The sequence below is a fragment of the Marmota monax genome, unplaced genomic scaffold, assembly GCF_021218885.2.
Source record: "Marmota monax isolate L192 unplaced genomic scaffold, Marmota_monax_Labrador192_F-V1.1 WCK01_AAM20220418_F8-fsc00009, whole genome shotgun sequence".
Classification (NCBI taxonomy): domain Eukaryota; kingdom Metazoa; phylum Chordata; class Mammalia; order Rodentia; family Sciuridae; genus Marmota; species Marmota monax.
The window spans coordinates 28,287,383-28,422,500 of NW_026694710.1; the positions used below are offsets into that span (position 1 = coordinate 28,287,383).

Below are 135,118 nucleotides of genomic sequence, written 5' to 3' on the forward strand. Positions count from 1 at the left end.
AGGTCCGGGAGGAGGCCGCGTGGGTGGAAAAAATCTTCCCGGGCGGTACCGGACATTGGCGGCAGTTTCAAAAAATAAACTTTGTTCCTGCTTGAGTGGCTCGTGATTTTGTGCCCAGCCAGACTGCAGCAATGGAGGGTGATGGAGGGTGATGGAGGTGTGATGGAGGGTGATGGAGGGTGATGGAGAGTGATGGAGGGTGATGGAGGGTGATGGAGGTGTGATGGAGGTGTGATGGAGGGTGATGGAGGGTGACGGAGGTGTGATGGAGGGTGATGGAGGTGTGATGGAGGGTGATGGAGGTGTGATGGAGGGTGATGGAGGTGTGATGGAGGTGTGATGGAGGGTGATGGAGGGTGATGGAGGTGTGATGGAGGGTGACGGAGGTGTGATGGAGGGTGATGGAGAGTGATGGAGGGTGATGGAGGGTGATGGAGGTTGATGGAGGTGTGATGGAGGGTGATGGAGGGTGATGGAGGGTGATGGAGGTGTGATGGAGGGTGATGGAGGTGTGATGGAGGTTGATGGAGGTGTGATGGAGGGTGATGGAGGTGTGATGGAGGGTGATGGAGGTGTGATGGAGGTGTGATGGAGGGTGATGGAGGGTGATGGAGGGTGATGGAGAGTGATGGAGGTGATGAAGGTGATGGAGGGTGATGGAGGGTGATGGAGGTGTGATGGAGGATGATGGAGGGTGATGGAGGGTGATGGAGAGTGATGGAGGGTGATGGAGGGTGATGGAGGGTGATGGAGGTGTGATGGAGGGTGATGGAGGGTGATGGAGGTGTGATGGAGGGTGATGGAGGGTGATGGAGGGTGATGGAGGGTGATGGAGGTGTGATGGAGGGTGATGGAGGTGTGATGGAGGCGTGGGCCCCGAAAGGCCTCCTCTTGGATGGTGGCTATGTGCCCACACCACCTGCAGGGATGTGAAGCCCTCACCCTTTGTGGCCTGGAGCAGAGTGAGGCTGTGAGTATGGAGACTCTTGGTGTGTTCTTCTCACAAGCACCTGTGCCCTTGTTGCCAGGCTGCAGGTGCTCCTCAGAGGAGTCTGGCCCAACCTGCAGGATCATGGAGGTGAGGGGCTGAGCCCCACAAGCCCTGCAGGAAGACAGCCTTCCCCTCCACCCCCAGGGGTCTCAACAGGGCCATCCCAGCCTTACCTAGGACCCCTGTCCCACAGTGGGAAGTGGTACCTGATGTGATCAATACCTACCCTTGTGGGACTTGAGCTCTCCCCACTGTCACCTGGCTCTGTCCTCACAAGCTTTCTGGAAGCCTGGTGAGTGCAGGGGGGCCTTTAGGATAGAGGGTGTGGGGGGGCAAGGCCACTTTAAGACCCCAGCTGTGGCTAGCTGCTCAGGTCTGATGGGAGGACTTGGTGGTCAGGTGGCCCCTCAACGCCATGGGGAGAAGGTCCCTGGAGGCCCAAGTGAAGGGTCATGGGACAAGAGGATGACAGTTGAGAGCTGGTCTGACATGGGCAGGAGGGGCTCAGCCTGGCCCAACCCCGCCCCCTGCCGGCCTTCTGGGCAAACTACTGGGCCAGCGTGACAGCCTGGCCCATAGCAGGGCGGGCGGGGCGGGAGCCCTGGCCTCTGAGCAGGGCCAGCAGGCTACGTGCAGCATCCCACCAGCATGCCCTCCACCCCACACGCCCGAGAGGTGGCTTGCCCTGGCTCACCTGAGGAAGGACTCGGTCCCTCTTCCGGCTTTGTCCAGCCCAGCAGCCCTGGAGACAGGACTTGAAACTCCTCAGCATGTCCCCGTTTACTAGGTGGCCACCCTCCAGGCTCTGCCCTGCTGGACTTTCTCAGTGGGGATGAGAGTCCTGTGCTCAGTCCACCCAGAGCAGCCCAAGGGTCCAGTGAAACTTGGAGCCCGGGTTTGTGTGCCCAGGTCACTGGCACCAACACCACTGGAGTCCTTCCTGAGTATGGGGTGTGCGGCTGGAGGAGGCGCATGGGTGCCTCCTTCACCTGCGGCCACCTTCACTGTTGTGGACTCTGAGGGCCCAGGGAGTGGGGTCAGTCTTGGCTAGGGCAACACATGCCTCGGGAGGAGGTGCTAGAGACAGTGGGGTCTGCAGGTGGCCAGGGGCACCCTTTCCTGCAGCTTTGGGACTTTCAGGGTGGGATGAGGCATGGAGGGCAGTGGGCTTGGAGACGCAGTGATCACTTGGCCCTGTCTCCAGGGTCTGGACCAGCGAGGGAGGCAGGGCCCCACTCCAATATGTTTGCCAATGGCCCCTTGGAGGGGACCTGGGCTTCTCTGTGTGGGACTAAAGCTCTCATAAGCCACCAGCCAGGCTGTGGACGGTGGTGGCCACAGGAGGACGATCACACAGTGGATGGGCCAGGGGCCAGGCAGCCCATCTTCCCATGGTGGGCTCTTACTGTGCTCCACTGCCCGGGGTCTCCCACAGCAGGCTTGTCTCTGTTGGGGGCTGGGCGTCTGAGGCAGGGTCAGCACACCCGGGTCTGCGCAGGCTCCCTGGCCGGCCAACACCACCTCCTTGCTGTGTCCTCACGTGGCAGCTCTGGTCTCCTTTCTTTTTGGACACTGGTCCCATCACAGGCCCCACCCCATGACCTCTTCTGACCCCAATTCCCTCCTAGGCCCAGTCTCCATGTGCACCCCTGATGGTGTGGCCTTCAGCACAGGCACTGAGATGGTGGACACGGCACTGGGCTGCAGAGGTCTGTGGATCTCCCCTCGCTTGGGCAGGGGCACTGTGGCTCACCTCCCTGAGGACCCCTCCCTTCCTACTCTGCTGTGGCACCTGGAGGTGGTGCCTGGGGCAGCCCTGTTTCCATGTCCTGTCCTGGCAGGAAGCCTTGGGGGCACCAACTGCGTAGATGTCAGGGACACTGGGCTTCGGAAGTCTAGACCCACTGCTGTGTGCCCAGCTGGGGTCATATTTACCCGCTGAGGGCCAGTGCCAGGGCCCCCACCTGGCCTCGTGGCCCCAAGTTAACTCAGGCTCCAGGATAAATACCCATTCAGACACACAAGGCCCCTTTGTCCTGCAGAGAGGCTCTGGCCCAGGATACTGCCCAGAGGCCGCTGTCCTCGGCACGGCCCCAGGCCAGGCCGGCTGCCCCAACACGTCTAGCTGCCCCATGGGGCCTTCTCTGGGCAGACTCTGGGCTTGGCTCAGAGAGGCCCCAGTGGGGGACAGGCTCCTGAGCAGCTCACAGAGGGATGGGAGTGGCCAGGTAGGCAGGGCTGGTGAGGAGGGGCCTGGCTGCAGCCCTCTGCCTCTGTAGCCCTCTTCAGTCCACCTCTGACCTGCAAAGAGGTGGGAGCCCTGCCAACCCCCCTACCCTGCTGGCAGATGATAAGCTCTGGGGGCTTTAGGCCCCACCCACAACCCCAGCTAGGGCAGCAGAGGTGCTGCCCACACACTGTCTGGCCAGAGCCTCCCTTGACAGTGGCACCGACCCCTGTGGGCCTTAGCACCCTTGTCTGTGAAGTGGGCCTGGCAGGCTCTTGGATGGCTCCTGGGAGGTGGTGGACCCACCATCTGTCCAAGCAGAACTGGGAGGTGCCTGTGTGGAAGGGGGTAGTCCAGGAGGCCAGTCAGGAGATCCATGGGATTTGGAAGAGCTGACTAGGATGGAACAAGGGGGTGGGGCCTGGAGGACTCTGAGGGAGAAGGACAGAGGCCTGAGGCTTAGGGCTGGGTGGTCCCCCAGTCCCCATTTGCAGCGGGCCATTGTCCTGCCTAGGAATGCCTGCACAGCCCACAAGGCCTTCTGCCACCTACCAGGCGCTTTTCTGCAGATAGGCTGAACACAGATGCTGCTCGCCTCCTGGAGCCTCAGGGATCTGCCCAGGCTGCTGGGCTCCTCAGACTGTCCTCTGAAGCCCCCCTTCCATTCCTCCACTTCTCCGGAGGTCCACAGGGGCTTTTGGCATCGCACCTGGCCTCTATGGTCCAATCCTGGCTCTGTGGTCCATGGCTAGCAGCGACCCCTGGTGGCAGCCAAGCACATTGCTCCCCTCGAGAGTCATCAACCCTCTCTCTTGGCCCAGCGCAGGCAGGTCCTGGGACTCTGCTCTGGCTGAGGGATGTTCAGAGATTACTGGAGTGACCAGTATCTTGCCAGGTGTTCGACTGGGCCCCTCCCTGAGTGGGACCCTGCTCCTCATTGTTAGAATACCCCGCTGTGGCTCAGGCTCTGTCCGCAGGCCTTGGCATCTGTCCCTGAGGAATAGTTTTCATTTGCTGCTCCTCTGCCGGGCCCCGGGGCTGTGGTCCAGGCCTTGCAGCATCAGCTCCCTGGAGCACAGTACTCTCAGTCCTGCCCACCCCGGGCCTTCTGGCTTGTTCTGGAGGCCAAGGTGGGTCACAATTCAAGTCCAGTGTCCAGGGGTTCAAGGATGCCCAGCTGGACCAAGCCTGGGCCTGTTCAGAAGGGCTCCTACGGACTGTGGAGCTGCATTCAGCTTGTCCCAGGGGTCCTGTACCATACACAGGCCCTTCTGTGGAACCAGCCCCACTGAGCCAGCTCTGGGTGCCGAGGATGCAGCCCTGGCACCTGTGGGGCCTGTTGACTTACTATTTCTTACCTACATGCCTTTGTTGTAGACAGTGAGCTTTGGTCAAGACTTAAAATGGGCCACCAGCTCATGACTGGGCTGTTTGTGGCTGTGAAGGAATGGGCTTCAGGCACTAAGGAGCAGGGGACACTTTTAAGGCATTATGAGGAGCTGGGGTGCACACCTGTAATCCCAGCTGCACCCATGTATCTAGTTGCTTGTTTCAAGTTGAAGCTCATTAGAATTTATCGAACTTCGACATTTGCTCCTCCCTTTAGTTAATTAACAGCTCAGTCTCTAGAAGGAACACCACTCACAAGGCGTTTCTCAACAGGAATTGGAGGCTGTGGTATTTACAGGGTCTGATGCTTAAGCAAATACAACTGGCACTCATGAAAAGTAAGATCCATACGCGTACTTATTAAACAGACTTCTGGAATCAGCATTGAAAATAAACTATATTCTTTAGATAAAAAAATTTTTTAGGGCTGTAGCTCAGTGGCAGGGCACTTGTCTAGCATGTGTGAAGCACAGGGTTCAATTCTCAGCACTATATATAAATAAAATAAAGGCCCATCAACAACTAAATATATATGTATTTTTTTTTTTTTTAAAGATGGGGTCTTGTTATCTTGCCCAGTCTGGCCTCAAATAATCCTCCTGCCTCAGCTTCCTGAGTAACTGGGACTACGGGCACATGTCACCTGGTACTTAATAAGTTCCGTTAGCTCTTTAGATTGCAGATTTCCAGAGCATACTATCAAATGAAACTGAAATGGAACTTTCAGTTCATTTTCAATCCCTTTACCCTCTATGGTATGTAAATAGCTAAGTGGCAATTGCTTCCTTAGGAAATTTGTCTTTAAAATTGGCATATGTAGCATGTATCACTGGATGCTACAGTTTCGTTTTTGCTTTTGAAATTACAAAATTTTTGCTTTGCAGCATTTTCCTAAAACTTCTTGGATACCATGGATTGAACTCAGGGGCACTTGCCTGAGCCACATCCCCAGCCTTATTTTGTATGTTAGAGACAGGGTCTGAATTGCTTAGCATCTTGCCATTGCTGAGGCTGGCTTTGAACTTGTGATCCTCTTGCCTCAGCCTCCCAAGCCGCTGGGATTATAGGCATGCACCACCATGCTCAGCTTCCTTAAGGCTCTTGACATCTTTCCAATGTAAACAGATTACCTAAGATGTAAATAGAATAAAGTTTTGATCTTTAAAAACTAGTACTGGGGGGTTAGGGCTGTGGCTCAGCAGCAGAGCACTGATCTTGGATTTGTGAGGCCCTGGGTTCGATCCTCAGCACCACATAAATAAAAAGGTATTGTGTCCACCCACAAAAAAAATTGTATATTATATATAAACTAGTTATGGGTAAGAACGGATATCAGACAATTGAAATGAGCAAACATTAATATTATTAGTATCAGGAATGGCCACGTCTTTTCAAGTGCTGCGTAATGAAGGGAGATCACACCATGGCTGTCCTGACATCTGTCCTGCCTGCTCCACAGCAGCACTGGCAGCTCTTCCCAGCTCTGCCTCTGCCTCTCTGGCTGGTAAGGTCAGGATTTGCAGAGTGGCTGGCACCCTTGAGGCAGGATAAAATTCCTTCTTAGGAAAACCTATTTGGTTCCCATGCCAGAATGTCAGGTGTTAACCTGAGACGTCAACTAATGCCCACCTCTGTGCGAGGCCTCCAGGTCTTGCCCTGGCTGGTTAGGGCTTGGTTTCCTCACATGAATGCTTGGGCCACTTGCTTCCCATCTATGGTCCCGAGGCGGAGATGCAGCACCCCTCCTGCCCAGGACTATGTGGCTGACCAGATGGCAGGCCGACTAGGCAGGGCTTGAGCTCCCTGGGGCAAGGAGAGTCCCACCCCATGTGCTGCCTGGTGGCACCTCACAGTAACGGAGACTGAGGCAGCTCCTGGGGAAGCTATCCAGGCGCAAGGAAGGCAGGACCTAGCTGGTGGCATGGCAGCCTCAGGCCAGATCCAGGACAATGTGACTTTAGAATTTGAGCTCAAGGGAAACTTTATTTAGTCTTCTTTTAAAAGCAACCTATTTTGAAAGGAAGTTGAGGTTAAGAGAGAAGAACACAAAACTAAGACAAATCAGATGGACAGACAGACAGGAGAAGGCAGGTATGGCCATGGCCCTCATCAGATCTTTTCCATCTTAGAGATGAGGTCATCACAGATCCTGGTCAGCTCATCGTTTTCTTTAGTCTGAAGGAAAAATTTAAAAATGAGTTGCTGGGCTTTTACAGGAAGCTTAGGGCCCTGCCCCCTGCACCTGGATAGACAGGCTGCAAGGGAGAGGCAGGTGTGGCCTTTGGCAGGCGCTGGCAGCCAGGGTCCGGCCTCACACCCCACCTTCTGCTCCACAGTCTTCTCCAGAGAGTGGATCTGCATCTGTGCCTTCCTCAGGCTCGCCTGGTAGGCCAAGGCCTCCGCCTGGGCCTTGCTCCGGACCTGGGTGATCTCCTCGTTTGCCCTGGAAGAGGGAGGGGCAGAGGCTAAGGCTAAGCCCCGCCCCACCCCACCCCTACCCATTCTGGTCCCCACCCAGCACTCACAGCCTGAGCTTCTCCTCTGCGTGGGCCTTCAGTGCCTGGTACCTCTGGCCCTCTTTCTCGATCCTCACTATGTAATCCTCTACGCACTTCTTCAGTGACTCTTCGTTCTTAGGAATGAGCAGATGAGAACTCTTTAACAGTGTGCCATTTTGTCCACTGTGCCAGGCTAAGTGGGCAGGGTTCCCTCCATGCTGTGCACTACGGGACAGGCCCTGGACCTTCTCCCCTGGGACCTAGGCCTGGCCTTCAAGTCCTCAGAATTGCCAGGCCCTGCTGAAGAAAGCAGGGGACCACCACACAGGCCCCCAGACCCACTTGGCAGGAGGACACGATGAACACTGAGGGACCCACTCAGCTTTGCTCTCCATGGCGGTCCCTAGACACAGCGAGAAGCCGACTGCTGAGGAGCCACAGTGACCCTAGTACCCCATGCTCCCAGCCCTTGAAGTGGCATTTGAATGGATTCCTACCTGCCACTTGGAAAGGGGCCCCCTTCAGAGTGCTCCCTAAACTCAAGCCAGCTGCCACCAGCTGTTGTGCAGGTCCCCTCTCTCCACACCATGAGTACCCGCAGCCCCGAGGACTTGCCCCTTGCCCTGCTCCTCCACCCAGTACCTGCATGGAGATGTGCTAGGGCTTCTGCCGAGGTCCCTCCTACCTCTTGAACCTGTGCCTCATAGACGGCGTCATGTGTGACTCTTGCTCCCACTCACCAGCACCTACTGGATACAGTCTATCCCGTTCCCAGAACCCCACACACCCTGGTGCCAGGGAAAGTCGGGCAGAGGACCCAGGCAGACACCCCATTCATGGCACCGTGGGCACTGACTGTGAGCCACCCACCTTGCGGTAACCTTCAAGCACCACCCACCTTGCGGTAACCTTCAAGCACCTCCTTCTGTTTCTCGAACCGCTTGAAGAGGTCAGAGAAAGACTTTTCCATGGAGTTCAGATCCATAGTGAGTTGGTCTCTTTCTTTCAGAACCTTCTGGATTTCAGCTTTGGCAAGCTCCTTCTGTTTCTGAGCCTCCTCTTGAGAAAATCAAACACTAGGACTCAGGGAGCAGCCCCTGCACTGGGTGCCACAATCAGCCACAGAACGAGAGGCAGGGCACAGCAGGTTAGATTCTGTCCATTAACCCTTGCTGCTGGGATCTCTGGAGCAGGACAGGCCAGAAGCAGCTGCTGCTTCCATGCCAGCGCCTGACAGATCCTTGGAGAGAGGGCAGGGCCCCCCTGAGACCTGGAGGCTTGTGCTCAGCTTGAGGCCCATCCAGAGGCCCATCACAGGTTGTGTGGATGTAAGGCTCTGCAGGGGGCAGGAAGCAGCGGACCCCAGCCCCCTGGGGATGGGAGGGGAGGGGAGGGGAGGGGATGGGATGGGATGGTGGGGTAGACTGCGGACTGGGTAGGCAGCATCTGTCACCCACCCTGGCAATCATGGCCCTGGCTACCAGCTCAGGGGACACAGATGGAGACACGTGGGGGAAGTGCTGGGGAAGCAGCTGGCACTCACCCATTGCCTGGCACACAAGCCCTTCAAACCCATCCATGACCTTCCTGTGGGAGAAGCATGTGATTGTCTGTGGCCACCCATGACAGGCCATCCTGGGTGGGAGACAAACACAGCTGCAAGCCTCACCCCATCTCCAGGTTCTTCACGCGGAGTTCCTCACACCTGCTCTTCAGCTCCAGGTTCTCTTCCTGTGTTGCGCTTACCTGAACAAGCCACACGTGGTTGGCAGGTGGGTACACCCACAGGGACATCCCCACCCTTGAGGTCTTAAAACCTGGTCAGGCTGGGGGCTGCCTGCTTCACGTGAATAAGGTGTGGGGTCCCTGGCTGCTCCTGTGGACCTGTACCTCCCCAGTGAGCCCAACTTCATTCCAACTGGCTGTGGGTCAGGTATGTACCAGAAGCCCAAGTTAGGTGAGCCCCAGACCCATAGGGTGGGGCTTGCAGCGAAGACCAGAGGGCAGCTTGGGCACCGAGATAGGGCGGCCTGGGTGTGTCTGGTTCAGGTGTGTACCACAGGCCCTTAAGAGGACACTGCCCTGAGGGTCACAAAAAGCTACACTAAAGCAGATGTATAGTTTGAGCCCAATCTGCAAGCTGTCCTTTCCGGGCTACCTGGCCCCATCTCTGTGCAGACTAGTGAGCATAAGGGCAGCTCAGAGTGGGGCCTGAGGCACCTGGACCCTTTGTGTGACCCTGTGCACACAGGTTCTCTGAGGTGACCCAGAACCAGAGTTAATACAGGCTGAGGTTTCTGCATATCCAAGGAGCAAGGAGAGATGGCTGAAGCATGGGATATGAAGGGCAGGGGGTTTCAGACTCCAAGAAAGTGAAGACAAGCCTTCCATCCTGCCCAGAGCCACGTCCACGGGGGCTGGGGTGCTGGAAAGGGTTTGACCCAGGATTGCAGCAGCAAGTTACTACCCTCAGCACTGAGACACTGGTGCCTACTTGCCATGGCACACTGCAGTGAGACTGCCCCACAGATAAATGCCACATCCACACGGCCATTTTCCCCACAACTGAACCCCTTCTGGGAGGTTGAGGTGACAGAGGTCTTAGCTGACTGGGGACAGCTGATCTCTCTGTATAGGGATAGCTGCCTGCTTGGACCTGGAGGGACATGTGGAATCCTAAACTACTTGGGCTACAGTGCAGGCCGAGGCCCTGAGGAGTGACTGATGTCAGCCAGGGCTAAACCAGGCCCAGTGCTGCTGCAACAGAGATGGTTCCACCTAAAGCAGCAAGGGCAGTCAAGGTCACTGGACCCAGCAAGGAACCAGGCCCTGTGCTCAAAGCTGTCTGTGCCCAGTCCTTGGCTACTCCCCAGGATGGCTGGAGAGCTGGAGAGTAGGGGCACTGTTGGCCTGGGTCCTTACCGCTGCATCCAGGTCCCTCTGGCTGTATTGCAGGACGTCCACAATAGGCCCGACAGACAACGGTGGGCCTCCAGGCTCCAGGAGGCATGCGGGTGGGCCCGGTGCCTGTGAGGGCGATAGACAGGCTGATGGGAGCTGCCTTGCTGTCTCTAACCTCTCACCAGAAGCCAGGGCCACAACCAGGCAGAGATGCCCAGTGAGGGCCCCACAGCAGAAATCTCGTCTGTCATGGAATGGCCAGTGGGTCCTTGCCCCATCATCAGACCCAATGTCTTCAGACCCTCAGGAACATAAAACATAGGCCCGTAAGCTACCCACGTCTTTCTTTCTATTTTTTTTTTTAAGTATCTTTTGGGTTGCAGATGGACATAATACCTTTATTTTTAATGTGGTGCTAAGGATTGAACCCAGTGCCTTCCACGTACAAGGCGAGTGCTCTACCACTGAGCCCCAGCCCCAGCCCCCACCTGCATATACTGAGACCACAAAAAGACTGCTCCAAAGAGACCTCGATGCTTACAGGAACATCCAACGTGCCCAAGAAATCCAACTCCACAAGCTTGGCTTCCAGCGGGTTTCCCAAGGAAGGCTCATCGGCATCCTGTGTGCTGAGACTAAATAGGTAGCAGGGTCACTGACACGTTCTCCATTGAGAAGGACAGGAGGGACAGTCACGCCCCCCCGCCCCAGTGTGAGGGATGGAGCCCAGGGCCTTGAACAGGTTGGCTTAAACCTACCAACCTCCTGCCTTGGCCTGCCAAGCAGCTGGCCCCAAAGGCGTGCCACCGCACCTCATCATGTCCAGTCTTTTTTTTAAAAAAAAAAAAAAAAAAAAAAAGGTACCAGGGATTGAACTTAGGGCACTCGACCACTGACCACGTCCCCAGCCCTATTTTGTGTTTTATTTAGAGACAGGGTCTCACTGAGTTGCTTAGCAGTTTGATTTTGCTGAGGCTGCCTTTGAACTTGTGATTCTCCTGCCTCAGCCTCCTGAGCGGCTGGGACTACAGGTGTGCACCACTGCACCCAGCTGCCATGTCCAATCTTAACCACACTCTGCTTTTGGTTTTCAGGTTCATAGTAGAGGATGCAGAACTGCACCTGGCAGGCTGGACATCTCTGATGACTTGGGTCCTCTCCCGTCTTGCCTGCCATCACCCACAGCTGCTCTCCTTCCTGGTGTTCAAGGCCCATGGCTGCACTGTCCACAGCACATGTTTCCAGTGGGAAGGGCCTTAATTGTGGGTCCTCACAGTACAGAGAATTCTCACAGTCAGAGGCAACAGCCCTTTCTCTCCCCTGGCTTTAAACTTCCATACCATGCTAAGTCATTCTCCTTGAAATTAGACAAATATGCCCATTCTTCTTCCAGAGCAGGGGTCAGCCTGGGTTTTCTGCAGATGCTTAATAGTAAATGCTTTTACATTTGAAGGGCACACAGCTTGTCACAGCTACTGAGTTCTGCCCCTGTAGCATGAGTTACTACCCAGACCATTTGTGAGGGAATAGGTGTGACCTTGGGCCAACAAGCTTCACTTATGAAGTATATGTAGCTGAGTGTAGTGGTCATGCCTGTAATCCCAGAAACTCAGGAGGTTGAGGCAGGAAGGTCACAAGTTCAAGGTCAGACTGGGCAACATAGTGTCTTAAAAAATAGAAAGGGCTGGGGATGTGGTTCAGTAATAGAGCAACTCTGGGTTCAGTACCCAGTACAAACGAATGAATAAATGAATGACTAAATGAATTAAGTAAAATAGTAAAATATAGGCAGTGAGCAGAATTTGGCCACAGGTTATGGTATACTGGCCTCTGTTCTACAGGATCTACTTTTCTTAATTTTAACAATTAGGGCCTTTAAAAACTTAGGGTGGTGTGTATGGTGAGGGTCAGCAGCCCCACCACATGAGACTGGCTGCAGCTCATGGCCTGCTTATCTGCCACCACAACTGATTTCTAGTTCAGATCAACCCCCTTAGTCGAGAGGATTCACTCCCCTGGCCCATGTTAAAAGCTCCACAGATGAGGGGACATACCTTGTTGTCACTGGGACCACGGGCACTGGTCGCAGAGGGCTGTCTTTCAGCAGAGGGTCGAATTTCAGGTACAAGGACTGTTTCCTCCAGGCTGACTCCTTAAACTGGAGGGAAAGGGCAAGGTGACAGGCTCCTCTGCTATCCCACAGGTGCAGCCCCACGAGCTGGGCCACCTGCTTGCTGACAAGGGGCCTGGGGAAGGACACGCCTGGCCTGCTTCCGGTGTCCCTACCACTGCCTGAAGGCCACCTATCCAGCACTGTGGGTGTCTACCAGGTCTCAGCACAGGTGCCAGGACCATAGGATGCTGGGACAAGACGCTATAAGAAAGGGGCCCTGCAGAGACTCGGCCACAATGCCAGTGCTGTGGGAGTCCCAAGGGCTGAGTGCCAGCACTGCACAGGGTGACAGCAGCAGGGCTGGGTCTTGGGGTACAGACCTCTGCTGAGGCTATCAGAGCCTGCCACTTACCGAGGAAGTCCCAAACTGCTCCAGGTAGTCCACTTCAGCACCTGTGCCTAGAACTGAGAGAGTCACAGTGGGGTCACTCTTCACACCTGAGCCTACAGCTGTACAACGGTGCTTTCCAAAGTGCTTGTTAGGGAGGGACCACAGTTCTTTGGTGAAATAAATGCAGCTATATTTCCAGCCACAGGCTTCTCCATGTTCTGGGAGGAGCCCCACCAAGAACCTGGTTGCATGTGGTAACAAATCCTCTCTACACATTCAATGCTGATGCAGTTTTTCTTTGAAGATTTCCTATCCAACACTGATTGAATCTAAGGATGTGGAACCCATGGATACAGGGGCCAACTGTGTCCTCAAGTCCTACCTAACAAGAGACTGACCTCTCAGTTAACAAAAAGATACCATATTTCACCACATAGCCTTTGCAGATTTTGTGTCAAAAGAGGGTTGTGACCATTTTGTGAAGCTTAAAAACATTACGCCGTATTACTTAAAAATCATTCATTAGGGGCTGAGGCTATATAGCTCAGAGGTAGAGCACTTGCCTTACACGTGTGAGGCCCTGGGTTCTACCCTCAACACCACATGAAATTAAATAAATAAAGATATTGTGACCATCTACAACTAAAAAAATGTAAACCACCTAAAAAAACCCATTTATTATCAGGAATTACAGCCTCTGGGACAAGAGTCCACTGTGTTTCTCCTTTGCTAGCAAAGCAATAAAACTTTTCTCTTTTTTTCCTTAAAACTGTGTCCTCATTATCAGATTGACATCAGGGACAGGGACTGAGCTTTCAGTAACAAATTTGGGGCCCCAGGTGGGGCCCAAGAGCACCCCTCTCTAGTACTCTTGGGCAGGCCTGGCTCTCCAAGGAACCCACTTCCATGCTGAGGATTCATGGTGTGGGAAACTTGTTGACAGCAACTGCAGGAGAGTTGGGAGATGGGCGGGTATGCCTCGGGTCAAACCAGAGGAGCTGTTCCCCAGTCAGGGGAGGGATGAGGGGCGTCCCAGCAGCTGCTGAAGCTCCTTTTGCTTCAGGAACTCCTGCCTTCTCCGAGTTGTACAGGTTGTGATCCACTTTGACAAAAAGGAAACTGAACTCAGGAAAGTCATGACAGCTTTGGCCATCTGAGATCCCTGCCCTATGTATACCTTGTCCATTCGCCTGCCATCCGCCACTGTGGACCTCTGGACTGCTCTGATGCTGTATACCCTTAATTGTTCACACCCCACTTGACAGAGCACAAGACTTTGGTTTACTCCCCCAACTTTGCCTTCTCTCAGCAGGAAGCAGCTCGGAGATGTCATCATTTTTCCATAGAAATGGAATGTAGAAATCGACAGTGAGGAAATGGAACAGTGGTCACTTTATGCTTTTAGTATAGCCCTTGCTGCTCTGCCACTGCAACTTATTTTTAAAGTGGACATGGTAATCCAGACTTTGGGGATGGCATCAGAAGATCTCAGAAATCACTATCTTCCAAATTATCAAGTGAATTACAGCTCCAACAGAATACATGGAACATGGCCTTGAATCACCTTTTTAAAAGCCCACTGTTCCTGCTGATGAGCAGAATCACAGCCTCCGGGGCAAGAGTCCCCAGTGTTTTTTCCTTTGCTAGCAAAGCAATGAAACTTCTCCTTTTTCTCAAACACACACACACCCCACAAAAACCCAACAAAACCAAAACCATTTATTACTAATAGCCAGGCACGGGGATGCACACCTATAATCCCAGCGCCTGTGGAGGTGAGGCAAGTTTGAGCTTAACCTTAGCAACTTAGCAAGACCTTGTCTTAAAAAGAAAACCGGGGATGTAGCTTAGTGGTACAGTCCCCCTGGGTTCAATCCCTAGTCCAAAAGGAAAAAAAAAAAGAAAAAAAGAAAAAAAAAAAGCCATCATTACCAAACTGTCCTTGGTACAAAGTTAGGATGCATGGAATGCTTTTGAATGTATGTTAAAATTGTAAAACTGAATAATCCAAATCATTGCACATCATTTTTTCCTGACAGTTTAGTAAACATTTTTCTGGTTTGGGGAAAGTAAAATATTAGTACATCAGTTGTTACTGATTTGTGCACTCTACTGAAAATATTACACTTGAGAAAATTTACTACAGTGTTGCAAAGCATGGACTTGGTTGTTAGGAACCACACACAGGGCTTACAGGAGTGGCACTGAAGACTGTCTGCCATTAGTGCAGCAGCCTCTAAACAAATAACACACAACTTTAGGTCTGTTTAGACAATGCAAAGGTGCCGAGAACTCTGGGCCCATGGCTCAGTGTGCATGCAGATGCCGCTGCTTGGCTCCCTAATGTGGGTCAGCACTGCTACTGAACCACATTCCCACTCTCTTCTCACTGGCCTGATGGACAGTTAAACCATTGCAACTATTGTTCAACGAAAGTTATAAACCAATATTCAGATAGGAAACATAATATTATTTTCAATATTAATAATATTTATGTTGTGGCAACAATTATGCAGTTAAGAGATGGTAACCAAATTTAAAAAATGGGCAAATGATGTGAAAAGACATTTTGTCCAAAAATACACAAAAGGCAACGAGCACATGGGAAGGTGCTCAAAAGATGTTTGCTAGCTGTCTGGGAAACATGAGCCAAAACCATCATGAAAATCCCTTTCACGCCTGCCAGGAGGCTGGAACCCGTAAGAGATGACAAGCACTGGAGGGCCTGTGGAGAAATGGGGCCCTCCTGAGCCACAGACATTAGTGTAAAATGGTGCAGCCACTTAGGAAAACCGTCTGGCAGTTCCTCAAAAAGCCATGTATAGTTACCAGGATCCAGTAATTACACCCCCAGGTATGCACACCTGAGTAGACGGATTTATAGGGGTGGGCCACTGTGTCCCACTAGTAGTGTTACTCATAAGAGCTAAATAGCAGAAACCACCCAAGTGCTTTATTAATGAACAAATGTGAAGCACGGATCCCTGCCTCACCAGATGAGTCCCAAAGGCCTTATACTTGGTGAAGAGACCAGGCACAAAGGCCACGGCACATGTGACTACAGGTCCCAGACTTCTTGACCAGGCCACAGTAGCCAACAGGGAGCTCTCACCAGCTGCCTTTCATCCTTCAAGCGACGTAGTCACAAGTTCCCACTGGCTGCACAGGAATGCCGTCTGTCAGCGGGTACCCAGCTGCTCATCATTCACTGGATCTCACCTGTGCATTACTTTGTTCACATCTTTTGCCTACTTTGCAAATCCACAATTTATATGTCTAGGGTCCTCTATAGTAAAAGTATTGCTTTGTTCTACTGAAAATACCTTATCTTTTGATGGACCAGAAGTTTCTATGATAATCACTTAAAATCGGGAAACAGACACCTGTAAATGATACAGCTAAACCAAGAGACAGAACAGAAATGTCCACAGGACAGCTTTCGGGCAAACAGAGCAATACCAGGGCTGCGTACCCTCAGCTGGGTCCCTGAAGCACTCCTCCTCCAGGTCCGAGGCAGGCTCCAGTCCCTGATGAGGAGGGGCGGGCATCAGTTGAGCAGAGGGGGCTGTCAGCTCATTCTCCAGACAGTTCTTGGGAGCCAAGCTTCCTTCCTACAGGGAAGGTCAATGTCATCTCACGCAGCTGAGAACCCTGGGTTAGACTGTCTCACCCAGTCTCAAAACACACCAGAAGGAAAGGAGGCTTTGGGAAAGGGGGGTGGGCAGCAGTGTATCCAGCCCGATGACAGAAGATTTCCACTGGCCTCTTCTGCCCTCCTACTTCTCTACAGAATATGTAAACGGCTGCATAGTATAAGAACGCACCTATGTACACACATACACACTGTACCTTGCCCTCTGCTCTTGGGGTCTCAGATGCCATCTGCACCACAGGTATGTCACTGGTTGGGGCCGAACACAGCTGCCTGGAGAGAAAGTCAGCAGAGGCTGGTGTTCACCGCATTCCCCACTCCAGCGCTGAGCTGCCACCTGCCTGTCTCCTGCACTGCTGTGCTGGTTCACCTGAGAAGGTGTTCATGCTAGAGGTGCATCAACGTGACTTGAGGAAGTCACCCTAGAGGAAACAGGCTTGGTCTGGTGTTGGAATAATGGCACTCAATACAGGTCATGGCTGCCCCCTGAAGGGACATGCCCAGGGACAGTGCTGTGCCATGGTGCTGGCTTTACCGCTTTTCACCTGGTGGTAGGCTGTTCTTTCTCTTTTTTAAGCTGAACACATTCTATTGCATATCAGCTGAGGCAGCTCCCAGCACCTGTGCTCCCCCAGCGCCCCCCCACCCCCCAGTTTGGTTCTGAGCCCGGAGGCTCTTTCTTCTAAGGTGCTGTGAAAGGACAAGTGGCAACTTTGGACTCAGGCGCTTGGTCACACACAGAACAGCTGCCCGACATGCCTTCCCCATACTCACTGGCTTGAAGGCGAGTCCTCCTGGGTTGCGGGTCTGACACATGGTTGCTCAGCCACAGGTGGTGCTGACCTGATTGCTGGGCTTTCTGGGGGCCAGGCCTCTTTGCCATCAGGCTTGGAGCCACCTCCTAACGGGCTGAAATTTGGGTCATCTAGTTTGTTCCAGCCAAGGCGAGAGTCCTGGGGAACAGGCTCAGGGCCCTCGCCTCCCTCTGCTGCCTCCTGAGGGGCCTGCTCCTGCCTGCCCTTGGGTTTCTTTCCCCGTCTCCCAGGTAGAGCCAGCCTTCTACTGGTGGTTTCATTAGAGAAATCGAATTCTAGTCTTATGGGCTCACACCTTGGCAGGACAGTCATTTGGCCCACGGCCTCTTCCTTCTGAGGGCTTGGGTTTGTGGCCCCGTCAGTCTGCAGAGGGCCAGCTGGGGCTGAGTTCTCAGGACCAGATGAATAGATGTGGGGAGAGAGGAAGGCACTGGCTACTGGCTCAGGGGAGCCTGGGGTCTCACTGGCCAGGTCTATGGGGAGGGCCCCTCCACATGGGCTCTCAGGGCTGGTACCAGGTGAAGTAGCCATGGCTGAGGCAGTGCAGTGTGAACTTTCTGCAGGGGCTTGGGGAGGGGTCTCCATCTTGTGTTGGGGTGCTGTCCCCAGAGGATCTTCTAGGGTCTCAGAGGTGGATGGCATCCTTCCATCTAAGAAATGAGAGCTAACACTTTCTTTTGAGGCGTGACGCGGACTGTCAGACACTTGTCTTGGAGACAACATCTGGTTTTCAGGACTTTCTGGGCCCTGGGAAGAGCTTAAGGAGCTTGGATCAGCCAAGGTGGCCAAGCTGGGTTTTTTTGAGCCATCATTATTTTCAAACGCTTTGAAGCTTATGTCTCCTGGAGGAAGGTCAGTATCAGCCACTGCTTCTGCCTGGAGAAACCCATTTATAGCTTCGGTGTCCACTTCCTTGGTAATCTGTTGGCTTCACAGAAACAGACTGGTTAACGCCAAGGGTCCTAAGCTTTTCAACAAGATTTCAGTCCACATGGAGAACATTACCAGAAGACACAAGAATGTTTGGCTAACTCGTTCCTCTTGCTTAAATCTTACTAAGTCCATGTTCATAGGATAGTGCATCAGGGCACACACTGGCTCAGAGTAGAGACACGATAAGCCAGCAGTCCCAGTGAAAGCTTTCTCACTTTTTCCTCTAATGTGGGGATTAGAGCTAAGTGGCTGGGGGGGGGGGGTCAAAGCACACATGGTTCCAGCTTTTCACAGGGAAAGGGAAATTAAGGTCAGGAATGCTGCTTTCAGACAGTTGGCTGCCGTGGAGAACATCAGGGTGCAGAGGGCATCTCCCAAGGGATCTGCTGTCCCTGTCGTGCCTCACACCTAAGAACAGGGGTGGCAGAGAGCAGGGTGATGGAACCACAGAGCTTCTGACAGGCAGGAAGGTCTGTCAGGGCAGTGGGCGGATGGAGGGTAGGGCTGGGGACTGAACTACAGTGCAAGAGGGCACAGAGCCATTTTGGAGCAAGTGTTATGTGATCTTGGATCACTCGAAAGAGGCCAGCCTCAGCATTTCAGTGACTCAGAGAAGGGACTCTGTGATTACAGCCCTATTCTTTTCTCCAAATTTGAAAACATTAAAATTAAGAAATTGGGATAAGGAACTTCTCAACTCCTTCCACTGCTCACAGCTATGCTCCTCCCTCCCAGGTTGCCACCTCCGCACACTAGGACAATGTCTGGCCAGCCACTTTATGCTCTCCCCAATAAATACATGCTCTATGAGCCACCACCTGTCCCCACCATGTAACTCAGCAAAGTATCAGGAAGGAGATGAATGGAAACAGGGCAGTAACACCATGCCTGAGACCCCGATGACAAGCTCACAGATGAAGCTCATAGCTGACTTCCAGCTCCTCTCCACCTCCTGCCCTATGGCCAGTTGCTAGGCAGCCCCAGAGACACAGGGCAGAGGCAAGAACCTTCCTGGCTTCAAAGCAGGCCAGATCCATGGCAGCCAAGTGGCAAGTCTTCCCTCTTAAAATTGTCAAAGATCATGAGATTTACTCTGATCTCATGTGACCAAATTTCAAAAAGTGTAAAATCAAGTTGAAAAGTAGCAAGGACATATGGGAAAGCAGTAGATTCAGGTTGGGAGATGCGTCCACAAGTTGGAGATAGCACATGGCCCAGAGAAATATCTTCATTTATTAGTGACATTTTATTTAAATCAGGTGAGAAGCACAGTAGTGATATTTCTTAGGCTTTTTCTCTTCACATGTGAAATCTGTTTAAAAGTTTTGAACAGTTAAATATGCAAAAACCAGCACAAAATTGTGCTAGTGAGGTCCCTTCCTGCTCTGGACATGGACTTGTCCCTGGGGTCAGGCAGGTGGAGAACCGCTTGGGCTTTGCCTGGAAACAGCTCTAGTCAGTCATTTTTGATAGGTTGGTGGACCATCGGCCAAGCCTAGCACCCAAAGGTGCTGGTCAAGTGTTTTGTCTTGATCCCTTTGACTACACATGTGCTCTGACTAGTATACCATAGGACAGTTTCTCTGCCTATGAGCCTCACCTGCTCTCTGCAAGTGCCGACTTTCAAGCAGAAGGAAATAAGCAAAATATGAGAGGAAGGACACTGTTGATTATCTTCCCTGGAGACAAAGTCAGAACATTTAACCAAATTACAGAAACAAAGACCAACTGTCAAGGGCACAGCAAAGAAGTGAAGCATGAAGTCAAAAATTTTTCTAAGTACTTGTTAATTAACTTTCTCCCGACAGGCCACATCCTGCATCTGCTCAGAGCAGAGATCAGGAGAAAGCCAGCCTAGAGGAGACAGAGCACTCCTGCAATGCTCCTCAGGTAGCAGAGTTGTAGATGTTCAAGGACACCAGCACTTACTTCTCTTTCTGTATCCAGGTGTAGTGAGAGTCTCCTAATCCAATGCTATTATCCAGAGCAAAAGGAGTCTCAGGTTTGCTAGTCATACTAGGACTTAAGATCCTGTGCGTCTGTGGATCTCGCAGAGGTGTCTGAAAAGTCACCTGTGGGAGGGTGAAGAGGAGAGTGTCTCTTCCATGATGCAGTTCCCCATGACCACGCTGGCAGCACCATGCAGCTCAGGGCTCCCCACTCACCTTTGCAGCTTTGGACTGGTTTCTAGGTGGTACATTTTCCTTCTGTGACAGACGAAGGACAGATGATCTTCCGGTAAGTTCTGGTGGTGAAAACAGGAAGTCACTGATGGCATTTTCGTCATTTAAGACCTGCAGACTCATTCTGAAAAAGGAAAATGTTTTTGTATCAATATAAGGGCAATGACACTGTCATCTGCAGACAAATCCCAGGGACAGAGCTGCCCCACAGTGCCACAAGAAGTCTTCCCTCCTGCAAAGGTGGGCAGAGTCTTAGAGTCTCCATTCTGCTTCAGGCTGCACTGCCACCTTCTGGGCCAAGCGCTGATAGGGCTCATGCTGACAGAACCAGTGCTTAGAGGCTGCTCCAGGTGTATCGCACTGTTGGGCAAAAGCCAGGGTACAGAAGGTCCTAGTCTTTAAGAAGAATTAAGAGCCAGAGGAAGCCTCAGGTTACACATGAGCCTCTGAATGTGGTATAAAGCAAAAGTAACAGTTGTAGATGACTCTATAGGAAAGCAGAAAAGCAGCACTAGTCTGTACCCCTCCTACTAGGCAGGAGAAGGGAAGGACTAGGGTATTTGCAGGCTGGAAGTCAAGAGAAGGCAAGCCAGCAAGAAAAAGAAATACTCAGTAGGTGCCAAGAAGGCCCAGAAGATTCTAAAATGGCTCCATTTCTACTCCCCAGGTCCTCATGTTGGTCACTCACAAGACACAGATTTCATTTACAGCGTAAGCAATTCAGGTGTAATCAAAGAACCAAGTATCTACCTGCCCAAAAGGACACCATGGGTACATGGTTCTATTGGGAGCTCTGGAAGTTTAGTTTGAAGAGCAAGAAGGGAGGCAGAGAAAGAGGTCAGCACAACCAGTACCAGAGGTCCTTGCTGTCTCAACTTGAAAAGCCCACTATGGAACTGTGAGTGGATGGACAGGGAAGGAAGTGATGAAACCAGAAATCTCCTGCAGGCTATAAAAACAGGTGCAAGTGGGAAAACAGAAGTAAAGGGCAATTTAGGTTTTTGGTCTGAAAAACTGGGTTACTCGTCAGGGAGTACAGAAGACACTGGATGACTGTGGGAGGCACAAGCCTAGGACTCTGGGACATGCGGACCTAGAGGAAGCCTTTTCAAGAGGAAAGTGGGAGAACAGTCAGCTCGTTCTTCTCAGGTGGGACCATGAAGGATGGAAAAGGCTCTTGAGCAGAGGATGAAAAGCCAGGATTGTGTTTTGATGCCCTCTGTGTGCAGAAGTGACTGCTGAGTAGGGGACAAAGTATAAGGAACACGGGGGTCTTGCGGCTACACCAGTCCCATCAGAATCAGCATCTTAGGGAGAGCAGGTTAGGGTCCAGGTGTTCATGGGAGGTGGAAAACCTGGAGTTGGTGATGGCCCTCAGGTGAGGAACAGGAGAAAGCATGAAGGATGACCCCTGGAAGGCAGCTAAGCAACCCTGCTGCTAGGGAGGGCAGCAGGAGCTGGTGGGGATGAGACATCCTGCCTACAGCTATCGGAAGAGGGCTGGCGACCCCGCAGCTGTTCGAAATCAAACACTTAAGGCTACAAGCACGCATTTGTGAGTCAGCTTCCAGGTGACACTCCAGGCAACATGAGGTCACCTGGGGGCTGGAGCTGAGGGAGAAGACAGCTCGGGCTACTGCTTCCGAGAGGACGCCGCCCGCCACCTCTGGAGGCCGGCAAGAGCGCTTCCGAAGCGGCCGCCCCCTCCGAGGCTGCGCGGATTGGAAGGGACCGCGCGGGCCGAGTTTCCGAAGCGCCGCGAGAGCCCTCGCAGGGAGCCGGGAAGGGTCGCAGAGCAGGCGCGGCCAGAGCCCTCGGGGCTCAGGAGGAGCCTCGCACGCGCCGGGACCCCGCCAGGGAAGGCGGGCTCGGGGCCGGCGCCGCTGCAGGATCCGGGTGGGGGTCCTCGTGGCTGGGACTGCGCCCCGCGGCCGCCGCCTACCTGACCACCGCGGCGAGGAAGGAAGAGAGCCGCCCCGGCTCCGCGACGGCAGCCGAGCCAAGACGCCGCGTCGAGAGGACCCAGTAGCCGCCGCCTCCCAGCCCGCGGTCGCCGCCCGCCGCGCCCGCGGATTCAAATACCGACGGTTGGCGCCACTCGGCCAATCAGCGTGCCGCCGGGGGCGGGCCCACAGGGCACAGGGAACCAATGGGAGGGCACTTTGGCCCCACCCCCCGCGCACCGCCCATTCCACTTCCGGTACCGAGGGACCGCAGAAGCCGTGGCCCGGAGCTCGAGACTTTGCCCACGAGTTTCGGGCTCTGCTGCGCACTAGAGCGTGCAGCGCGGCATAGCCGGGGCCAGAGAGGCGCTCGCTTTGGCCTGTTTTCTCGCCTGTGAAGTGGGGCTAGGTGCAGCCCCCCTCTCCAGGGCTGCTCGTGAGGAGGCCCATACCATTACGGGGACTCCCAGGGCGACTAGAAACTTCCGTCCCGGCGCCTTGCTGGGGGCAGCTGGGCAAAAAACACAACCTCCCAGAGTGCCTCGCGGGCGGCCCGACGCGGACTCGCTCTCCCAGGGTGCCCCGCGGACGGCCCGACACGGACTCGGTCTCCCAGAGTGCCCCGCGGGCGGCCGGACGCGGACTCGCTCTCCCAGAGTGCCCCGCGGGGGGCCTGGCTTGGCCTGGCTTGGCCTGGGCGGCTGCTACCGCTAACTGCCTGAGATCCGACGCCTGGCTTCTTCCCCGTTCTGGGGGTGGCGGCGCGATGGACAGCCCCGAGGTGACCTTCACGCTCGCCTACCTGGTCTTCGCCGTGTGCTTCGTGTTCACGCCCAACGAGTTCCACTCGGCCGGGCTCACGGTGCAGAACCTGCTGTCGGGCTGGCTGGGCAGCGAGGACGCCGCCTTCGTGTCCTACCACTTGCGCCGCACGGCCGCCACGCTGCTGTGCCACTCGCTGCTGCCGCTCGGTGAGCCCCCTGAGCGCGGGCGGGGCTTGCTGCGAGACCCCGGGGTGCCCAGTCGCCCCGCCCGGCCCGGCCCTGCAGCCGGTCAATGCGGGTGGGAAAGGCGGCCGGCACAGTCGGGTTCGAGTCCTGAACCGTCATGGTGGCTGGGGTACAGGATCGCGCTACCGTGCCTGCCGTGGTGGATGGCGCCTGGGCGAGGGTCCCTGGAAGATGAGTGTGGGGAGAGCCGGCGCGGATGGGCAGCTCGAAGTTGGGGGCCATATATATGCAGAGTCCTCTGCCAGGCCAGGACACTCAGGAGCTGTCCAGGGCAGTGCTGAGCAGTGACCCAGCTGCTAGTGGGGTCTCTGGGAGGCGGAGCTGTCAGTCGGTTAGAGGATGGATTTGGAGAGCGTTGGGGCACGTTAGGGAACTAGGCAGGAGTTCTTTGGCACTGGGAGAAAGAGGTCTGGGAGGACAAACGGCAGTGCCACGTCTGCTGCTCTGTGGACACCAGTGGAGTTGGGTAATGGAGAGCTGGAGGCACCCAGGCCTACCTCCAAGGGAAGGAGGGCTGAGGGGAGTCCGCTGGAGAGATGAAGATGGGACTGCTGTGGCAGTTGGTTTCTTGCCCTGATGACCCCATGTCCTGTGAGGCAGATGAGGAAAGTGGAGCAGGACTTCCTGACCATGTTGCTCCCGAAGGATGTGGGGGGGGGTTTCTGAAGACCCTGTACTTGCACCCTCCCCATGGGCACTCCCTTTGCACCAAAGGAAAGCCGGGCACGCAAATCTTTCATGGAGAACATACCTATAGCAGACAGCAGAGCTGGCCTTACAGCCTGTTGTCTCACCAACTGGTGTTTGCAACTTTCAAAAAGCTTCCAAGTTTCATAGATGTTAGTTATCTATTGCTACATAACAAATTATCTTAACACATAGTGATTTGGCCAGAATAAACATTTACTGTTTTGTTTGTTTTTTGCAAGTGGGAGCCTGCCTGTGTAGTCCCTTACCATCTACTTTGTTATTCATTCTGATGTTTCCATTGTGCGGATGTGGCAGTAGGGCCCTGGAGCTAGTTCCTTTGTCCTTGCAACATACTTCATTATTCTTTCTGTACTTGTTCACCTTTTTGTTTTGGTACTAGGGATTGAACCCAGCAGTGCTTCACATTTAAGCTACATCTCCACCCCTTTTTTAAAATTTTGAGACAGGGTCTCACTAGATTGTTTAGGGCCTGCCTTGCTAAGTTGCTGAGGCTGGCCTGGAACTTGAGACCCTCTTGCTTCAGTCTCCTGAGCTACTGGGATTACACGCATGCACTGTTATACCTGGTTTGTTTACATTTTTGCATAAAGTGTCCCAGCTCTGGGATGGGTGTTGTCAGATCTGCCTTCTCAGGGTGGAATGGAAAGACCAAGATCTGACCCAGGTAGCTACCCCTAGGATCAGCCTTGTGACAAGGTCTTTGTGTTTACTTTTGGTTTTCTAGTCCGTGTTTTTTTTTTTCAATACTCTCACGTAAAACTAAAGAAGTAAATTGAAAACCTTCCCCCTAAAGTGGTGTGGAGGTACAGGAATGCTGAAGCCCACCTGTCCTGGTAGCTAGCCAGGCCCAGAGCTAGTGTCAAGAGAGGATGTAGTCACTCCCCTCTGCCAGCCGAAGGGCAGCACTGTGACCTCCAGATGGCCACTGCAAGAGGAGGATGGCACCTGACAGCTCCAGCTTCCCTGAGGCACCTTCTCCTTTGCAGGCTACTATGTGGGCATGTGCTGCGCAGCTTCAGAAAAGCGACTCTACTCCCCCAGCCAGGCCCCAGAGGCCTGGCAGCTCTTCCTCCTGCTGGCTGTGACCCTCCCTTCTGTTGCTAGCATCCTGATTTACTACTGGTCCCAGGACCAGTGGACCTGCCACCCATTGGCCCGCACCCTGGCCCTCTATGCCCTCCCACAGTCCGGCTGGCAGGCCGTGGCCGCCTCCATCAACACTGAGTTCCGGCGGATTGATAAGTTTGCTACTGGTGTGCCAGGTGCCCGTGTAATTGTGACAGACACATGGGTGATGAAGGTTACCACATACCGTGTGCACGTGGCCCAACAGCAGGATGTACACCTGACAGTGACAGAGTCTCGGCAGCATGAGCTCTCACCAGACTCAAACCTGCCTGTGCAGCTCCTCACCATCTGTGTGGTCAGCGCCAGTCCTTCTGTGCAACCCTTTGATATCCGGTAAGTGTGTGGTGGCTGTGGTCTGCTGCAGGGTGTGGCCTTCATTGCCCCTTGGGAGGCACTGGGTGTGGTGGTGAATGCTGCAGCACTCCTGGGGTCTGTGTGATATGGGTCATCTGACCTTCCAGCATCACCCTCCTTCAGGGATCTTGCTGCTCTTAGCTTCCCCATGTGCTGCTCCTTCTGCTCTCTAAGTTTCTGCAGTTTCTTGGAACACATTTAGGACAGCCAAGGACCATGATTTGGTGTCAACTTGGCTCCCAGCTTCTCCCCTCCTGGCCCTGGGGGTGAGTTTATAGGATCTGGCCTTAGGGCCATCATTGTTGGCTGCTGTCCTGGGCACCCTTGAAGGCAGCTGGTTTCCCTGGACCCTGTCTGCCTGTGGGTCCTGGCTAGCTCCAGGTCGAGGCCCCTCAGGCAGAGGAACCCAACCCAGCAGGCTGCATCTCCTGCAGGCTGAACTCGACAGAATATGGCGAGCTATGTGAGAAGCTCCGGGCACCCATCCGCAGTGCAGCCAACGTAGTCATCCACCAGAGTCTGGGTGACCTATTCTTGGAGACATTTGCCTCCCTGGTGGAGGTCAACCCAGCCTACTCTGTGCCTAGCAGCCAGGTAAGTGCTATCCTGAGGGGAGGGTTGGATGGACCTCACAGAACATGTCACCAGGCTCCTACAGCTCCCTATGCAACCCCTGCAGGAGCTGGAAGCTTGCATTGGTTGCATGCAGACACGTGCCAGTGTGAAGCTGGTGAAGATGTGCCAGGAGCCTGCCGTAGGCGAGTGCCAGCAGTGCTACTGCCGCCCCATGTGGTGTCTCACCTGCATGGGCAAGTGGTTTGCCAGTCGCCAGGACCCCCAGCGCCCTGACACCTGGCTGGCCAGCCGTGTGCCTTGCCCCACCTGCCGAGCTCGCTTCTGCATCCTGGATGTGTGTACTGTGCGCTGAGCTTCCCAGAGGATGTGGGTAGGGCCTTGGAGATCTGGAATGGACTCTGTGGCCCTGCCAGCCACTTGCCCCTGCCTGGGAGTGGCCATACCTCCCTGGCCTTGGCATAGGGCACTATTCAAAGCACATGACCTGAAGCCACTCTGCCTTGAGCCTACTGTATGTTGAGGATATTTGTCTAAAAGAAATTTTCATCAGAGATACTCTATCCCCAGGGACTTCAGCACTTTCTCTTTCTGGCCACCTTCCTCCAGGTGAGGGCAGGTACTCAAACTGAGAGCATTCCAGGGCCTCCAGAACCTAGGACTGCCTTGATGACCTTCACCTGGCCACTTTGCCTTAACTTTACCAAGCACATCTATCCCTCAGTTATGAGCCAGACTCATGTCCGTTCACCCAGGCCCATTCTCTGGCCCATGTCCTGGAGTTGGCTGCTGGCTCTGGTGTTGGGACACCTTTCCCAGCCATGGATACTGCTTGGAATATTTGAGGTGGAGCTCAACTGTGGAAGTGGAGATTTGGGGTGCCACTCTAGTGTGAAGGCCCAAGCTGGGGCATTTTGGTGGCTGCAGCCTGCTGAGAGGCTACTCCTGGATGAGGAAGCAGGAGTAGCAAGCTGGGGTCAGTCCAGGATGCCTCCACTCACTCCTGGGGGCCACCTAGCACCTGGAGGGTATTCACTGTGCCCTGGTGTATTTGGCTCCCATGGTCCACAGAAGACTGAGGCATCAGACTTGGCCCCAGGACAGCAGGGAGGATGTTGAGCCACAGGGATATCCAGAAGTCAAGCCCACCAGGGACAAAGGACAGGGCCAGTCACTGACTCTGAGTCTGCCTGGTTCTGAAGAGGTACTCCCAATGGTCAAAGTTCTGATGGGCATGCTGCCCTACTGATGATTTGATGGTTCAGGTGGGAGGGGAAGAAGTCATCCCCCCACCAGCTCTGACACAGTGGTTGCTGGAGGGAGGCCCTCACATCTGTGCCCTACACCTTGCTGTTTCAAGCAGGCATGAAGGATCCAGCTAGCCCTACTCATCCAAGGCTGAGCCTAACCCCAGGAGGTTTTCCAGCAGAGCAAGCTGTTTTGGGGAATGGGGGTTGGTGGCAAGGCCAAGAGCCAGACACAGAATTTCAAGGGCTGCCTAGGAAAGGCCAGCAATTTGGGGGTTGTTTTTACCAAAAAAGGAAGTTTGTTTTATACAGATAAATGTAGCTAAATGATACTGTACTTAATAAAATGTTAGTTTGAAGTGCTGTGCTTTATTTTACTTTTGATATTAAAGCCACTTTTGCTAGGTGCTAAGGCCCATGCCTGTAATCCAGTGACCAGGGAGGCTGAGGCAGGAGGATCACAAATTTTAGGCCAGCCTCAGCAATTTATCAAGGCCCTATCTCAAAATGAAAAAATAGTAAAGGGCTGGGGATGTAACTCAGCGGTAAAGTGCTCCTAGGTTCAAGCATCATTGCTGGAAAAGAAAGCACCAAGCTTTTGTCACAGTTGGGGTGATGGCTGGAGAATATTAGGAAAGCTATCGCAAACTGATCCTTGTGCAGTGTTCAGGACAAGAAGGAATGAACGTGTTCCTGGTGTAGGAACTCAAGGGAGGACAGAGAGTGAGACCCATCTGCCTTAGCCTGGGGATGACCTTTTTGAGTTGGAAAGGGAGGGCCCGGCATCAGTCTCCAAGGCCGCCCTTGGACAGCAGATGCCAAAGCCCAGCCCTCTGGGTGTGGGAAAAGGGCTTTGGAGCTAGGCACAGCCTCTTTGGCCTCTGCTTCCGCTTAGGCGGAATCTGCTCGCAACCTGCGCGAGGACAGCACTCCGGGGCACTTAACCCTCCTTCGGCCCGAGCCAGGTACAGGCTGGACCGGTTCCTGAAACCGACCACTATTATGCCCGTGGGCGCTAGAACAGGGGCCCAAAGCCTCGGTGAAGCAAGCGGGCGGCGGTGGCAGGCGTGCGCCTGAGGACGCTCATCCATCCCTGCTGCCTGCGTCTAGGGTTGCTCAACCACTGAGCTACATCCCCAATCCTTGTTTATTTTGTGACAAGATTTCGCTAAATTGATGTTTGACTTTGAACTCGGGGTCTTCCCTGCCTCAGCCTCCCAAGTCGCTAGGATTACAGGAGTGCGCCACCACGCCAGGCAACGCCAAAGTTTATAATGGCTTAAAACAACAAACTAGAAACCCAAAACCCAAGGCGGCCGTAGGATCTGCGGACCGAAGCCAGGCCGTACTTTCCGGGTTCCCGCCAGCGCCAGACGCGCCCCAGCCCGGACTAAGCCAATCAAAAGCCCGCTCCTTTGGTCGGGACCAATCATTGGAGCGCCCGCTCTGGCGGACCAATAGAAAGGCAAGTCGCACCGCCTATTCCGTGTGGCCACGGCGCGCGCGTCGAATCTCCCGCCAAGACCCTTCCGCCCGCGAAGGCGCGACCAATCAGCGTCCGAGCAGTCGCGGAGCCGGCTGTCTCGAAGCCAGAGGGGGGTATTCTGTTCCTCCGCCTCTTAGCTAAACCAGTGGCGTTGGCTCGCATTCTTGGGCGGTAGTCTCCGGCGGCGAGGTCCCACGTCTCCGCCCGGCCTGGGGCCTGGGTCCAAGCCTTGTCCGCCCACAAGGAACACGTAGCGGAGCGGGGAACCCCCGCCGGCGCGGACCTGGTGGTGTCTTCCGACCCCGCGCGCGCGGGAGCGCCGAGGGCGGGGCAGCGCGCACAAAAGGGCGGTTGGGGGCGGTGCGCGCGCAGACCCTGTCCGCGCCGGCGCCGAGTACGCCGCCGCCGTCCCTGCCGCCATGGCTTGTCGGCCGCGAAGCCCGCCTGCCTACGGGAGCCGCCGCGACCGCGGCGCTAGGTGAGTGGGCCCGTGGTGAGGTCTCGGGCCTGGCCGTGTGCGGCGCGGCGCGTACCGCGGTCTGGCCGTGTGCGGCGCGGCGCGTCCCGGGGCCTGGCCGTGTGCGGCGCGGCGCGTCCCGGGCCTGGCTGGGTGTAGGCTGGGTCCCCGCCGCTGACCGCGATCTCTCTCTGTCTCCGTAGCCCGTCGTCCCCTAAGAGATGGAGCCTCGGGCGGAAGCGCAGAGCGGACGGGAGGCGCAGGAAGCCCGAGGACGCGGAGGAGGACCAGCACCCGGCTGATGACCGCAGACCCGCGAGGTGGGCCCCGCAGAGTGCATGCGACGTGTTGCGGGGGCTGGTCTGTGTGCCCCGTTACGCGGCGCCAGGTTAGGCAGGTGGGCGCTGGGTCCCTTGTCTCTGCTCCAGGCCCGGGAAGCATCCTCTCTGACAGGTGGCTGCAGAACCGTTTTCAGCCCGAGTTGATCACTTCGTGAACCTCTGGTAAACCCTGAGACGGTGCTGGGAGCTACTTGAGGATATTTCTTTAAAAATGATCTAGTAACATAGCTTTTCAGTTGTGTTTTACTTTGAGCAGATTTTGCTAAGGTGTGTTACACCGGAGTAATAGAGGTGTTACGTAAAAGCCAGGATGAAAACCAAAGCTCCAGGTAGCTCATCTTTTCCACGCTGGTGCACCCAAGGAGTCTTGCCATTTGATGGCCTGTTCGGTGTCTGCTTGGCCCAGCATTTTCTAGGTTAGGCACTTCTGGGAAGGTCAAGATGTGCACAAAGCAATGTCTCTTAGGACTTGGACAGCAAGTGGAACAAGATAGTCCAGAGGGACCAGGAGTACCCGAGGAGAATGGGCTGCTCAGGGAGAACTTCTTGAGGGACTCTTTGGTGACTGGGATGAAATGGGAAGTGATCCCTGTACCACATTTTATTCCTAGGCTTTCAGGTTGGCTTGAGTGGCCTGAGAGCTGACTAGAGGACAAGGACAAGGCTGCTACTGAGCTGTATGAAAGGAGATGGGGGTAGCAAGGTGGTGGGGAACACTTGTTTAGTGTGGGCCCTTGAAGGCAGGACCTGGAGGACTTGTTGATGGTTTGGGGGCTAGAGGAAAGAGGAGTCAGGGTGACTTGAGCCTTCAGGCCTGAGTACCTGTGTTGACTGTGGAGTCTTTTGCCCAGGATGAGCAGATCTCCTGTAGGGAGGGACTCAGGGATTAGGCTAGAGGAGGCAATGTGAGTCACCAGTACATATAGATAATGTTTAAAGACTTGGAAGAGGGGTGTGAGTAGGAGCCCTAACTAGTACTAGGCTAGGTAGAAACGGGAGGCAACAAAGCCTTACTGAGATCAAGCTCTAAACCTTTCCCAGTTAAATCCTTACAATGTCTAGAATGCCTGATACCTGGACTCAAACCCTCAAGCAGATAGGTCAGCTGCACAGCCTCATTCCACCAACATAAAAGGAATGCTTCTGTCCCTGGGCCTTTGCACTTGCTGTGTATGCACTAGCTGTATCTCCATGCTAGTCATGTTGGGGTAGGCAAGAAGTGGTCCCTTTGGGAAGAGGTTAGTTCAGTGTATAAAATAGGCTTCGTTGTTTTCAGATGGGGTAAATTGGGCATCCAATCTGCCTTGTCAAAAATGTGCTTTAGGGGCTGGGATTGTGGCTCAGTGGTAGAGTGCTTCCCTAGCACGGGCGGGACCCGGGTTCGATCTTCAGCACCACATAAAAATAGAGGCATGGTGTTGTGTCTATCTATACCTAAATAAATAAATAAATATATTTTTAAAATGCGCTGTAACATCACAAAAGGTTCCAAAATATGAGAGGTGGCATAAGATCGCTTGTGCATACTCTTTAAGCTATCCTTGTGGGGGATCTGGAGACCCAGACCTGGACCTCTTGCTATACCACTTGAGGGTTTGCAGCCTATGGACAAGTCTCCCTATGCTTTACTCTGTATTTACAATACAGCTATTGAATCAGATTAAATTGTACTTTATTACCTGATTTGATTTCAGGCTTTCCTGACCATTTTTAAAATTTAACTTAAGGTTCTCAGGGGTGACTATGAGGGAAGAAAGTTACATAATTGTTGTGGAAGAATTGTTGTTGTAGTTATGTTTTCCAAAACATGCCATTTGATTTGTGACTATAACACCTGAGGTTGTTTATTTGTTGAAATTAGTGTCTAGTCTAGTTTTGATGTACCAACAGTAGCGAATAGAAAGTTGGAGAGGAAAAATAAAAGATAAATTTATATCTAATATAAATAACAGACATGATGAAGGTTCTGGCTGCCAGAAGTTTTAGCATCAAGCCTTGATAGAACTGAGCTCTTGGGTTAGGTTTGACTCAACTGTAAGTGTGCACTATTACTGCCCTAGTGCAGCAAACGCGCCAAACAGTACACTTTACATCCACAATGTAGTTGTGTGTATAATGGGTTCTGAATCATGTGTGCCTGAAAGAAAAAAAGTAGCCACTCCACTTGATTCTTATGTGTGCCAGACACTACATAGCAGTAAGCATGTTATCTGAAATCTTTTTTATAAAACCATGACATAATGGTTTCTTGTTTTGTAGCTTTAAGAACAAACTACAGTAGGTGCCCTTCTCAGTACTCCCAGTGCCTTGTTAATTTTTCCTCTTCCCTCAGTGACATGCCTCATTGTTTAGCCAGTGTTGGCTTAAGGTGGGTGGGCAGAAATCATCTAATGGAGCCCAGAAAGGCTTTAAGAGAATCGCCCAAACTCAGTGACCTAGTCAGTTACAGATAGAGATGCTTTCACATCTGATTCAGCCCATTCTGCCAGATGGCCTCTGAGTGTTTCCTGACAGTGTGAAAGGGAACTGGAAGTGCTCCTGAGGTCAGATGGCCTTTTTGTTTTGTTGCAGTTTCACCACTCCTGAAGGCCCCAAGCCCCGTTCTCGGTGTTCAGACTGGGCCAATGCCGTTGAAGAAGATGAAATGAGGACCAGAGTTAACAAAGAAATTGCAAGGTACACATTTTGGACCACATTAAAATGTTTTTGTGGCTTTTGAATCTTAACACTCAAGGTGTGCCTTGGAGCAGTGGTTCTCAAAATTTGGTTCCCAGGGTGAGGCTGTGACTCAGTGGTAGAGCATTTGCCTGGCATGTGTGAGGCCCTGGGTTTGATTCTCAGAACCACATATAAATAAATAAAATAAAGTTCTATCAACAACTTTATCAGCATCTCCTGGGAGCCTACTTTCCAGGGCCTTAGTGGTGACCCTTCCAAGCTGTGGGTGGTGTGACGAGGCAAGTGCTCCACCACTGAGTTGCACACTCAGCCCAGCTCCACAGCCACTGACTCTATCACCACCGTGCGCCACTCAGGTGAGGAGTTGTTCTCGATGGTGGCCTGGCTTGGTCTTCATGCAAGATGGTCCCCTTCCTTGCCTCATTGCATCCAGGCGATAAATCCCTGGGTCACATCGTGGGCGTTTCTAGTCCCTCCTCCCCTTTTGCCCCTCACCATCCAACCCCAGCCCGGCTGGCTGAGTTGGTGTGGTTTGGTGCAGTATGTTGGATCAAGCAGGGGACAAGTCGGTGGGAGCAGATCTGTTAGCTGCCTCTGATGAGGATGCGTCTTGGGATTGGCTGCCTGTCCTCATCTAGCTGATGACGCTGTGGAGGGTTTTCTTTTGGCCTAGAGACCATTTGTGTGATGTAGGGTGGTGTGCCTGAGAGCGTTAGGACAGTTTTTTTAGACCTGGTTGCTCTAAACTATGATCTTGGCAGATAACCTTTGTTTTATAAAATGATGTAACTGAGGTTAGTTTTGTGTTTAAAAACAACAACAACATGCTGAGCTTCCAGGGAGAAGGCTGCATTCCTGGTGGCTGTCAACTCTAGAAGCATTGCTAGTTTTTAGACCTTTAAAGAAGGTCTTTTTTTTTCCCCCCCTCTCAGATATAAAAGAAAACTCCTCATAAATGACTTTGGAAGAGAGCGGAAATCATCATCAGGAAGGTACATGCTGTGTAAACATTTCTTTGTAATTGAATTGCAGATTGTCCTGATAGCACTTATTGATTAGCTGGTTCCTTACTGATTTGAAATAGTTTCTGTTGTGTACTAAATCCCCAAATGTACAAAGGTTCTGGGCTGTTCTGGGATTAATATGGTTTGGAACCCAGAGGATGATGATGTTCTAGCACTTTCTTGGCATAGCTTACATGGTGATTTTTTTATGCCAGGCTTGTTCTTAATCTTCCATGTTTTCAGTTCTGATTCAAAAGAGTCAGCGTCTACAGTGCCAGCTGATGTGGAGACAGATGAAAGTGTCCTGATGCGAAGACAGAAGCAGATCAACTATGGAAAGAACACTATTGCCTACGATCGCTATATTAAAGAGGTCCCCAGGTAGTCTTGTCTCCTTGGCACTTCCTAAATCAGCCCCACCATGCCTTGCTGAGAATTGTCTGTCATTGACTCACAGGAGCTTGTGTGTAAATCAAGGAGAATAGATTGGTATCTGAAAAGCACCCAAAATAATAATAATGTCAGGTGGTATGCTCATGAGTCCTAGTAGTCTTGCAGATACAGTCATTAAAACGTACAGCGGGGGTGGGAGTTTGCCACCGATCCTGAAGATGTAACCAGAGGAAATTGCCTGCCACTCAACCCTGCTCTCTCTCAGGCAGCATGTCCTTGCCTCTCTCTCCAGGCAGACACAAATGGATACAGGAAAGCCTTTTGAATTTTCATGAAGTATTTGGTAACATTAAGATTAACATTTACTTTTCTGGAATAGATTGCAAATAAGTAGTAAAATTCAAAGAAATTGTGCTTTTTTTATATGGCTGGCTCATTTTGTAGACTCACCTGATCTGTACTTTGTCAGATAGTGCTGATCTCAGAGCCTGGCTAACCTAGTTATTGAGAAATGTGAGAGGCTTGTGTTGAGGTGACCTTACTCCCCTGCAGACACCTTCGACAACCTGGCATTCACCCCAAGACCCCCAACAAATTTAAGAAGTATAGTCGGCGTTCATGGGACCAGCAGATCAAGCTCTGGAAGGTGGCTCTGCACTTCTGGGATCCTCCAGCTGAAGAAGGCTGTGATTTGCAAGAAATGTATGTCTTTGTTGTGTTCTAGTTCCGTTTCTCTGGCACAGTGACTGATGACAGGTGTTCTAGAAGTTCTCAGAACAGAGTGATTCGCTCTCAGGGCTTGGCTTGGTGTCCCCTAGTCATGGGATTGTGGGGAGAATTTCAGGGAGGATTTTGCCTACTGGGTTGGATTTACCTTCTGGAGTTGGAAGAGAGTGTTCAGTAAATCTAGGACTCTGGTGGTTTTTTTTCTATTCCCTTAAAAGATGAACATCCTCAGAGTTGTTTGATTCAGGCTGGGGATATAGCTCAGCAATTGAGCACTGGCCTAACATACATGGCCCTGGGTTCGATCTACAGTAATAACAACAAAAAAATCATTTATGAAGAGTTTTTAAAAAATATTTTTATTAGTTATTGTTGGACCTTTATATATGTGTGGTGCGGAGAATCAAACCCAGTGCCTCACACATGCTAAGCAAGCACTCTACCACTAAGCCCCAGCCCATGCAGAGGTCTTATTTTAATTAAGGAAAGTTTTTATCTTCACAAATTGTGTTTTGTTGTTGCTGTGTAGGTACTAGGTGTTGAACCCAGGAGCACTCGACCACCAAGCCACATCCTGAGTCCCACCTCTCTTTTTTATTTTTAAATTTCAAGGCAGGGTTTCCCAGGTAGCTAGGATTACAGGCATGTGCCAACGCCCCCGTCCTGTCCTGACTCTCAAAGCCTTGTTGGATTTCATTTCATAGACACCCTGTGGACCTTGGGGAAATGGAAACTGAATCCACAGAAAGCAGCTCTGAGTCTCAGACGAGCTCACAGGATAACTTTGTAAGTACTTTCTTTAGTTAGATCTTTCTGCCTGGATGTTTCAGATCATAAGATTGAATTCTGAGAGAGTGACCTAAAGGCTTTTGAAGAGTCCCATCATTTCCATTTATAGTATATGGCCTTTGCCCTCTGAATCTAGCATCTGTGTGAGCATTGTCACAAGTGTTGTAAGTGGTGTCCGGCTTGTGCTGGGGAACTACTGGCATAAAAATCAATGCTGAATGTTACTAGATGAGAGATTGCTTTGTCTCTGGGGTTTTGGTTTTGTGTTTTTGTTTTTTGTTTTTTATGGTGCCAAGTGTTGAGAGCCTACAAGTGCCTCGTGGCGGCTCGGTTATTTTATGCCCAGCCAGACTGCGGCAACCAAAGATTGAACTCAGGGGCACTGGACCACTGAGCCACATCCCCAGCCCAATTTTGTATTTTATTTAGAGACAGGGTCTCCCTGAGTTGCTTAGTGCCTCACCATTGCTGAGGCTGGCTTTGAACTCATGGTCTCCTGCCTCAGCCTCCCAAGCTGCTGGGATTATAGGCATGCACCACTGTGTCTGGCTGGTACTTAGGTATTTAAAGTTAGGTTTTCTAGGGGGAAACCCTTTAAAGATAGTGTACCGGTTGCCTCATCTCCAGTTCTGTGGATAATGAAGTGGAATTTGGTTTTTTTTTTTTTTTTTTTTTTTGTGTGTGTGTGTGTGTGTGGTTCTGAGTTTCAAACCCAGTGCCTTACACATGCTAGGCGAGTCTCTACCTCTGAGCCACAACCCCAGCCCTGGGTCTTTTTCAGACTTTCCTGCATAAGTACAATGTACAATGAAAAGATTCATGTATTATTCTTGTAAAGGAGACTACCCAATGTTTTCAAATGGAAATTATTCAGAGTCTTTAGTTAAAAAAAAAAAAAACAGGTAAAGGTTCAAACATACATACTTGAGCAATTGGTGCTTTTGGGTTCCTGTACCATATTTGAACATATAAACCAAGGTCCAGAGTTGCCTTTTACTGTCTGCCTTCCTATGTCGCCCGTTTGTACACCACTCAGTCTGCTTGTGATTAGTAGGCGACACAGATGTTCAGTAGAGGAACAGCAAAATGTTTGCTTAAGGCATATACCTTGTTAGACTTTGTCCACTTGCAAAATCTTAAAAATATTTTAAGATTTCTTTTGGCTTATAATTTCACAGGTATCAATCCATGTTAACCTGGCTTTGTTGCTTTGGGCCTAAGGAAAGGCAGAACATGGTGGAAAGACTTAGTAGAGGAAAACTGCTTAGCTCATGCCTCCAGGAAAGCAGGAAGTAGGGGGATGGGAAGAGGAAGGGCCCTGGAACCAGATACACCCTTCCAGGGGCATGTCCCCACTCGATCTACTTCCTCCAGTCAGGTGCCACCTCCCAACAGTGCCATCAAATTAAGAGCTGTCAGTGGGCTGATCTGTTGATGATATTAGAGCCTCATAATCCCACCTTTGAACATTGCTGCATTGGAGAAAACCTACAACCTATGGGCCTAACCCTAACCCTGTCTCAGATCATGGTGGTTTTTTTTTTTTTTTTTTTTTTTTAACTGGATTGAACCCTGGGATGCCTTGCCACTGAACCACATCCCCACTCCTTTTTATTTTTAAGATAGGGTCTCAGGGCTGGGGATGTGGCTCAAGCAGTAGTGTGCTTGCCTGGCATGCGTGCGGCCCGGGTTCGATCCTCAGCACCACATACAAACAAAGATGTTGTGTCTGCTGAAAACTAAAAAAAATAAATAAATATTAAAATTAAAAAAAAAAAAAAAGATAGGATCTCACTAAGTTGTTGAGGCTGACCTTGAACTTGAAATCCTCCCATTTTGGCCTTCCAGGATGCTGGGATTAAGGCTTGTGCCACCATGCCCAGCTTAACTTTCCCTTTTCAGTTAAATTTTTGAAGAAAAAGTGTAATTGAAAGGTCATGCCCTCACAGGTCAGTTAGGTGATGTTTTGTGTCACAGCAGCTCCTGTTAGGTGAGGCAGCCATGGCTCAGAGGTGTGAGGTGTGAGGTGTTCCCTGGGGCAGGGGTGGGTGGATAGTTAGTGGGCAGGAATTTGAAGCTTCCAACTAAAATAAGGTTTATTGTTGTGCATTGGAATCGCTCAGCAAGCCTGCCTCTCTGAGGCACAGATGTGACCTGTGCTTGTGTCTTTTAGGATGCGTATTCTGGCACACCCACCAAGGTCAGACACGTGGACTGCCAAGTGGAAGACGGATTTGATTTGGAAGCTTGCTTAACTGAGCCCTTGAAAGACTTCTCTGCTATGAGTTGACTGCCACCTGGTGGCCACTGGGAGAAGCAGGTGCCATCTCTGGCCAGCCAGAGGTCCGCCAAACATGTAGGCCTGTGATGTGCACTGGTAGCTGGGTGGTGTCTGTCAGTAGTTCATGGTCTTAGGATGAGTTGTTCTTCTTGCCTTACTTTCTTAGAAACATTAATTTTGTGTATAGTGAGTGTTTTGCATGTTTTAACTTGTAAATGGTTCTGAATCCAAGGAATATTGATTGCAAAGCAGTCTTGAGCAAACTTGGGTGCATGGTGTTTCCACTCTCAAGTTGGAAAGGCCAGTGCAAGTGGACTAGTTTCCCACAGCCTCCTTAGACTTTTAGTTGCCGCTTGTCAGGTGGGCTGGTTGTAAACTTTACCATGTGTTCACAGGACCAATATAGGGTGGTTTTCTTTGCAGGTACTTGACAAAGTATATTCAGTGTGAGACATATGATTTTGTGGAAATGTGTTTTCTGGCCTTTTATCAATAAGTCCAAGTATTTTTTTTCCCTCCCATACAGAGCTCTGAACAAAGATGTTAAATTAATGGGTTTTATGTAAGTTAAAGTCTGTGATTGGGTACTTGTAAATAGCACTAGGTAGGTCTTAACTGATGAGACAGTTAAGGCAACAGAGCGACTTAGAATGTTTTTTACAATCAGTTAATTGACAGTGTAAAATTACTGTAAATGATAATGTGTACAGATATTCAATTGTAAACTTGTTAAACTGTTGTTTTCATTGCTTTTGTATGGAATGATGTTGCAAAAATAAAAAGGAAAAAACTCTTTTAACGGATCTATGACGTTGCCGGATGGGCTCACTGCCTTGATGAACTTTGTGTAGGGGATCAGAGTGAGCCTCTTGGCATCCCTGAGGTTCTGCTGAGTTGCACAGAGAGAGCAGTCCAGGTTCTAAGAGAACTGAGCCCAGTGCCAATGAGAGTGCTGGCCCGAGACCCTGCCTAACCCACTGGTGAGGGGCCTTGATAGTCCTGGCTCTGGCATGGGAGCCTGCCCTGACGGGGAGGAAGCTACAAAGGCTTCATTCAGGGTTCAGGTTAGGGGATAAAAATATGGGGGTGGTGGTGCTTGTGAGGATGCATTTGAGTGACTTGTCACCCCTTGGGGAGCAGCAAGTGTGGAGCCCTGAGGTGGGAGCGAAGTGTAGACTGCAGTAAAGTTCCAAATGGAGAGCATGGGAGGGCAGACTGCCATCTCAGATGGTGGAATCAGAAACACCAACCTCCACCTGCTCCTGATACAAGCTCTCCAGGCTGCTTGCTGACCACTTCCTGGCTTCTGCTGCCCATGTGAGAACGTGGGCATTGATAAGCTAAAGGACTGTTGAACACACAGTGTGGGCTTCCACCTCTCCTGATGGCAAAGAAGGTGAAGTTAAGTAAGTGGCTTCCAAGCAAACATCAGGTGCAGAGAGCAGCCAGAGGTGGCTGTGCTGATGCTGAGGGCAGGGTGGCTGACTGCTTGAGAGTCTCAGAGACATAGGGCTGGTGAGCTCATGAGCTAGTCCTGCAGAAGCCTAGGACCCAGAGGCTTCATCTGGAAGGGGGACGGATGTAGCCTTGAATGCCAATAAGATTCACAGGTCTCAAAGCTTCTGGAAGAGGTAGAGGACTGGAAGGGAAGGCAGTGGGAAATGGGAAAAGACCTTAGGACCCTCCAGATCCTCTGGCAGGAAGCCGCCTGAGAAAACCCCAGCTGCATTCACAAATATCCCTTGATGGGAAAGAAGGTGCTTCTGACAGTGGGCCCAGGATCCAGAGGGCAGAGCCAGGAGCCTGGAGGATTGCCCTGTGCTAAGCCTAGCCGGGCGATTGCTTGTGTGCCCTGCTGGCTGGATTGTGCAATTGCCATGGACTGGGGACCCCAGAGCATATGTCCCCCTCTGTGTTGTGTGTGTGGTGGGGCAGGAAGAGGTACTCATCCTGGGGTGCTGTACTTAGAAGCATATCCAGGAGCCTTGCCACACTGAGCAGCTTCCAATACCATGCCCTGCACTGGGATGTTGCTGTGATCAAGTGGAACTCTGAGGCCTCGGTGGAGTTGGTGTGTATATCCTCCATTTTGGAGGAATTTAGTTGATTTGTGGCTGGGGTGGGCTGTGGTGGTCTCAGCCCAGGGCAAGGCAGCTGGGGTGATGAGGAGGCCAGAATGGGGGAGGGCAGCTCGGGCTTTGTTGAGGGGTTGGGCACCTGGGAGCCCTGGTGCACAGGGGAGAGTCCCCAGCTCCTAGCTTTTGCTGCACATTTAAATTCTTGGAAGACTGTTGAGCACCAAGGAAATCAATCTTGAGCCTCAGCCCTTGCTTTACTGTGTGAACATATCTAGTATTTTCAGTATGAGTGTTACAAATAACCAACAGGCGAAGATCAAGTCGTCTTTATTCTTGACTCTTGTACATCGAACCAAGGAGTGTCGGAATTAAATTAAGTGAGTTCAGCATGATTAATTCTTCACATCCCAGGCTGATTGCTATCTCATCCCATTCACCAGTCATCTTCCCGTCTCTGTGTGTAGACGGGGTCAGCTTATCAGGGCTGTCATCCCATGTCCCCTGACTTGCTTTCTCCTTATGTATTGTGCAGCTGTTCATTTCTGGCTGCTGTCAGGATCCTGTCTCAGCAATTCTGCCACCAGGTTGCTGACTCCTCCCTCCCTTTGGTAGGAAGATGTCCATCAAGTCTCCGAGGTGAGTCACTTGTCTGAGTTAGCCACCTGGGGCCTTCTGAACCCTGGTGGACAGCTCTTCTGATGAGCTGATGGTTTTTAGGATCTTTGGTTCCCCAGCACGGGCAATTTGGAAGGTCTGCTGGGCTGGGTGCATCAAATGCTGTGCAGACTGGTACTTGGCCTGTTGGCTTTGAACCTGGCTTGGCAGATAAACATGATTTTATGTTTAAGAATTTGAAGCTGAGTGCACACACATAATCTCAGTGGCTCTGGAGGCTGAGGCAGGAGGATTGCAAGCCAACCTCAGCAACTTAACTTAGTGAGGCTCTATGCAACTCAGCAAGACCATCTCTAAATAAAATATAAAAAAGGACTAGGGATGTAACTCAGTGGTTAAGTGCCCCTGGGTTTTATCCCTAGTTCCAAAAAAGTAAAAATAGGTAAATAAAATTATAGCTCAGTGGTAGAGCAGCCCTGGGTTCAATCCCTAGTAAAGTCAAGTCCCACTCAGGGACTAAGGAGCAGGGTCCTGTGCCTACAGGCAGTGTGAGTGCCCAAAGGAACCCCAGAAGACAGAAGTAGACTGCCCAGCCATTAGAAGGACAGCAGCCTCGGTAGAGCAACAGGCAGCAGAGGGCAACTCAAGGAGACAACAGGATGGAGGTGGCTGCTAGAAGTGAATTAGCAGAGGAATGAACAGAAAGACGGGGCTGTGGGTGTGGCTGAGCGGTGGAGCACCTGCCCAGCAAGTGCAAGGCCCTGGGTTCCCCCTGCTGGGGGGGGTGGGGGGTGGGAAAGGGAGAAAAGCAGGGTGGAGCAGGGCGGGGGAAAGAGGCATGCACTAGAAAGAGCTGCCCAGTGGCAGGCCATGGGATGTCCACACAGATGGTTCTGAGGAAACCACTCAAGTGGCCCTGCAGCTGCCAACCGAGCCCAGCAAGGCCGCAGGCACTAGAGCAGTGGCTCTGCACACCAGCAGGAGCCTGTGCATGTGGAAACAAGTTGACTTTTGCTCTGCTTTCCAGGCCGGAGTCCTCGGCCACATCCCACAAAGCACCTGTGGGATCCGATGCTTGTGGCTGCACAGCGCCTGGGCTGGGTGCCACTCAGCGCACAGCGCCTGCCTGTGCCGCAGCCAACCTGCACAGCCCCCCGAGGGCGTGGGCTGTGCTCCAGACTGCGCCAGGCTTCTGGGGGTGCAGCGGGACCCTAGGAGGTGAGCCAAGTAGGGAGGGCCCAGTGGTCAGAGGGGTGTCCTTCTCACTCCTATGGGTAGAAATGGCTAAGTGTGTCCCCTAGGGTGGCACTGTGGGGAGGCCATGGGCCCTCAGTAGGTGGGGCCAGGAGGGAGGTCCTTTTCTGGGGACATGCCCTAAGCCTCCCGAGTCGCTGGGATTACAGGTGGGTGCCACTGTGCCTGACTCTGGCTTCTTTTTCTTTCTTATTTTTGTAAAAAAGGAAAAAGATGGGTTTATTGCTTTGCTGGCAAAGGTTTCTGGTTGGGTGCTCACACTGGGCTCTTTCCACTTGGGTTGGCGGCTCGTTTTGTGTTGGATGGTGGTGGCCTTGCTCACCCCCACAAGATCCAGCGTGGGCTGTGGCCTTCCTGTGCATCCTCAGAAGCAGGGAGTGGGCTGGTTGGGGCACTGATGGATCTCCTGGACAGGTGCTGTACCGGTGTTCCCCACAAGGTGGGCAGAGCACCTGTGGGGATGCTGGGAGGCTCTGCCAGCTGTTCACTGTCAGTAGCTCTGTGCTGCCCTCAGCAGTATCCCCACCCACCAGCCTATGTCAGGGCTTCCAAGAGAGATCGCCCTGGCCCCTCCGTCTGGAGAGAGGGACTGTTGAAGGAGTTGACTGTGAAGGCTTCAGGTCTGAGATGTGCCAGGTCTGCCACAGGCTGTAGGCCTGGGGAGGTATCGCCCGCGTCCGTCCATGGGCGATGGAATGGAGATCACTCTGCGTGGTTTGGGCCGGCAGCAAAAGGATCACACAGACACGAAGTAATTTTTTCACAAAGCCCGGCTGAAGGGGGGTGGTGGTGGTGGACAGCTCTGCGACCTCCCAGGTCCTCTTCCACGCTGGAAGGCAAGAGAGCAAGTGTACCCAGAATCACTTTATTTATAGGGAAAAGACAAAGGATTTTCAATAGAATATTCTACACCAAATAAAGCAGGGGGTAAGCTTTCAGGGTGCTGCCCAGTCCCACTGGGTAACGCTCAAGCCCAGGGCTGAAGCAAATTCTTTGTTGAGCCAAGGTGAAGGCCACTTGCTTCGAAAAGCTTGTGGTGTGCAATGCCAGGCCAACACCCCCTTTACTCAAGGCTGAGAGGAGTACTTAGCTCATGGGCAGGGCGGCCTCCTACAGGGAACGGGCTGGTGTTACCCTGGAGTATGAAAGCCACGTGCCTCCAGATTTCCTTCTTTATAGGGGATATCAGCCCCCCTGACCTTTATAAAAGTCCTTCAACTGATTGGGCGAGGCCCATCTGCATTGTGCTTTTAGCAGTCTACTGTGATTAATGCTGATCTCATGTGAAACATATCTTCACAGCAACACCCAGACATGCCGACTGAACATGTGTTCTGAGGTCAGATGGACGTGGAGTGAATCCTCACGGCACTTGTGATGCTTCTGGTCTGAACCAGCCATTGCTGTTGTACTACTGTCATGGTGTTCCCTGTGTGGTGACTTGTTAGCTGCTGTCCTAAGGAGGGCTTCTCTTCTTGCCTGTTTGTCAACTTGGCTTAGATTCCTGGATTTTTAGTTTTTTTTTTTTTTTTGGTACTGAGGATTGAACCCAGGGGTGCTTAACCACTGAGCCACATCCCCAGCTTTTTTTTTAATATTTTGAGACAGAGTCTCACTGAGTTGCTAAGTGCCTTGCTAAGTTTCTGGGGCTGGTTTTGAGCTCGAAATCCTTGTGCCTCAGCCTCCAAAGCTGCTGGGATTATACGTGTGTGCCACTGCACCTGGCAGATTCCTGGATTTTTATTTCATTCAGTGGACCATGAGTAGGTATTATTATCGTTTTCTTCTTTTTTTTTTTTTGGTACTGGGGATTGAACCTAGGGGCGCGTTACCATTGAGCCACATCCACAGCCCTTTTTGTTTTTTGTTTTGAGACAGGGTCTCACTAAGCTCTTAGGATCTAAGTTGCTGAGATTGGCCTTGACTTGGTGATCTTCCCGCCTCTACCTCCTGAACTGCTGGGATTACAGGCGCATGTGTGCCATGGCATCCAACTTGTTTTCCCCCTTTTCCTTTTTTTTTTTTTTGGTACTGGGAATTGAACTCAGGGGTGTTTAACCACTGAGCCACATCCCCAGCCTTTTTTTATGTTCTATTTAGAGACAACCTATCAGGCTCCCTCTTGTCCTGTGGGAACTCTGCCTCTTCTCACTTGAATAAATCCTACCCTATGCTAAAACAAATCAAAAGAATAAAAAACAAAGGAATAAAAAGTGCTGAGGATGTAGCCCAGTGGTAAAGGGATCCTGGGTTCTATCTCCAGTATCACCAAAAAAAGAGAAATCCTTCCTTCCTACTTCCACTTAGATAAGGATATTCTCCCAGGTTTTTCCTGAGGTCTTGCTTTGATTCCTCTGGGGCTGGTTTTGTATAAGACAAGAGATGGTGATGTGACACTCGCTACCTGGAGAGAGCCAGGGCTGCAGTGCTGACTGGGTTCAATCCCAGCACCACACCAAAACAAAAACAAACATGGAAGGGAATCAGTGGCACTCTGGACCAGCCCCAGCCCACACCTGCCCTGGCCAGCAGGGCCCCTTCTGCAGTCAGTTGACCCCAGAGAAGCAGCTTGTTTCTGGATTCTGCCCTGCTTGCTTTTGGCCATTTGTTCTTTCTACTGATTGCTGGCATCAGCTTGGCAAGCGCCACTGAAAGCTTTGTGTTTACAGGTTATTTGGAGAGAAAACCCGCCATCTCTGCGTTCTCTCTGTCACTGTGACAAAACATCCACTAAGCTAAGTCAGCATAAGGAGAGGTTCTCCCTGGCCCATGGTTTTGTGGCCCTGTAGCACGTCGTGGTGGAAGCATGGGGGTCCCAATGTCCTCTTCAAGGGCATGCCCCCAGTGTCCTACTTCCTCCAACTGGGCCCTACTCCTAAAGGTTCCACCACCGGCTCCTAGTCGTGCCCCAAGCTGGGGACCAAGCCCTCAGTACATGGGTCTTTGGGGGAGGTTAAGATCCAGACCACAGCTGTCCACAAACACAGCTCGGCTGCCTCCTTCAGACCCTTCAACAGAAATGTCTTATTTAACCTCATCTCACTCACCCGGACCTGAGGTTGAAAATGGCACTTTCTAAAAGATGCCGCTTTGTGTCCCGATTGTCTTGTCCCGCACCCTGGCTGCCTATTACAAACCCTGATCTGTTTTTTTGGTGTTTGAATGTGGAAAATCGTTCTGACTGTAAACACAGGCGTTGACTTCTTCCTTTCCAGCCCTTCTAACTTCTTTCCTTAACACTGAAAAGAGTGGACGTGGCGGGCGCCCGGCGGACCCCGCGCTCTGGACCCGGCCGGGCTGAGAGGCTGCAGGAGGATCCCGGCACCCAGAGTGCGGCGCGGCTTCCCCCGGGCGCAGGTGGAACCGGCCCCTCGGTGTCGCCTGCGCCGCGTCCTCCTCGGCACCACACGCGTGCCTATCGACAGCGCAGTTCCCGAGAGGGCGAGTGGCTTCCCCAGAACCACAGGTCAAAGCCAGGCCCGGGAGGCCTCAGCTGGGATCCGTCGGCCACGCCTCGCGCAGGCCAGGCGCGGCCCTGCAGGCCCAGCGCCCTCGCCCACTGCCGCAGGTCGCCGCCGCCTGCCTTCGCCGGCTGCATCAGCTCGGAACCACGCGACCCAGTGAGCGCCGGCGCACAGGGCCGGCCGCGGCCGGGGGCGGGGCCGGGGCGTGACCAATGCCTGCGCGCCCCGCGCTCCCGGGGGGCGGGGGGGCGGGGCGGGCGCAGAGGCCCCGCCCACGCGGCGCCGGCTCTGGCGTCGCCCCGCCCGTCAGTGCGGCCAAGAGGACGGGGCGGCGACGGCGCGCGGCAGGCGGCGGGTGACGGCTCCGGCGGCGGCGGCGGCGGCCAATGAGGGCGGCCGGAGGGGGCGGGGCGTCGCCGCGGTTTTGTTCCGCCGCGGCTGGGGCGCGTCGAGCCCATGTGAGGAGCGCGGCCTGCGCGGCCGGCGCCCGCCGCCCCACCTTGGCCCCTGCCCGCCGCCCGCCGCGCAGGTACCGAGCCGGCCGCCCACCCGTGCCGTGCCCCGCCGCTGTCAGCGCGGGCCCCGCGCCCTCGCCGCCGCTCACCGGGACCCGCGTGCACCCGGCACCCTATCGCTGTGCCCCCGGGACCCCCTCCCACCAGCCCAGGCCCCCACGCGCCTGGGACCTTTGTGCGCTCTCGGAGCCCCGCGCGCCCCGGCGTCCCCAGCACCCCAACACTCCTCGTGCACCCGGCGGCTTCCTCCCACCGGCGCAGGCCCCCGCGCTCTCGGACCCTTCCCCCGCCGGCTTTCGCTCCTCTCTCCTCGGGACCCTGTGCACCCTCGGATCCCCGCGCTCCCCGGGGTACCCAGTACTTTAAAACTCCCCGGCACCCGGCGACCCCTTCCGACCAGTCTAGGCGCGACCCGGGACCCCCGATCCCTCCTGCCGCCCCAGGCACCCATGCGCACTGCAAGGGGCGCGCTCCACTTGTTGAATCAACTTTGCTGTCTCCTTGCAGAGCTGGGTGGGCCACTGCCTTTTCTGGTGTTTGTCGGTCCCATAACCCAGGAGAAGGAGGGCATTTGAGGAGATAACACAGCACATTAAGGAAGCCCCAGAGGTGGACCCAGACGAGGTGGGGACCATCCCCAGCAACCTGCACAAGGTGACTCAGGTGGAATCCGGAGCCACTTTTCCTGTGTAGGCTGCGGCCCCAGTAAGTGGCTTTAGGACTTCTCTGAGTGGAGAAGGGAGCACTAGGTGAGATGGCGTCTCCTGACTGACTCTGTCTGCAGCATGCATTTATTTCATTTTGCCTGATCTGAGTACAGTCACAAATCTGAGGTTTCATCACTCCATCTGTGTGACATTGACTCTTCTCTGTACTGGGGATTGAACCTAGGGTGCTTCACCACTGAGAGACACCCCAGACCTTTTTATTGTTTATTTTGAGACAGGGTATCACTCAGTTGCTGAGGCTGGCCTCAAACTTATGATCCTCCTGCCTCAGCCTCAGGCTTGTGCTCAGTTGACTCTTTTTTTTTTTTTGTAGATGGACAGAATACTTTTATTTCATTGTTTGTTCATTTTACGTGGTGCTGAGGATAAACCCAGTGCCTCACACGTACCATCATTGTATCACTGAGCCACAATCCCAACCAGCCCCTCAATTGACTCTTGACTTTTGTATTTCATAACAGGGTACCTCTTTGAATCTAAGCTTCCCTTGAAACTTTATGTTAATTTTTTCCCTCTCTTTTCTATTTTTTTCCCCCCGTGGTTCTGGGGACGAAACCCAAGGCATTTCACTTGGAACAAGTGCTCCACCAGTGAGCCTCACCCCAACCCCCATATTTATTTATTTAACTCAAACTAGATTCATGGCTTAATTGAATTTATGATGAGCTCTCAGCTCTGAGAAAGTCTTTAGCTGGGGCTGCTTTGACTTCAGGACCTGCTGCTGCTGCACACCATTCAGGAGCATTGCTGGTGCAGATTGCTGTGCTGTCCTTTCACAGTCACCTTGTCCCCCAAGGAAAATCAGTCCAAGAGGGAAAGTCTGGCCTCTTGCTCTGAAGGTAGAAGGCCAGGGAACAGTTTTGTTTTGATTCGAAACTATTACTTCAAAATCTGAATGGAAATTGTTCAGAAATAGTGGCTTTTCCTGAAATTGGGTTAGCCAGTGCAGGAGTTCTTGGTGGTAATTCTTTCAGACAGTTCTCCTCCCCTAGCTCTGGAGCCTTGTCCCTCTCCTGATTCCTCGGTGTATGCTGGGCACAGGTGATCTCCATCCCTTTCCTTTGCTTGATCGATGGTTCCTCTCCCTGTCCTGTGAACTTGGAGCTTGTATCTGGGGTTTCTATCACAGTTGTGGTTCCACCCTGAGGACCAGATGCCATGGTGGGGGGCTGTATGTGGCGCAGTGGTGGGTGCCTGCTTTGCATGCGCAAGGCCCAGGTTTCATTTGCACACTGCAAAAAACAAAAAAAAGCAGAAACTTCCTTTGTAACCGTTCTGCCACTTTGTATGAATCCTAATTTTTTGACTTACATTAGATTTGGGGTCCACAGAAAGAGCAGTTTTTGTTGCTGCTCAAAGTATGTGAGATGAAATGCCAAGGCAGTCATTGTTTTAAAGTAGATGCACTGGTAGCTTTCTGGTTGTGGAGATGCTTGCTCATATCACTGTGTGCATAGGGAACAGTAGTATGAGGACGTTCCTTTTTGAGAAAATATGATTTAACTGGTAGAGAGAAGAACCAGGAAAATCCTTGGGCACTTTTCACTGGTGTACTAGAAATCCTGAAAACATTTTTTTTTTTTTTTAAAGCAAATTAAGGGGGTGCTGGGGCTGTGGCTCAGCAGTAGTGCACTTTCCTGGCATGTGTGAGGCACTGGGTTCGATTCTCAGTACTGCATATAAATAAGTAAAATAAAGGTCTGTCAGCAACTAAAAAATATATATTAAAAGGCAAATTAAAAATTTTTATGTAAACCTTTTTAGCATTTTCTGCAATGATATTTACCAAAGTAAAATTGAATAAAAATTTCCTAAGCATTTGTTGTAAGCATAGATCATAGTTTAAACCTCGTCTTTGGCACTTGGGTACTTTCAAACATTAGTTAATTTGATTCCTTGAGGTCTCATGGGTTGTCCTTTTTTGGGTCCTAGGGGTTGAACCCAGGGGCACGTACCTACTGAGCCACATCCTCAGCCCTTTTTATTTTTTATTTTGGGTCAGGGTCTTGGGAAGTTGCTGTGGCTGGCCTTGAAATTAGGATCCTCCTGCCTCTACCTTCATGCCACTGGGATTCCAGGTGTGTGCTAGGCAAGCTCTTCTTAATTTCAGTTCCAGGAAACTTAGGGTCAGAAAGGAGAAGTCATTGCTCAAGGAGCCCAGGGGGTACTGGCCAGCTGGGGCCACCTGCTCTCCCACCCATCTGTCTAGAGCTTGCCTTGTGCCCCTTTCTCAGAGTGAAGCACCTGGGAGCTGTTTCCTTCTGTGTGACGTGCAGTGTGTGGGGACCAGCAGAGAGGAGGACTCCATTCAAGTGTCTTTTTTTGTTGTGTCTCAAAGGTAGCACTTCAAGCTTGGTTTCTGTACATTTAAAAAAATATGCTTTATTTCTCAGAGCAGCAGCTTTAGGTTCACAGCAAAATTGAATCAGGGGGCAAGGGAGTTCCCATCTACCCCTTCTCCTACCCTACACAGCCAGCGTCCTACCAGAGTGGCATATTGGTTCCACTTGAGAAGCTACCGTAGTACATCGTCAGCCGGAGTCCAGAGCTAATACTGGGGTCCACTCTTGGTGTTACTGTTTTGTGGGCTTGACAAGTGTGTGATGAGTAGTGTCACTACTGAAGACCCACTGTGCCATGCCTGTTCATTCCTCGCTCTGCCACCTTGGTGGCACTGTCTTAGCTCGAGTCCCAGCGCAGGGCCTTTTCAGATTGGCTGCGCTGCTTTCACTGGGATGTGTTTCAGTTTCTTCCATGGCTCCTTGTGTCTCCTGGTAGCTCATTTCTTCTCAGCCTTGCACGGCACCCCTTGTCCAGATGTGCCAGTTTATTTATCCCCTGGAGTGCTGAAGGGCACCTTGGATGTATCCAGGTTTGGTGATGGGAATGAAACTGCTGTAGGCACCTGGGCAAGATTGTTGTGGACAGAAGTTTCTGCTTCCTTTGGTTAAATGCCAGAGGAACATGACTGCTAGTTGTGGGATGAAGAGTGTTGAAGCTGCCAAATGGTCATACACAGTGGCTCTGCCATCTCTCATCCCACCAGCAGTGAAAGAGTGCCATTGCTCCCCGTCCTCCTCAGGATTTGGTGTCCAAGTTCTGGGTTTTGGCCATTCTAATAGGTGTGCAGTGGTACCTCAGGGTTGTGTGTTTTTTCTTTTTTTCCCTTTATACTGGGGATTGAACCAGGGGTGCTCTATCACTGAGCTAACCCCCTAGCCTTTCTGTTTTTCACTTTGAGACAGGGCCTGGCTAAGTTGCTGGGGCTGGCTTTGAACTTGTGTTCCTACTGCCTCAGCCTCCTGAGCTGCTGGAATTACAGGCATGCGCCACTGTGCCTGGCTATTTATTTTTGATTGGTACTGTCTATATATAAATAAAGGCGAAACTACTTGTGGTATATTTATATATGCATATGACATGATTTTGTTAAATTCGTTCCACATTTTCTTGCCTTTCCCGTCCCTTCTCCCTCCATCTCCTACTCTTGTGATCCTTCCCCTATCTTTGTGGTAGTTCATTCCCCATTTCCTTTCCCTTATTTTGCTCCAGCTTCCACTGATGAGAGAAACAGACTGTTATGTCCACTCAAAAGTCCTGTGCTGAAAGCTACTCCATGATGCAATGGTATTTGGAGGTGGAGTCTGTGGGAGGTTCTTAGATTGTGAGGGCAGATCTCTCTGGAATGGGATTAGTGTCCTTAGAAAAGAGATTATGGTTCTTCCTTGCCCTTGTATCATGTGTGGACACATGGTCACCTGTGAACCAGAAAGTAGGCCCTCACTAATCTCCAAACCTGCCGGAATGGTGAGTAATGCATCTCTGCTGTTGACAAGCCATGCAGTCTTTGGCATCTGGTGTGGTGACTTCGTAGGTAAGAAGTTTGGGACTGTACTGAATGTGTATGTCCCGTTGGGAGGAGATGGTGCTTTGAGTGTTGAGCCTTTCCTCTGCACAGACGAGGGCTCTTCCATGGATTTAGGGTTTGATTTCTTTCATCAGTTTTGTGGTTTCCTTGGTATAGAGCTTGTACATATTTTGTTAGATTTGTTCCTTAGTCATTTTTTTGGGTGCAAATGTAAATGGTGGTGTGTTTTTAATTTCAGATTCTACTTGTTCATTGCTGGTGCAGAGGAACGTGGTGACGCGTGTGTGCTGACTGCTGCAGTCTTATCTCAACGGCTCAGTGTTCCAGAGGTAGTCGTCAGGCCCTTCAGATCTGCTGCAGAAGGATTCTTCCTCCGTCTCCTGCTGAGAACAGCATAGTTCTGTTTCTTGCTCCCCAGGCTGTAGACCTTTCGTCCCTTCCTCTCCCACTGCATCAGCTGGGCTCTGGAGGGGGCTCTTGAGAAGCAGCAGTGAGGGGCATCCTTGCCTCGTTCCTGGTTTTCGTGGGGAAGCTTCGCGTTTCTTGCTAATGCATGTGCTGCTGTCGGTTTTTATAGATGGTCTTCATCAAGTTGAGAAAGTTCTCTTTTTAGTCCGTTTTTGTTAGAATACCTGGCGCTGGGTGTGTTTTAGAGAAGCAAGCTTCTCTGCTCTCCTACCATGACATCCAACATTGAAGCTTTCTCTGGCCTCTGGAGGTGGGAGCTTACTCCCCACCAGCAAGTGAGCCATCAGTCTGCAGAAGAAGCAGCAGGGTCAGGTCAGCTCTGACACCACCTGACTGGAGACACATCAGGTCCCCAGACTACACCCATTTTGCCCCAGCTGCAGTTCTGGGCCTCTGGAACTTCTGACTGACCAGCTGTAAATTGACCTTCCCACAGCCCCCTCCTCCGGTTTGATTAACCATAACTCAGGAGCACTTGAGCCACATCCCCAGCCCTTTTACTTTTTATTTTGAGACAGGGCCTCGCTAGGTTGCTGAGGCTAGCCTGGAACTTGAGATTCTCCTGCCTCAGCCCCCCAGGTCACCGTGTGTGCATCACTGCACCTGCACAGAGAGGGTGTTTTAAAGAATACAAATGAGCATCGAGGTGGAGAGGTGCAGAGGGCAAAGCCTAGAGGGGTCCTCAGTGCAGCGGGCAGGGCTCTGGAGCTGGGTTGCCACCCTCCCAGCACACGGGTGACTTCTGTTCACCTTCCTGTGAGGGTTCCCTATTCAGAAACTTCCTGGGCCCTGTCCTTCAGGGTGTTTATGGAGTCATTGTCCTTGCATGGTGTGACCCAGCATGGTGTGATTGGACATATAGGCTGACAGACTGGGTGGGCAAGCCCAGCAAGGCCTCTGACCAGATTCTTGGGCATGCCTTCCTGGAGGGCAGGGGCAGGACACTTCTCATGGGGGTCTTGTCAGACAGGTGGTGTTTGATGAGAACTTAAGATGAGATTTCTGTGACCTGACCTGGGTAAAAGAAATTAGGGGAAGAGAAGGTGGGAGAAGGCCGGGAACAGGACTGCTCTCTGAGGCCTGAGCCTGCTCCTGAGGCTGGTGGTACCCAGCACTAACCCAGTCGGAGCCGGGGCCAGGAGCACGTGTGTACACGTCGTGTCACTTCATGTCACACTAGGTGGTTTGCAAGGATAGCTGTTTACTTTCTCAGTCTGGTTCTGTGGCAGTGCCCTCCAGGAGGGAGGTACCCTTGTGGCCCATCACCTCCCACTGCCCCACTCTTAGAACTGTTACCTTGGCAAGGCCTGAGGTTTGGAGGGGACACGTTCAAGTTGTACCCTTTCTTCGTATCTACTGAGTTTTTTGGTACCGGGTACTCAGGGGCACTTGACCACTGAGCCACATCCCCAGCCCTATTTTGTATTTTATTTAAAGCAGTCTCACGAGTTGCTTAGCGCCTCGATGTTGCTGAGGCTGGCTTTGAACTTGGGATACTCCTGCCTCAGTCTCCTGAGCTGCTGGGATTACAGGCGTGCGCCACCGCGTCCGCCTCGTGAGTTTTTATCATGAATGGGTGCTGGTGGATTTTGTCAGATGCTTTCTCTAGTATCTACTGATGTGATGACATGAGTTTTCTATGTTAGTCTGTTGATTTGTTGGGTTACACCAACTGACTCTCATTCTCATGTACTTTTTGCTCCATAATAACGATATTATTTTTTTGTGGTACCTGCGATGGAACCCAGGGCCTTGCACATGTTAGGTAGGTGCTCTACAACTAAGCTATATGCCTAGCCCTTCCCAAGTTCTTTTAAACTAAGATCCTACTTCCAAACAAATAGTTGTGGGTTTTACTGTTAGCAAGATATTGAGACAATTGGGTGTGGTGGCAGACACCTGTGATCCCAGTGGCTCAGGAGGCTGAGGCAGGAGGATCATGAATTCAAAGCCAGCCTTAGCAACTTAGTGAGGCCCTAAGCAATTTAGTGAGACCCTGTCTCAAAAGGCCTGGGGATGTGGCTCAGTGGTTAGATGCTTCTGGATTCAATCCCTGGCACCAAAAACCAAGAGATTGATTGGTTAGGACAGGTGCATTTTATTCCCTTTCTCGTTTTGTTGTGTCCTGTTTTGAAAGGGCTTTTCAGAAAGACTTCCGAGTTCTTGTGCAGCTTATTAGTAGCACCAGCTGTGTGGCATCAGAACAAGAATGTGTCCCGGGCTTCCTAGGACCCAGAGCATGGCATCTGCATACGCTCTCTTTCAAAGAAGAGACAGCTCTGAGCTGGTCAGCAGCCACCAAACAGCAACAGTTGATGATTTCAGTGGCCGTGGGAGGTTCACTTGCTTGGCTGTGCTGAGAGAGGGACACCATTGCTACCTTCTCCCCAGTCCTGGTGCCAGTGTGGTGACTAATCAGTCTAGCAGCGAGGTGGCATTTGGCCCCTTTCTCTGGAGTAAGCATACTGTTTTAGTTACCTGGCAGCATAATAAATTGCCTCCAAAACTGGTGGCTTGGGACAGTAACAGTCACTTATTATCGCGTGTGGTTCTGGGATCTGAGGTTCTAGAGCAGCTCCTTGGGCGGCCCTTGCTCAGGGTCTCACCCTGGTAGGTCAGGGGGAGCCTCCCTGGCAGCACCCTTGCTGCCGGGTCTGGTGTCTGCCCGGAACCAGCTGCATTTCTCCTGGCCTAGCGCCTCCTGGGCTCGTGCTGCCCGTGTCAGTCCAGTTAGTGAGATCCTTGCTGAGCTCTCTGAGGGTAGGCCTTGCGGGCAGGTCAGCAGCACAGCAAAGGGGGTGAGGCCCGGAGGAGAGGCCAGTGGTCTGGAGAGGACGTCCAGGAGCGGTCCAGAGACAGCACTGGAGAGGGTTGAGGCATGGTCAGCAGCCAGCACGCCTGAGATCTGCAAGGTTGTTCTGTTTTCCAACATTGGGGAGAGAAGACCCTGAGAGCTAGAAGGTGTTGGAGGGGTGGGCTTCCTGCCTCTATGGGAAGAGAGCAGAGTCATGGGCTTCATGGGCACCTCTTCCCAGGAAGCTGCAAGATACGGGGCCAGGTCAGAGGTAGGAGGACACTGCCCTATGGTCTAAGCCCAAGGCTGCAGGGTCCTGATGTCTTTTATTCTTTTTTTCTTGGTCCTGATGTCTTTTATTCCTTCTTTTTTTCTTTAATATTTTAGTTGTAGATGGGCGTTAAGACCTTTATTTATTTTTATGTGTTGCCAAGGATCAAACCCAGTGCCTCATACATGCTAGGCAAGTGCTGCACACTGAGCTACCGCCCCAGCCCTCTTGATGTCTTTTATTCAACCAAACTTGTTCCTAGGAGCTTTATAATTCTGTTGGGGAGTTTGGGGAAATAATTGTATTAGGCAGAAACTTTGCATATGAGAAAAGGAGGGCTGGGCGCGGTGGTGCTCACCTGTAATCCCAGTGGCTCAGGAGGCTAAAGCAGGAGGATTGCAAAAGTTCAAAGCCAGCATTAGCAAAAGTGAGGCGCTAAGCAACTCAGTGAGACCCTGTGTCTAAATAAAATACAAAATTGGGCTGGGGATGTGGCTCAGTGGTCCAGTGCCCCTGAGTTCAATCTCCAGATCCCCCCCCCCCACGCCCCCGCCACAAAAAGGAGGGAATTTTTAATTAGGGGACAGCCTGCTGGGCAGCTGACTGAGCATGCTCTGCATGGGGGTAACGTGGAAGATGACTCACTGAGCCCCTGGGAGGTGTGGTGGAGGAGCTGGTGTAGGCCGTGTCCATGGTCAAGGTGAGTTGGTCAGTGTCAGTCACTGGTTGTCCCAGGGAGGGGGAGGAAGTGGAGCAAGAAGGGAAGCACACCTCCGAGGGGCTGAGAGCACCCTCTGGGGTGTCTGCTGTGAGGAGAGGATATGGACTTGGATGGTATCTCACCCAAGTCCACATGAAGTCCTCATCCACGGGACCTCAGAATGTGACCTTATTTGGAAGCAGGGTGGTGGACCATGTAATCAGTGAGGTCATGCTGGAGTGGGGTGGCCCTAATCCCAAAGAACTGGTGGACACAGATGGGATGCATGGTGCCGGTGGGAGTGAGGCTGCTATTAGGGAGAGGCCCTTGAACATGCCCCAGGGCCACTGGAGGGCCATTGGAGCTGTGCATTTTGTGGGGCTTGTTTAGGACAGCCACAGGATACTGACTCATGGCTTGGCCAATGCTCTGACTCCATCTAGTAGACCTGAATGAAGATTTAAAAAAAAAAAAAAAAGAACCCACTTTGGTGCTGATGTGGAGGGTGGGTCCCCAGGAAGTGAGTGCAGAGCCCAGCGGGAGTTCTGTCTCTGTCTAGGTAGAGGGTGAGCATCTGGGTCGGTGCCGAGTTGGGGGCTCTTCTCATTGCCTCTGTGGAGCCCCTGCCCCGCCTGTGATGCTTGGGCAGAGGATGGGGGCTGTGCAGCCACAATGTAGGGTGACGGAAGAAGGAGGGTAGGGAAGGCCAAGGGCTTGGGGCCAGGGCCAGGGTTTTGTCCTCTGTCCTAGAGACCTGGGAGTGTGGCTCTGGGGGCAGAACGTGGGAGCCCTCTTTCACTGGCGTTGCTGCAGGGACCTGAGGACCAGCTTGGCCCAGCATTCTCCAGGGTAGAGTGGGAAAGCGTGGCAGGGAAGGGCCAGGGCCAAGGGGTCAGCTGACACTGGCTCCTGTGCAAGGAGGGCAGAGCTGTTGGGAGCTGGCTTGGTGACAGTTGGAGTGGGAATGGGCTCCAGTGGGCATTGGCCCCTGGGAGGGGCAGACCATGGGGCCCACTGTCCCTCCTGAGGTGTCTGGCTTGTGTCCTTTCCCAGTTCCTTCCAGAGCACTGTCCTTGGCCATGTCCCACCCTCCTGTGGGCAGGGCTGGTCAGTTCTGTCACCTGAGCCAGGTACCCCACTTTGCCACCGCTGCTGTACATCCATCTCTGCATCTGGGGGATCTTCCTGCCAGGGCCAGCCTCTGTCTCCCTCTTGGGGCCGCTGGCTCAGCTTTCGGTCTCCATGTCATCTTCCAAGGGGCTTCTTAGGTTGCCCATAACAGGCTGCTGCTTGCCTCTGGTGGAGGCCAGTGGCCCTCCTCTCTGCCACCTCTTTCCTGAAGGTGGCTGGTTGGTTTCCTCCTTACTGCCATTTCATTGTTTTGTGCTTCTCTGGCCTTTCCTGCCTAGACTTGTGCTTCCTCTGATCCTGACCAGCTTCATCCCAAAACCCCACCTAGGCTCCTGTGGAGGGGCAGAGCCTACCTGGAGGATGGGCATGCTGTAGCCTAGTGGCTGTGTCCTGGCATCACGGTCAGTTTCTTAGAGGGCAGACGGGCCTGGCACTGTGGGTTGAATAGTGCCTCCCAGCTGTATTCAAGTCCTGACACCTCCCCCACATCTCTGAATGTGACCTTACTTTGAAGATGTGACCTAGATAGGTTAAGAGGAGGCCTCACTGGATTAGGATCGTTCAGTCCTCTGAAGCTGCAGAGCCTTGGGAGAAGCTGCTCACCTGGCAGGCGAGGACCTATGGAGAGGCAGAGATGCTGATGCCGCCAAGAAGCTCAAGGCTCCCTGTGAGCCACTGGACCCGGAGCTGCAGGGCCCAGCTGTTCCTCTGTACCTCCAAGGAGGGCTCTCTGACTCTGGCTTGTGGAAGCCCCTCAGTGTGGTGCTTTGTGGTGGCAGCCCTGGAAACACCCAGTCTTCTCCCCAGTTGGCATCTTCCTGCTGTGCTGGGGTCTGGGCACTGACAGCCCCTGCTGGGCTTCCAGGTGGGAAGGGTATGCGGAGCTGCTTTCTCCTCTGCTGGCAGGGGTCCACCACCACGGCCTTCCCCCATTCTGCCCTGCCGAGCAGTGCAGGCCCCTCCTGAGCTCGTAGTGTTGACAGGATGCAGTTCCACCAGCGTTAGATGTCCTTGTTGAGGGGTGTGGAGACCTTCCGCGCAGGTCCACATCTCCCACTGCTACAGGGCAGAGACTGACATCCATCAGGAAAGTGATGCTGAGGGGTGCAGGACTGCCGTCCAGCGGGGCCGAGTCAGTCTCCCAGTCTCCTCCTCAGTTGGCGTCCTCCTGCTGTGCTGGGAGGCCTCAGCAATGGTCGGCGTTGTGTTGGGTGCCCTCCTGGCCTTACTGGTCTTGCTCTGGCCTGCGTGACACTTCTGATGGTGCTGGCCAGTTGTTTTGCAGTTTGCCCCCTGGGTGTGTCTGATTAGACTGAGGTTCTGTATCTTCAGTAGGAGCCCTGCTGTGGGCCGTGTCCTCCCCAGGGTCCCCTCAGAAGGCACGGTGTCCATGTGTCCTGCCTCTTGTTGTGGTCATTTGATCCTGTGGCTTAGGAGGTCCCCTGTGGGTTATTTTCCTTTGTAACTAATGAATGTCTGGTGGGGAGATGATTGCACACAGTGTGAGTTCAGATCCTCTCACACCGTCCCTGTGGAGTTTAGCACTCAGCTGGTGATGGTCCCTTTCTTTCTGTTTTGCAGTGCTGGGATCGAACCGGGCCGCGCACATGCCCAGCAGGCAGGCTACCCCTGAGCTGCACGCCAGCCCTCCACTGATGGCTCTTGCCTGAAACCTGTGTTGGTATGTGTGTCAGAGGGTGAGTTTATGGGGTTTCAGACTTTCGGTCTGAAACAGACCCACTCCTGTCCCATCTGCCAGCTGCCCCCAAACCTGCATCAGCCCAGCTTCACCTGCTCCTCCAGTGCTCCTCCAGTGCTCCTCCAGTGCTCCTGCAGTGCTCCTCCAGTGCTCCAGGACCATGGAGTCTGTTGCTTCCTCTCTCCTTGAACTGGGAACCCAGGGTCTCCACATGATAGACAGGGGCTCTACCACTGAGCTACATCTCCAGCCCTTCTTATTTTTGTTTTGAGACAGGGTCTCACTAAGTTGCCCAGGCTGGCCTTGGACTTGGGATCCTCCTGTCTCAGTCTCCTGAGTTTCTGAGATTACAGGCGTAGCTACCACACCTGGTTGTGGCTGTTTTTAAAATAACTAACTACTCATTATGTTATGATTTTTTTTCAAGTTGAATTGTGCTACTGCGGCCTCTTGGGGGTTGACGTGTGTATTTTGTCTACCCAGGAGGTTTCAGCAGGAGGAGGTGGTTTCAGCAGATGGTGGCACCTGGGCTGAGGGAAAGGGAACTGGTGGATGTTGGGATTGGGACAATTAAGGAGTGTCCTGCTTGACACCCATCTAGCTGAGGGTGGACCCTGCAAAGCCCTGTCCTACGAGGGTGTGACTCAGAAGTTGGGGCTGAGGTGAGCTCTGGTGCAGCGAGGATGGGCAGCCAGACCAGTGCTGGTCCCACAGCAAGCCTGGCGCTGACTCAACCTCCTTGTTTGAAAACCACAGACCCTCTGGACCTGTCTTGGCTCACATCCCTGGTGCAGGCCAGAGCTCTGCCCAGGTCGGTGGGGGCTGTCAGTGCCAGGCACACCAGGTGCTGAAGCAACAGGGGTGTGATCCCAAAGCAGACGAGCTATACGGGAGCCGCGTTCCAGCTGCTTGGGTACCCCCACCTGGAGTAGCCCCTGTGTGTGGGGAGGACTCAGTCCTGTCTGGGCCAGGCCTCCTGGTCCCCGGGTCAGGCCTGTGGCACCTGCTGGGTCTCAGGTGCAGTGTTGATGGTGACACTTGGTCCTGCTTCCTGCTTATGGAGGGCCCTGGCTGCCCCATCCAGGCAGATGCCAGCTTTGGGCCTCATTTTCAGAGTCACCCAGGGGAAGTGTTGGTGGATTCTGTTTAGAGGGCGTGTTTCCTAAGTGTGGGAAGTGAGTGCTAAGTCTTGGCAGCGTCTTGGAGGTACGGGGGTTCTCCTGGGCTTTCCTGGTCTCTCCGCGCATGGCTGCGGTCGGGTGTTCCTGCTCTCCAGTGTGGCCCTGCTTGCTGTGGCAGTGGCGCCACACTGTGGGCCAGCTGGCCGCACCTGCTGAGTTGGGGTGGACACTCACCTTGGGCAAGCTGGCTGGCTGGAAGGGGGGCTAGCGCTCGCAGGTGCTGCAGTGTGTAGCTGCCCTGTCCTGTCCTGTGGCGCTTGGGGACGTGTGCTCAGGAGGCCTGTTCAGCTTCCAAAGCCTCTTTTGTTCTCTTGGTCCTTTCAGAGGGTGCTGTCACCAGGTTTGCCACTTTGCTCCCCGCCATCTGTGTGGCCTCTTGCTTCCTTGGTTGCTGGCCCCTAGTGGCAGCTCCCACTCACCACTGGGCCCAGAGCAGTCTAAAGCCTTGTGTGAGTGGCGTCCTGGGGGCACGCTGGACCTCTTGCTGGATGGGGACATCTTACCCTTTGGGGGAGCTGGCCACCCCAGGGCCAGAGCTCAGGACTTGCAGACCCCCTTCTTGCAGGACTGGTGTGCCACCCTGTTCTCCCCAGAGGGGCCCACGCTTCAGGGGCCAGGGCTGGGGAGGCAGATCTGGTGTGGAACCCTGCTGGCCACCTGGAGGCCTGGCTCCCACTGCTGCCGTCCTTCCCTCCTTCCTTGGAGCAGGTTGGGTGGCCTTTCCTGCAGCTGTAGGAAAGGGTCTCAGTGGGGCTGGTGCTGTGTGTGCCTCTGACCCTTCATCCTTCCCCAGAAGAGCCTGTTCCTGGAGGTTCCAGGTGGTTTTGAAGGCGGGAAGGTGTTTGTCGGGCGGGATGTTAGGAGTGTACGAGAGAAGCCTCAGCACCGTGGTTCCACTCTGGTCACGTGGCCGTTTCTATTTGCAGGCACAGCTCTGAAGAGCCTGGGGAGATGGGCCGTTGTGTCTGCGAAGCAGAGACATAACCCTGAGGTTCAGCACGACCCAGCTGTGGCCTGGGCCTCCCGAGGTCCGATGTCTCAGAACGGCAGCACTCCGTGGTGGGCGGAGGGAGGGCGCTGACCATGGTCACGCTCATCACCGAGAAGCTGCAGAACCAGAGCCTGGATGACCTTACCCACAAGGCCTGTGAAGCTGGCCCGGTGAGTTGGCTCCAGCGCCAAGGGCAGAGTGCTGCCCATGTGTGGTGTCCCAGAGTGGCTGCACTGGGACGTGGAGGCCTCCCAGGCCGAGAGCTGAGGGGCCTGGTGGGCTGGGCAGCAGAGGCGCCGTGTGCATCCAGGCCCAGGCCTGTTGGCGTTGTCGGGGCCTGTGCACGTCTGTGTCCAGGTGGTCAGCACATGTGGCCTGGTCAGGTGCTCTGAGGGAACCTCTCGATTTCATCACCGTGGGTTTTGTCTGGTCTGAACCTGGCGTAGGCAGAGTAGTTTTCTACCTATGAGGTAAGTGGACTTTGTATGTCACCCTGAGGACACCCACTGCCCTGGTTAGATTGAGCATCCAGCCTGGAGTTGGCACTGTGCAGGTGGCCTGCCTGGGGGGGGTCTCCATCCTGTCACCCCATCCCGGCTGGCACGTGGCTGGGCCCGTGCTTGGCAGACCCTGTGTGTTGTCCCTCTCTGGGTGGACGTGGACTGGCCCACTGTGGCTGGTTCCCTGTGGCGTGGGCCTGGCCTGCGGGCGTTGTGGGAGCGTTCCTTGTGTGCTGGAGGAGTTTCCCGAGGACCCGCCAGGTGCTCCCACAGCAGCTGCCACGTCCCGTCTTGGGAGAACTGTCGCTGTCAGGGAGAGCACAGCTGCCCTCGTGGATGTGGGTGGTGCCTCGCTGTGGGGCTCCTCGTCCTCTGAGCTGGGTCCCCTGGTGGTCATGCTGTTCCTCTGTTGGCTGTCACTCACGCATGTCCTCTTGGGTTCCGGGTACTGGCCCTTGCTGGCAGTCGTGGAGCTTCGTCTGCCCAGGGTGCTGACTTTGCACTCACTTGAGGGCATCGCTGAAGACACGGTGTTTTTTGTTTGGTTTGGTTCTGGAGATTGAACATAGGGTGCTGTGCCCTTGCGCTAGACCCCAGCCCTTTTTATTTTGAACCGGGGCCTCACTAAGTTGCCGAGGCTGGCCTTGAACCTTCGATCCTCCTGCCTTAGCCTCTTGAGGTGCTGGGTTGACAGGTGTGTTCCACCACACCTGGCAAAAACTTATTCTTTAAAAGCCAAATCTTTTGAGAAATTTGTATATTTTATTCTACAGCAAATTCAACTCAGACACTTTAAAAGTCTCATTGTAAAAAAAAAAAAAAAAACAACTAAAAACTCAGAAACTAAATATTTGTTACAGAAATAGTTGATGGTGGTATTTAGATTTCATAAAACTTACACTTGAAAAAAGAAGGTTCACGCACCCAGGCTGCCTAAACATACTCAGGGCTAGGTGTGTTGGTGCACCTCTGTGATCCCAGCACCTCTGGAGGCTGAGGGTGGGTGGCTGCAGGTTCAAGCCCAGCCTCAGCAACCTAGAAAAACCTTCTCTGAAATTAAAAATGGCCGGGGATGTAGCTGGGAGTTCCTTTGAGTTTAATCCCCAGTACTCCTCCCTGCAAAAGTGGCTCAGTTGGTAGGGTGCCCTGCGTTCAATCCTTGGCATTGCAGAAAAAAACACAAGTTTTCTCGTAACAGAATTGGATATAAGTTTTAAAACTAAAATTTAAAATAATCTGAATGCAGTTAGAAGTCCCAGACATCAGTGCCCATGCCACTTGTCCAGCCCAGCCCACCCTGAGCACCTCCCTGTGCTGAATGCTTAGGACCCCAAATCCCTGGCCTTGGCCAGGGTGTGGTGCACTTCAGAGGCCTCACCCAGTCCCGGAGGCTCTGGCAGGGAGGGCAGTGTGTCTGTCGTGACAGAGGACTGCAGGGTTGGTCCATCCCGTCAGACCGAGTCCTCTCTGGATGCAGTGAGGTGGGCTCCTCCATCGCTGCTCTCTGTTGAGTCTCCTGGGGCTACACCCCTTGTCCCCAAGGCCTCCTTTTACCCAGGACTCAGGCTCACCCATTTCTTTCTTTTTAAAAAAAATTCTTTTTTTTTTTTAGTTGTGTGCAGACACAGTATTTTTATTGTATTCGTCTTTATGTGCTAGGCAGGTGCTCTACCCCTGAGCCCCAGCCCTGAGCCCCAGCCCCAGCCCCAGCCCCAGCCCCACCCATTCCTTCTGCTCTGCTTCTGTCTGGGGAATGGAGGCTAGTCCTGCTGTGCAGAGAGGCCTAGGGAAAGGATGGGCTACTCCAGCCTCCCCTGCCCTTCTCTTGTCCAGGTAGGCCAGTAAGTGCCTTGAGGTTGCCCACGTCTCTTCTCCTGCCACACCACTCCCCTGTGCGTCCCCCTTCCCTGGGGCCCTCCAGCATCCCTGCTTGCTCTTGGTCGGCAGTGATTCTCGAATGGCACCACGCAGCGTGTAGCCTCTGGCTTGGCTTTCCTTCTGCGCAGCGCTCTGAGAGCTGGCCTGTAGTCACCTCCTCTCTGGTTTGCCCCCTTGTGCAGTGGGGGAGCTTCATGGCAGGAGTGAGTCTGGACTGGACGCTGCCTTCTGGAAGCTTCTTCAGCACGTGGCGGTCCTGACCGGCTCCCGGGGCACTTAGCAGGGTGTTCCTTGCCCTCTGGGGAGATTTGGGTTTTGATTCCTTCCCTTGCCTGTGGCTTCAGGCCAGAGGAGGTGCTGACTACTTGAAGGCCCACAGATGACCAGTGGCCATAGGAGTGATGACTGGTGACACTGGGGGTTGTGGCGGGGCCTCACTGACTGCTGGAACAGTGCTGGGGGCTGGGGGCTGGGGGCATGATGGGGGCTGAGCACTGAAAGGTGGTAAGGGTCCTTCTGTTGCTGTGGCAGAAACGGGGGCCATGAGGGCCCTCAGGGCCAGGGAGAGAAAAGAGTGGACAGTGCTTGTGTTTGGGTGTCCAGAGGCCTGGAGATAGCAGCAGGTACTGAATTCCACGTGTAGAGGTCATTCAGTGAGCTGGGTGCCTTCCCACACCTGTACCTGTTCCCATGCTGGGCTGGGGTGTAAGTGCTCACCTGTGGGTGGCAGACGAGGGCAGGGGCAAGGGTGAGTTGTGCAGTGTGTTTAAAGAAATGTTGCTGCCCCTGAGGGTGGCCAGCGTGGTCGGGGGCTGCCAGGGCGATGGCCTCTGGCTGGGGCTGGAGGTGGTGGGTGGTGGGCTGTGTGCAGGTCTCGGGGAGATCCTTGCTGGCTGACAAACTGGTGGTAGTAGGAAACTGTGGACTCGGGTCAGGGTAGCTGCCCTGGGGCAGAGGGAGGGAGGGCTGGGAGGCCAGATGGAAGCAGAGAATACAGCTGGCCTGGGTCACCATTCACATTGGCATAGAGTGGCTGTGGCTGGCCATGGTTGGTGCTGGGGAGGGACATGGGGCTCTGGGAAGTCCCATCATGCCACTGGCCTGGGTGGATGTGGAGGTTACCAGTTCAGCTCACATCCATGCAGCCTGTATGTGTGGGGACCTGCTGGAAGCGTGTTCTGCCCCGCATGTGTGTTGGTCACTTGGGAGGTGCAGGCCTGCGGTCCTCAGCCACAGTGGCAGCCATTCGAGCTGGCTGAGGGAGCCCTGTCTTGCAAGTCTGTGGATTGGGGGCCACTTCCTTATACACTGGGGATGCAGACCTGGGAGGGTGAGCTCTGTGCTGTCCTGTACTCGCTGTGGGGGAGTGCTGGGATGGGGGGAAGGGCCACTGACCATGAGGCACTGCCAGCCACAGACGAGGTTGCAGCCATGTGGAAGGGCCTGGAAGAGTGAGCCCCCGGCCTGGGCGGTAGCACAGCTGTGCTGGTTTGCACCAGGGCCTGGGAGCCTTCGGGTGTGCGCTGTCAGTGTCAGGTGGTCTGCAGAACTGTTGCTTCTCTGCTTCTGAATCCTGAAGGTCACTAGTGCCTGTGCCCATGCCAGCCCCCACAGCTGTGCATGTGGGCAGCTGCTATCCATGGGTGTCTTTTTCTTGGTCTCAGAACCAACCGTTAGTGCCTTTTCTGTGCAGCAGCCGTGCTGTCCCTGCTACATCATGGGGTGCAGTGACGGGAAAGGCCATGTGGCATTTGCCATGGCATCTTCGTGCTGGCCCCTAGAGCTGCCTCCCTGAGGGAGTGGGAGGCCCTGCACCCGCTGTAGCCTGGCTCTGGGGCTCCTTGCTGAAGAGGAAGCCGCAATGATTGGAGCACAGACGCAGCCCAAGCTGCCAGAGGAGAGGCAGCCGGTGCTTCAGGCTCAGTGACAGGAGGTGTGTCTGAGGCTCAGAGTGAAACTGCCCATTCATCTACCTCAGGTTGGCAGGTTCTTGGTGCTGGGGATTGAATCCTGGGTGCTCTGTCACTGAGCTATGCCCCAGCCTTTTATATTTTTTAAAAATTTGAGACAGGGCCTTGCTAAGTTGCTGAAGCTGGTCTCAAACCTGTGATCGGGCTCCTGCCTTAGCTTCCTGAGCTGCTGGAATTACAGGTGTGCGCCACCACACCTGGCTTAAAAAAACTTTCAATAATGCTGGATGTGGTGGTGCACGCCTGTAATCCTAGCTCCTCACAGGCTGAAGTAGGAAGATAGAAAGTTGGAGGCCAGCCTCGGCAACTTAGCAAGATCCTCTCTCAAAATAAAAAAATAAAAAAGGGCTGGGGTGTAGCTCAGCGGAGGAGCACTTACCTTACATACATGGGCCCTGGGTTCCACCCCAGCACTGGACGCACATACACACGCTCACGGTCTCTTAGAAGTGTGTTTGGAAGCCAGTGCTTTTCATTTTAATCACCCTTACCCCCAAATAAAGTGTTAGGGAGAAGTAGGATTCATTGCAGTGATGAATGCATTAGAGTATTTCTTTTTTTTTTTTCTTTTTGGTACAGGGGATTGAACTCAGGGGCACTTAACCACTGAGCCACCTCCTCAGCCCTTCTTTACATTTTATTTAGAGATAGGGTCTTCCTAAGTTGCTTTAGGGCCTGGCTAAGTTGCTGAGGCTGGCTTTGAACTTGACCCTCCTGCCTCAGCCTCCTGAGCCACTGGGATTACAAGTGTGCACCACCATGCCAACTAGGAGAATTTCTTTTTTCTGAATTTTCATATGTAAGTCTCAGTGCTGAAACTTCTCTCTTATCACTTTTAGTATTCTGCTGAGAAACTGAACAAAAGTGGCCATTTGTTCCCTTTGGAGGTCAGTGGTAAGTGTCTCAGAAGCCTTGACAGGGAGTAGGGTGGGACCCAGGGGAGTCTTAGGAGCTGAGAGACTGGGCTTCAGAGCGAGGCCCAGGGGATCCTCTGTGTCCTCTGTGTGGGCCGGGAAGGTCGCTGGCTGCTGTCTTCCTTGCTGGGCCAGTGATCATGCGTGGTCTGTGAGGATGGGCCAGGGTCAGGGCTCAGCGAGGGCTCTGCCTTCTCTGCTGGCAGCAATGTGGGTGGGGGTCAGGGGACTGTCTGGCCCTTCCTGGGAGGTACCAGGCTGCCCCATGGCATCCTTTGGCCCCTAGAGAAGGAGCAAGTGAGTCAGGTGTTGCTGTGGCTGTCACTGCGATCTGCCCTGGTGCGCACTGTGTAGCTGTGTCGTTGGGGACGGCCATGCAGGGGTGTGCCTGCGTCTTCCTAGGCTCGTCCTTCAGCCAAGGAGGCGACCTCTGAGCTTGGGGGCTGTTTCTAAGAAGTGGCTCTGTGGGGTCGCAGCCTGTGAGGCTGTCAGGGACAGAGGGAGACAGCTTGGTGGCGCAGGGTGTGCACAGAGCTGGGCTTGCCCCCAGGGGTGTTCTGAGGGCCTCCTGAGACCAGGTGGTCTCCTCAGAGTGAGTTAGCCCCACAGCTGGCCTTTAGGGAGGGAGACTGTCCTGGAGCCCGTGGTCAGCACAGGTGGGCCAGCCTTGCCTGAGTGGCTGGTGGCTTCTGCTCTAACATGTACTCACCTTGTGTCACCTTTTGTCCCTCTGCTGTGGCTGCATCCCTCAGAGCAGAACTGGGGCAGGCTCTTGGCCTGTGTCTGGATTGCTGCGGACCCCAGCCCCTGCTCACCGTCTCTCCTCCACCCTTTGTGTCTCCTCAGTGGACGAGAGCCCCTGGAAGGCTTTTCACACAGGACGACCTGCTGGGAGCCAGGCGGCCGCGGGGCCTGTGTGCCCCTTCCTGCCAGGCCCCTGTGGCGTGGCGCACACTGAGGGTCTTCAGTGGAGGCCGGAGTCTCCCTGCTCCTGCACAGGCCCGGGGGTGGGCAGTGCTCTGAACCTCTGTGAGAACACAGGGCCACCGGCGGCACCACCGACCAAGCGACACTGCCGATCTCTATCCGAGCCCGAGGAGCTAGCACGCTGCCGGTCCCCATGGCGCCCTGGTGGCTCCAAGGTCTGGACGCCAGTCTCCAAGAGGCGGTGCAACAGCGGCGGGAGTGCCACGCTGCAGCATTGCGGCACTGGGAGCTCTGCCCTGCAGCGGAGCCCGGGTGCAGGCCTGCCCAGGAGCCCCACATCGCCTGCCGGCCCCGTCTCGCCTCTGGTGCCCCGGCCAGCTTCAGCCAGCAGCGGCTTCGTGGACAGCAGTGAAGGCAGCTCAGGCTCGGGCCTGCCCTGGCGTCCCACAGGGCCCTGCCCGCTCTCCTCAAGGCGCCGCCTGTCCCTCTCACAGGAGCACCTCGCAGAGGCGGGGACCCGCCTGCCTTCAGCCAGCAGCACCCCTACATCCACACCCGAGCTGGGCCGGCGTCATGGCCTGCTGCGGTGCCGCTCACAGCCATGCGTGCTCAGCGGGAGGAGGAGCCGGCGCAAACGGAGGCGTGAGGAGGATGCCAGGTGGACGCGCCCGTCCTTAGACTTACTAAAAATGACACGGGTGAGCTTCACCGAGAGTCCTGGGTGCTCAGGAAACCTAGGCCCTGATGGGGTGTGCCTGGGGGTTCTGCAAGGGGCAAGGAGCCTTGTGCAAGGCTCAGTGCACCTCATTCTGAGTCGGTGTGCTGTGTGGGATGACCTGGGCAGGGAGCATAGCCCCCATGGAGTGGAGTCCAACTGTGAGTGATGGTGGCCCTGTCTCTGCTTCAGAGCACCTGTAGTCACACTGGGGCAGAGCCTGCACACTGGCCCTGGGGACAGAGGAAGCCGGGAGGAGTGCATGTGCGTCTCCAGCCCAGTGGGCTGTCTGCTGGGGACCCTGCTGCACCTTCAAGGGTGGCCATCACCCGGGAAGTGAGCCCGGGAGCCCAGCAGAGCTTGGGGAGCTGCTCCAAACCCTGGGCCCCTTGGCCCATGGGAGTCAGTGGGAGATGGGGCCACTGGCCTGGCTGTAGGTGACTCAGTCTAGTAGCAGCTGGCAGGTAGCACCCACACGTGACCCTGATGTCCCTGCCACCTCTTGGGAAAGTCCTTTTTTTTTTTTTTTTTAAATATTTTTTGTAGCTGTAGATAGACAGAATGACTTTATTTTATTTATTTATTTTTATGAGGTGCTGAGGATCGAACGCAGTGCCTCACACATGCTAGGCTAGAGCTCTGCTATTGAGCCACAGTTCTAGCCCTGGGAAAGTCCATTTAGAGGGAGCCATTTTTGTGTTGTGGTCTGGAAGAAAACCTGGCGCAGCCTGGAGATCCTTACAGTGGGTGCCAGCACCCTGGCCTTTGGCGATGCCCACAGCCGTTGCCTGTGGCGCAGTCCAGAAGGGGAGGACTGAGAGGGGCCTCTGGAGTGTGCTGGGAGGCATGTCCGTCTCCCTGCCTCAGGTGGAAGGAGGCTAGACCTGGATGGAGCTGCGGGCCCTGCTTACAGCTGGTTGGCTGTGTCGGGTCCTGGGGCTGCACAAGGTGGAAGGTGGGTGGCAGGGTGTGTCTGCCTCATTAAGTGACCCGTGGCCCTGGCTGTTCCCTGACTGCCCACTGCCCAGCCCATCCCAGGGCCTCAGGCCATTGGCTCCTGTTGCTGTGGGGCCTTGCTGTGGGTGAAGTCTGGGCCCTGCACGTGGTGGGCAGTTGGTGGGTAGTGCCCAGGCTATCCTGGAAGCAGCTGCTGGAGTGCAGTCTGCCGAGTCCTGAGCACAGTCAGGACAGTGGCCTCAGGCTCTTGGCCAACTGGCTGGTGTCCCGTGTGGGACGCCATGGGGCCCTGCCATGTGCCTGCTCTGGACCAGGCCCACTTGATCGGCCGGTTCTCTGCAAGGCTCTTCCTGGTGGTGATGGGGGTCAGACCCAGACTCACTTTGCAGAGAGCCAGGTGGGGCGCCTGTGGACAGCTGGAGGAGCTCCAGGCCCACAGCACTGTCCTCCACCAGCCAGGGTGCTCGTGGGCATGGCCTGTGGGTAGAAGGAGGACGGCAGAGGAGGGGCTGCCAGTGGGGAGCCATTGGCTGGGTGCCTTCAGGGTGGACATAGCTCATGCCAGGGACATGTTGATGGCCAGGTGAGAGTCACGTTCTGGAGATACCATAGACACTCCGCACCCGTTGGGAAAGAGAGAAGTCGGGCATGACCAAGGGTGGTGCTGGGTCAGAGTGTCCATAGATGTGGGACAGTGGGGTGCCCCACAGGGCAGGGCGTGGCCAGAGGCAAGGCTGGCTGGCCAGGTGCCTCAGGTGTGAGGGTGGGGCTGTGCTCTGCACACCTCGCTGTGGCTTTCATGCTCTGGAAAGCTGCATCTGAGTGCCTGCGCTGCCCCCCCCCCCCCACCTCCCTGAGGCTGCTGGGTTACTTCCAATGGGCTGTGCTCCTGGGGCAGCCCTGCCCTCCACGTTGTCCACAGCTGTACGCGGCTTCCTGTGGCCTCTGGGTGTGGCTGTGGGTCCTGGTACCAAGCCTGTTTTCCTGGGGCCAGTCTCCCACAGGCCTCTGGACCTGCGTCTCTGTCTTCTGTCAAGTGCTAGCAGTCTCCGCAGGGCTCTCTGCTCTGGTTGCACAGGTGGTCAGAAGTCTCTCCTGGCCTGGGCCTGTGGCCCTTCTGAGCAGTGCCCTGAGGACGCTTTGCCTACATTTCCTGATTGAGTTGAAGCCTCGCCCATGAGTTCGATCTGGGCCTGGGGCACCTGCCGCTGCTCTGTTTCTTTAATGGTTACACATCTTTTAGGATTTTCTACTTATTTTTTTATGGAAGTTGTGTCTTTGTCATAAAGGGTCTGTTTTAATTAGGGTCTCATTTTTGGGTAATGTCATGGTCAGATCCCTCTTGACCTTTGTGAATTCTCCTCCTGATGCTGTCAGTAGTGAGGTGTGTGCTGTTGTGAAGGTTGTGGCCAAGGCCCTGTGCTGGAGGGACCTGTCTGCAGCACTCCCGGCCAGCCTGGTTGTCCTGGGTGCAGAGTCCCGCATGCCTGCCTCTCCACCTGCTGGTCTAGCCTGCTGCCTCACAGCCCTCTTGGTGCCGGAGTAGCCTGCCCAGCAGGAAGTGCAGCTGTTCAACGTAAGGAGCAGGCATGCCGGTGCCGTGCCATGTGGCTCACCCGGATGCTTGGTGCTGCGTTTTCAGGTACCGGGGTGAGTCTGGAGTAGCCTGGACCCTGAGATGTCACTTGTGGGCGGAGGTGGTTCTGAGGGACACCTGTGGTTCCTGCATCCAGCCTTGTCTGTGCCTCAGGAGTCTCCCCAGGAAGCCTCTCTGGATGCTGGTGGCCGTCCCGCTCATCTGTCACTGGGTTTTGGGGCCTGCGTCCACACAACAGGACAGGCAGTCTTCTGAAGGAGCGTCGGGAGGGCTGTCTGCTCAGCCCTAGTCTGGGTGTGCTGGAGTCTGGTGAGGGCCACAGTGGGTTGGTCGTGATGGGGAACCAGAAGCCTCTATTTTTAGAGGTGGCCACTGCCGTATCCATGGGCAGAGAGCTCAGCCAGGACCTGGACATGGAGAGCTGGACGTTCCTGCACCAAGGCCCTGGCCTCTGCAGCAGGAGGTAGGGCCTGGCCTAGGGAACCAGAGCCTCCACTCTGGGCCTGCACTGGGCAGGGTTAAGGTGGGCTTTAGGCAGCAGCAGGTAGACACACACTGCCTGCCCTGAGCCCCACGTGGACTCTGTTTTCACAGGAAAATAGTTTTGTTTTCATCAGCCAGGCGATGGTCCAAGGTGGAAGTTGCCCTGGACGTTGTGGATAGTTGCAGTGGTGGGCAAGCAGGGGCCGGCTTCCCACAGGGCGCGCCCTCCGAGCTGCAGAGCATCTCCAGGGTGGCACATGCTGCCCCCTGCAGGGTCGAACCTACTCCCGTCTGTGGTGCAGAAGGAAACTGCTCCCTGATGGCCTTTCATCTAGGCCTGGAAGCCTTCAAGATAGCAGTTAGCAGCTGGTCAGTAATTATTGTGGGATCCAGAGAACCTAAGGCCAGCTGGGCTGGACATGGCTGACGAAGCCTCTGGGGTGTTGTGCTCATGGGAATCAAGGTTTGTGAGCTGTCACCAGTGTCCTGGGCCTCAGAGTCAGGAGGAAAGCAGGCTGAGCCCCCGTGAACGCCGTGTGCTGGGACGCTCAGGTGCCTTTCTTGTTGAAGCCAGAAGTCCTCAAAGCTTACCACAGTTCGCTGTCCCCAGAGAGAGACCCTCTTAGTCTGTGTGCTGTGACAGAATTCTGCAGTTTGGCAGCTATGGATGAGCTCAGCGGTGGAGCGTGGACTTAGCATGTTCTGGGCTCTGGTTCCCTCCCCAGCATCACCAAAAACAGCAGCAGGAACAGCGGTCTGGTGTCTGGGTGTATGAGGATGCGGAGGCTCCCTGGGTCTGGAGGCTGGACTCTAACTGGGTGTCCAGAGGCCCAGCATTGGTGCCTCCTATGGAGAGACCACCCTGTTCCTCCCATGCATAGGGACGGAGGTCAGTGGGCCTTGGCTGGTTCCCCTGAGCCCTCTGCAGGGTACTTCCCCCTGGGGGGCTCTGCCCATGACTTGGCCCCCCAGCGGTACCACAGTGGGGCTGAGCCTGAGCACTCAGGGTAGCGGAGCTGCGTTCTGAGCTGGGCCTGCAGGCCCCAGCAGAGGCTCGTGCGTGCCCTTGCCTCTGTCCCTGCGCCTGTTCTGGACCTTCTCCCCAGGACTGCACCAGGCCGTGTGCACAGGTGAGGGGTGCTGCCGCTGGCCCTCCCCTGCCTCCCTGCAGAGGGCTGTCTTGGGCTGGCCTCCCTCTCGAAGTCGTCTCCCGCAGTCGGGCCTTCCGATGGGCTCTCTGTCTGCACTGTCCCCAGTGCTGAGCCAGCAGACAGCCCTGAGGACCTGCTCCACGTCCCGTCAGTCACTTGTGACTTTAATCTTCACGTTGGATAAACACATGTGAAGGTGGACACGGTGACAAGCCAGTGCTGTCTCAGAGGCCATTGCCACCCTGTGGAGGGAGCTGCCTGGGGCCACACGGGGTCACGACAGAGCCAGTGTCTTAGGCTGCGTGCACGGGCCCCCACTCTGTTGAGCCCCTGGGAGTGTGGCGGCTCCTGGGTGCCAGGTGGGCAAAGGTAGAGTGTGGGCATAGCAGGGCGCGGGCCTCCCTGAGCAGGGCCACCATGGCCTCAGGTCCCCAGACGGTGCAGGGTACCTGCAAGCATGGTCAGCAGCAGAAGTGGGGTGAGAAGCTGCCTGCTCCCCGCCATCCTGGCCGCAGGCCTCCTGCGGCAGTGCTGTGGCCTGGCTCTCCCGCCTCTCCAGTGCCATGGTAGGGGCATGTGGCCCCATCCTGGTGTCCACCCTAGCTACTGTCTTGTGCTTCTAGGGACCTCGATCCCTGTCTTCATCCGACTCCTTCCTCCAGCCCTGACTTGCCATGAGGAGTGGGTGCCGTCCCTCCCTGCGGCCTGGGTTCAGGTCACTGGTGTCCTGCTTCTCTCTCCCATCTTTCTTTCTGTTGAGTGATGGGCATCTTGTCTCTGCGACACCCTGTGTCTTGCTGGGCAGGCTGTCTTTGCTGGCCGCCATACTTCCTGCTCCCTCTTTGGGTTTGCTCTCAGAGATGCATGGGGTGTGGCCCTCAGCCTTGGGCTTCCTGTGGCATCGGGTAGGCTGGAGTCTCCTCAGGCTCGAGTCCCATAGAGGCCCGGGAGTCCCTGCCTGGAGAGGCCTGCATGTGGGGTGCAGGTGCTCACCCAGCCCCCACCCTCTACCAGAAACTCCTGAGACTGTAGCTCCTCTCGGGCAAGGCTGGGGCAGGTGCCAGCGGAGGTGGCAGGGACCAGGGGTCCATGTGCTTCCCACACCTGCTTCCTCATCACATACATGTAGCGTGCTCATGCACAGGCCTGTGGACACACCTGTCTGACCATGTCTACCGTGGCCCTTGGTGTGGATGTGCGCAGGCCTGCAGGCCCCTGGCCTGGAACAGCCTGGCCTTTCTCTTCTTGGCCATGGAGGGAGGCTCTTGTGCATTTGCCCAATGTCTTTGCTATTTCTTGGCCACACTGTGGCTTACTCTTCTGGGCTAGGCCCTGGCTAGAGCCCTGGCCTGCAGAGGGGCTGCTGGGCCTGTGGACAGTTAGCATTGGTCCTGAGTAGCCTTGGATGGTGGGCAGGGCTAGTACTTTCCCAAGAATGTGAACCTGAGCGTCTTAGTTTGGCCAAAGCTGGGGCCTCTGCAGGTGGGTCAGTGCAGATGTGGTGAGCCCAGCCTGGACATGTGTGGAAGTGATCTTGGGATGGTGTTAGGAGGCCGCCCTTCCTTCCCCCAGCTCACCTGATGATGGTGCTACAGTCTTGACCACGTGCCAGCCTGCCTCAGGAGTCAAGTCTGTCCCCACAGGCTGTGTCATGCCCAGGGCCAAAGGCGCTCTGGAGACAGCGCTGCTTAGAACCCGAATCTGGCCTTTGCTTTTCCACGCCTCTGTCAGGCTTCTCTGCTTGGAAGTGGAGGACAGTCCTGGGGACGAGGCCAGGTGTGAAGACGGTGTCAGTGCAGTGGTCTCCCCGGGAACCTCAGTGTCCTCTCTGCGTGAGGTTCGTGTCTCCTGGAGCAGCCGTCCTGTCCTGTCTACACCTGGAGGTCCTCAGAGGCTGCTGGTTTCCTGCCTAAGCTGCACAGCTGGGGTCACAGAGGTGACAGGACCCCGCAGTGGTTCCTGTGTGTCTGTCAGATTTATGCACAAGTCCAGCAGGTTGGCGTCTGTACTGAGGGCTGAAATGCAGTGTCCCTGTAAGCTGGCACAGCAAACAGTGTGGCCCCACTGACCAATAGGGCCGGGGGGAGACAGGACAAGCGCTCCGGCCAGTGGAGGTTGCATGTGGAGGTGGCATGGGGTCCAGCTCACCTTGGTTTGAGAAAAAGTAGTGATGCACCCTTGTTCGTGCCCAAGCGTGGCTGCGTTTGTCTTTGAGGACTTGGTTCTCTGGGGTGTAACTCCTCAGATGCTCACTTTTCATAGTTGAGTGATGAGAGCAGGAAACGGAGCTCTGTGTCTTGGGAAGCGTCCTTCTAGGTGCTGTGTCCGGTTGAGCTGTGTCGGGGGAGCTGGGTCCGGGGAGCTGTGTCTGGGGGAGCTGGGTCTGAGGGAGCTGGGTCTGGGGGAGCTGTGTCGCTGGGTCCGGGGAGCTGTGTCGCTGGGTCCGGGGGAGCTGTGTCTGAGGGAGCTGGGTCTGGGGGAGCTGGGTCTGGGGGAGCTGGGTCCGGGGGAGCTGGGTCCGGGGGAGCTGGGTCTGGGGGAGCTGGGTCTGGGGGAGCTGGGTCTGGGGGAGCTGTGTCGCTGGGTCCGGGGAGCTGTGTCGCTGGGTCCGGGGGAGCTGTGTCTGAGGGAGCTGTGTCTGGGGGAGCTGGGTCTGGGGGAGCTGGGTCTGGGGGAGCTGGGTCCGGGGGAGCTGGGTCCGGGGGAGCTGGGTCTCGGGGCACATCCTTACAGGAGCTAGGTCTGGGGTGCTCGTTCTGGGGGAGCTGGGTCTGGGGGAGCTGGACTCAGGGCAGGTCCCTGCAGGCGCTGACTCGTCAGGAGCACCCTGGAGGATGTGCTCACCTCCCTTTACCCTCACCTCCCAGTGGGTCTGGGGAGTTTCTACCCAGAAGCAGATGCTGTCTTGTGAGCAGCCAGAGCCTCTAGAAAATCGAGGTGTGGGGAGGGTGCTGGGCTGTGTAGCGCTGGTCAGGTCCTGTGCCAGTTTGGCTTCCAGCCCAGGGCTGTGTGTCCTTGTGGTCTGTGCCCCGTGTCCAACCACATGGCACATGTCTGAAGTCAGCATGAGTCTGACCCTGAGCAGTCGACACCTGGGCAGGTGGAGCTGCAGTGGAGGCCGAGGTGGTCAGTGGGTCCAGGGAGCCATCACTGGACTGAGCTGCAGGCTGGGAAGTGGTACTGGGACCAAGTCCTGTTCATGTCGAGAAGTGGCTTCTATAGTGCAGTCTTGAGGTGGAATGTCCATGGCTGTTGCTGGGGGCCAGTACACAGCCTAGCTGGGCATGGGGATGGTCCAGGGACTATGGGGTGCAGATTGGGGGTTGAATTGAGCAGGGCCCAGTGAGGAGGGGGACAGCTGCTGTGGTGCTAGCAGGTGTCGAAGCCTCTCAGCAGAGGGTTGAGGCTTTGCCGCCCTGGGCAGCCTGGGGACCTGGACAGGGCTGGGAGGCACCCACTTGGGACAGGGTGGTTGGTGGCCTCTTGTGTGTGTCTTGGATGTTAAGAGGGGAAGTATTTGTATAGACATATATTTGAAGAATGACCAACCATGAGGAGAGGAGGAAAGTGGGAGACCAGGTGGAAGTGGGTGGGCCTTGGGTGACAAGCCGTGGTGAGCCAGGTGAGCGGTCAGGTCCTGTGCGGGTTCATACTTGTCTTGGTGAGGCCCAGATGGCTGAGAGGTGAAGGGAGCAGAAGAGCAGAGTGTGCCCTGGGTGGGGGATGCTGTTGGACGGACACATGGGACCCTCCCTGCTGGTCTGTCTGCTGGGTACAAGACTAGGGCTCCCGATGCAGCTCTTGTCGAGTCCCCTGGGTAGCTAGGCTCGTCAGGTGCCAGGCACCCACCAGCCTTGTGCCTCTGGTGTGGGTGGAGCCATGCTGCTGTCTCCCTGGAACCAGCCTGTGGCCTGCGGGGAGTGCTTTCAGCCTGTGTCTTTTCTGTTGCAGACTTTAAAAAATTCCAAGAGCCTTTGCTCCCTGGACTGCGAGGACGACAACGAGGACGAGGCCCAGGCGAAGACAGTCGAGTCCTCCCCGTGTGGCTCGCAGGCCCCAGTGGGCACCAGCACGCCAGGCTCCAGCCCCAGGGTTCCCGGGCCCTGCCCCACCAGCTCCTGGGCCTCCAGGGAGCCAGTGGCCAGCACAGGCGAGGGAGGGAGCAGTGGGGACCCCAGTGACTGGGACAGTGCTGGGGAGGAGGGCATTTTCCCCTTGGACCGTGGCGACCTGGACTTGGAACAGATTGAGAACAACTGAATCTGGGCAGGCAGGGCCCGTGCGCCAGGTGATGGCCGAAATAGGTTTGTGCTCTTTTGAACATGAGGTGTGATTTTGATTCAATTTTTCCTAAAGAAGTATTTTGCATTTTTATGGCTTTTACAATTCGGGGAGAGCTCTCTATTTTGAAATGAGTTTTCAGAAGGGCAGTCTATTAAATGCGCGTCTGCCTGTGGATCCCAGTGTGGGCAACCGGCCTTTCATAAGGAGCCCAGCGTGGGAAGCGTGGCATGAGGTTTGCTTGCTGGAGACCCTGGGGCTGGTGGTCTGTGTCCTTCTGGGGCAGAGCTCCTGGGGCATGGGCCTGTGCGCAGGTGCCCTGTGCCCGGGCGTGCCACTGGGTGCTGGCTGGCCTCTAGCCTGGACCGCCAGGTAGCTGCACTGCGGGGCTCCCTGTGGCCCAGAGGCCTCTGCGCTCAGGCTCTCCAGGGCCACGGGAAGGCGGTCCTGGTGGCACATTTGCACCCAGCTGTGAATTCAATAAAAGGCGTTTGCTCTGTAAGTGCCCATGACCTCTTCCTCTCCTGGGTGGTGGTGCGGGCCTGGTGGCCGCAGGCACCAGACCCACTGTCTGTCCTGCGATGTGTGAAGCCAGCCTTGACCTGAGGTTTGCCCCTGAGAGGGTGTCTGCAGCAGTGGAGGAGGCCCCCTGGGACATTTTCCTGATTCCTGCCCCCCAGGGAGATTTGGTAGAGGTGACTGACACTGACACTCGTCTGAATCACCTCCCACAGGTTCAGAGCGTAGAGCTGAGCAGGTGCAGGTGTAGGAGCTGCTTTGTGGGTGCCTGGCCCCTGCAGGGGGCCGACAGCAGGCTGTGGTCACCTGCCACCCTGGTGGGCCACAGCTCTCCCTGCCCAGTACCCAGTCTCCCGTCCATTAGCATTGATGGACATCACTCTTGGAGCCGAGGCTGCTGCCCAGGCTTGGCGTCCACAGCGGCCACTGCTGAGCACTGTTAGTGAGGAGGCCCAGGTCAGGGAGCCTGCTGGGCCAATGGAGGGCCCCTGTGCTTGGCTCTGGACTGTGCCCCCTGGCTCTTGTCCTCCCCACTGGGCTTGGCGTTTGGACCCCACAGCCTTGGGCATAGAGCCGCGTCTCACTTGCGCAGTGAACTGAGCAGATGGGGGGTCACTGTCTGGGGGAGTTGTCATGAGGGCTGCTGATAGTGGGTACTGCTGGGTCCCCAGGTCAGGGCAGGGGTCTGGGACCCTCCCCTGAAAACCACTGCTCTGCCGGGTGAGCCCTGTCCCATCCTGGGGACCAGGGCCGTGTGGAGGCCTCCCTGCTGCCTGGACTATCACCTCCAGGGTGTAACTCGGGCTGCTCAGTGCCTCTGCCAGATGGTACCCACACCTGGGAGATCCCTCAGCCTCTACCCAGGGAGAACCCCTCCCTGAGGGTTTGGAACATTCCTGGCTCCCTTGGCCAACAGGCCCTCCTGAGCAGAGGGATGGGTGGGCATGTTCTGGGCCCCCACCTCGCATGGCCCGAGGGACCACACCCCCAGCTCACTTGGCTGTACCATTCCTGTGTGAGTTTGGTCTCCACCCATGGAACCCCCAAGTCCCTCCACCCTTCAGGTCCCCAGAAGAGTCCAGGCCCCACTGTGGCCACTGGGTCGCGCCCACAGCCCCCTTCCTCTGTGCCTCCCAGTCGGCCTTCACTACCTGTTCTGGGCCTCTGCCCTGTTTGGCTGCCGCAGCCTGCGGCCAGGCACGCTGGGTGTGGGTCCCTCCTCTGTCAGCCAAGTGTAGGGTGCTCTGTGGCTCCCTGCTGCTTCCTCCCCAGCCGCAAAAACCCCTGGCCATCCTACCCGAACCTATCCCGTCCCACCTCTGGGGTCCATGGTCTCCATTGCAGGGGAGACCCGGATGAAACATCGGCTGCCAGTGTCCTTGGGGGTCTGGTGCCTCCAGGCCCATTTCCCACCCAGGACCCAACCCTCCAACTTTGATTTGCCACCTCCCTCCAACAACCTGCTCGGTCTCCGGCTCCCGCCCTACAGGTTGAGCCTCTCAGCCTCCCAGAGTGCACCTCAGTGCTCCAAGCTTGTGCGTGACACCCTCCAGCCAACCGTCGTCCATCTCCAGGCCTTCTTCCAAGCAGAAGCTCTCGGCCCCACCCACCCTCAGTCCCATTCTGCTCCTGAACTGCTGGCTGCAGGCCCCTTGGGGAGTTGAGTCTTGGTGTCTCTTGGTGTCACGGGGCCACTCACTCACATGACATCCTCGAGGGCCAACCCTGCTGTGTGTTAGGACTGCCCTTAAAGGAAGGGACGATTCCAGTGTGTGGGGGCCACCTTTACTAATTATGCTCGAGTCCTGAAGACGGGGGTGGGTCCTGTCACTCCGGGGGCTTCCCACTGATCACAGGGTAGACACGTGCTTGGCCATTGCCCCCCAAGCCAGACAATGGCCCCTGGCCCTGGTAGCTCCTGGACCACACTGGACAGTGGTCGCCACCCCCAGGGGGGCACTTGCTCCCCTGCCCCACTCTTTTTTTTTTTTTTTTAAATGAGAGTACAGTTTACTAAATCCTGAGAGTACACTGTAGGGTATGAACAGGTGCCCAACCAGAAAGTCCACCAACCAGCATTTACTGACCACTTAACTCTGCAGGGCAGTTAGATGTCACAGAAGAATCCCTGTCCTGCTCTTGCTCAGCCCAGGCGTCACCTCCAAAACCCCTCCTGCCACCCAGACATTCCCTGGGTGTGTGGTCCCTCGTGGCAGGCAGGTGCAGGCTGGCTGGGACAGGCAGAAGGGACACCCTTGGGCCAGCTTGGGGACATGCTGCTGTAACTTCCTTTCCAGCACTCTGCCCAGCCTGGCCTTCTCACAGCTTCTGGGGGCCGGCAGCCAGTCCCACCTTTGGGTGCCACCTCCCATCTCTTGCTTCCTGACCCTGTGGCTCCCTGGGCCTCCAACGCTGACTGGCGGTCATGGGACTGGGGGAGAGCTTGGAGGGCTGAGCTAGGCCCCATGCCCACGCTGCCCTGGGAGGGTGGGGGTGGCACCTGCTGGGGCAGGCCCTGGGTGATGTGCTGGGCCCCTGGAGCAAGGCCAGTTTTCTGAGCAGGTCCTGCCAAGGTCCGAGCCCAGAGGCAGCTCGTGCGGTTCTGCAGGGCACTGCCCGGCAGTGTGAGTGTGCACTGAGGGTGGGTGGTGGGCAGATGCCTGAAGTCCCCAGGGCGTCTGAGTGTGTGCACGCATGTGTTTCCTAGGGTGGGACGCCGGGCCCTCTCCCCTCCGACCACCTGGCTCTTCCCTGCAGAGTTGCTGCCTGGACACCTGAGCAGCAAGCCCCTCAGGGTGTGATGGCCACTGTCCTCATGTCTCTCTCTGTCCAAGGTGTGGCCAGTGTGACCTGCATGGGGTCTGTATGGCAGTTTGGGGTATGTCTGTGGCAATATGGAGACGCCTGTCGCTGAAGTCTGGGGCACAGCTAGGCACGGCTGCTTTCACTTACTGTACGGGGTGAACCTGGGTTTGATAACAGCCTTCCCTCTGCACTGGGGAGGGCGGAGGCCTAGAGCTCTGGGCCAGTGGCTGGGCCTGGCCAGCCCAGCCCTGGTCCCTGGGGTCTGCTCAGTGGCCAGACCTTCTGGGGTCCCTCAGGTTGGGGCAGGTCCTGTTGAGGCATGCATGGCTGCAGATGAAGACCTGGGCCCCATGCCATCCCCTGTGGCCTCCCAGTCCCTGGCCTGGCCCTGCAGGGGCAGGTACCCTCTCTAGACAGGCCAGAAGTCCAAGTACCCAGCGTCCATGTGCTCATTGGTCCCCAGGCTGTCTACTGATGGCTCATTGGTCCCCAGGCTGTCTACTGATGGCTCTGGGCACTGGACGCTACCCTTGAGGAGGGGGGGATGTGGGGAGGTACATTGTATTCAGGGACAGCTGGTCAAAGGCCCCAGGGCAGGAGCAAGCTGGGGTAAACAAAGATGAAGCACTGAGTTCAAAGATAAATGTACTGAGTGACAACAGACATCCCCAGGGAGCAGGCAACCCACAAAATCACTCCCAGAAGTTGTGTGCTACAACCAAACTGATGGAGTTGCAAGGAGAAATTCATAAGCCCACCATCTGAGCAAGAATTTTTTTTTTGTATTTTAAATAGAGAAATTAAAAAAAATATTTTATTAGTTATTTATGGACATTTACATATTTACTTGTTTTTATGTGGTTCTGAGAATCCAACCCAGTGTCTCACACATGCTAGGCATGTGCTATACCACTGAGCCACAGCCCCAGCCCTAAATAAAGAAAATTTAATGTGCAAATCAATTAATAGTTCTAATCCATGCTGTTCAAATATAAATTTAAATTTTTAGTTAAATATTTTCTGCTAATTGTTTCTGAGATATTCATCGTCTTCTCATTCTCCCAGCCCGACTTTAACAGTTTTCTTAAGTACAGAAATAGAATTTTTTGTGTGAAGCTTGTTTGTAGATGGCTGAGTCCTGTCAGTGCCATGTGAGTGTGATGATGACCTGGTGGCTTGCAGAGCTAAGTGGGCCAGCGGTTCCCAGGTGGCTTGCAGTGTTTGTGGGCTGGCAGATGCGCTCACCAGGAGGCACAGTTAGAAAGCCGGCTCTCTAAGCCTCTAGACTGAAGCCCACTCCCCTGCTGGAGCCTGGGCACAGGTGTCAGGAAGTTGTGCATTGATTGACTTTAGGGCCATCACACCTGTGCCCAGGTTCTCACTGGGCTCCATCCTGTCGTGGAAGAGATTTTCTAGTGTCATCTCTAGTTGCCATTGGTCTAGCAATTCTCTCTCTCTCTCTCTCTCTCTTTAGTTTTAGATGTACACAATGCCTTTGTTTTATTTTTATTTATTTTTATGTGGTGTTGAGGATGGAACCCAGTGCCTCACCCGTGCCAGGCAAACACTGTACCACTCCAGCCCTTAGCAATTCTGTCTTAAAAAAAAGAAGAAAAAAAAAAGGAACACTTCATGAATTTGAGTGTCTTCCTTACACAAGGGGCCAAGGGGCCGTGCTGATCTTCTCGGTATTGTTCTGGTTTTAGTATATGTGCTGCCAAAGTGAGCACTGAGCAAGATTTTGATAGTCCTATCTCAGTAGCTAACTGAACAAGTGGGCCCAGAGCAGCAAGGACACAGATCTGGCTGCCCTGTGTGAGCTTCAGCTGTTGGGCATCCCGGACAAAGCCCCACTGGATGTGGGCCACGTGGAGACAGTTGGCGTACTGCAGGCCCTCCTGTCCAGCCACACCGCACAACAAAATCTCATGGCTCAGAGAATTCACAAGAAACCCACTCACTGTAGTGGGTCAAAGGAGCTCAAAATGGGAGTTGGAAGAGCTGGGGACGGGAAGGCCACCTGCCAGGACTGGAGTGTCTGAAGCCCTGTGGAGGAACTGGATGTCCAGCTCCTTCGCTGGGAGGAGAGGTGGGAGTTGTGTGCTAGGATTAGTGCGGTCCCCAGCTTTCTCTCAGGTCTGGGGCCTCAGGTGGTCCCTCCCCTCCCCCCACCCCCGTCCTCCTCGGCCTTGAGAAGTGAGCTCAGCTCTCTGGTCAACCAGTGTGTAGGTGGCAGGAAGCCGAGCCAGTCGACCCAGCAAGGGGAAGAAAGCCAAGCCAAAGGGAAGGGACGGGTGGAGATGAGGAAGGAGACCAGTGTCCCTCACCTAGATAGGCTGGACGGGAAGGAGTGGGAGGAGGGGCCACGGTCAGAAGGCCAGGAGCAACTAGGGAAGTGGGCCTGGCCCAGGAGACAGACTGACAGTCCTGTCACCACTGGACAGAGCAAGACGGTCACTTGTGTGTGGGTATGCCTGCAAAGAAATCAGCCCCAGGTGATTTTATAGGCAAATTCTGCAGAGCCCAAGAAAGGAAGAAAGGAAATCCCCGTCTCCCTAAGACCGCTTAGGAGTGGACCCCACCCCCCAGCAATTGCCCGAGGCTTGACTGGTCCCAGGAACAGAGTGGGCAGCGGAGGCTGTGATGGCCCCTGGCCAGGGTCGTGGGCAGAGCCGAGTCAGGCCTGTGTCCCCTGTGTCTGGACAACCGGAGCCAGTTATGGGAGACAGTGAGCTCAGGGCAGCCAGAGCCTCGGCTGGCCAGGGGCAGCGAGGCCCAGCAGGGACCCCCACCTCCATCTGACCCAGGCGCCCCAGCCATACTCAAAGCGCCCCACCCAAGTCCTTGTGTGGCCTGGCCACCCTGAGTGGTGTCAAAGAGCTGTCCGGTGGCTCCGCAGTGGGTCCCGAGGCGGGCAGTTTCCTGCATCTGTGAGTTGGTTCTGGTGATTCATAGTCTTAGAAGACTGTTGGTCTCACCCAGAGCAAGGCTGCGTGACCTGTCACTTTGTCTCCTCCGCTGCTGTGCTCCCCTGGGTCCTCCCGGGCTGTGCTCTCTGCTGATTAGACTGGTCGGGGTGTGTTTGTTTTATTTATTTATTTAGAAGAGCTGCTCTTGGATTTACTGATGGGCGCTTCCATTTTTCTTGTTTCCAATTCATTAATTCTGCCTTTATCTCCATCCCTCCCCCTCCTGCCTCCATGGATTTACTTTATTGTTCTGTTTTTCCCTCCTTGTGTCGAATGTTTAGTTCATTTATTTTCAGTCACTCTTGCTCAGTAATAAAGACATTTAGTGCTGTGAATTCTCCTCCAGCTCCTCCTGGAGCCGCTCTGTGGACTGCAGTTCCTCTTCTCGTATAATTGTAAAATCGCCTGTCACAGTGTTTTATTTGCTCTGTGACCTGGGAGTTGTTTGGGAGGGTGTCTCTGAATCTCCAGATCATCTGCCTCAGTGTTTTAGGTCCTTTATGAACTTCTAGGTCCCTTGTGTGGGTTGGAATAATGAGACATGCTGATGTTTTGCCAGTGGACTTTAGGGAGGTATGTGCTGTGTGTGCGTGTGGGTATGCCTGCATGCATGCACATGCATGTGTACACATGTGCAAATTGTCCACTACCACACACACGCAGATGTGCACACCATGTGTTTGCATGTACATGAGCACATGTGTGCCATATCTGTATGGACCTAGGTAAGTGTATACATGTAACTACACATGTGCCCATTTGCATGCGTGTCTGCACATGGGTTTGTGTATGTCTCTGTACACCTGTGACGTGTGCATGTGCTTGCAGGTGTGTATACCTGTGGTCTGTACGTGTGCAGTCTACTCACATGTATACGTATGAGCACACGTGTGTGCATGCGTGTCTGTGGAATGTGTGCCCTCTGTGGGGTGCAGGTGCCCATGGACACAGCTGCTGGATCAGGGCATGGGTGAGGACTTGGAGGCCTCCTCCTGGGTCTAGTTCTGTCTCCGTAGGCGTCTAGGTGTCCCCAGGGTGGTTTGCAGGCTTGCCCCTCATGTGGACCCGAAGTCCCCTGTTGTGCTCATGACAGACAATCCTGACCTCTCAGGGCTGGCTGCGGGCAGGGATGGGTGGCAGGACAGCTTGGTGATCTCTGCAGTTGGGATCTGTTCCTGGGCTGACCTGGAGGGGTCCTGGGGAACGGGAGGGCACTGCTCCCTGTCCTGGGGTCTCCCTCCAACCTCCAGGGACCTCTGCAGGGCCATGAAGTGGAGGTGCTGGATCTGGAGATTTCCAGACAGAAGGTTGGTTCCATTCCCAGTTAGCTGATGGAGGTCGTGAATGGCTGTAGTTTCATTTAGCCACTGAGACGGCCTGTGACGTTTCTCTGGTTTACTTGGTGTCAGTCTGCTTGGGCTGTCACAGGTGCCACAAACCTGGCTAGACAACAGGCCTCTGCCATCTCTGTGGCTCACAGGTGGCATCTTGTCCCTGGTCCTCCCATGCTCGCTCCCTGTGTATCTGGGTCCTGATCTCCACTTACTGGGTGGACACCAGGCAGAGTGGACCCAGTGGCTTCACTGGCCTTGCGTCTCCAGGTAGGAGTGCCCGTCATGTCATGGTAAGATACGTATTGTGCACACGCTGCCACGCTGTAAGCCACCTTAAGCTGTGAATCTGGCTCTGAGCACATCCATGCTGTGGCGCGGCCACCATGAGCTACGTGCAGGAGGTCCTCGTCTTCCCAGGGGTCTGTGGCCCGACACACGCAGGTCCCCTCCCGCCCAGCCCCTGCACAGGGTCCCAGGGCTGCCCGTGGGTCTGAGGCACTGGCTCCCTCCTCCTGCTTCCCCGCATGTGCCCCTGGTGCCGCTCAGCACCTCAGGCCCTCCTTCCTCAGGAAGTGAGCGAGATTCCATCACAGGTGCACACCATCTGCTTTCCCATGTGTGGTGGTGGGAGTTGCTGCCCCCTGGTTCTTGGGAGCAGGGTTGCTCTGGACGTTGGCCTGCCTGTCTCTGGGGACGTGCCCAGAGGTGGACTTGCTGCAGCACTTGGCGAACGCTTTGGAGTTTTGGCCTCCATGATGGCCACTGTTGTGCTCCCCAGCACCCGAGTCCTCCACCATGCTTGTTCCTTTGGTTTTCTGTTGCAGCCGCCCTGTGGGTGAATGCCTACCACCTCTCACCCCCACCGTGGTAGGAATGTGTTGAAAGTTCATGGTCGATTTCCACACGTGCTACACGTGCACCTGAGGAGACATCTTGCAGGGACACACCTGTGGGTTGGGAGATGGAGCCTGGTGCACGTCTCCTCTGTCCTCACTTTCTTTGGTCTGCCCGATGATTGGTTATTGATCACTGCGTTGGATTCTGCTATGGCTGCTGGGTCTCCCTCCTCCTGGTTTTGTTGGTGCACAGAGTTCAGAAGTGTGCGTTTCACCTTCTTGTCCCTGATGATGATTTTTGCTTAAACCCTCTTTTGTCTAAGACGTGCACAGATGGTCATCTCTACTTGGGGTTCCTGCCCCCATGTGCTCTGTGTCTGGAGCCCTTGTCTCCAGGCTCACCTCCCTCAGCCTGAGATGTGTGCTCAGGACTTGAAGCCTGCGTCAGCCTTCACTGATGGGCGCTTTAGCCTTGTGAGATGGAGGTTGCCTCTCCGTCCTGACCACTGCCTCTTGGCTGGCGCCGCTGGGGGGGGGGGAGTCAGGTGAGCTTCATCGCTCTTCCTTGGGAGCGTTGGAGGTCTCTCTGACCTTGGCTTTCAGCAGCTTGACCTGACATCTGGGTGCTTTTCCTTAGTCTTCCCATTTGTTCCTGTGCTTGGTGTTTTAGCTGGCTTCTTGAACCTGTCTCTGTAGTGTCCTCTCCTTGTTCTGACGAAACACAGATGGCCCGGTGCTGTGACAGGCTGTGAATTCCCAGGGGCTGAAGGACATTCAGGTTGCTGCCTGAAAGACCCAGCATGGGGCTGGACCCTGGAAGCGCCCACCACCATCCAGCTCCTGAGCCCTCCCTCCCCTCTCATTGGGGACTCACTGGGCTCCACCTGCATTGCCCCCGGTAGCCACTGGGTGGCAGCAAAGATTGGCCCTGGTGGCCCTGGTGGGAGCTGGAGCTTTAGGGGAGATGGAGGCCCCTGGCCCGTGAGATGAGGAGGGGCTCCTCTGTTTGTCTTGCATCCCAATGACCAGCTCTTTCTACTTCCAGCCAGTGCTGGGTCTGGGGGGTGCCCAAGGGGGTCCATGTCATTCCTCAAAGAGTGGGAGGCATGGGTGGGGAAGAGACCTCTGTTCTCTGCTCCAGGGAGCGTCCTCCCTGCCTAGGAGGGTGCAGCAACCCACCAGATGCAGAGGTGCAAGGGGAACTCAGGCAGCAGGATACACCCTATTCCCAGCAGGAATAACCTTAAACCTGGAACCACCCTAAACCCGGATTGTCCTAAACCGGAACGCCCTAAACCCGGATCCGCCCTGGTCCTTGAGCAAGGTCACCTTACATGCAATGTCACTGCAAAATGTCCTATTTCCACGAGTCCTTCCACTAAGCAACATGGGGTACGCTGGCAAGGAAATTGTCATACCTACTTGGCTAATGGCTCCCAGCAGAGGTGGAAACCTGCAGTGGGCAGTGACCTACTAGGTGTCCTCACCCTGTGCCACCCCTTCCTCTGCCCAGGCGAGCTGTGGGCATGACCCCACGGCTTGGGGAATCTTCACTCCTCTTGATGGGAGACCCGTGGATCCTGAGCCCAGAGATGTGGGAGGACTGACCTGAGGCCACAAGCTCTCACAGAGCCTGGCTCTTGCAGGGGTCACTTCATGGTGGATATAGGCCTTGAGGGAGGAAGTCTGGACCTCAGGCCCCCTGACTTTCTGTTGGTCCTGGGAGGTGCCACCTGCTGAGTGGAAGTCCTAGAGGGCTGCAGTTGGGAGCAGAGGGAGAGGGTCCGGGAGTGCCTAGGATCACTTTGGCTCTGCACCTCCACACCCTGAGGCTGGTGGACACCCCTCCTCCAGCCTAGAATCTGACCCAGGTCTGGAGAGCAGGGTCAGTCCCTGCTGGGCAGGAGGGCAGGCGCACTTTCTGACCCAACCCATCCCAGCTCCTGGCAGGCCCTGCGGGGAGGGCTAAATGGGCTGCAGTCTTCTGGGGAGCTTGTCTGGTGGGTTCCAGGGGGTGCCGGTCTGGCCTTTGGGTCCTTTGGTCTGAGGCTCCTAGGGTGATCGATCCCACAGTTACTGGAGAAGTCATCGTGGCACCTGATGTCTGAGAGATGTCTATCAACAGGCAGTTCACAGCTGGCTTGTTGCCCAAGGGCTCCAGCCAGCCAGGGGACAGGGACACCAGCTGAAGCACTGCTGTGGCCTTGTCAGAACAGGCCTGGCCAGGCCAGATGGGGCACCAGGGACCAAAGGGTAGAAGTCATGGACCTCCACCTGCTGGGCTGGGCAGCTTCTGAGTGCCCTGTGCTAGGGACTTGGGTGATCTCGGTGGCCAAGGGAGGTGACTTTTTGTGACCTTGGCAAGAGGGCACAAAATTAGGTGGGGTGGACTGCTGGGTGCAGTGCTGGTGGGACCAGAGGCCCACCCAGTGGAGCCCCCAGCACTGGACTCCAGGGCCTCTGTGTGGCTCCCTGTGGACCTCAAGCCAGGGCCTCCCTCCGGCGCCTGCCTCAGGGGCTGAAGATAGGGGACGCTGCCAGGGTTCAGCCACCATAGTAACTTCAGTGCTGACCTCGCCCACCCAAGCCTTGCCCCAGCTGAACTTCCGTGTGCCTCAGTTCTGGGCCCACATGCCCCATGGAGACTCCCACCCCAGCCCCGCCTCACTCCACTCCTGGGTCCCCTGCTTCCTCCACCCCCTCCACTGTGGCTGCTCGGGGGTGACTCTTCCCCTACCCCGTCCTGTTCACTGAGGTGCCAGGTGGGATCAGCCTGACTGGTGGAGTTGGGACTCGGCATCTGCTTAGGACTGGGGGGAGTACGAGGTGGGCAGGATGGGTGGGAGGGGTCATTCTGCTCCGTGGACAGACGCCTTGGGCTCCTTCCCCAGCTGCCCCCACCCGTGTCCCTGCACCCCGCCCTCCGCCCCCTGGTCCTAGCGCTACAGCGGCCTCGCTCTGCCCTCTGGTGGCCACTCCTTGCCAAGCCTTGCGTCCTCAGTCCAGCAGCCCCTGTCCTGGCAGCGTCTGTCCGAGGCCTGTGGAGGGCTGGCCTCCCCCAGATGCGCCCAGCCCCAGCTCTGCCAGCCATGAGTCTTGCTGGGTGGACGGTGAACCTGTGGCCCTGGCTGGGCCTCACTGCCACCACCTTTGGGGAGGAGGTACCAGGCAGCCGCAGCACCACAGGTCTTCAACCCAGTCACCCAGTGTGGGCCTGGGCCGCGGGCACTGCCCACATGCCCCAGGCCCCCTCTGGATGCTGTGGCAGGGCTTTTCCTGTTTGTCCCTGGTCTGCGTGAGGCTGGCTTCTCACAGCTTGGAGGTGTGTGACCAGGGGCCCTGAGAGCCTCACCCAGGTCTTCTGGGGCCAGCGGTGTCCAGGAACGAGCTGCTCAGGTGGCCAAGCTGGGGTCAGGGGGAGGACCCTGTGGCCAGCCTTCCTGAGGCTGTGCTGAGGGTCGGCCTTTGGCTTGCCTCTCGGATGTGGCAGGTGCTTGAGTAATTCTGCCAGGAAGGGATCTGTTCCAGTTCCATGTCCGAGGACAGGGACGGCCAGCACCCCCCCTTGCATGGAGCAGCGCGGCCTGCCCTGCTGGAGGCGGAGCTGGCCAGCTGGCGTCATCCCCGCCCTGTCTGTGTGGAGGGTGCGAACCGGCTGGCACGTCTGGAGTGGGTCCCTGGACGGCTCGCCCAGCGTCGCCTGGGCCGTCGTACTTGGGGTTCAGAGGGGTCTTGCCTCTGGGATCTCCGTGCTTCTCTCCTGGCCTCAGTTTCTCCTTGGTGAAGCTGAGACCCTGTCTCCCCAAAGGCTGGGGCTGTGGGTGCGCAGGCGTTTCCCTGTGGAAGCTGGTGTACCTGTGCAGGAGGGCACCGCGGAGTCCTCTCCTGGCCACAGGGACAGCAAGCACTTTGTACTCTGGCCACCTTGGCATCCTTAGGCTGCCCTCATGGGCTCCTGCTCTCTCTGTTTTTGTGTGGGCAGAGGACTGCAGTCATGCCTCATGGGCCAGGTCAGGAGGCCCGGGCTGGGCAGGTGTGTGGAGGAGGCCCAAGCCCAGGGCCTTCCCCGATGCTCACCACGCCATCACTCCCTGTCCGTGGAGCTGAGGGTCCTAGTGGGGCCACCAGAGGCGGGTGTTCAGGCACCTGTTGTGTGGGTGGATGGCCACGACAGGAAGCTCAGTCTTCGCACCCTTTCTCCGGCCGGCATGGGTCCCTGGGTGCTGGGATGTGCCCTGGGGGCCTTGGGGCCCAGCTGCTGCCTCCCAGCCTAGGGGCATGCCCAGCCGCGTCCTGCCTCCTGCTCACTGCCGGCTGGAGATGGAGCCCAGCACCACTGCCTTCCTCAACTTTTTTCTCCTCCCCAATTAATTAATTTAAATTGACCATTAAGTCAGCTGAGTTTTTGATTGATATTTTCATTAGCAGCGCTGTCCGACGCCCCAGGAATGTATGGTAATGTCCAATCTGCGGGCGGGCCTCGCTCCTCCTCGTGGGCTCTGAGTTATGGCTGGCACCCGCCACGGCTCCCAGGGTAATTTGAATTCAGATGAGCTGCCGCAGTGTTCCGGAGCCTGGCGGCCGGCCGCTGACGGATGGCACTCGGGTTACCGCAAGGTCACCAAGCAGCCGCCCCCGCTGGAAGGGTGGGCCAAGGTGCAGGGGTGGGTGGGGAGCCGGGCAACCCTGTGGTGGGTGGCCACAGGGACTCTGAGAGCTGTCCAGCTGGTGGCCAACTGGCTGAAGCGCCGTGAGCCTTGGGGCCATGTGGCCCGGGGCCCTGGCTGAGCCTCATTGCAGAGGGGCAGAGTGGCCCTCCTCCCAGGAGAGCTGACCAGCTCAGAGCAGTTCCCATTGTGTCCAGGGAAGCTTCTCCCATCTCTGTCAGCTGGTGGGTGATGGGCTGAATCCATGTGCGGCCTGACCAGCTGGCTCCACGGCATCCATGTCCTGGGCCCTGGCCATGCCAGGCAGAGAGTAGACCTGCTGCCCCCTTCTCAGCATGGGCACCGATGCCAGGCAGGTGCCACTGTGATGGTCAGATGAGAAGTGTCTCCAGAGGCTCATGGTGCTGCCTAGCTCAGAGGTGGGCCCCTGGGGGGATGGGATGGGGGGCTCCGACCTCGGCAGTGGGTCCATAGCCACAGGTGTTGAGGTGGCGCAAGCTGTGGTGGGCGTGGCTGGAGGGGTCTGCAGGGTGGTGACGTGGCGTCTCCATGTTGGCTCAGGGTGAAGCACAGACAGGCCACCTGGGCAGGCCTGGCCTATGTTGGGCCCCTGCGTGGCCTCCTGCTCGCACACCACACAAGGACAGAGGGGCACCTGTCTGGCTCCTTGTCAGCTCCTCGAGAGTTTGGGGTGCATGCTGTTGACCGCAGGCCTAGAGGTCAGCTTGTGAGTGGTCCACCATGGGGAGCTGAGGGTTGGCACTGAGCTGGGCTGCAAGAGGCTCATGGCTGTGGGCGGGACTCGGCAAGCAGGCCGTGTGGGCAGCCCTGGGTGCAGGATGCGGGTGAGGGGCACAGCTTTGGGAGGCCATGGGCCTGCCCCCTGAGAGGGCCCAGCTGGAGGCCTGGGAGCCAGAAGGAGCCTGGCAAAGGTGTCCACTCAGTGCCCACTCATGCCAGCCCTGGGGTCTACCTGTGGTCACTCCCAGGGAGAAAGCCACCTTTGTCCTGTCTCTGTCCTTGTTTCTGCCTGGGCAGGCTGAGCTTGGACATCACACAGTCAGAGTCTGTGCACACTGATGATCTGATGATTCACCCACCTTTAGTAACGCTCCCAGGCGTCCTCACCGTCACCGAGAGCAACCGAGGGGAAAGTCCAGAAATAAACTCCATCAGATTTAAATTGGGCTTCACTCTTAGCAGGGTGGGGACACTTTCCATTGCCCACTGCAAGGAGGACCCTCCCCTGCCTGGTGCTGCCTACCCGCAGGCCACTCCGTCAGGCAGTGAGGTGGGTTTTCAGAACCACACGGTGGCATTGGGTGGTGTCCCCTGGGGGCCTGGGCCTGGCCCAGCTCCTCCCATGCTGGCGGATGGCGTCTGCTCTTCTGGCGAGCAGCAGTGTGTCTGAGGCCACACCTCCACAGCTGCTGGACTTGGCTCTTTCTGGAAGTGGTAGCCTATTGGCTCTCTTCTGGGAACCTTGGCCCCTTGATCTCAGTGACTCTTTGGGGACCCAACTTTTCCTGTCCATTGCTAAAACTTGCTGAGTGACCTTACCCCCTAGATCTTATCATGTGGCCTGAGGGGTGGATGTAGAGATATTCTTGTCTCCGTTGTCTCCATACAATAATCCAATTTGTTTTTATCCCAAGTTTTTGAGTTATTTAAAAATTTTTAAAGGTTATCAGATACATTTCTTGACACTTTTGAGATGACTGAGTGATTTCCTTCTAAAAAGACACATTTGTGTGGCATGTTTTCAGGTAGGGAGATGTTAGGGCTGAAATATTAGGTGTCCCTCAAATGCTCATGTGTGAGACAAAGCAAGAGGCTGGAGGTGAAAAGACTGGATTATGAGAGCCGGTTAACTGAGTGGTAACAAGCAGCTGGGGTGTGGCTGGAGGAGGGGCCATAGAGGCGTGCCTTTGGGGTAGATCCATGGTATCTGGTGAGTGCAGACTCTATGGGTTTCTTGATAACCTTATGAGCCACTTCTCTCTGCTGAACTATTTTGCCATGATGTTCTGCCTCACGTCGAGTCCCAGGGAATGGAATCAGCTGTCTGTGGAATAAGATCTCTGAAACCGAAGTCCCAAAGTGAATTTTTTCTTCATAAAATTGTAATTTTCAGCTATTTTAGACACAGCAGTGAAAAAGACGATTCATATAGTAGATAAACAGATAACTGACTAAATGGGTGTGTCATTTATAACACAACTTGCACTAGACTCCAATTCATTTATAATCGATGCATCAATCCTGGTGACATACATACACATATGTACACACGTAAGACATACAAACGATTAAACAAATACATCCAAACAAGTATATGAAGGACATGCATGAACACACTTATATAGGAAATATACATACTAGGTATATAGGAACAAAAGCTCATAATAATATGCACAAAAATACATTACATATGATTACCACAAGTGGAAATATGCATCAATATATACATATGCTTAAAACACATATGAGAAAATATATTTAAGAGTGGTGAGAGTATACTGGGGTATGATGGGACGAGTGGGTGGTGTAGGGTGGAGTGGAGGATGGAGTGTGAGGATGGATGTAGGATGGAGTGTGGGATGGAGTGTGAGGGATGGATTGTAAGGATGGAGTGTGAGGGATGGAGTGTGAGGGATGGAGTTGAGAAATGGAGTCTGAGGGGATGGAGTGTGAGGGATAGAGTGAGGAAATGGAGTGAGAGGAATGGAGTGTGAAGGGTGGAGTGTGAGTGGTAGAGTATGAGGGGTGGAGTGTGCAAGATGAAGTGTGAGGGGTGGAGGATGAGGGATGCAGTGTGAGGGATGGAGTGTGAGGGACGGAGTGTGAGAAATTGATTCTCAGGGGATGGAGGGTGAGGGATGGAGGGTGACAGATGGAGTGTGATGAATGAAGTTTGACAGGATGGAATGTTAGGGGTAGAGTGTGAGGATGGAGTGTGAGAAAGGGAGTGTGAGGGATAGAATGTGAGAGGATGGAGTGTGACAGATGGAGTGTGACAGGATGGAATGTGAGGTTTAGAGTGTGAGGGATGGGGTGTGAGACATGAAGTTTCAGGAGATAAAGTGTGAGGAACGGAGTGTGAGGGATAGAATTTGAGGGACAGAGTATTTGGGATGAAGTATGAGTGGATGAAATGTGAATGGATGGAGTGTGAAGAGATGGATTGCAAGGGATAGAGTGTAAGGAAATTCGGTGTGAAAGAGTGTGAGGGAATGGTGTGTGAAAGGATGGATATGAGAGGATGGAGTGTGAGGTGATGGAGTGTGGGGGTTGAAGTGTGAGAAGATGGACTGTGAGGGGATTGTGTGAGAGCCTTTGGAGAATGAGGGATAGAGAGTGAAGAGATAGAGAGTGAAGAGATTGAGGAATGGATTATGAGGGATGGAGGATGATGGGATGGAATGTGAGAAGATGAAGAAACAGTGAATACAGTGTGATAAATGGAATGTGGGGAATGTTGTATAAAAGATGAACTGTGATGGAATGGAGTGTTAAAATGTGAGGCATGGAGTGTGAGGGGTGGAGATGGAGGAATAGAGTGTGAGGAATGGAGTGTGAGGGGTGGAGTGTGAGGGATGCAGAGTGAGGGATGAAAGGTGAGGGTGGGATTGTCAGGGATGGAATGTGAGGGGATAAAGAGTGAGTGGATAGAGTATGAGAGTTGCAGTGTGAGGGAATGGAGAGTGAGTGACTGAGTGTCTGTGACGTAGAGTGACAAATGGAGTGTGCAGGGTGGACTGTGAAGGATGGAGAGTGAGGGATGGAGTGTGAGGATGGATTGTGAAGGATAGAGAGTTAGGGATGGAGAGTGAGGGATGCAGTTTGAGGGATGGAGAGTGAGGGAGAGAGTGTGAGGGATGGAGAGTGAGGGAGGGAGTGTGAAGAATGGAGAGTGAGTGATTGAGTTCTGTGATATAGAGTGACAAATGGAGTGTTCAGGGTGGAGTGTGAAGGATGGAGTGTGAGGGATGGAGTGTGAGGATGGATTGTGAGGGATAGAGAGTTAGGAATGGAGAGTGAGGGATGGAGTGTGAGGGATGGAGAGTGAGGGATGGAGAATGAGGGTTGGAGAGTGAGGGATAGAGTGTGAGGGATGGAGAGTAAGGGATGGAGTGGTGGATGGAGTGTGAGCATGGAGTATGAGGGATGGAGAGTGAGGGATAGAGTGTGAAGGATGGAGTTGAGGAATAGATTATGAGGATGTATTTTGATGGATAGAGTGTGAGGGATGGAGTGTGAGGGATGGATTGTGAAGGATGGAGTGTGAGGGATGGAGTGTGAGGGATGGAGTGTGAGGAATGGATGTGGATGGAGTTTGAGGATGGATTGTGATGGATGGAGTGTGAGGGATGCAGAGTGAGGGAGGGAATGTGAAGGATGGAGAGTAAGGGATAGAGAGTGAGGGATGGAGTGTGAGGAATGGAGTGTGAGGGATGGAATGTGAAGGATGGAGATGAGGGATGGATTGTGAGGATGGATTTTGATGGATGGAGTGTGAGGTGTCGAGAGTGAGAGATGGATTATGAGGATGGAGAGTGAGGGATGGAGAATGAGGGATGGAATGTGAGGAATGGATTGTGAGGGATGGAGTGTGAGGCATGGAGAGTGAGGGATGGGGTGTGAGGGATGGAGTGTGAGGGATGGAGGGAGAGGGATCAGAGTGAGGAATGGAGTGAGTGATGGAGAGGAGGGATGGAGTGTGACGGGTGGAGAGAGAGATGGAGAGTGAGGGATGGAGAGTGAGTGATGGAGAGCGAGTGATCTAGAGCCACATATTGAGTGTGAGAGATGGAGTGTGAGGGATGGAGAGTGAGTGATCGAGAGTGAGGGATTGAGAGTGAGGGATGGAGAGTGAGTGATGGAATGTGAGTGATGGAGTGTGAGGGATGGAGAGTGAGAGATGGAGAGTTAGGGATGGAGTTTGAGGGATGGAGTGTGAGGGATGGAGGGTGAGGGATGGAGAGTGAGGGATGGAGTGTTTGGGATTGAGTGTGAGGGATGGAGAATGAGTGTTGAAGAGTGAGGGATGGAGTGTGAATGATGGAGTGTGAGAGTTGAAGAGTGAGTGATGGAGAGTACGGATGGAGTGTGAGGGTTGGAGAGTGAGGGTTATAGTGTGAGGGATGGAGAGCGAGGGATGGAGAGTGAGGGATGGAGAGCGAGGGATTGAGTGTGAGGGATGGAGTGTGAGGGATGGAGTGTGAGTGATGGAGTGTGAGTGATGGAGTGTCAGGCATGGAGGGTGAGGGATGGAGAGTGAGGGATGGAGTGTGAGGGATGGAGAATGAGGGATGGAGTGTGAGGGATGGAGAGCGAGGGATTGAGTGTGAGGTATGGAGAGTGAGGGATATGAGAGTGAGCGATGGAGAGGAGGGATGGAGTCTGAGGGATGAAGAGTGAGGGATCCAGAGCGAGGGATTGAGTGTGAGGGATGGAATGTGAGGGATGGAGAGTGAGGGATGGAGAGTGAGAGATGCAGAGTTAGGGATGCAGTTTGAGGGATGGAGTTTGGGGGATGGAGGGTGAGGGATGGAGAGTGAGTGATGGAGTGTTAGGGATTGAGTGTGAGGGATGGAGAGTGAGGGATGGAGAGCGAGGGATTGAGTGTGAGGGATGGAGTGTGAGGGATGGAAAATGAGGGATGGAGTGTGAGGGATGGAGAGTGAGGGATGGAGAGGAGGGATGGTGTGTGAGCGATGGAGAGTTAAGAATGGAGAGTGAGTGATGGAATGTGAGGGATGGAGTGTGAGTGATGGAGGGTGAGGGATGGAGAGCGAGGGATTGAGTATGAGTGATGGAGTGTGAGAGATGGAGAGTGAGGGATTGAGTGTGAGGGATGTAGAGTGAGGGATGGAGTGTGAGTGATGGAGTGTGAGTGATGAAGTGTGAGTGTTGAGGGTGAGGGATCAGAGTTAGGAATGGAGATTGAGGGAGGACAGGAGGGATGGTGTGTGATGGATGGAGAGTGAGAGATGGAGAGTGAGTGATCTAGAGCCAGGGATTGAGTGTGAGAGATGGAGTGTGAGGGATGGAGAGTGAGGGATGTAGAGTGAGTGATTGAGAGTGAGGGATGGAGAATGAGGGATGGAGTGTGAGTGATGGAGTGTGAGGGATGGAGATTGAGGGATGGAGTGTGAATGATAGAGTGTGAGAGTCGAAGAGTGAGTGATGGAGAGGAGGGATGGAGTGTGAGTTATGGAGTGTGAGAGATGGAGAGTGAGGGATGGAGAGTGAGGGTTGGAGAGTGAGGGATGGAGAGCGAGGGATTGAGTGTGAGGGATGGAGTGTGAGGGATGGAGTGTTAGGGATGGAGAGTGTGGGATGGAGTGTGAGGGATGGAGCGCGAGGGATTGAGTGTGAGTGATGGAGTTTGAGGGATGGAGTGTGATCGATGGAGAGGAGGGATGGTGAGTGAGAGATGGAGAGTTAGGGATGGAGAGCGAGGGATGGAGAGCGAGGTATGGAGAGTGAGGGATGGAGAATGAGGGTTGGAGGGTGAGGGATGGAGAATGAGTCATGGAGTTTGAGGGGTGGAGTGTGAGGTATTGAGTTAGTTGTGCTGTTAGTGTTGGTGAAGTGTGTCTTGTTTTCAGTGTTATTGGTCACGCTTTTTCTGCGAGGACCTCCTATTTTGGTGTGAGTCATGGGTTTTTGAGTCCCTCCCTCTGTGGTGCGAGGCACGTTTGTCTCTTTGAGTCTGGGGTCTGAGTCCCCTTATGCTTTTTTAACTCCACTCCTGACAAGATGGTTGAATGCGTCTCCAGGGTCTGTGTGGCCTGGGGATCAGTGTGTATCTCTGTCTCACCTGGTCTCTTTTGGGGGTTAGAGGTCACCTTTTTGACCTTGCTGTGGTCTGTGGCAGGGAGATGCAGGGACCTGGTGTCCTGCAGGGTCCGTAGCGAGTGCCCCAGTGTGTTCCACCTGTTCTCTGGGGCTGAGGGGCTCAGGAGGAAGGACTTGCTTGGTGCCAGGTGTGGGTGCTCACATCTTCCAGCGTAGGTGGTCAACTGGCAGTCCTTGGTGTGCAGTTTGACATCCATGAAGAGGGTTGTGTGGTCCGGAGGCTGAAGTGGGGCAGCACAGGAAGGGGGTCCTGGGTGGCAGTGCCCTGTGCCTCTCGTCCTGGTTGCTGGCCCAGCCTGTCCCTGTTCAGGCACTTGCTCTACCTGGAGGCCAGGCCTGTGGTGCTCTTGGTCCTCTCCTGGCTCTTCCCGCAGGTCAGCCTGGGTGTGCAGCTCAGGGCGAGTGCACAGAGGCCCCGGTCCACAGTGGTGGAGCCCACAGTGCGGAGGTGCCTTTGGCCAGAGGCCCGTGGGGACGGACGGGCTGTCCCATGGCTGCACTTAGGTACCTCTACATAGAGTGGAGAAGTACATGTGTAATTGTGCAAGCATGTGTACGTGTGGAAGATGTCTGTAAACATGGTTCTCGTGTCTACCATTCTTGTAGAGATGCCCAAGTTTGTTGGCCAATGCCTTGTGTGGTCCTGCCTACAGTCTTTGCATATGCATGGGTACATGTGCACATGTGTGCCAGTGTGTGTTCATGTGGCCTGCATGTATGCGTACACATCTGTGTAGGCAAGGGGGTGCCCAGGTGTGCATGTGTGTGTTGTTGGGGTTCTTCTGCATGCATGCTTACCCAGGCCTGTGCCCCTGTGGGTGCTTCACATGTCAGTGTGAGCATGTGTGTGTGGCATGCAGGTGCACATGAGCGTGTGTGCTTGTGTTGATGAATACACACATGTACTTATGCACATTCACAAGGCCTGTGTGTTTGTGCATGTATATGTCTGTGCACGAGTGTGTGCATTGGGAGCTGTGTACACGAGCAAGTCAGTGTTGGCATGTAGACAGGTGTGTGCATACACACTTGTGCCATGAATGTGTGTGCATGTGCCTGTGCATGTGTGTCAGGGTGCTGAGCTCACCCTGACCAGCCCTGGAGGACGCCTGAGCCTGGCTCCTCTGTGCCCACCTGGGACCACTCTGGAGGCTGTGAGCTGCGAGACCTCCACTGGCCACACCCTCAGAGGCCCTGCAGAACCTGGTGTAAATACAGCAATCCACACTTCAGATGAATACAAGATGCATCAAAAGATTTAAGGCACCTGTTGTGTATTTAAAAGAATTATATCTTGTTTATGGTTCAGTATAAAACGCACAGCTGATTTATATAGTGGCTAGTCCATCGCGGAGGAAATCTCATTTCAATCATAAATGGCAGGGTTTGATTTAAGAATTCATTCTTTAATGGGTCTGCAATGTTCAAATTTAAACCCGTTCAATTCATCAGCCAAATATTCAATATGGGCACAGGGAACTCATTTAGGCAAACAGAGACTTTTAATATAAATTTTCCGGGAGATTTCTTCATCGATTCCGCAGTTTAGTGCAAAATGATTTGTGCGATACATTCTTGGGGATCAATGCTGCCGGTCAATGGCTCCCATAAAACCACCACCACCACCCCCCCCCGCCACACGGGTCAAGGGATTTTGGCTCTCAGGCTGGAGGCGTGGTGGCTCAGCCGGAGGCCCCTGTGTCTGACCTGGCACCCACCGGCAGACGGGCTGAGCCTCTTGGGTTGAGGGTGCTTGCTACTTCACACTGGCCTACTGTCCACTGGGTGGAAGGGACCCTGGGGCTGGGAGCCAGGGCCTCCAGGGTGGCCCCAGTCTGCAGCTGACCACAGTGCTGTCTGGCAGGGTGAGCTCTCCACTTGAGCCTCACCCCTATGATGTCCAGAGGGGGCTTGAGACTTTAGAGAAGCAGCCATCGTCCTGTGCACCAGGGCCATCTTGGGACAGGCCCCTCCAACTCTCCTGACCTCTGCTTACTCAGATCACTGCCGTGGGACGGGTACAGGAAGGGCCTTCCTGGCCAGGCCAGACTGCCCTTTGTGGCTTGTCCCTGGCCTGAGTGCTGCTTTCTGGGACAGAAGAGGAAGCATTCTTGGCTGCAGAGATGGGAGCTCTCTGAGGCAGAGTGGACCTAGGGCCAGGTGGCTGGGCTGGGGCCCCAGTCAGGGTGTCACCAAGGGCTGGGGACAGGACCCCACAGTTCCTGCACGCTGGCCAACATGGTGCTCCAGGGGCACACAGAATGTGGCAAGTGAAGGCTGCCGGTGGCCAGCCAGCACCGTGGGGCCCCCAAGGGGCAAGAGGTTGCTGCCTGCCTCCCGCCCGGTGATTGAGCTGCACCCTCAGGGTGGCCGAGGGCTCTGTTCTCCATCCCCGTTTCCCAGAGGAGGCTTTGAGGATCTGCCCCAGGTCCTCAGCAGGGTTCAAGGCCACATATGCAGCTGCAGGAGCCAGACCATCTCATGGGCATCGTGAGGGGCAGCGAGGAGGTCCCAACAGCCCTGGCAGACGCCGCCTCCCCTTCGTGGTGTCCCAGAGCAGGGCAGAGACTCTGAGTGCTGGTGGCCAAGTCCACTGGATGCTGCTGCTGGCAGGGCTGGCTCCAGGCGGGATGGGGGCAGGTGGGGCCTCAGAGGGGGAGGGCCTGGTGTGCTGGTGGACCCCAGTGCTGGGTAGGCAGCAGTAAGCCCTGGGTCCCTCATGCCTGGCCTCCTCCCCATCCCTGGCCCTGCCTACCTGTGCTGCGGCCCCTGGTTTTCAGGCTGCTGCCTGATGTGCCCTCAGTGGAGTGGTGCCCCCCGGCTGTGCCAGTTGGTCCTGGTCTTCGCCCCATCCACTGGCTCACCTGTCTGCTGCTCTGTGCTCACCGGCACTGGGCCCTGTGCCCCGAGATGGATGGGGCAGTTCTTTCCTCCAGCAGCTTGTCTGGGCAGGGCCAGGAGGAACCGCGGGCTGGACCTGTGGGAGGGCCCAGCTCCTGACCAGAGGATCCTGGCCAGCAGGCTCAGCGAGGACTGGGGGGCTGAGGGAGGAGTGTGGTTCAGCCTCCCTGCTGGGGACTGTCCTGGGGAAGGGGCAGAGCTGCCAGAGCCAGGACTGCAGCCCTGAGGGCCGTGGATAGGGGTTGGCAATGAGCTGGCAGGGTGCTCAGGAGAGGTGGCCCGGGGGTCATGGTCATCTTTACTGAGGAGAGCCACAGTGGACAGGGTGGAGCCACCTCTTGGGTGACTGGGGACGTGAATGAGGCTCCCTGGAGGTGATGAGGAAGGGGGATGAAGTGGGCACCCAGATGGGTGGAGAGCCTGGAGGGACCACAGTCAGCAGTGGGGTGGCCCCTGTTACAGGCAGCGAGGGCAGGCTGGGATCGCTCCTTCTGTGGTCTGCAGCCCCCGAGGGCTCCCCTGGGAAGCTGTGTGCTTCCGTCTGACCCAGCTGGAGGTCGCAGGGCCTGGACCAGGCCTGTCCCTGGTGCCTGGCTCCTCTGCCCTAAGCCAGCTGCCTCCTCAGCCTGCGTGGTACGCAGGGATCCACAGGAAGAAAAGCAGAGCCCATATTGATTTCATTTCCAAATTATCAATCAACTTCACAGCTCAACAGAAATATCGTATTGTTCAGCTTGGGCAGCTCTGAATGGCTCTCCCTCGGGCAAGGGGCGGGGCAGTGAAGGGCAGGGCACGGATGGGAGAGTGGGGGTGCCAGGCCCACCCGCCTGCCCAGGTGCGTGCTGGGGAGTGGGTGTGGGTAGTGCCGCCTGGTGCCACAGGACCCAGTTCTCCCCTGGGGTCCCTGGGTGGGGGGACTCACTACTCCCCCTTTAGCCCTGGGCCCCTGTGACGCAACAGGCGAGCTGCTGACCACAGGTTCAGCAGTGACTAGGTCATGGGTTGGGCAGCAGGGCTGGGCTTCCCCAGGGGCTTGGGTCAGGGTATGCATGGCCTCTCCCAGACCCTGACCTGGGGCCCTGTGTGGATGAGGCAGGATGTGACCTGAGGGAGGTCACCACTGTGGGGTCAGTGGGGGGGGGGGTCCCTCCAGTGAAGAGGCCTTTCACAGTGTGTCCTTGGGAGGACGCTGTGAAGATGGGATGAGTGGGCCATTCAGGGCGGTCACTAGATGAGCTGCAGGTGGGGACAAGGCAGACCCATTGTCCTGAGGAAGTGACCATCCAGGAGATCAGGTCATAGTGACCATCCAAGGCGCTGAGTCTGGGATAACCGCCCAGGGTCCTGCGTCCACATCTGTGAACATTTCCAGATTATTAGAACAGCTATTGTAAAGTGTCCATGGGGATGTGGAGAGGTTGGGACCCTGGTGCAATGTGACGGAGTGTCACCGTGAGGCCAGTGTGCAGAGCTGTGTGGTGGGCCTGCAGAAGGGCCAAAAGAATCACCAGGTGACTGAGCTGTCGGCCTCAACAGCACCCATAGGCAGCCATGCAGGGACCTGAACGGGTACTTGCCCACCAGGGTCACAGTGGCTCTGTCCACATGGGGAAGGGGGCACCGGCATGCCCATTGGCAGATGAAGGGCATCTGTCTCAGTGGGGACAGGGGAAGGCAGGAGCCCCACGGCAGTACAGTGGAGAGCTGACACAGGCCTTCCACAGAAGAAGTTCTGATGGCAAAAGAAGGACTTGAGGACTTGAGTTAGGGTGCAGAGTGAGGGAACCCCAGAAGGAGAGCATGGGAGAGGCCACTTCTGACTCTCTGGGTCATCAGTCCAAGAGAGACAGACAGCAGAGTGGGAGAGTCCAGGGGGGGGAGGGCAGGCAGCGAGTGCTCAGTGGGGAGAGGGTCAGTGGGGACGAGGAGGCTGTGGAGAGGGACGGAGGTGTCACCTCAGTGGGGAGAGGGTCAGTGGGGACGAGGAGGCTGTGGAGAGGGACGGAGATGTCACCTCAGTGGGGAGAGGGTCAGTGGGGACGAGAAGGCTGTGGAGAGGGACAGAGGTGTCACCTCAGTGGGGAGAGGGTCAGTGGGGACGAGGAGGCTGTGGAGAGGGATGGAGGTGTCACCTCAGTGGGGAGAGGGTCAGTGGGGACGAGGAGGCTGTGGAGAGGGACGGAGATGTCACCTCAGTGGGGAGAGATTCAGTGGGGACGAGAAGGCTGTGGAGAGGGACGGAGGTGTCACCTCAGTGGGGGGAGGGTCAGTGGGGACGAGGAGGCTGTGGAGAGGGACGGAGGTGTCACCTCAGTGGGGAGAGGGTCAGTGGGGACGAGGAGGCTGTGGAGAGGGACGGAGATGTCACCTCAGTGGGGAGAGGGTCAGTGGGGACGAGGAGGCTGTGGAGAGGGACGGAGGTGTCACCTCAGTGGGGAGAGGGTCAGTGGGGACGAGGAGGCTGTGGAGAGGGACGGAGGTGTCACCTCAGTGGGGAGAGGGTCAGTGGGGACGAGGAGGCTGTGGAGAGGGACAGAGGTGTCACCTCAGTGGGGAGAGGGTCAGTGGGGACGAGGAGGCTGTGGAGAGGGACGGAGATGTCACCTCAGTGGGGAGAGGGTCAGTGGGGACGAGAAGGCTGTGGAGAGGGACGGAGGTGTCACCTCAGTGGGGAGAGGGTCAGTGGGGACGAGGAGGCTGTGGAGAGGGACGGAGGTGTCACCTCAGTGGGGAGAGATTCAGTTGGGGATGAGGAGGCTGTGGAGAGGGACAGAGATGTCACCTCAGTGGGGACGAGGAGGCTGTGGAGAGGGACGGAGATGTCACCTCAGTGGGGAGAGGGTCAGTGGGGACGAGGAGGCTGTGGAGAGGGACGGAGGTGTCACTTCAGTGGGGAGAGGGTCAGTGGGGACGAGGAGGCTGTGGAGAGGGACGGAGATGTCACCTCAGTGGGGACGAGGAGGCTGTGGAGAGGGACGGAGGTGTCACCTCAGTGTGGAGAGGGTCAGTGGGGTTGAGGAGGCTCTGGAGAGGGACAGAGATGTCACCTCAGTGGGGAGAGGTTCAGTTGGGTATGGGGAAGCTGTGGAAAAGGATGGAGATGTCACCTCAGTGAGTAGATGTCTAGTGGGGGATGAGGAGGCTGTGGAGAGGGATGGAGATGTCACCTCATTTTGAGAGTTCTGTGGGGATGAGGAGGCTCTGGAGAGGGATGGAGATGTCACCTCAGTGGGGAGAGGTTCAGTGGGGGTGAGGTGGCTGTGGAAAGTGATGGAGATGTCATTCAATAGGGATGGGTTCAGTTGGCTCCTGATCACAGGCCTGACCATGCGTGAGGACTTGGGTCCAGGGTTGCTGGTGGCTGCTTCCCTCCACCTTCTGTTTTGAATACCTCAGTGCAAGTGTCCTGTGGCGCATGGCAGAGTGTGTGGGCTGTTTTCTTGCCCTCTAGGTCCTCAGAAGGACTGTGTGGTGTACCTGCAGTGCCCTAGGAGCCTGCACCACACCTGGTCCCTCTGGTCGAGACCTTGTGCCTGCAGTCTAACCTGGTGCCGTGGTTCTGAGGTGCACTTCTTGTGTGTTAGGATGGGGACTGTGCCAGAGGGTGGCTCTGCCAGCCTTGCCCTTCAACAAAGTTCTGAGCGTCCAGGACATGTTCTGCTGGGGGCTGCACTGCTGTCCCCTGAAGCCTGTGGTGCAGAACCAGGCGGAGTGAGTCTGGTGACTGCCAAGGACAGGTTGTCGGAGGTGACACTGCTTGCACTGTCTGGGCCACGTGCTCTGGGGCCTGGCCACCCTCCTCATGGAGAGGCTGGAGGGATTTGTCTGGCACCCAGCTGTGGGCACAGTAGGCACAACGTGTGTTGGAGACACCAGCAGAGGGCCCATCCTGGGGAAAGGGGCCCAGGCCCTGCTGTGCCTCCTGCTGTCGGAGCCGGGGTCTGTGGGAGCCACAACTTGGTGGCGTCTGCCACAGTCATCGTAGCCATTTGTCTTGCTGCAGTAGGTAGAGGACACAGGAGATCAAGCACAGAGCAGGAAAGTGTCAGGGTGAGGCGCAGAGGAGGGTCCATCCCGGAGAGAAGGTAGGTAGCGTCTGGAGAGGGGAGGGCTCCCGGGTCCTGCTGAGGAAGGGCGGAGGTGGGGGGTCTCCTGGGGTAGCCACAGCTCTGTGGGGTGCAGGGCAGGGGCCCAGCAGAGAAGCGGGGACTGAGTCAGGCCTCAGGAGGAGGGACGCCTGGGGAGGGGTACCTGGCCCCCGGTGCGCATTCTAGGGCCCAGCTTGTGCTGCGGGAATGGACCTGGGGAGCAGGGGAGGTTCCTCGAGGCGGGCAGCGTCCCCTAGGGAAGAGGAGGACCACACCCCGTCCTGTGCAGCTCCAGGGAAAGCGGGCGAGGGCCGAAGGGCCGAGGGTCCTGGGGGAGTGCTGCGGCCCACCACCTGGGCCTCAGCTGCAAGGCCAGGGCGATGTGGAGGCTCCCCAGGGCTCTGCTTCCCCTCTGGAGGTCAGCACCGCACCCTGGCCTGGCTGCTGGGACCCCATGCAGCCCCTCCCTCCCCAGTGCCCCCACGTTCCTGGCACCAGCCCCTTGCCCCATCTCCCCCAGGAAGCCTAGTCCTGGCCTGCCTTTGCTCCCTCGCCCCTCGGGAGTTCCTTTAGGAGCTCAAAGGCAGCTGTGGAGGGACTGGCTGTGTGGAGGGCACACACTTCTGCCCGTGGCTGGTGGACCCACTCCAGTGGGCTCTGGGACAGGTGGGCTTCCGCTGGTGTTGGGTGAGCACGTGGTGGGACGTGGGTGCTTAGGCCAACCCTCCCAGCTGGGCCTGGAGGCCACCTTGGGTCTCCACCAGGCCAGCCCTCCCCTGGTATGGGACCTTCCCTGGGGGGGTCCCGTCCCACCCCAATGTCTAGAGTCGGCTGGGGGCTGGGGCCTCGCCCTGAGCCACCCAGCAGCTCCTGTGCCCCGCGTCACCCGGGGCACATGCAGAGCCCAGCTGGGTCTTCCTGGCAGGCGGTGGCTGTGCCAGGTGCTGGTCGCTGCAGGGACAATCAGTGTGTTCTGGTTGCCTGGCCTGGCCCTGCCCATGCTCAGATGGCAAAAGTGGTGGCTCTTGCTGTGCCCAGCGTTGGTGACCACCAACCGCCCACTGCCTGCTCCAGGACCCACCCCCACTGCCACAGACGCCCCTGGCAGCCTCTGTCTGGGGGCTCCCCACACTGGCTCCCTGGTCACCTATCTCCTGGCGTTTCTCCTTCCTGGTTAAAGTGTTCCATCCTTTTCTGAGGGGTTGGCCCTCTGGGTCACATCTTGAGACATCCAAAAGGGTTTTCCCAGCTCTGCTTCAAAGTGGCCCCTCTGAGTGGAGGCAGGAGGTGGTCTGGTGGCCAGCCTGCTGTGAGGACTGTGAGTCAAGGCCTACCCACCTGGACCACTGTCCTGGGGCTGCCATGCCCCCTCCAGCTTCCCCAGTGCCCGCAGAGCCAGGCCAGCAGGGGCAGGACTCCATGGAGGGGCCCCTCTGAGGGGGCTGCTGCTCCACACCCGGGGAGTCCTGATGGCCGTGGTGGCAGGAGCAGTGGTGGTGGGCAGGTCCCATGGGGCCAGGGTGAGGCCCTTCTGGGAGCAGGAGACACCCCATGGCCCCTGCCGTCTGAGAAGACCCAGGGGCACCACCTAGGACGGAAGGGTGTAGGACGGGGTGGGTGCTAAGAGGACTGCATGCCCCTCGCTGGGGCCTCTGCATCCTGCTGCCTATGGACAGAAGATGGCCTCGGGGCCAGTAAGCCTGGGCTGGGCCCTCTGCCTGTGGAGCCCTGCATTCAGGCCTGACTTGGTGGGTGTCTCCCTGGGGGGAAGGACTTGCAGCAGGCCAGGGCACCAAGGCCATGGGCTGGGACGGAGGTGGGTGATGAGGGGCCCTGGGGGTGAGGCCTTGGGCATCCTGCACAGAAGCATTTGAACTGTTGGCCCCTGTAGCGGTCAGAAGGCTGCCAGGCAGACGGGTCCTGCTGGGGAGCTGTCCAGCAGGCAGGGACCCTTGGGAGGGGTGGAGCCTGGCTGAGCCTGTCTGGGGTGGCCCTGGGCTGGGTGAGCTGAGCCCCGGGGGGCTGGTCACCATGCAGACTGGCTGGACGTCTTCTGTCTCCCTGAGCTCCTCCTGGACATGGTGGGCCTTGTGGTGCCTTTGCCCCCTGTTCCTCGAGCACAAGGGAGGGGCAGGCTGATGGGCTTGGACTGGTGGCCCGAGATAATCCGCTTTGTCCCGGCAGCACGGCAGCGACGGCTCCTCAGGCCACATTGGCTCTTATTGTCTATTTTCAGGCAGCAGCAGCAATTTTCGAGGCCACTGCTACTGCCCACCTCAGCTATCTCGCGGGTCACCTGTCACTCCAGAAAGGTCAGCAGCTCATTCACAATTCTATCACTTCACATGAGCAGGCGAATACGCGCTCATCTGCCGCAGCCTCTGTGTGGAGCAGAGGCCCCAGCCATCGTCCCCTCTCTGCTCGGGGAGCCGACAGTGCGTGGTCATTCCCGTGCCCTGCCTGCTACCTAAACAGCTTCCACAGGGAGGCAATTTGGGGAGGTAGCGCATCCTGGGCGCCTTCCTGCCCTGGCCTCTTAGGAGGGAATTATCCAATTACTCCCTTGTGGTCCAGCTCAGCTGCCATGTCCACCACACTGCCTGCTGGGCAAAGCAGGGCTGGCCCTGTGGAGCCGCAGACAAGTCAGTCCTCCAGATGCGCCTGCACCCCAGGGTCCACCCCACCTTGTGACCCCCAAGTCACCCAGCCTCTCACTCACCCAGTGACTGCCAAACCCGCCTGGCAGCCATTTCTCTCCCTGGGCATCTTCCTGGAGGCACCAACCTGCCACTCAGGGAGTTCACAGCCCAGGCTGGGGAACCAGGGAGCCCCCTTGGCTGGGTGGGTGCTGGCCCCGTGCTTGGCTGTGGGGCTGAGACTGTAGTGGGGGGCTCAATTTTGATCATGAGCAGTGGCAGTGTGGTGTGCCCTCCTGGGACGCCGTGCCCCTGCTGGGGTGGTGAAGGCTGTGGGGACCACTTTCCTCCCTTAGGCCATTGGCACCTCCCTTCTCATTCAGACCTACATGCGGACCAAGCTCAGCCAGCCAGCCCGGCCTGCCTTGTCCAGCTCTGTCCAGATCTCTGAGGTTTGGGCTCACTCTCTTGGCCTCTCTGAGCTTCATCTCTTCACAGTGAAGCACTCAGGACTTCATTCTTGGCCATCCTGGGCTGGGGGTCCAGGAACCATGCCCTTCCCCCTGTGGGCTCCTGGTTGGCTAGCTCCCCAGAGGCACACTGAGACCTGGGGGCCTGGCTCTGTGGCCCTTCCCACTACACATTGGTCTTGGCTGTGTGGTGCAGCTTGCCCTTCCCACCTGAATCCCTGGCCCCTTCTGGGGTCCTCCCAGCACTTGCCAGGCTCTGCCTTGTCCTGATCCTCACATCTTCACCTCCTCACAGACTGGAGGTCTCAGGACTTGCAGGGAGCCTAGGACCTGGATCCCAGAACTGGAGGGGTAGAAGGAGGAAAGAGGGGACAGGTGACTGAGTGAGAGCTGCAGGGAGGCCAGGGTGGGCCAGGGCTAAGCTGAGAACCCTCCAGGGGAGAATGAGCGCAGAGACAGAAGGTCTCTGCCCTGTGGGAAAAGGAGCCACTCATGGTCTGAATCAAAGGCTACCTGAGCCCTCTCCACATCTGTGCAACAGCTTCCAGAACAGCCTACTGCTAGGGGCTGGCCCTAAGCTCTGTAAAATAAACATTCAGTTATCTACCTTTCCATCCATCCATAGCCATCCATCCATCCATCTGCCCATCCATCTATTCAACTATCCATTCACTCATCCATCTACTCATCTACTAGCCCTTCACCATCCATTACTAACCACCCATTCATAACCATCTAAGCATCCATCACCAACCATCCATAACATCCATCCATCACCATCCATACATAACTATCCCTCCATCCATAACCACCCACCCACCCATCCATCCATCTATCCAATTATCCATTCATCCATCCATCTGCTCATCTTCTAGCCCTCCACCATTTATTACTAACCATCTATCCATCCATCCAAACCATCCATCCTTAATCACCTATCCATCCATTAATAACCATCTATCTGTCCATCCATAATCATCTAACCATCAATCCATCCATCCATAACCATCTAACCATCCATTCATCCATCCATCCATAACCATCCATCCATAGTCATCCAACAATCCATCTATAACCATCCAACCATCAATCCCTAACTATCCATTCATCCATAACCATCCACAACCATCTATCCATAACCTTCCAACCATTCCTCTATAGCCATTCATCCATCCATTCATAACCATCCATCCATAACCATCCACCCATAATCATCCATTCATAGCCATCCACCCATAATCTTCCATCTATAACCATCTATCCATTCATCCATCCATCACTAACCATCCATCCATAATCATCCACTCATAACCATCCATCCATAACCATCCACCCATAACCTTCCATCCATAACCACCCATCCATCCATAACCATACACCCATAGCCTTGCATCTGTAACCATCCACCCATAACCATTCATCCATAACTATTTATCCATTCATCCATCCATCACTAACCATCCATCCATAACAACCCACCCATAACCATCCACCTGTAACCATTCATCCATAACCATTTATCCATTCATCCATCCATCACTAACTATCCATCCATAACCATCCATCCATAATCATCCACCCATAACCTTCCATCCATAACCACCCATCCATCCATCACTAAACATCCATCCATAACCATCCATCCATTCATAACCATCCACCGGTAACCATCCACCGGTAACCACCCATCCATAACCACCCATCCATCCACCCATCCATCACCAACCATCCATCCATCCATCCAATCAGCAAGCTCACAAACTTGAGCAGAATACTAGTGGGGCTGGCCATGGCCTTGGCATTGGAGAGAACCAGTGGGCCCATTCTGGAGTCTCATCCCCTGCAGAGCACACAGTGCTGCCTGTGACCTCACTTTTGTATCCGTGGACAGGTGACAACATGAGTGGAAGGACAGGTCAGGGGCAAGGCCATGTCTGGTGACCCCACCCTCTTCCCAAGGTCTAGCCTGGCGTCCCCTGATTCACTCCTGTGCATTTTTTCTAGTAACTCTCCAGGGCAGAGCCTCGTCCTCCTGGGCTCATGGCCCTGTCCCTGCCTAGGCTGTTCCTCAGAGCAAACCGGCTGCCTGCCCACTGGGTCCCTCTTGCCTTGCTTCTGAGCACTCTGCTTGTCTCCCAGCCCTGGGGGCCCTGCCTTCGGGGACAGATGCTCCCTGGGGTGGAGATAGAGCTGGTGAGGGCGGTGAGGGGAAGGCTGCCCTCAGGCCTCTGCTGGACACACGGGCAGGCACAGGACCACCTGCAGGGAGCTGGGCCCTGGTGGAGGGCTTCCTGGGCTGCACCACCTCCCGCGTGTCCTGCCCCGTGCAGCCCCTGCCATGTGCTGAGCAGGGCACTGGGGGCTCTGCCCTCCAGCCTCTCAGTCAGATCACAGGTGATGAAGGGGCTTCAGGGCCAGGGAGGGATGGAGGAAGCGGGACCCCAGGGTGGGGGAGAGGGGCTCCAGCCACACGCACCCCTGCGCAGGCTTCAGGGGAGAAGGGAGGATAACTGATGGGTAGTATTTTAAGGCATATTAACCCAATTACAAGTATATTTTTACAATCGTGGCTCCAACATTTATCACGCGGCGTTTATTAGCCCTGAGCCGGGCTGTGTCAAGTGAAGGCTGAGAAGCAGGAGCTTTTCATTACGCTCTGCCCGCACCAGCCTCCTTCCCGCGACTCTTAAACCGCATGATTTTATCAAAATCTTCGGAAATTGAAGCAATCACTAAAAGGTGTCGGGGAATTAAAATGTTCTGTCTCAGTGAAAGAGATACACTTCTTGTAACATATATCAGTGGCTCTTTTTTTTTTTTTTTAAAGACACATTACTATGCAGAGAAAAGGCATCAAATGCAGGAGGGGCGTTCTGGAAGAATCCCGTGGCAGCAATTCCTCATGCTTAAAAATCATCTTCTGAGGGATGTGGGCTTGGGGCTCATGCCCTCCTAGGTGCTGAGAGAGGGCTGCCCTCTCCTTTCCTCTCACTCTGCATCCCCAGCCTGAGTGGGGGACAGGGCTGCGCGCCCTGCCTGTCCCCTGGGCTGGGAGGCAGCCTATCCCCGAGCAGGCCCTGGGGCTTCCTGTGTGAAGGGTCCCAGCTGCTGCCCCTCAGCTCCCGAGATAGTTCCACAAAGGTCCTTGGCTCTGCCAGGGGTGCCAGGCTACATGCTGCCCTGGGCACCTCTGAAGGCTTACATGGCATTGCCGGTGGGGGCATTGGCCTGAGGGACAGCACAGGCAGTGGGGTCCTGGGTTTCTTAGGACACTGAGGTCAGCACCAGCTTAGTCCCTGTGCTTAGACATCCTCCTGGCTCCTGCCTGACCATGGGGAGCCCACAGGCAGAAGTCCACAGGGGCTTGGACAGGGCACAGGCAGGTGGGTGTGAAGGGGCCAGGGGACCAGCAGCCCGCGGCTCCCCTCAGCAGGTTGGTGTCAGGCACTGGGTCATCTGGGCTTGGGGCCTGGGGAGGGCAGGCAGGGATGGGGCCTCACCTCAGCCCTGAGCAGAGGTTGTGGGACGCACTTGGTGGCCTGATGGGGAAGTGGGGAGACGGCCCTTCTGGGTGGGCCCTGTCACAGAGGCCCTGCCTCACTCTGCCTCCTTTGTAAAGAAGTTTATCTTGAAGGTGATATGGCTGAAGAGCTGGACACAAGGTGGAGTCCTGTGGATGAGAAGACGCCATGGCCATCAGGGACGAGACGCATGGGAGCACTCCACGGAGTGGCAGCTGAGCCCCTCTCTATGGAGAAGGAGTAGGACTATGTGGTCCTCAGGTCATGGAGGGGTGTGGGGTGGACTCTGTCTGGCTGGTGAGGGTGTGTGGCTGTGATGCTGTGTGGTGGCCCTGCGGGACATGGTCTCAGGGGTGCGGGCCTCTGCTCACTGTTTCTCACAACTGTACCTGATCCTCCAGGAGGGCTGCCGTGACCCCCACCCAGCAGAGGGCACTGGTGCAGGGAGAGCACCACCCTCCTGCCCACCGCCGGGAACCTGGTGCAGGGACAGCCCTGGGGCAGGTGGGGTGCAGAGAAGCCTGCTGGTTCTGAGCACACGGACCCTTGGGCCCTTCTCAGACTCTCCCTGCTGGTCTGCCTCCCTCCCTCACTCTCAGCACCTAGGAGGGCATGAGCCCCAAGCCCACGTCCCTCAGAAGATGATTTTTAAGCATGAGGAATTGCTGCCACGGGATTCTTCCAGAACGCCCCTCCTGCATTTGATGCCTTTTCTCTGCATAGTAATGTGTCTTTTAAAAAAAAAAAAAAAGAGCCACTGATATATGTTACAAGAAGTGTATCTCTTTCACTACCTCCCTGGGTCTCCCCAGGGCCTGGCCCAGAGTGCGTGGGAAAGCAGAGAGGCTGGGCCAAAGGGAGAGGCTGGGCGGGGTGCCCGCTGGGGAGATCCTCCTGCCACCTCCTGGCCACGGGGTGTGGCTCCCTTGGCCCACTGAGTCCCACTGGTCAGCAGGGACAATCGATCCCTTCCAGGAGCAGCGGCATGCTGGGGCTGGGACAGGTGTCTGGCCTCTACGGAAGGTGCACGGAGAGGGCAGGGTTAGCTCCTGACCCACAGTGGGCGGGCCGTGGGCTCAGCCCTCAGAATGGCTTGGGGCTGTGGCCCATGGTGGTCCCTGGGCATGGCCCCATCACTGAGCCTCATTCCTCCTCCACTTCCCCACCCAAAGCCCAGCTCAGGGGCAATGACCTCCTTGTGCCACATGGGTCGGGACAGACTTCAGAGTTAGCGCTGGGACAGAACCTTGTTGGCCCCGCTTCTGGGGGCTAGTCTCACCCGAGCTCAGGCTGCCTTAGGCTGAGGGAACCCTGGTGTCACACTAGCCCTGTGAGGCCCCACTCAGAATTTGGGCCACGGAGAGAAAAAGCCTAGTTTCTGGGTGGGTCAGGACAAGAGAGAGGAGGGGACCGAGGGCCTGAATGGACCCCAGTTGGGCCACATGAAGCCTCAGCATGGGGAGCTGCAGTTCAGGGCTCCTTCTGTGCCTGGCTGTGGCTGGGTGGGGGCTGTGACTCCCGGGAGGGGTCCTGCCCTCCTGGGGGTGGGCCCACTGTGAGGGCCCCAGGTAGGCTTGTTCTGCCAGACCTCGGCACCTGGCTGGGCGTCTGCTGGGTCTGCTGAGAGGTCAGTTGTTTGCCAGTCAAAGCCATTAATTTGTACCAGGGGCCATTTCCCAGGGCTGCCCATCTGGTCCCCACCGACAGCCACTTAGCCTACCCTTGGGTTCCCTTCAGGGCCACCACTGGGGTAGCGGTGGCTCCAGGTGTAGCCACCAAGGAGACCCAACTGCTGCCTGTCCCAGGGCAGGCACCGCTCCTAGCACATGGAGTCCTCCCCATTCCCAGCCTGTGGGAGCTTGGCAGAGGGTGAGTGGGCACCTGTAGTCTGTGGTCACTGCCCAGTGGTCACCCAGGGTCATGGCATTCTTAAAGATGGTGGCCCGAGACTCTGCTGCCGACCCCTCCGCTCAAGGTGAAGCCTCAGTGGGGCTTCAGTGAACAGGCCGTGTGTCTGTCCTGCTGGTGGTGAGGGCAGCAGAATGGCCAGGGCACAGTGCTTTGTCCAGGGGTATGTGCGCAACCTGGCTGGGGCTGGCCGTTTACAGGAAGTCCTCTTGCCCGAGCCCCAGGCCTTCCTGACACTGGTGTCCTGGGCCCTCTGGTGCTTGAGGACAGAGAACAGGCCCAGGACAAGGATGATCGTGATCAGGATGACAGCCGTCCCCGCCTGAGAGCTCCTCTGCCCCACGGCCCTCGAGGCCATGCCACGTCACGGGGGAGCGAATGGCAGTGGGTGGTGGTCTCCGTGAGGCCCCACTAGGAGGGGACACAGGGCCATGCTGCCAGAAGCCTCAGGCCCTGTGGGACCCCAGGATGAGCCTGCAGTCTGCCTCCTTTTCCACCTCTGCACTCTGTGGGTGGCTGGGGGGATCTTCCCAGGAACTCGGCTGGCCTGGGGCAGGTGGCGGGCCCTGCAGGAGGCCGTGGGCGTCTCCTTCCTGTGGACTGTCTGCCTCTGTGATTCCTGCTTGTCCTCATCACCGGCTTTGCCATGGGGGTCAGGAGTTATCCTGCCGTGTCTTTTGTGTTCTAAATTTAATTGTTGCTCTCCTTTTCTCCTTAAAAAGATCAGTAAAAACTGTTAATTTGATCAATACTTAATTTTTTCACCCAGAGCGCGTTTCTTCTGCTGGCCCGTGATAAGCAGGCGGCGGGGCAGAGGGACAAGTAAATTGTCAGGAATTTCTCCGCTCTCCCGCGGCCACTCCACCACTTAGAGCCGTGTAATTTATACCCCGGCAGTCGCTCTGCAATTACCCTGTCTATTGCTGTCGACAGTATCGCGCTATCTTTTAAATAGATCCGGCTCGGCTGGTCCAGACGAGCCAACAGGACAAATGACACCATCCCTCATTCCGCAAGTCCTGGAGAGATAAGTCCCTTAAAGAGGGGGCCATTTATCAGCTGATACGAGCTGGGTACTTACAAGCCCACTTCTTTGTTTGGGCCCTTTTCAGATTTCCAAAGCTATTGATCTGCCGGTGGGGGGGTGCTGGGATGTGGGGCAGGGTGTCCAGGGGCAGCCCCGAGGGCCTGTGCTCGCCCCACACAGCAGAGCATCCTGGGAGGGGCCGAGGGGGTCTCCACATCCGCACCTGGCCTCAGTGGGGCCTGTGTGGTGCTGACTCCCGGTGGAGTCCATGCACCTCAGTGGGTTTCTTTCCTTGAGCAGGTGAGGACAGGGTCCTGTGGGAAGAGGTGTGGGTGGCCTTGCTGACCCCAGATCTCAGAGCTGCAGACTGCCAGCCCTTGGGTCCCACAGGCCTTCGCTGGGCAGCAGGTGTGGCTAGCTGAGGCAGAAAGGCCTCGGGTGCCTCAGGCCCTGCCCGGGACCTGGTCCTCTGCTCACTGAACCCATGTGCTGTCCGTTTTCCCTGGAGCACACTGCCCGGTGAGCGCCGATCCTGACGACCATCAGCCGGAGGCCTGCGCTTTGCATAAGAGAGAAACTGGACAGCACGGATGGATAGGGCGGCTCTAGCAGGGGTAACCTGCCCTGACTCGGGAGGCCCCGGGCTGGCCTCTGGAGAGGGCACCCTGCAGCAGCTGCAGTGAGGTGCTCTCTAGTGAGCAAGCCTACAGCCCGCCTGCCTTGGGCAGCACCTGGGAACCAAGGCCAAGGTCCAGGCCTGTAGCCCTGTAGCCCACAGGGGGACCAGAGGTCAGCATCTGGAGAGGCCGGGGCTGGTCTGACTCTCGGACTCTTCGACATCCACCTTGGGTGGGCTCAGGCCTCAGTGGCTTGGGTGCTCGGGGCAATGGCAGGGTAGGCCAGGGCCTGAGGACCCCTACCCAGGGCCATCCCTGGAGTGCTGACTGGGGGGAGGTGTGAAGGCCCTGCAGACCCTGTGCCTTGCTCCTGGTAACAGCCCTACCTGCTTGGGTGGAAGGTTCCCCATAGCTGCTTCCACAGGTCAGACACTGGGCCCTGGAGCTGGGCAGGTGGCACTCTTCTAGGCCCAGTGTGCCAGCTCAGCCCAGCTCCTGGGGCTATGATGGCAGTGGTCAAGGATCCTGGGGAGTAGCCCTGACCTCCGTTGGGGCGAGGCTCAGTCTCCTCCTGTGGTGGCTGCTCCCAGGGGGCACACTGCCCTTCCACTCCTCCCCACCCTGCCCCTGATGATTTAAAATTTTTTTTTTTTTTTTTTTTAGGTATAGATGGATACAACACAATGCCTTTAATTTTATGTGGTGCTGAGGATGGAACCTGGGTCCCGCCCGTGCTAGGCGAGTGCTCTCCTGCTGAGCCACAATCCCAGCCCTAACCCCTGATGATCTTGTTCCCTCCCAGTGGCTGTGGTCCTTCTCTGTGGTCCCATGGCTTCTCCTCCCTGAGCCTGGACCACCTCGCCTCTGCCTGGCCTGGTTCTGAATATGGGACTGGGCTGGGGCAGGACCAGCCTCTGGAAGCTGAGGGCGGCTGGTGCTGGAGTGGATGCTGGTTGTTTCTAAGTGGGCTTCAGAGGACTACAGCCGAGAGCCTGGACCGCCCAAGCCTGTGCCAGGCTTCCGCGGCTGGCCCGTCCCCTCCTCCAGAGCTGCAGTGATCTGTGTGGTCCCCACCACATGCCCGAGCCTCCCTGCAGGAGCTGTGCCCTCCTGGCCACATGGCCACCACAGGCCACCTTGCTCCTACACTGCCTTGCTGGCTGGCCGTCACTCCACACCAAGATGGACGGGGCTGATGTGGGGATGCACGGCGGCCATCTGTTTGGTCTTAATTTAGAAAACCTTCACGAGATTGTTAGGCGGCAGTGCGCTGTGGTGCCCGATGGTATCGGGTGGGTTCAGAGCTCAGTCCTTAGTTTATCTCCCTGAGCGCTGCATTACCACGCAGGCACGAGGGCCCAGCTACACCACAAAAACAAATAGAAATGATCTTTGCAGCACCTCTCTTTAAAAATAGCATCCATTTATCATCCCACTGGATGGCGCTGGGCTGTGCCTGAGGTCTGGGGTGACCGGCAGTTGGGCTTGAATGACTGCCCATTCACCTCCCTCCATTCCAAGAGGGGGCTCCAGTGCTCCTGCAGGTAAGGGACCCTAGTCCCCAACTTCCTGACCTGTAAGTAAGCAGGGCTCTGGCGAATTCCTCAGTTCAGGAATCTGGGTTTCCTTCTGACGCTGAGGTCCCTCCTTGGCCACTCTGTGGGGGCTCATGCTCTTTCCCTGGGACCCCAGGCGCCTGGGTGGACCCTGAATGCACAGCTGGAAGGAGCCACAGGGAGGGGAGGGCCTCCAGCCAGTGCAAAATGAAGCAGGACCACGGCTTCACTTTTCAACCATGAAAGACAGACGAGGGCTGGGTGAGCAGGTGGGCACTGGGCACGTGGGCAGGTGCTGCAGGAAACTCTACCAATGCACCACATCAGGCTGGTGCCACTGCAGAAATGTCGCGGGCTGGGTGCCCTGTCTTGTTCTGCCTCCCTCCCTCCTCCTCTGCTCCTGGCTCTCTAGGTGCCCAAAGGGTGTGGCACAGAGAGGGGCTGGCCTGCCTGGGTGGGTAAACACCTGCAGGGCCCAAGGCTATAGTGTTAAAGAGGGAGAGAGGAGGGATCTTTGCAGCCCTGGAGAAGGAGAAAAGACAAAATAGGCCAACTACACAGAAATTAGAAAACTCAGAGTAAGAGGGGTCTGCGGTGCCGGCAAGTGCTGGCTAAATCTGGCGCAGGGCTGATCTGATAGCAGGGACCCGCACAGTGGGGTGAGCCAGCAGGACATATTGTACAGAAGCACAGAGAGACCGAAAATAAAGAGACGGACAAAAGATACACAGGCAGATAAGATCCAGAGAAATTTGGGGTAGCGATTCTAATATCTGACAAATACAATCAGGGTCAAAAAAATCACAAGGGACAAGGAAGACTAGACACTTGCTCAAAAAGACAATAGGTCAGGAATATAGAAGGACTATGTATGTATATGCATGAAGTAACACAGTCTTCAGGTTCCCTCAGCTGTGGCTGAGAACCGCCAGGAGAAATACTCGAATACACTGTGGTATTTGGAACTTTCAACAAACCTCCTGTGAAACCATGATGCATGTGGAAGCAGGCTCAGGTCCTTGCTTTCAATGCTACAGTAGATCCAATTGCATATCATCTTCCTTCACACATCCCATAGACAACACAGGTTTCTTCTGTGTGCAAATTAGTCATAGAAATTGGCCACACACTAGGCCACTGTCACAGCCAGCTGCAGAGGTAGGCACAGCTAAAGCAGACACACCAGAAGGGGGGTGTCAAGTTCAAAAGATAAGAACAAAAGTCAGAGAATAGAGAACAAATTCAACCTTAAAAGCCAGAGGAAACTTAAATAGATAAATAGGCCAAGACTGGCAGACCTCAAGCAGGACTGGCAAGAAAGGAGAAAAGAAACATGAGATTGACATAGAACGAAACTGGAAAACAACTGCAGAAATTCTAGAGGAAAGTCACGAGTGATATACACCAATATGTTCAGGAAGCCCGGAATGAATCGATTTCTGTGAGAATATGAAGTGCCCAATGGACACCCGAGTAAATAGAGAATTTAAATAGACCCGTATCCACGAGAGAAACTGCAACAGGGAACAAATGACTCCCACCAAAAATCCTCAGTAAAGACTAATTATTTCTTATGTGAACTTTTTTAGAGAATAGAATACAAGAGTAAGTCACCTCGGCTCATTTTATGAGCTAGTGATACCCTTACTCCAAAATCAGAAAAGAAAGGACAATTATGAGCCTTTCAATAAAAATCCTAAATAGAATATAACCAAGCCCAAGGGTTTTTATTTTACCTTATTTATATTTTTTCATTGTAAAATGGATTTATTCCAGGAATGCAAAGATGGTTCAACATGAGAAAAATCCTGTCATGTACCAAAATGTGTTTTATCTCATGAACCAACTAAAGGAAAAGACTACTGTGAGTATAGATAAAAACAATTTGATAACATTTGATCCCTATTTATGGTTTAAACTTACAGAAAACTAGAAATAGATTGAACCTTTTCTGAACTTGATCAAAAGCAACTTGTTTAAAGCCTGACAGCAAACATCAGTGTGTATTAGAAAACTTTTCCTGGCATCCCTCATAATCAAGAGTTAAGGTGACAGCATGCATCTCTGTTGCTCAAATTTGTCACCAACAAGAGTAGAATAAGACAAGAAAAAATAAACTAGGACACTGAACTGAAAAGGGAGGGACTCACCGCAGTTCTAGGGGAACATGGTTACCTGCATAGAAACTCAACGGGATCAGCAGACACATTAGAATTGGTAAGAGACTTAGCAGTGCCTGTGGATACAGGGTCATTGATTAATGTCAAGTGCTGCATAATTGATTATGCACTTATTTTCTTGTAGCTGCTGTAGGTCAGGGGTTTAGGAGCAGCATGGTCCAGTGGGTCTGGCTCAGAGACCCGTGTGAGCTTGAGATCAAGACGCTGCTGGAGCTGCATCATTGGAGGACCTGATTGGCAGGAGGACCTGCTCCAAGGTGACACATCACAGGGCATCAGCTCCTCTCTGGCACTGGTAGAAGGCCTGATTTCCTGACGAGGGGGACCTGCTGACTTGGCTCCATCAGCATCCCTGTGACATGTAGCTGGCTGTCCCTGAGCAGGTGACTACGGAGAGATCAGACAAGAGGACACTGAGGTGACTTTTACAGCCAGTTCTCCAAAGTCACACACGGCCACTCCCACCATCTCCTGAGAAGACCATCACTACCTCTAGCCCATACTCGGCAGGGGTAGGCTCTGCCTTTTAAAGGAAGGGCTGCAGAGAATCTATGTACATATTTGATAAACCCCAATTATTTCACAAAACCACCCATGTTTTTCTGCACCAGCAATTTAGCTACAAAGTGTAAACATGGAGTGAGGAACCTGCTGGAAATCCTGGTGCTGTGAGAAGCCAGGCACAGGCTCAGAAGCAGCTCTGCAAGGCTGACCTTACTTCTGCAGCAGGGCGTGCTACCCAGCCTGGCTAGCAAGCACACCTGGGTGGGTGGTCCACTGACTTATTCCTAATGCAGCGCTGCCCCTTGCTCTGATAGAAGGAGCTCGGGGTTACAATCTACACAACTGGCTAATTTCAAAATTGGGGAGGGCAAAGGGAAGGACTATGGTTAAATTGGCTACAACTGGATCTTTCATCCCAATTAAGGCTAAATACTATATTCTGAGAATGGACCACTGGACTTTCTGTCTCTCACAAGTTGCCCCTTTTCTTTTTATACCCTTTGGCCACGTTTTCGTTTTTGTTCTTGTGCCATCCATCCTAGATATATTGAGTGGAAATCACCCATGGTAATAAGTTCTCCCCTTTTAGGAGACCAGGTAGGCATCCTGGTGATGAGGAGCACTTGTAAGGTCCTTTCCAACTCAGCTGTAGCTTGCCTTCTTTCCAGGTCTTGATTAAAACCAAGTCTCCAGGCTGGAAGTGAACTGCAAACTCCAGAGGAGTCTGAGCAGCAGCTCATGATAATCATACCAGAAAAAAAAAAGCACAGACAGGTCTCAGATTGGCTCAGAACACACCTGTGACTCTGACAGAGCTTTTTGCAATATTTATCAGACACTCCTGTATAAAGACGCTTCCTTTATAACCTCCCAGTTTTACTTACTTTCAGGAGGACTGACACAAATGTACATCTCAGGTAAAAGAACCTGTCTTATCTTTTAAATGTCCACATGCAGCTGTGCTTTGGTTATGCTCTCCTGCTGGGTGTTTAAGACCAAGTTGGTCAAAATTGGCCTTTATTCCCTCTCTACTGTTAGAGTTAGCTGAGATTTGTCAGGGATCACTCTTGGGAACTTGTGAAAAGCCTCTTGGCTCCTTTAGCTTTTCCTCTACCAGTTGTGCCATCTGCCAGGATGGGCCAGGGTCTTGCTGACCACATGTGGCTTCCCTGGAAACATCAGAGACATTTCCCTCTCCAGCAACCCTCCTCTGCAGAATGTGCACTGGGTGGCTTCCTGTTCTCTAGGGTCCTCGTGATCCCCCGATTGGGAGGTCAAATGACTCACTGGAGTCACCCTTAGAAGGGTCCTGTCATTCTCCTGGTTGACCTTAGAAGGCAAGACCCAGAATATTGGCTGCTTTTTCCTTGGCCCTTTTACTTCCTTGACTTTGGTCTCCATGTTTTGGGTTGAAACATCCAGCAGGTCAGTTTCACCAGTCTTGGAGTAGGAGTACTGGGTTTTAACTTCAATGTCTATAATTTTATAGTTACCCCTTCCATTTAATTGTGGTCACTATTAGTACTGGAAGTACTAATACTTTAATAGTTCTCTAATATTATTAGTATTCTTCCAGTACTTCCAGTACTAATACTTTATATCCTATCTGACTTTACATGATGGCTTCTTGTCTCAAATTAACTCAGGCTGTTCTTTTAGAAGCAGGTAACACATTAATGGGTAACAGTTATAAAGTTTTAACGGAAAATACAAAATGAAGTTAATAAAAGCAAAAACATTTCAGTGTGTGTAATAGCTTTGAACCAAGAAGCATAATTTCTATAATAACACCAATATGTCTTTGGTATCTATTTTGCCTGACAAAGACCCATAAATTTATAACTTAATCACATAAGAGAGCTTTTCTGATTTACTTTCTTTTGAAACTCTTTTATAAACTTGAATACCTTTTATAATTTATACAATCCTTTACTTAAGTTTAAATTTTTGTATTAGATTGTCTGTTTATTTTTGAGACCACAGTAACCCTTACAATAAAAATCTATCCTTCCAGCATAACTTGAAATGTGCTTAATTCTGACTTACTTTGGAGCCCTCCTAACATGGAGTGGGGTAAGAGGCAGAGCCTTATCTCAAGTGAAATGGAGCTCTTGACTAATTTTAGGTGTTTTATTTCTGAAGCTGATCTTTGCTTCTTTTTAAAATAACATCTTATAAAATTTTTATATATAGTTTCCTGAGGTGATATGAATATCAGTTTACACAATGCAAATTACATCTGAAATGCGAATCAAATAAAAGAACTTTTAATTTTTTCTTTGTGGAAGAAGTGGCAAATGTTTCCACATTTCACACTGTCAACCTTTAAATACATCAGAATCTTCTGATACCTTAACTCATCATCTCAATGAATACAGTAACACAAAATCTTTGTATATCACATGCTGGTGACAGGTTATTTTTACTCAATTACAAAACATCAAATGACATAATTAGATCCCCAACTAAATTGTTACTTTCATGTAAGTCTGGAAGAGAAAACTACAGAAACTTTGGTTTGGAATATACCAGCTTGGTAAAGAGCTATCCGAAGCTTTATATTTTAGAAGACTTGTATACTTCGAGGATATGAATATATCTAATATACAAAAAAGCCAATAATAATTAGTATCACAATTATACTGGTGTCCTTATATCATCTAAATTTAACTTTTAGAGAAAAATTTAAATCCACACTGTGGGTAACTATAGCCACAGGTCTGCGTGTTAGCAACACTGACAAAAGTCAAAGTGTGACTTTAAATCTCAGTTTAGGAAACAGTGTCGATGGTCAAAACTGAACAAGGCACACAGAAGCCAGGTCTTCAAATGGCAGCTGGGCCCTTCTACATTGGATACAATGTATAAAAGAGCGCTTACTGGTTACGTTGCCTGTAAACCTACATAAACTTTCATTTTACAAACTTATAATTAACTTAGACAAGGCTCAGACAGGTCTCAGATGTAAACACATCTCTGATGTAAACACATCTCTGGTCACATATATTTAGGGTGTCAACTCTATTGGAATGAGGTAAAACAACAGTTGATTATTTAACCAGTTTCAAAGTAATTATTTAGAAGACTTTAAAACAGCTACGAATTCTAAATCCGTTAAGTTAGTGTTCCTAAATATTAAAACCTGATAGACACAAGAAATCACCCTGATAGATAAGAGCAGATCAATGTTTTAAGCAGCCATGTTATTTCTGAACATAGAGAATTGGCTTATTAAAGCTGACCTTAGGGAAGAACCCTTGAATACCTTTGTGCTGATTACAGCCCCTCGTCACACACGGGACGTCTGGAGACTGGCCTTCCCAAGCCCTACTGCTGCCGCCGGGACCCTCGCAGCGTGTCTGCCCCTTGGTTTTCCCTTTCCTCTTGGACTGTAGCATACTGTTCCTTCTAACTCTCCATATTAAGATACATTTCCACACCGTGACTTTCTCACAACTCTTTTCCAGTTTCAGACCCTTTCTTAAATCTACTTTCTGAAAAAATACTTAGGAAATTTGTAAATTTAGACAAATTACTCCTTTCAGCAAGGTAAAAAATGCTTTGTTTCACGGGTTTTGAAACACAGCTGGAACTTTCATATTCTTTGCATATAGAATCACGTGTTAGAATTTTGACTCTTAGTAACCTTGCTTTCAGTGAAGACCCAGAAACAGTCTTTTCTCATTTACCAACAAACTATAAAAACACATTTAATAGACCCAAATATATTGTCTCATATCATTCAAGCCAAGAGTACTTGATTTCATATTTAACCATTGCTGTTTTAGTATTTTAACTGCAAATATCAGACATTTCCTCTAACGAGCACAATTATAAATGTTTATCCCATTCAGTTTACCCATGAAAATCAAGGTATCAGTCAAGTCTAGTTAACACCTTAAGTTGGCTATTCCTGCCAAAGAAGAATCCTTAAAAGCAACAGACGTTGCACCTTAAGCATTTTTATGGAACCTAACATTTTCATGATTGGCCACCTAGAAAAGCTTGTGTGTTAGTAATTTAAAAGATATCTTTAGTCTTATCTATTTAACCAATCTAAATCAAACTTTTCCTTAAAGGCTTAAGTCACATGAACTAAAAGGAATTTGGATTTTTTTTTTTTTTTTTTTTTTACTAAAAGGAATTTGGATCCATTTTCTTTTACTAAGTTTATGGACCTCCATTATCCGTATGCTGATTTCTGTACCATATAAACGATACATGGACAAAAGCACACATCAGGCCCAACACAGAACACACAGGTGCGAAGGTATGCATGCACACATACGTCGAACAGGAGACAAAGATTCCACACCTTCTCCTTGAGCAATTGACCTCTGAATACAGGCAGCAGGAAGGGCAGATGGAGGGCTGACCACTCCAGCTGGACGAAACAAGATCCACGGAACACAGAGCGTGGACCTGGGCCACCTGGGCTCCAGTGAGACAGAGCTTCTGAGGAAACCTCGAGCAGAGGAGAACGGGGGCCGCCTGTGTCAGACCAGAGTGCGTCTCCTGAAGGCACGTGGGAGTCCAGAGTTCCTCAGGAAAAGGTTCTCAGGGAAGAGAAGCCTTGTGCACGTAGGATCTTTCCCTTCCCCTCCAGCCCCCGGGCCTAGAACGGCGCTCCCCAGGTGCAGCATGTGTCATCTCCGTTGCCTGCTGTGTCCCCTGGGTCTGTTGTCTCCAAGGGGGTCTTGAGTGGGGCCCCTTTTGCCCCTGATTTTTAGGGCCTGCTTTTCTTTGGGTCACCTGTTCTGTGGCGGGGAGCATGACTTTATTCTTTCTCTGTTTCTCTCCACCACTCTGAGGCCCCTCCACAAGCCCCTGGGCTGGTGTCCTTCCAGTTTCCTAGTTTCTGTGGTTTTCTAGCAGTGTCAGGCCAGCCGTCAGTCACAAAGTGTGGTGTTGACCTTCCTTGCCCTCAGGGGTCACCAACATGGAATCCAGAATATTTTCTCACCTGTTCTTTCAATCTATTCAGAAATTCTGCGGGCTTCCTCTCTTTCTGGTGTGTCTCGAGAGCCTTGGCGGTGGCTGGGCTGGGGACGCCCTCCTGTTCCCTTTGCAGCCCTATCTCTAACCCTCTCACAGGGCCCTCAGGTGTATTTCATTACCATCACTGTGTCCAGCTGGATGCTCACGTTCCCCAGCTGCCAGGAATAAACTACTCAACGTGTTGGGGGAAGCAGGCTGGTCGGGAAGCTGCAAGCATCTCTCCGAGGGGAGAACTCCGAACTTCATTGTACGCAGCGGACCCAGAGGAGAGCAGACCCCAGATTCCGAGCCCTGATCGGCAGTGTCCTCGACACTCACAGGTCCTCATCTTAGGCCCGTCCTACCACTGGGGCTTTTCTCCTCTTTTAAAAAATTCCTAGTCTAGAGGCTGGAGCCCGTGCAGGGGCTCTAACCTGAAGGTGCTCCCAGAAACGGGTGAGAGGACCCGCTCTGCTCACAGGCATCCGCACACTTCCAGAGGGCGCCGTCAGAGCCCCAGGGCAGTCATCCACCACCCAAAGGTGGGGACGTGGTCCCTCAGGCTTCCTGGAGAAAGGCTGAGGGGGGACTGACCCCTCCCCAGGCACAGGTTTCTTACCACAGTGGTTTTGTGCTTTCAGGTCACAACCAGGTCTGGTTTGGCCATCACACATGGACATAAACTCAATCCAGATGTAAAGTCGGGGCCTGAGGAATTGGTCTAATTGGTCTGCCACTCCTCGTGGGGCATCTAACAAAGCCTCCAGTTCCGTATCAAAAATTTCACCTCTGAGCGAGTTAGGGTATCAATCTGATTTCGCCTCCTCCCAGAAGATCCTCACATACAGGATAAAGGTTGATGCGGAGGGAAAGGACCCAGACTTCTTCTCTCCCAGGGTAAAGGGGAAGTGCCCTGTGGAGTTGTCCTAATTCTCTTCTTAGTCGAGGTAGGAAAGGAAACCATGCTGGGGAGGGCCAGCAGCCGCTGCTCCTGGCCCCGGTACCTCTCTGCTCTTCTCCGAAATATTCCCAGGGAAGACAAGGGGCCCTGCTCTCCTTCTGAGTCTCACTGGTTTTATTCTCAGTGTTAGTAATTAGGGAAGAGCGTTTTGGTAATAGTACAGAGGAAAGAGGACCATAGGCCCCTTTCTCCAACAGAGAGCATAATCTGTCTCTTCCTATCAGGACAGTTATCATTTACACATTCTATCAGTCTCCATCCAGTCTCCATCTGCCCTGAACTTTGGCCAAAATACTGAAGGCATTGAGGCAGGTTCCTGAGGACAGATGAAGCAGGAGTGTTTTATCATCTTGGTTCCTTTTTCCCTTTGGTCCTGTGCCTGGATTTCCAGGATTTTACATGAGGCCCAGAGGGCTATCGGGAACTGTGGTGTCTTTTCCCTGCCGGCAACTTCTTTCTCTAGACTAGAGTTTTCAATTTGGGGGCTCAATCCCCCAGCCCCCCAGAGGTTTCTTGTCTTAGTCACGCTTACACAACCCCTGGCTGTCCCGGCCACCAAGGGAGTTCTCTCTGAAGAACAGGTTTCCTACCTTGGTCTGTGCCTGGAGTTGCCTGGTCACCACGGGGCTTGCTTGGGATCCTTCCCTGTGTTGCTGATCCACTTTTGGTTTTGAGTTTGTTGTGGGCTCAGGGATCACAGGTTTCCTCCCCGACAAGGAGGCGGTCACTCAAGGCAGCAGGATGTGTATCTTCTGAGGAGGGTGTCGCCATGGTCCCCTGGGTGACATATCCCAATGAGCCCCCAAGATTGTTGGAAATACTGGGGTGCCAGAATAAATCAGGCACGTGCTCAGAAGCAGCTCAGCTAGGCTGCCGTCACTCCTGCAGCTACCCAAGAGTAGCTACCCAGCCTAGCTAGCAAGCGCCGCCGGGTGGGCCGTCCACCTGATTTATCCCTGATGCAGCGCTGCCCCCTGCTCTGATAGGAGGAACTTGGGCTTACAATCTATGCAACTGGCTAATTTCAAAATTGAGGAGGACAAAGAGAAGGGCTAGAGTTAAAATGGCTACAATTGGACCTTAGTGCTCAGTTAATGCTAAACACTGTATTCTGAAAGCAGACAATGGATTTTCTGAGTCTCACAGAGTCCTGGCACAATAGCATCAAACAAATTAACCTTGACCTCAGAATTAACCTTGACCTGACGAAGAAAATCAAAGATCCAAATCGGCCAAGGAGAGTTGGATGGTGTTCACAGACTCGCGTGCTGGCATGCTCCTGAGTCAATCTGCAACCTAAATATGATTCAAATAACAGATGCTTGAGAAATGCTACCGACTAATTTTAGCATTTACACTACAATGAGTAGGAAGAACACCTTAGACGTGTTTAAAAAGGAAGGAGATTGCCCTGCAGTCAAAGGCACAGAGGGCCCTGGGCTGGAAAGCCGACCCCCAGGACTACTGTGGACCCCTCCAGCAGGTCCCCTGCTCACGGCATCCTGATGTAGGACAGTGGCCATGAGTCTTTCAAAGAGATGTCGGGAAAATGCATGATTTTTTAGAAAAACGGGTCTGGGAAAAGCTCCCTGGCATCGTCCTGGGCTATGATATTTTGGACATGACCCTGAAACAACAAAGCAAAAACAGACGAAAGGGACTTATCAAACCTAGGGGCTTCTGCACAACCAGAGTGAAGAGAGGACCTGCAGAGGGGCCTTCCCTCCTGCCAGCCCCACGCTGCACAGGACTGACACCCAGACAGGCGCATGCTCCAAATAGCTCCCCATCAGGAAAATAAGTGACCTGATAAAAAGTGGCCAAACCTGGGCCTCATGGCAACGCCTGTGATCCCAGCGACTCGGGGAGGCTGAGTCAGGAGGATCACAAGTTGAAGGCCAGCCTCAGCATCTTAGTGAGACTCTATGTCAAAATAAAATTTTAAAAATTGGTTGGGGGAAAAATTGGCTGGAGGTATGGATTTCCCACTTATCCACCCCCATTGAATAAATAAATAAAGGCCAAATAGATAGTTCTCAAAAAAAGACAAAAAAGGCCCACTGGGACGTGAGGCCAGGCTCGACATCACAACCACCTAGGAATCCTGAAGTCACAGCAGAAGCTGGCCTCGCGCCTGTCAGCGTGACTGACAGTAAAGGGCAAAGACAGCAAGTGCTGGTAGACAGGGGTGCCCCTGCACACTCTTGGGGTCTCAAGTTGTACAGCCATGGTGGAAAAAGGTGGAGAGGTGTCCCAAGCTGCCCCGCAGCCCAGCCATGCCCCTCCTGGGCACATGTTCAGAGGAAATGCAGATGGTGTCGGGGACACCTGCCCCCCCTTCACTGGACTCTGCCCAGATGTTGGTCAGCAGATGCTGGGCAGAGGGTGGGGCACCCGTGCTGAAGGCAGCACTGTTGGGAGGAGGGAAGAAAAGCCATGTTTGCAAAGGCCCATGGCCTGGGGGACTCTGTGCCCAGTGGACAGCCAGGGGCAGACGGCCACGGGCACAGGGTATCACCCAGGTGCAGCGTCTGGGGCGCTCAGCCTGATGGAAGCAGAGAGCCGCAGGCGGTCACCAGGGGCCAAGGGCGGGGGACATGCTGGCACAGGAGGCAGACTCAGCTGCTGGGAGGCGGCAGTCGGCCTCTCGCAGCCTGGGGACCACAGGTGATGGCATGTGGTATGTCCTCCAACGAACGACTTCCAGGGTCCCCACGACAGTGGGGCTGTGCATGTGACCCAGCTTTGATGCAGCTGTCCCACAATCCACATTTCCAAATAGCACACAAGATGAATACACGCCACATATATGTTAGTGATTAAAAACTAGTTAATTAGGGCTGGGGCTGGGGCTCAGTGGTAGAGCACATGCGAGGACCTGGGTTTGATCCTCAGCACCACATAAAAATAAATAAGTAAAACAAAGGTATAAAAAATTAGTTAATTAATTAAAAATAAATACTAAAAAAAAAAGAAATAACAGGTCTGTGCTTCGACCCTGGTTTGAGAGCTGGATCTGGGTCTCCTCTGCTTGGACTGGCCTTAGGGACTTCCTGGTGACCACAAAATGCAGCACAGGTCACACAGCTCCTGCCTCTCTTGGGTCACAGGTCTGACAGTAGCTGGACACAGAGCAAGAAATTGCAGGACTTCAGGCCCGCACTGCTGAGGAAACTGTGTGGTGGACACAGGTTTTGGAAGCTGGCCAAGCTCCCAGCCACCAGCCCACATCCTAGCCACGTGGCTGACCGACCTGCATGTCCAGCAGGATGACTGGCCCTGGCTACCTCAGGCTGCAGCTACAAGCAGCCACTCTCCCCCTACAAAGGGAAGCACGCTGCTAAGCCCTTCCCACGTCCACAGTGCTCAAAATCAGGTTGAGAGGCTTGTTTGAGGCTATTGGGGGTCAGAGCAGCTTTTATGCAGCAACAGAAACTAGGACACACAGGGACATCAGCTTACTTTGCAGGAAAGAGAAGGAAGAATCCCAACCTCACACCCCACACAGAGGGAAGTCCAAATGTGGATTAAAGCCTCAGACACGATGGTGAGACTGTAGGCAGATAGGAAAAAGTGTTGGGGAACTTCTTCGTGGCTTTGGGGAGGAATTTCTTGGAGGAGACCCCCAGAGAACTACAAGGTGAGAAATGGATGGTGCGATGGTCCCACGTGGCGGGTTCTCCTCAGTAGACTTTGGCAGACCAGGGCAGGGCTGGCAGCGGACGGGGGTGTTCACGACGTCTGGGACTTCGGGAGGGTTGGTACAAGACACAGGGAAGCACCATAATCTGACCACCTGGAAAAAGACAAACCTCGAAAGAAAAAGGGGGGCTGGGGTGAACCGGCAACCCCCAGAAAGAGCCAGGGCCGAGCAAGCCAGGGGCGGCTCCAGGCCCTGGGACCGGAGGACAGGGACGGAAACCAGGAGGTGCAGCTGGCGCCCCTCAGAAAAGCAAAGCCAGGTGATCGTGCAGTTCCAAGTGCTGTGCAGGAAGGAGAGCCCGTCTGGCCAGAGAAGGCCACTGGGGAGAGCCACTGGCTGCAGGTAGAGGAGCCAGCGCAGCAGGAGAGCCCGTGTCCTGGGGTCTTCTGCGGGGCCCGGCCTCATGCTGAGCACGCCACTGGTGGTCTGGCTTGGCCCTGCATGGCTCTGGGGAGGAGGCCGGGTCAGCAGGCAGCACAGAGGGTGACCACAGAGCTTGGGGCCTGCAGTAGTGCCCTGCAGATGTGTGGTCAGCGTAGAGAGGGGAGTGCTAGGCTTAGAGCAAGCTCTGGCCACTTGGTCCTCTGCAGCCTCCAGCCATGGCCCTTCCTGCTCTCCCTTCATCCCGGGGTCAGACCTGGGTGTACAGGTCCTGTCCCTGACCATCCCCAGGCCTGCAGAGGAGGGCCCTGCCTACCTTCTTGTGATGCCAGTGCCTTCCAGGGGTAGGCCTGACAGCCTTGGGGACAGGTGTCCTCTGGGCCTGCTCTGGAGCACAATCCTGGGGGTGTCTGTCCCCTCAGTACGTGCCTCCCAGCATGCCCCTCCCTTCCAGTCCCTCCCAGGACAGCCAGGCATAGCCACGGCACCAAGCATCGAACATGGCTTTGTCTTGGCTCCTAACAGCCACCCAGCAGTAGGTTTGGCCTGGTCTGTGTCTCTATCAGGTGCTGGACTCCTGGGCCATGAGCAGCCATGTATCTGACGTGCTCGGGGACCTTGGATCATGCCACACGGGTTGCTCTCCTTGCTGCTATCCTGGGGACATCCCTTTCCTCCCTCTCCAGCGAGCACCTCGCAGGTGGGTCCTGCTGGGATTTAATGCTGGTCATTGTCCTGCAAGCTAGAGACCAGACCTGGCCACCTCCTGGGGCCCCCTATTGCCTGGGGGTTCCAGGGGGTCTTCTACACAATCCTCTTAGGAGGGAAGTGTTGGCTACTTCTGAAGCCCAGAATGTCCAGGGGACCTGCAGAGCCACGGCCTTAGGGCTGTCCCCCCAGATGTCCTTTCCCATATTTGGTGGCTCCTGACCACAACACTGACCTCTATGTCGCAGCTGCACCTTGGCTCCAGTGTCATTTAGTCCTGAGCTCTAGCATTAGGACCTCGGTGCCTGTGGTGGCTGCCCTTCCCCTGCAGGATGCCCTGGCCTCTCACAGCCTCCCTGTCTCATGACCCTCTGCAGGGCACCCCTACAGCTCAGGAGTGGCCAGCCATCCTTCACATGCTCAAGCCTGGCTGCCCCAGGGTCTGTTTCAGGTCACCCCCGTGGGGCTCTTGCTCACCAGACACAGCTGAGCCGGGGGCAGTGGGTCTTCACCTGCCAGCAGTGGGCAGGCCTGCCCACTCCCCATTCTCATGCCCTCGGTTCCACTGCAGTTAGCCTAGGACTCTGAGGGGCAGACCCGAGGGGTGGGGCTTGTGTTGGGGGAAACGTCTGTGAAGAAAAATGGGAAGGGAATGGCCAGGAGGTAGGCTGGCCTCGTGAAGGCAAGGGCAGGGCAGCCTGGCCGGTGGGGGTCTAGGAGTCTCTGGGGGCCCCGGGCTGCTCATTAGCAAATGGGCTTCCTAGTGTCTCTGCTGGCTGGGGAGGCCCTGAGCTCTTGGAAGGGGACCTCAGCCTGCCCTCCAAGTGAGGTGGCCCCTGAGCTGGGTGGGACGGACAGCAGGGCAGCAGGAGCCAAGGGCAGCACTTGGTGACCAGATGCAGGTGGCTGCCCATCAGAAGGTCGCTGGGACTCAGACACAGCACGCCTTGCCCTGCAGGACCCAGCACACACACAGGGGTGGCCCTGAAGGGTCGTTGTATGGAGCCTTGGCCATCACTAGAGTCTACGTGAACCAGGCATGAGGCTGGGTGCTTCCCCGGCTTGACGGGCACTTGGACCGGCGGTCTGTCCCAGGCCCTGCACCTCATGCAGCTTTGATGGCCTGCGTCAACAGCCCTGGGCACCAGCACCCAGCCAGTGCAGGCTCCTCCAGACTCCTGTACAGTGACCTCCACCCACAACCAAGGCCAAGCTGCAGTGCTGGCCGCTGCCAGACCTGTGATCTGTTAGACCCTGGAGGGGGGCTGATGCTTGTGCCCTCCACAGCTCAGGTGAGCACCCTGATCTAACGACATGGTGTCCAGTCCCAGGGCTTTTGCAAGGTGGAGGTTCAGAGGAGGCCGTGAGGGCGGAACCCCATGAGGGGGCTAGTGCTCTGTGAGGAGAGAGAACAGAGCTCTTTGCCCCGCGAGCTCACAGGGAGCCAGGAAGAGAGCCCACCAGATACCACATCCACGGCCCCTGGACCCTGGGCTTCCAGCCGCCAGAGCTATGAGAAGCAGCTGTCTGCTGTTGAAGCCCCGTCTGCACTGTGTGGTAAGGCCCCTGGCTGGCCAACACATACTCAGTGGTGGTCATCCACCATGAAGGGTCGTTGGGTGGAGCCTTGGCCACCAGCAAGGGTCATGGAGGACACCTCCGGCTGGAGCAGACCCCAGCCCTCTTCTGCAGGTGCCCGTTCTCCCGTGCAGAAAGCTCCGGCCTCGTTGCCATCCTTGGGGGGACTGAGCACCAGGTGTGGGAGTCAGGTGCCCGGGGCCTGAGCTTCTCTCCGTGGCCCACTTAGAGGGCAGGTTGGCCGAAACCTGCCATAACATGGAAAGAGCACTCAAGACGCAGCCGGTCAGGCCTAGAAGTGGGATGCATTTGAATGGCAGGCGCCGGGACCCCTCTCACAGCAGGGACTCTGGCACCCCTGCACCCCATCCCACAGGGGCTCCTTAGGGCCAGTGGATTGGGGATGTCTGGCTTCCTGAGAGGTCTAAAAGTGGACAGCTGCAGACCACTTGGGGACGACCCTGAAGGACAGTGGGGAAGGAACATCCTTTTTGTGGGCAGAGCTGCAAGCAGCATGCTGTGTTGTCCATTCTGCCTCAGTGGGATGTGTCCGGCGTGGTCAGGTCCAAGGGCAGCAGCTCCTACTTGGCTGGATGGATGGTCAGGGGTCTGGGATGAAGGGGATCTGAAGGCTGGTGGTAGGGAGTCTGGGAAGAGCTATGAGCAGGGACCTCTCAGAATGGACACGGATAGTCATGCTTAGTCCTGTGTGAATGGCTAGTGCAGAGCAGTTTCTCCATATTAAGGAGGATGGAGTGACAGTGTCTTTCTATGTGGATGTCTGTCAGTCCCTGGCACCCTAGCACTGGCCCTGAGCCCATGGACAGAGGGGCCTGGTGGCCAGAGGATGTGGGCATGAACTTCGCAACCGCTGCTATTCAATGCCCACTCAGTAAACCACAGAGTCCACAGTGTCTGTGATATGGCCGAGGCCAGTGGCCACCTGCTGGTGGGTCGATGGCATTGGCTCTGCCCCACACGGAGCTAAGACTGCCCTGGCAGATGCACCCACATCCGAGTGTAGGCCTCCTGCCCTCTGCTCTTCTCCCCGGCACATGAAGGCCTGGTCCCACGTGGCCGCAGTCGCCTGCCAAGAGCTTGTCCGGCCTCCCACACCTCGTGGCCCAGAGGCAGCTGTGCTGGTAGAGGAGGAATGGTTGGCAGAGGCTCAGTTTTGGGGCCCACTGGGAGCCGCCCTGAGAAGAAGGGGTCAGAATCAGAGACCAGAGCAGATGGGGCCACTCCTCCCCCATGTGGGCTGGCTTGGACACTCCCTCCCGTGCCAGGCTCTGCCTCTGAGCCGCTGCAGGCGCTGGGAGAGCTCTCTGGCCTCACCCAGAGGCTGTGAGGCTGGCCTCTTCCAGCTGGATTATCTTCTCTCCCTGGTGAGCAGCCTGGTGTGGGGGTGCCACGGGGGTCTCTGGAACAGGAACAGAGAGACCTCAGCAGGTGGCCCTGCCAGGCCCCCTGGCCGGTGCACAGCCTCCTGCCGCCATGCCTGGCCAGTGCACAGCCTCCTGGTTTGGCTCCAGCTCCTCAGGCGCTGGCCGCGGAGCAGGCACACACTCATCATAGCTGGATGACAGCGGGAACGGTGGGAGTTCATTACAGGGACCATGAATTGTTGGAGGTAATTTAGATTACAATTTAAAGTTTAATTTAAAAATCTATCAACAAATGTGAAAGTACTCGGGGAACATTTTAAAATGCACTTTAATCTCCCCAGCACAAATAGCTTTTCGGGGCTCTAAACATCATCACCTGGAAAAACAGTAAAACTTTACTGCATCTTTAATTAAATTACAAACACAAAGGATAATTAACTTTTTTATTTTTATTTTATTCGTGCCATTGTTTCTCCTCAGAGTCAATATCTTCTGGCTGCAGGAGCAGCTGTTATGAGGAAGTTTACAGCCGCAGGGACGGCAGGGTGCCGTGGCTTGGGGATGGATGTCCCCGGCTCACAGTGCGGGGGTGGGGGCTGAGCCCAGGGAGCAAAGGATCCATCCTGGGCTGCCCCTCAAAGCCTGTCCCCTCCCTGTCACATGTACTCAGTGACAAGGACTCCCCCCCCCACACCACCTGCCACAGGATGCTCACGGGGCCTGCCCCCTGCACTCCCGACTGGGACCACCAGGTGTGCCTGCCACCACAGGAGGCGCCCTGACCTGGTGAGAAAGCCTGCAGCCGGGTGGGGGGGCGGGGGGGGCTGTCATGACAAACCTCACGGGGTGGGGCGGGGGGGGGCCGTGACGAACCTCACAGAGGGGTGGGGGGGCCATCATGACGAACCTCGCAGCGGCCCTGAAGGCAGCTGCACTCTCCTTCAGAGGGCAGGGGAAACCGAGGCACGGAGAGGTGGGCAACCTGCCTGTGGTCACACATCTGTGAAGTCGCTGGTGAGTCCAGCTGGGTTTGCCAGTGACTGGCGTTCCTCAATGCCCCCTACCCATGAGCTGGGACACAGGATGGGCGCAGGGAGGGCATGTCTGGCTGCTAAGGGAGGATGTGCTGATCCCAGGTCTGTCACAAAGTGGCTTGGGGTTCCTGAGGGTGCAGGGTGGAGAGGACGTGCTCAAGGGGAGGGGTGAGGCATTCTGAGACAGGGCCCAGAGTGGCCACCAGGGGGCCCCCTGCAGATGCTGGTGCAGCGCTGGCAGCTGGGCGGGACCAGCCCCAGGGCGTAGGGCCTCTGGGACAGCCCCTCAAGGGCCACCCTGCTTAGGCGTGAGGCTGTAACGGTGGCAGCTGGAGCGCACCCTCCGCCTGCCCCTTCCCTCCTGGGTAGTGGGGGGGTGTTTTCATGTTCCTTGCCTAGTCTGAGCCGCTGCCCCCCTGCCAAGGGCGTTGGGGGTGGGTGGGCGCATGAGCAGTGCTGCCACCTGGGCCCGGCACGCCTGTCACTGAGGTCCCTGCCCGTGCCCCCCCAGGTTTTCCCAGGCTCCCCATTGCTGCCTGTTTCCCTCAAGCCCGGGCTCACTTCGCCCCCAGGCAACCTGCAGGATGGTCCTCTCCTAGAGTGTCCCCCACAGGCTCATGTGTGGCTTCCCCGCCACACGCATTCCCACACACGTTTACACGTCTGCACATGTGTGGGCACGCGAAGTGCTCTCACCCCTGGGCAGGCTCTGGCAGGGCGGGGCTGCAGCCTCACCAGTCACCTGCCTGTGGGCAGGTCCTTCAGCCTGTGTCCACCGGGCCCTGGCACAGGAGCCGAGGAGGATGCCCGCCACACGGGTATTCAGTTTTAGTGCGATGGCTGCTTAATTATTGGTTAATCTAGCAATTTAGCATGCTTCATTTAATTCTAATTAGGAGAATTAATAGGCAGGGAATAGCAATTTCAATGGACTGGCCCAAAACAAAACCACCCTGGACACAGTGCCCATCTGGGGGAGCGTCCAGGGTGGGCGTGGGCCTGGAGTGTCTGCCAGGGGGTGGGTAGGACAGACCTGCGAGCCTCCTGAAGGTCGTCCTGGGCGGATGGCACTTGTGGAGCAGGGATGGGGTTGCTCCTGTGGCCTCTGGGGACCCCTAGGACAGGCAGGGTCAAAGGGGGCTGGCAACGCCTCTCGGGCAGCCCCACCCCGCCCCCCGGCCCCCAGGCCCTGCTGCCTCCAAGGCGCAAGCTAGGCCTGTTTGTCTCTGCTCATCAAGCCGCTCCCTGACAAGACCCCGACATTGGACAAGGCTGTTCCTCTAATTAAGGCGCTAATTGAATTAAATGGCTGCGGTAATGAGCAGATGAGCGGCATAAAAAGTAAAGAGTCAGATAGGGCAATTAACAAGAGCGGGAGCACAATTATAACACCGGATCCGCGCGGCGGGCGCCAGCACTGTTAATTGTTACCGGGGGATTTATGGTAATTGGCCCCACAACAGGCAGCAGCCAAACCTGCCCAGGGCTGGTAATTAAAAAAATGATATTCTACACAAACGCCCGATGGGCTAATTAGGCCTTGATTTACATAAAGGCCAAAGAGGAGTGATGCGCCACTCTGCTGGCTGCCTGCCGTGGGGCCACACGGCCAGCAGCACAGGGAGCCCCGCAGAGCAGGCAGAGACCTCTGTGGCCACAGGCCTGGCCACATCACCTGGCTGCGCCCCACTGCCACCCTGGTCTGCCCACCCACTGCAGGGACTCTGCCACCATCTGGGGAGGGGACAAACAGCCCAGTAACCCACCTGGGTGGCCCTTTCCTGGGGTCATGGCTGTGTGGCCACCTCCAGGGCCAGCTTCTCTCCTCACCGAGTGTCCCTGGGGAGGTGGCTGGACATGGGCCACTACCCCACTGCCAAGGGCGTTGGGGGTGGGTGGGAGCATGAACAGTGCTGCCACCTGGGCCTGGCAGGTCTGTCACTGAGGTCCCTGCCCGTGCCCCCCCCCCAGGTTTTCCCAGGCTCCCCATTGCTGCCTGTGTGCCTCAAGCCCAAGCTTACTTTGTCCCCAGGCAACCTGCAGGATGGTCACCTCCTGGAGTGTCCCCCACAGGCTCATGTGTGGCTTCCTGGGTCATGACCTCTCATACTGATCTGGGCCCAGCTCCTGGGCCTCCTGTCCCCAGCCCCACGGGCCTCTACACACTGTCTGCTATGACCCTGTGCAGTGGGATGGGCCTGCACCACACGCCTCGGTCACAAGGACCAGAGAGTCATACAAGCCTGTAGGAAATGGGACAGAAGGAGGTGGCCAGGGCAGGTGTGCAGGGGTGGGTGGGCAGAGGGAGGCCCACAGGCTCTGGCATGTCTGCCGACTCGCCCTGCCCTGCTGGTTCCCCATTTTAGAGATGGGTAAGCTGAGGCCCGTCTCTGGCAGACCAGGCTCTGCTTCCCAAGCCCCTACTTGGCCTCTCTCCTCTCCCAGAGCTGCCCCTCAGGCCAATGCAGTTCCTGGGAGCTGGGAACAGGGGCCTCAGCCCCTTCGGTGCTCCCAGCTACAGTCTCAGTCAGCGTCCCAGCCACCCCCGCGCCACCCGCCCACCCCTCTGCTGACGACATCTCGGGCAGATTTACCGTAACGTTCACAGTCTGAACAGAAAACTCTGGCTCATTTACAAATGTAATTTCAATTGAGGGTGGTTCTCCAATCTCCTTTCATTTGAGTCCCAATTGAGCCCCTTCTCCGGCACTGATGGCATGATTAGCCAGTGTGCGCGCCGCGGCAGATTAGTCAAGCGCGGCCCCGTAAATTGGGAAGGATGTTTTATCAGGACACGTCGCTGCACCGCAGGCAGCTGTGGGGTGCTCTGGGCTGTCCCCTCAAATCACGGTTATGGAATAATTTAGCCCTCGATTCTCTGCGATTACGGCCGCCACTGATCATGCTGTCACGTTCCAAGTGAGCACTCCATCCGCGTTTATTCATGCCAGATCTGTTTTGCTTCCGTAATGAGCACATATTACCCCGGCACAAAGAGGATGAAGACGGCCGCGTGATAGATAGGCGCGAGATTAAATGGGATCTTTATGACTTCTGCAGCCATCAGTTCTGACTGTGCGATAAGACGAGTCGACTTGGGTCCTGATTTGCTCTTTATTGGAGCCAATATTAGCATGCGCTCACCGGTGCAGCGCTGATCAAACCCATTTAAGGTGGAATGTGGTCGGCTGCGGAGCCGGCTGCGAGATGCACTGCGGTGGCCCAGGAAGGAGGCTGCAGCCTGCGCGCGCCCCCGGGGCTCCACCCCGGCTGCCAGCTGCACCCCGCAGCAGGGCTGGCTTGCCCTGCTGCCCCACAGAGGGGTTGGAGGGCCCTGTGTGCCAGGGATTGCAGGGCCATTCCCCTCCCATGCCATGCGATGGCCTCTGGACTTCAAGTTCCTCAGAGACTGATCTCTCTCCCAGCCCACCCTAGGGTCCCAGTGGCCACCTCACTCTGTCTTCCCACTAGTCACTCTGGCAAGGAGGGAGATTGGCTGCTTGGGACCTGAGGGGTAGCCAGTCATTTCTGGGTGGGGACCTGAGAGTGGCCCATGTGTCTGGGCTCCCACATGGGCGGGCCCCTCATGGCACTACCCCATGTCCCACCGTGCATGCTCGCCTCCCCACTTCCTGTCTTCCTGCTGCCCTCCTCCCCCAAGTCCCCAAGGTCTCCTGCCCGTTCACCCAGTCCTCCGTGCCTGCCTCAGGCAGTGCATACCTCTGACCCCTCGACTTCCCTCCTCATGGTGCCCCCACTGTTGACATTGTCATGAAGTGCAGGGTCACAGTTTAGGAGGCCAGCATCTTGAAGTCCCTGTGGGCATTTTTGTGAGTCCTGCCTGCCCCTTGCGTGTGCTGCACATTTTTAACCTCTGTGTCAAGTGTGCTGACCCACAGGGAGGGAGGGACAAGGCAACCCAAGGGCTCAGGCAGACTGGCCTCACTGTGGCGGCTGGGGGTCCAGCCACAAGCGTGAGGGGACGTGGGTGCTCCAGCATGAGGGAGACTGCTCCTGCACTGGTCACCCTCTGTGCAGCCACTCCTTTGCTCCTTGGCACCTCCCGTTCCTGCCTGTGTGAGCCACGTCTGCAAGGTGACGGGCCAGGGTATGGCCTCAGGGTCCGAGAGCATGAGGGCTACGGGGCATTGGAGGCCATCTCTGTTTTAAAGGGACCCCTCTGCCAGTCTTTCTCCCAGACCCAAGAAGAATGTTAGACCCCACAGGAGGGGGCTTGACTCCGCCTGGGGAGGGGCTGCTCTTAGTGACCCACCCAGGCAAGGAGCACTGAGGGCACAGGTCCTGCCCAAGGAGGCCCATGGCAGACGTCATCTGGGCCACACGACCAATGACCCCTGAGGTATCTCACTGACCCTGCTGGGAGGTGACATGGGCACCTGCTGACCAGGAAACAATGCAAGACAAGCCCCGGGTCTACACTACCAGGCACCAGCCAGTGTGCCCCACGTAGGGCCATCCCAGACCAGAAGGGCCTCAGGAGCAGCATGGGGTCCTGTACCAGAGAAAGGAAGTTGCCCAGAAAGTGGAAACAGAATCAAGCCTGGGTCAGGAGTAAGGGGCTGAGCTGGAGGAGGGAGGAGCCAGGAGGAGGGAGGAGGAGGGAGGAGCCAGGAGGATGGAGGA

At 55.0% G+C, this 135,118-nt stretch overlaps 4 protein-coding genes and 1 pseudogene across 14 annotated transcripts; 3 read left to right on the forward strand and 2 right to left on the reverse strand.

Moving 5' to 3' along the window:
• Positions 1 to 6,570: 6,570 nt before the first annotated feature.
• Positions 6,571 to 22,589, reverse strand: Tacc3 (transforming acidic coiled-coil containing protein 3). Of its 4 annotated transcripts, XM_058572482.1 has the most exons (17): positions 22,036 to 22,524; positions 20,076 to 20,217; positions 19,840 to 19,982; positions 17,273 to 17,905; positions 16,937 to 17,071; positions 16,360 to 16,435; positions 15,983 to 16,121; positions 12,532 to 12,584; positions 12,061 to 12,164; positions 10,548 to 10,641; positions 10,028 to 10,132; positions 8,775 to 8,851; positions 8,649 to 8,692; positions 8,004 to 8,164; positions 7,133 to 7,239; positions 6,930 to 7,050; positions 6,571 to 6,782 (listed from the first exon to the last, which is right to left on the reverse strand). In XM_058572482.1, exons 2-17 carry the CDS (start codon positions 20,214 to 20,216, stop codon positions 6,717 to 6,719), a joined length of 2,199 nt encoding a protein of 732 aa, XP_058428465.1. In that variant the 5' UTR covers position 20,217; positions 22,036 to 22,524; the 3' UTR covers positions 6,571 to 6,716. The 4 variants fall into 4 exon arrangements, with proteins under 4 accessions (XP_058428465.1, XP_058428463.1, XP_046279680.1 ...); XM_058572480.1 differs by having other exon boundaries at positions 16,937 to 17,905; positions 22,489 to 22,589; XM_046423724.2 differs by having other exon boundaries at positions 16,937 to 17,905.
• A 103-nt stretch (positions 22,590 to 22,692) lies between these two features.
• Positions 22,693 to 27,418, forward strand: Tmem129 (transmembrane protein 129, E3 ubiquitin ligase). The gene is made up of 4 exons (XM_046423726.1): positions 22,693 to 23,007; positions 24,744 to 25,218; positions 25,674 to 25,833; positions 25,919 to 27,418. Exons 1-4 carry the CDS (start codon positions 22,803 to 22,805, stop codon positions 26,165 to 26,167), a joined length of 1,089 nt encoding a protein of 362 aa, XP_046279682.1. The 5' UTR covers positions 22,693 to 22,802; the 3' UTR covers positions 26,168 to 27,418.
• A 1,472-nt stretch (positions 27,419 to 28,890) lies between these two features.
• Slbp (stem-loop histone mRNA binding protein) lies at positions 28,891 to 38,018 on the forward strand. Its single transcript, XM_046423894.2, has 8 exons — positions 28,891 to 29,023; positions 29,206 to 29,322; positions 31,915 to 32,019; positions 32,955 to 33,014; positions 33,270 to 33,407; positions 33,972 to 34,121; positions 34,850 to 34,931; positions 37,108 to 38,018. Exons 1-8 carry the CDS (start codon positions 28,965 to 28,967, stop codon positions 37,222 to 37,224), a joined length of 828 nt encoding a protein of 275 aa, XP_046279850.1. The 5' UTR covers positions 28,891 to 28,964; the 3' UTR covers positions 37,225 to 38,018.
• A 7,027-nt stretch (positions 38,019 to 45,045) lies between these two features.
• Positions 45,046 to 74,847, forward strand: Fam53a (family with sequence similarity 53 member A). 8 transcript variants are annotated; one of them, XM_046423844.1, is made up of 7 exons: positions 45,046 to 45,155; positions 49,976 to 50,066; positions 56,683 to 56,798; positions 58,908 to 59,142; positions 64,160 to 64,214; positions 65,081 to 65,859; positions 74,016 to 74,847. In XM_046423844.1, exons 4-7 carry the CDS (start codon positions 59,065 to 59,067, stop codon positions 74,322 to 74,324), a joined length of 1,221 nt encoding a protein of 406 aa, XP_046279800.1. In that variant the 5' UTR covers positions 45,046 to 45,155; positions 49,976 to 50,066; positions 56,683 to 56,798; positions 58,908 to 59,064; the 3' UTR covers positions 74,325 to 74,847. The 8 variants fall into 8 exon arrangements, with proteins under 8 accessions (XP_046279800.1, XP_046279804.1, XP_046279807.1 ...); XM_046423848.1 differs by having other exon boundaries at positions 56,683 to 56,782; XM_046423845.2 differs by lacking the exon at positions 45,046 to 45,155 and adding an exon at positions 45,574 to 45,890.
• A 4,436-nt stretch (positions 74,848 to 79,283) lies between these two features.
• Positions 79,284 to 79,399, reverse strand: LOC124078839 (U6 spliceosomal RNA; annotated as a pseudogene).
• Positions 79,400 to 135,118: the final 55,719 nt, after the last annotated feature.

Bases quoted from the DNA above. Each gene is read 5' to 3' on its own strand.
- Tacc3 (XM_058572480.1), bottom strand. From the start codon at position 20,216: ATGAGTCTGCAGGTCTTAAATGACGAAAATGCCATCAGTGACTTCCTG. The intron at 12,585-15,982 runs GTACGCAGCCCT...TGACTCTCTCAG, and splicing joins CTTCAGGGACCCAGCTGAGG to TTCTAGGCACAGGTGCTGAA. The intron at 10,642-12,060 runs GTATGTCCCCTC...CTACCTATTTAG, and splicing joins GTGGTCCCAGTGACAACAAG to TCTCAGCACACAGGATGCCG.
- Tmem129 (XM_046423726.1), top strand. From the start codon at position 22,803: ATGGACAGCCCCGAGGTGACCTTCACGCTCGCCTACCTGGTCTTCGCC. The intron at 23,008-24,743 runs GTGAGCCCCCTG...TCTCCTTTGCAG, and splicing joins CCACTCGCTGCTGCCGCTCG to GCTACTATGTGGGCATGTGC. The intron at 25,834-25,918 runs GTAAGTGCTATC...CAACCCCTGCAG, and splicing joins ACTCTGTGCCTAGCAGCCAG to GAGCTGGAAGCTTGCATTGG.
- Slbp (XM_046423894.2), top strand. From the start codon at position 28,965: ATGGCTTGTCGGCCGCGAAGCCCGCCTGCCTACGGGAGCCGCCGCGAC. The intron at 32,020-32,954 runs GTACACATTTTG...CCCCCCTCTCAG, and splicing joins GTTAACAAAGAAATTGCAAG to ATATAAAAGAAAACTCCTCA. The intron at 34,122-34,849 runs GTATGTCTTTGT...TTCATTTCATAG, and splicing joins GGCTGTGATTTGCAAGAAAT to ACACCCTGTGGACCTTGGGG.
- Fam53a (XM_046423844.1), top strand. From the start codon at position 59,065: ATGGTCACGCTCATCACCGAGAAGCTGCAGAACCAGAGCCTGGATGAC. The intron at 64,215-65,080 runs GTAAGTGTCTCA...GTGTCTCCTCAG, and splicing joins GTTCCCTTTGGAGGTCAGTG to TGGACGAGAGCCCCTGGAAG. The intron at 65,860-74,015 runs GTGAGCTTCACC...TTTCTGTTGCAG, and splicing joins ACTTACTAAAAATGACACGG to ACTTTAAAAAATTCCAAGAG.